This window comes from Furipterus horrens, unplaced genomic scaffold, assembly GCF_987537825.1.
Source record: "Furipterus horrens unplaced genomic scaffold, mFurHor1.1.pri manual_scaffold_13, whole genome shotgun sequence".
NCBI classification, from domain to species: Eukaryota; Metazoa; Chordata; class Mammalia; order Chiroptera; family Furipteridae; genus Furipterus; species Furipterus horrens.
The window spans coordinates 57688425-57810463 of NW_028327183.1; the positions used below are offsets into that span (position 1 = coordinate 57688425).

The following is a 122039-nucleotide window of genomic DNA, read 5'->3' on the forward strand; positions in this document are numbered from 1 at the left end:
TAGTCCAGGAAAAAAAAAACCTAATATTTAAAAATAAAGAAATAGAGAACTTGAATAATATGGCCATTTTAAAAGTTGCCAGTAATTAAGCTGTTGTGGAGTATAGAAAAAAAATATTTGAAATATTCCACTTTTGTCATGAGGCTAATTCATCTGTGGTATCAACCCCAGGTGAAAATGAAATTATAGATGAATTTACTCACAGTTATATATGGGAGGGAAATTATTACCCTCTGTTGAAGAAGAACAGAGACTTGGGATAAATGGAGATCTATACAGATTTTTAAATGAAAGTTTCCACATTGTATAGATGTCTGTACATTCACTCCATTGCAGTCACAATCCTTGTATGTTATTTTTGCATTGACTGCTTTCTGAAATTCATGTAGAATGGTAACTGGGCAAGCATCTCAAGGAAATTTTTGAAAAAGATCACATACCCATGAATTTAGTATGTTACAAAAATGGTATTTGTGATGTGTCACTGGGAGGGAGGGATTATTTAAATGTTGTTTGGCAAGTAGTTTCTCCAACTAGAAATAAAGTCAGATCTGCATTTATCCCTTACAGACAATTGCATTAACTATGGATTAAAGATGTAATAGGAAACACAATATGAAGATTCTAGAGCAGAATATAGAATATTTCTACCCTTTTGGATTGAGGAAGACTTTGGTAAACAGAACACAGAGTTTAGGAGCCGTAAAGAAAGCGACATGTAGGACCATGTAAAAGATTTAAACTTTTTCCATGATATAAGACACTGTATGCAGTGTTAACAGGTACAGGACAGGCTGTAATAGTTTAAACGTGTATTAGGAAGGATGTAGCCCTCATCAAAAGTGCTATTGGAAAGGAGTAAGATCAGATATACAGTCTGGCAAAGCATACCAAGTAGCAACTCTTCCATGAAGAACTTAAAACAAATAAAGTTCTTAATTATACCAATTACCAGATAAATGCAAAATTTAGAAGTCCTCACTACCAAGAACTAACAACCCCTGTGAATGTAAAGGGTAACTAACACATTCAAACCCCAGTTCTTGAACATCTCCCATCTTGTCCAATTTGGTTCTCCACCTGACCACCTTTTCATGCTGATACCTGTATGACTAGTCACACTTCTCTCAGGCGACAAAGAGAATGTGCGAGTATGACAATGATTTGAGTTTTCAGACAAATTGCCTCTTTAACAGCCTTCTGGAATGAATGATATTCGAGAACCAAGGTTCCACTGTATCCAGTACTGTTGCAGATAAATGATGTTTTTATACATTGGGAGGCTAAACTGATGGAAAGCCACTTTAGAGGGCAATGTGGTGTTAACTGTCAACATTGTAATTAATTAATCACTCTGCCACAATTCCATGTCTAGGCATTTATCTTCTTGGAAAGCACAAGTGCAGAAATATATACACATAAGCACATTTATTATAGAATTGTAAAACATTTGAAACAGCTACAATGTCCAGCACTAGTAAACTGTTGACTTAAATTAGGGAAAATCGGTTCAGGAGATGATTATGCAGAATGAGACAGATCTCTATACTCACAGAAAGTGTAGTTTATTAATTGAAATTTTAATTTCCATAATGTAGTAGTTTTAAATATATGAACTTTATAAAGATAAGATTATGAAAGTGCATACAAATGAGATAGTTGTACTCTACAATACAAATAGAAACCACAATCATAATTTTACACAAATTTCTTTGCTGAGTCACTTTGACCTGCTTTGATGTCATTCCATAAGGTTTTGCTTGTATTAGCGGTTGTATATGGTTCACTTTAATCCAATTACATACTCTCTCCTTGGGGACAAGGAGATGATATGAATCATCCTTTGGCCACAGTTCAAAGATGGTATATAAGTTCCTGCTTCCCTGCTTGCTAGAGGTGGCCTGATTCATATTCTTTCCAGGTTGTATACAGTCGTCGTCGTCGTCGTCGGCAGCCGTCCGTCTCGAGAGACGATGGTGTAGCTTCTTAAGAGTCTATCTGCACCGCCGAGAATGGCTGTGCAGTCCAACTCGGGAGTGACACGGTATCTGTCTCCTCCCGTGTTGAATCGACATCTTGCGATGACGCTGAAGTGTCCTCTCCAGTGAAGCTGAAGCTACAGAGCCTGGGCAGGGTGATATGGAGGGTCTGCTGTTGCCCATGCAGCAGACCCCCCCTCTCTTCGCAGCTGAAGGGTCCAAGGGAAAGACGGAGTCAATACAGCTTGGCTTCAGGTGCGCCGCAGGAGTTGCCGGTGTTGACTACAACGTCAAACCGCCTTAGGGACTCCGGCTCCGGATTTTCTGTCGGGGTTTACTCCCTTAGCCTTTCCCCTGAAGAGGTATGCCGCAAGGCAGCGGAGGTTTTTTGGAGTCAGAGTTTTCCTTCTCTGATGTGCCCTGACTGGAAGATCGAACCAGCGACACTTAGCTCGCAGGCCGACGCTCAATCCACTGAGCCAAACCAGCCAGGTATACAGTGATCCCTCACTTACTGTGGGTATTACATTCTAGACACCCCCCGTGATAGGTGAAAATCCGTGAAGTAAGAACCTTACATTTATTTTAGTATTTACAGTAACGCAAAGTCCCACGATATAGCGAAAAGTCCACAATAAATAATTAAATATATTTTTAAAAATCCTGCAGTACAGTGAGGCAGTGATAAGTGAATCGGGATATAGGGAGGGACTACTGTACCACCACTAGTTTCTTTTCCTTTAAAAATTGGATTAAGTTATTTTGCTGTCAAACCCAGCCAATACAGAAATTGGTAGTATTGAGTGTGTTTCATGCAAAAGATCCTCAGAAAATGTGGATTATTATTAAAGTTGGGTTACTGGGTGAAATGGAGCAAAGGATGTTAGGATCCCAATCTTATTTTTGTCAGGGAAGCATGCATTGATAGCAAGTCAGCTGTGGCCTAGATCGCTGTTGCCTTAAACCAACAGAAAGAGTACAAGACATGCCAGTCCAAGGAATGTTTGAGATGCCTGTCCAAATGGAATCGGGTAGCATAAAGCAAAAGAGAGAATGAATTACAGGGTTAACTTTTTGCTTTCAGGCATGAACTAGAACACAAGCCATGTTGGTAACATAGTTGCCTGGTTGACTCTCTTGCTTGTAGTACTCTATCTGTGATTGCTAAATATCACAGTGCCATTAAAATTCCATTTTGGTAGGTTTCTTAAGTAAAATGTTTGGCATTGTGGATATTGGTATGAGGATTTGTGGGAGAGCTTTGGGATTTTATAACTCTAAACCCCAAGAAACCTTGAGGAACCATGCCAGCTAAGGTTCCGTTGTCTGAGATAGCTATAGGTGAGGGAACCAATTTTCTTTTTTCTTTTTTTTTTAAAGATTTTATTTATTCTTATCAGAAAGGAAGGGGGAAAGAGAGGGAAAGAAACATTGATGTGCTAGAGAGACAGACTGGCTGTCTCTCGCATGCCTCCCAACTGGGGACCTGGCCTGCAACCTAGGCATGTGCCCTGGCAGGGAGACTAGCAACCCTTTGGTTCACAGGCTGGTAGTCAATCCACTGAGCCACACCAGCCAGGGCCCAATTTTCCGCTGAGCCTACCAATATTAATGGCTTCACTGATTTTTTTTTTAAAGAAAAAATTTTTATTTCACATTTTTTCAGTTTAAGTTGAGTAAATATTCTTTACAATAAAAGACAAAGTTTATTATACTTGTTTCCATCCGCAGAACTATCTTTGGCACTTTTTCTTTCTACCCTGAACACAAAAACATAATTTTAACCAGAGGTGAGTGAAAGTTATTTTGAGGTTTAGAACAATTTTAATTAATGTTTTACTCAGGTAAGGAAGTTAAGTATTCCTACTTTAGTAAGCATTTTTTTTCTTAAATTACAGATGAGTATTGGATTTTATCAGATGCGTTTTTCTCATGTATTGAGATGACTAAAGGATTTTTTTTCACCTTTTGTTTATTAATGGTGACTTTCGTTAGCACATTTCCCATCCTGGCACTCCTATGACTTACTCTTGTAAATGAAAAGAGCGTCAGCTAATTCCGGATAGTGCTCGTAGGGGGTTTTAAAAGGTCATGAGGGTGATACTTGTGACTGGGAGGCTGGGCAGCCTTCTCTGAGATGACTAATGAATGACACAAAGGAGCCACCCAGCCGAAAAAAAGTTTGAGGCAAATATTATTTTTTAAATTAGATAATATGCAGAGTTGCGTAGAAAGTAAAACCATCCTACCACTAGTAACATTCTCGTTAACGTACCTGTATACAGAGTTATTTTTATAAAAATGAGAGTATACTATATTACTTTATAATTTGGCTTTTTAAAAATATAACTATCGATGTAAACTTTAATGATGTAACTTTAAAGATGTCAATAATTCATTATCATTTAAAAAAAAAAAAGTTGCTCAGACCCAAGTACGTGGACAGCCGCCTTTGAAGGACAGGCGTGGCAGGGAGGGAGGCCCAAGTATCCCGGGAGAAGGGACCCACCTGGGATGAAAGCGCGCCTCGGGCACACGAAGTCACACACACTCACACGTACCGCATCGGAGTCACACTGCTCGCTGGCACTGCCGAGCTTTGCTGTCCTCTATTGGGCCGACGGTGCCACCCTCGGGACGGGATACCTGAGGACCGCCCTACCTGCCCCGCGCAGCGCGTGTCCTTCACCCTGAGGCCCCGCCCGCTCCTAGCAGCCGCGCCCGCACGCTCCAACCCGGAAGCTCCTGGTGCGCACGGCTCTCACTCCGGGTGGTCTCTTGTTCTGGTCAGGCCGGGACGTGCCGGCCCGGGGCATCGCCGACGGACGCAGTGTGATCCCGGCGTGGGCCTGCCCCCCGCAGTTGGCGCCGCGCCCGACGCCTTCGCGACCGTGGCGGGACTACATTTCCCAGAGGGCGCGGCGCGGAGGACACGCCCACTTCTTGCCGCGACGCCCTGCCGGCTCTCGCGAGCCCAGCGCGGCGGTGGTCTCGGCGGCCAGGGTCCGCCCGGGGCGGGGACGGAGCCGCAGGGGGCCGGGAGTGTCCGGGGTGGGCGGGTGTGCCCGTGGGGGGTCATGCGGGGGGCAGCGAGGGCTGCCGGGAGCGCGGGGGCGCGCAAGCTGGGGTCCCCGGCGCGGCGAGGCGCCCCCCGCACAAAGCCCGGGCCGGGCCGAGGCGCGACGACGGCGATCCCGGCCGCTCTGGTCCGCCGGGGCCGGGGGAGGCCGCGCTCCAGGAACGGCCTCACTTCCCAGGGACAGCGGCGAGCGGTGACCACGGGGCCTGAGAGCAGAGGTGAGGGTGACAGGTGGGCTGTCGGGGTGGCCGGGGTCGACCTCATTCCTTCAGGGTGCGGGGACCCCAAGTCAGAGCATCACGGCGGCGGAGCGGACTGGCTCGGGTCACCGCGCGACGCTTCCGTTTCCATGGTTCCGGAGACGCGGCGCCCCGCCCCTCGCGTGGCCGCCCCCGTGGGAGTGAGGGCCACGTCCTGGCTGCCCCTTCACGCCTGGCGGCACCCTGCCGGTGCCGGAGTGTGGGGGTCTCCACCTGCAGGAGCTCTGCTGGGGTCACGGCTGGTGGGAGACCCCGCCGGCAGGCGGGACGCGGGGCGGACAGACCTGACCGCCGCTTTCTCTCCGCCGGCCCTCAGCTCTGCCTTCCAGCGAGGCCGCCCTTCTCCAGCGCGGGAGGCACCGGCAGGGGGCAGCAGCGACCGGAAACGAGCCCCGAGCCGCGTCCCAGGTGAGTTCACGTTTCCTGTCTTCTCTCGGAAACGCAGCCTTGCTTTTCAGGGTTGCGTCATGCTTATTGTCTTTAATTGTTTTTCAGGTTACTTTTACATTTGACTTTCCGATTACAGTTGACGTACTGTATTATGTTAGTTGCAGGTGTGCAGCATAATGTTTATATAACTTATTACATGATCTCAATATTTCAAGTACCCGCCTGGCACCGTCCGTAGTTGTTACAATATTATTGACTGTATTTCCTGTATTCAACTCTGGCTGGTTTGGCTCAGTGGATTGAGCGTCGGCCTGCGAGCTAAGTGTCGCTGGTTCGATCTTCCAGTCAGGGCACATCAGAGAAGGAAAACTCTGACTCCAAAAAACCTCCGCTGCCTTGCGGCATACCTCTTCAGGGGAAAGGCTAAGGGAGTAAACCCCGACAGAAAATCCGGAGCCGGAGTCCCTAAGGCGGTTCGTCGTTGTAGTCAACACCGGCAACTCCTGCGGCGCACCTGAAGCCAAGCTGTATCGACTCCGTCTTTCCCTTGGACCCTTCAGCTGCGAAGAGAGGGGGGGTCTGCTGCATGGGCAACAGCAGACCCTCCATATCACCCTGCCCAGGCTCTGTAGCTTCAGCTCCACTGGAGAGGACACTTCAGCGTCATCGCAAGATGTGGATTCAACACGGGAGGAGACAGATACCGTGTCACTCCCGAGTCGGACTGCACAGCCATTCTCGGCGGTGCAGATAGACTCTTAAGAAGCTACACCATATTTTAATCAATAAAACACATTAAATCTGAAAAAAAAAAAAAAAAAAAAAAAAAAAAGAAGCTACACCATCGTCTCTCGAGACGGACGGCTGCCGACGACGACGATTTCCTGTATTGTCTTTTACATCTCCGTGATTACTTTGTAACTGCCAATCTAATTCTCAGTCCCTTCACCTTTTTTTTTTTTTAATCCTCACCTGAGGATATGTTTATGAACTTTTTTTTTGCTTTTGTTTTCTTTTTTAGAGAGAGAGAGAGAGTGGAAGGGAAAGAGAACAACATTGATGTGCGAGAGAAACATCGCTGGGTTGCCTCCCCTGTGCACCCCAACCCAGGATCAGACCTGAAACCTAGGCATATGCCCTGACCGGGGATCAAACGTGCAACCTCTTGGTGTACAGGACATGCTCCAACCAACTGAGCCACCCGGCCAGGGCACAGTCCCTTCATCTTTTTCACCCAGTCCCCTAAAACCCCTTCCTCTCTGGCAACCATTAGTCTGTTCTCTGTATCTGTGAGTCTGTTTCTGTTTGTCTGTTTTGTTTTTTAGATTTCACTTAGCGCAATACCCTCTAGCTCCGTTCATGTTGTCACAAATTGTAAGATTACATTTTTTATGGCCGAGTAATATTTCATCGTGTAAATAAATGTCCATAGGTTTTATTAGCCACTCGTCTGCTGATGGGCGCTTGGCTTGCTTCTATGTTTTGGCTATTTTATATAACGCTGCAGTGAACACAAGGGTGCTAAAAGTTTTCAGTGTAAGAGACGTGTTCTGGGAGCCGGTTCTCATTGCCTCCTGTTCTGGTGAGTGAGGGTCTGTGGTGGAGCCCAGGGCCACCCTCCTTGCTTCCTCTTGATCGTATTCAGTGTTCCTTCTTCACAGGCTAAGTGACTCAGCCCCTGTGTGTGCCCCTTTGCTCCGAGGGACTCTGAGGAAGCAGAAAGGTGCTCCCTGGGGGAGGCATGACTGCTCCTTGTGCCGTACCTGGTTGGTTTGGCGTCCGCTTCGTGCCAGCGCCTGAACAAACAGGTGGCTGAGCCCCAGCCCCTTCTCTCAAGTAGCCCACAGCCTTGTGGTGGGAGATGTGGAAGCAAAAGGTTCCGAACTGCCAGTGCTTGGAGCAGCCCTGGGAGATGGCTGTGCCATGGGGGTAGGTTAGGGAGTGTTTGCTCTGAGACAGTCCTGAGCCATCTTTTGTTTTGTTTTGTTTTGTTTTTTAAAGATTTTTACTTACTTTCAGAGAGAGGGGAAGGGAGGGAAAAAGGAAGAGAAACATAGATGTGTGAGAGAAGTATCCATCAGCTGCCTCTTGCAGGCCCCCAACTGGGGACCTGGCCCAAAATGCAGGCATGTGCCCAAACCAGGAATTAAACTGGCAGCCTTCTGGTTTGCAGGCTGGTACTCAATCCACCGAGCCACCTTGTGAAGGGGGAGGTGAGGTTTGGCAGGCAGAAGGGCGAAGGGCAGCATTTCCGGCACAGTTGGAGAGGGTCTTTCTCCCACTTACTTGTGCAGCTTCGTAAAACAGGTGTGTTTGTCATCTGCCCCGTATGAGCAGTTTCCAGTTCTTGCACACAAACTGCTTCTAAGGAAGGGGCCTGGGATCGCCACGTTACCAAATGCAGTCCTCGGTTTTTAGTCCTTTTTGGACTCTGGCTCTTGAAATAGTTCATGGGTGGGAAGGCTTTGACAGTATGGGGGTAGGTAGTAAGTATATTAGGCTTTGGGGGCCACTCCATTTGCCCCTGGAGCTAAAGCAGCCGCAGACAGTAGGTAAATGGATGGTGGTTGTGTTCTAATAAGACTTTATGCACAAACCCAGATGGCTGCCAGCCCTTGATGGGGCCATCCCCAGGCCTCCAGTGGGCCGCTTTTCTCCCTTGGCTCCTAGGAGGCCTTGCTCTTCTGGCTTTCCTCCACCTTCCTGACCTTCGGGTCCTGCTGCTGGTTCCTGCTCCTGTCCTTAACCGTAACTGGGCGCGCCTCAGGGCCCCTTTCTTGGCACTCACCGCTCTGAAAACAGGTCATGCGCCAGAGTCTTCTGAATGCCCCTTTCCTGCCCAGACTCTCCTCTGAGCTCCAGGCCTGTGTATCCAAGCTGACTCCTCCACTGGACACAACTAGACCCCAGTTCCTGAGGTTCTCCCCCAAATCGGCCCCTCCCACAGCTGTCTCTGTCTCCGACCGTGGCAGAGTCCTGCTCTCAGTTCCTCGGGCCAGAAACCCCGCACCCCGCTCGCCTCCTCTCTTCCGTCACCGCCCCTATTTGGTCTGATTGCAGGTCCTGTGGGCACTATCCTAAGTTGTGTCTGGAATCTGAGGGTCATCACCACACCCCCCGACTGCCCGGCCCTCAGTACCTTACTGTTGGCCCTGCTTCTGCTCCTGCTCCCGAGGTCGCTTCCCAACAGCAGGCACAGCGGTGTCACTCCCTGCTCAGTCTGCCAGTGGCTTTTCTGACCGAGGCCGGAATCTCTCCTGTGACCAGTGGCCCCTATGGCCTAGCCCTTGTAGCTCTGACACTTCTGACACTGCTTCCTCCAAAGCTGTCTTTTGCCCTGGCTGGGTTGCTCAGTTGGTAAGAGCATGGTCCCATAAACCAAAAGGTTGCAGGTTCGATCCCTGGTCAGGGTGCGTACGAGAGACAACCAGTTGATGTTTCTCTTTCTGTCTCTAAAATCAATAGACAATAAAAATTTTAAATTGCTTTCTCATTTTCCCGTCTGAAATCCCAAACCTTCCACCAGATCTTTGCATCCCTTATCCCTGCTTTCCTTTCTTAAACTTAGTGCTTTACAACGTATGTTTCACTTTATTTTTCTTGTCTGGTTCCCTACTGCAGAGGACAGTTTTGCCCCAGTGCCTGAGGCAGAAAATACTTGTTGATTAAGTATTTTAATATAGTCTTAACGTTCTCTTGTAGCCAGTGTTTTGCTAATTTAAAATAGTATTAACTATTCAATATAATCATTTTTGTACCTGAAAATGCTTTACCCCCATCATTTCCTACGAATATGTTCTCAGAAGTTTTTCTTACTTGGTAGACTAAAGTTTACCGTACTAAGATGAAATCTGAACACTTAAAATTACATTTCAATGGAACGATGATAGGGCCTCAACAGCCAGAATTCATGCTTTAAAAAAGTAAGCTTTACCAAAAAAAAATTACTACCAATTTTTGACTTGTATGCTTTCAAATGAACTAAATTGAATGGAACCAAAAAAACCTTTTATGCATTTTTTGTACTTATTTGATTCTTCTTGTAAAACATTTTTTGTAAGGATAGAGTTGCTTTTGCATTTTCCTTGTTTTTAATGCCTCTTTCTCATTTTTATTTAGATTACAAGTTAAAGCACCTAATCAAATTCTGACACCTGGAGCAGATTCTGTACATGCATGTTTTCTCTGGTGTAGTATGACGTTTATTTCTGAAATATAATGAATCATGTATACATAGTTTAATACTAAACTAATTTATGTTCTATCTATTACTAAAAATATTTAAGTTTATAATAAAATGCCCCCAATTAAGGATTATAATTAATAAAGATGGCAAATTGAGTCAACTAACTATTGAATTATAATTAGATAATCTAAATTAAGGAACATATTATGGTCAGAAAAAATCTTTATAGGCTTTCTGTAGAAATGACCTTTTAAGGGCTCTTTATTTCATGGACATTTATATATATATTTTTTTTAATTTTATTTTTTAGTTACAGTGTACATTCAATATTATTTTGCATTACTTTCAGGTGTACAGCATAGTGGTTAGAAAATCACATACTTTACAGAGTGTTCTTAGTACCCACCTGGCCCTATACATAGCTATTGAAACGGTGACTCTATTCCCTATGCTGTGCTTTAACATCCCCATGGCCATTTTGAAACTACCAATTTGTACTTCATCCCTTCACCTTTATTTATTTGTTAATTTCTTTCTTTTTTTTTTTTTTTTTTTTTTATGAGGGAGAGAAACATGGTTGCCTCTCCCATGCCCCCAACTGGGGACCTGGCCTGCAACTCAGGCATGTGCCCTGACTGGGAATTGAACCCGCAAGCTTTCTTGGTTCACAGACCAGCACTCAATCCACTGAGCCACACCAGCCAGGGCTATTTGTTAATTTTTTAAATTAATTAATTTATTTTGGGAGGGTACCCCCGCTTGTAACAATTCCCTCCTCTCAGACTTAAGACCCTTTATAATCTTATAAAGGACAATGGGCGAAAGTCTTGTGTTCCTCTAGCTGCTTCAAGCTGGACATGGTCGTCGTCCTACCTACCCTTGGGTCCAGAAATCCCTAATAAGAGTCGGGGTGTGGAGGGGAGGGTGGCCTTCCCACATGGGGAAGGATCGTGCAGACTCCAGGTCAGTTGGCTGTCCCCATACAACGGCGTGCTTGGTTTAACAGGCTGACATCCTTGTTGTGTTCTGGGGGCAACAGATTTGGCAACAGGGTTAAAAGGCATCATTAAAACCATAACCACTAGATGACAAAAGGCAGGGGTTAATTTTTCAGTGATGGACATTTATATTAATGGTGTATTTGTTAATGGTTGAATAACAGTAAAGAGATTTGTTTTTTCTATGGTTAATGCTTCAGTTGCTCTATCAAGAACAAACAAGTAAATGAGTAATTAAATGGTTTTAACATAGTTGTTATTCTCTGAAGTTATACCTCTAACAACTAGTGTTCAGGCATGTAGCTTTCTAGAGGTCTGGCCTGATAAAGCAGCAAAACCTACTCTTGATAAGTTTTTAATATGAAATTATGTTGGCTTAGTGTCAAGCTCTAGATCCAGATTGCCCAGTAGTATTTACCGGTTATGCCATTTATTAGCTATGCTGCCTTGCCTTGTGTTAGGCAGATTACTTAATCTCTCTTTGCTCCAGTTTCCTCAGCAGTACAATGGGGCTAAAAATAGAATCTATGTCATAGGATTATTGCAATAAATAAGTGGATTAATATATTTCGAAGTCCTTAGAACAAAATAAATGCTCAGTGTTAGCTATTATTTTATTATTGCTTATCATAGTATAACCATCATTATTGTTACATTACCTGACTCCTATTTTACACAAAAAATATTTTCCTGTGTGTTGGAAATAGTTGAAGCATCTGTATGTAGTACTGAGACTTTTAAAAAGTATTGTAACTTTGAATATGTTCAAGTACTCAAATTAGGTTCTTAATGAAGTACAGTATACATAAAACAAGAACACGTGACTGGCTGGAAGGGTGGCAGACAGCATTAGTGCACTTTGGCCACAGAAGAACCTCCATATGACTTTTGTGTGTCTAATTTTGAATAGAAATATATGTTAGTAAATGTAAAAACAAGGGAGTAGCAAAATATGTCCCATTTTTCTAAATGAGGAAATGAGTGGTACAGTTCAGTGTCATCAGATAGACACTAAAAATATTTGCTAGAATCAATTTTGTTTTCTGTAATAGTTAATATTGAGTTGTTCTTTCTGATTAACCATAGGCAGTAATCTCAGCATTTTGAGAATATTCTAGAAAGACATTAGACATTCCAGCTATCTAAAGATTGATGTCGATATTTTTATTTTCTATGACACACGGGAATACTAGTCTGTTTCTTTTACAAGCTTTATCCAAATACATAACCAAATTTAAAAGGAAATTGGGATTAAACAAATATTGAAGATTAATCCAATGTGTCATCTAATAGTGTCAATTCAGTAGTGTCAATTATGAAAGTTCCATGGAAGTGGGGATTTTTTGTTGTTGTTGTTTTATTACTGATTACCTGTGGCCACACCCTGGCTGGTTTGGCTCAGTGGATTGAGCGTCAGCCTGCGAGCTAAGTGTCGCTGGTTCGATCCTCCAGTCAGGGCACATCAGAGAAGGAAAACTCTGACTCCAAAAAACCTCCGCTGCCTTGCGGCATACCTCTTCAGGGGAAAGGCTAAGGGAGTAAACCCCGACAGAAAATCCGGAGCCGGAGTCCCTAAGGCAACGGTTTGACGTTGTAGTCAACACCGGCAACTCCTGCGGCGCACCTGAAGCCAAGCTGTATTGACTCCGTCTTTCCCTTGGACCCTTCAGCTGCGAAGAGAGGGGGGGTCTGCTGCATGGGCAACAGCAGACCCTCCATATCACCCTGCCCAGGCTCTGTAGCTTCAGCGTCATCGCAAGATGTCGATTCAACACGGGAGGAGACAGATACCGTGTCACTCCCGAGTCGGACTGCACAGCCATTCTCGGCGGTGCAGATAGACTCTTAAGAAGCTACACCATCGTCTCTCAAGACGGACGGCTGCCGACGACGAGTATGACGTTGTGAAACCCACTGAGAAAGCCCCACGTCTCTGTGGTAGCGACTGGAGTAAGAATTAGACCTGCGCTTTTGAGTGTTTTAAATCTCCTGAATGAGGCAGGTTGATCCATCATCAGGTAGAGAAAGTTTGTTTCATCTGAAAGCCATGTTGTCTAGCGGACCTTGTTTCTCTGTCAGGGTAAATGGGCGTCAAGCGTTACTGCTTTTGTCACTGTGGAATCTTCTAGTAGAGGCAGGGTCACATACTGGTTACAGATGTGGACCGGGGAGCCAGGCTGCCTGGGTTCAGATGCTGGCTTTAGCCTGCGGTCTCTGTATAACCGCAAAGCAACTTCAGTGGCCACGTGCCTCCTGCTTCTTGTCAGGGTTAAAGTCGCTACGCGTCAGGTGTCGGCACACGGTGAGAGCTCAGTGTCAGTGGTCAGCATGTCACACCATCGTGATTGCTTCAGAAATTGACAGGCACGCCCTTGGGTGACATACATTAACCACACACTGTATATAATGTGGGGCGGGCGGGCAGGCTGGCCTGTGGGTTGCGTCTGGTCCCCCGGTCCTTTTTGTGTACACAGTTGACAAGCTGTGAGTGGTTTTACGTTTTTCCGTGGTTGAAAACGATTGAAAAAAGAACAGTTCTTTCTGGTATGTGAAAATAAATGAACATGTTTCAGTCTTCACGAGGAGCCTCCTACTATTCATCTGACGCTGTATGCCACTTTGGTGGCAGAGTGGTGTGGTCGTCACAGGCTGTGCAGCCTCCAGCGCCCTTCACAGAGAACGTTGCTGGCTGCGATGTCGAGGCTAAGGGTGTGGAGTGTGGAACCAGACTGCCAGGCTCAGGCCCTGGCTCTGCAGGGGACTGTGGTCTTGGGCTGCTCGTAGCTCTGCTTCCTAATCGACAAAACGGAAACAGGAGTCAGACCGACGGCGGGTGTTTTTGTGGGATGAAGTAGCTTATATGTCAGTATCTGGAAGTGTGTCTGAAATACCTATCGTAAGCACCGTGAGCTGTGGTTGTTATTACTTACAGGTATTATGAAAAGCAATTAGCAAACACAAGGCATCAGTTGTGTGCATGGACGGACACAATGAGAAGGGACACACACTGTGAATGTGAATGTTGGATCCCTCGTGGGCCCTCGTGGGGTTAGAGAGCTGAGAGGGGCCCTTTTCGATTCAGGAAAAATAATCAGATCCAAAAGAATCCTGTTGAAAAGTCGAGGAAAATGTTAACCATAGGTTCTTCAGTTCAGAAGCCCACATGTTTCAGTTCTTACCCATGACAACGTGGTAACAAACGCTCGGGAAATGGGCGTCATTTTCTTTTGCATCAACAGACTCACAGAGTTACTGTAACGGTGCTGTAAACACATTGTAAAGATTTTTAAAACATAAATAGTAAAGAGTGTCTGAAGAGTAGGTTAATACTCGAAGAAAATAAATGTGAGACTGCCAGCCAAGGAGCAGTTCGAATCAGGGCGGGAGTCTGTGGCCGGCTGTGCTGTAACTGGGGCCCTGTCTTCGAACATGATTTCAGACAGTTGCATTAAAATGGCTTTTTCATTATTAAACCACTTTCCTGCGTCATGACTGACATGTAGAAAGCTGCCTGTTTTCAATGCGTGCCCCTCGATGAGTTTGAGGGTCAGTCTTCCCCCGTGAAACCATCTCCGCCATCGAGACCAGGACCCTGTCCATCACATCCCAGCGTCTCCTCCTCCCCTGTATCGTCACACTGTTTTGGGCAGTAAGAGCCTTGGACGTGCACTTGGCCCTCCTGTGTATCCCGCTGTTAGCTGTGAGCACTGTGCCGTGTAGGAAAGCTCCAGCACTCACCCCGCACAACCGGAAGTCTGTCCTCTCTGACCACCACCTCCCAGCTCCTCCTCCTCCCCTTGGCCTCTGGCAGCCACCATCGTCCTGTCCTCTGGGAGGTGGACTATTTTATCTTCCGCATTTAAGGGAGATCCTGCAGAATTTGTCTTTCTGCGTCTGGCTTATTTCTGCTGCGCATCGCGATGTTCGAGCTCCAGGATTCCTGCAGAGTTCCACCACTAAACATTGCCAAAGACACACTGGTGCGTCCAGAAGACATTTAGCAAATTGTTGATGTGACGTGTGGGTCAGCAGCAGGTGGACACAAACAGCCGCAGAGCTGCCGTGGAGTCTGTTACAAGATGCACGCTCCCGCCTGTTCCACAGCCCACAGATCCGTCCCTCTGGCCACGGGCTCCACGGGCTCCCCCCACCCCCCACCCGTGTTTGTTTCAGACCAGCTCACTCCTGCGGGCGCCTTGAGTGTATCTTTGACTCAGGGCTCAGGACGCCGTTCTTGGCTCTTGCTTGCAAATATGATTGTGTTGTTCTGTTCTGTTTTGTTTCAATGAACACTCGGCATCTAGTGAACGCAAAGTCACATGGAAAGCCTTAGAGCCCCATGTGGGATGTGGGCCTTGGTCATGTTTTCCTGAGGTTCGTGCCCAGATTTACTTCTCCCTGCGTGTGCTTATCTCCCGAGGCCCCTCGAGTGTCCTTTTGTGGGAAAGGCTCTGCCCATGTTGTGCATGGAGAGGTTTGCCTTTGTTATTCATTATTTGAATTGATGTCAGGATTTTTGTGGCGTGTACCTCCTTTGACCCCCATAGATGTGCTCGTTCCCCCGGGCAGTGGCTGTCTCCATACTTTTCTCTTTTCTCTGGAGATTATGACATTAGATTTCCAAATCACCAGATAGAATTCCCTGCATGCATATTCTCTTAACCAAAACGAAGAGAAGGCAGTCCTTAGATTCCTGAGTCAGTTTGGGAGGCTTCCGTGACAAAGCGGCACAGACTGGGGGGACCTGCACAACAGAGGCTTCGAAGTTCAAGATCACAGGGTCGGCAGGGTTGAGTCTCCTGAGGGCTCCCTGCTCAGCGTGCACACAGTCCCCTCTTGCTGCTTCTTCACATGGTCATTCCTCTGAGCCCTCATTCCTGCTGTTACTGGGGGTTAGCACTTCTACACACAAACTGGGGGACACAGTTTAGTCCATAGCAGCCCCCCGTCGTGAGGGGCGTGAGCCCTGGTTGAGCGAGAGCGTGGCTTTGTCCTTGCAGAGCTTGGTGACCTTTGGGGATGTGGCCGTAGATTTCTCTCAGGAGGAGTGGGAGCGGCTGACCTGTGCTCAGAGAGCCCTGCACAGAGACGTGATGCTGGAGAACTACAGGAACCTGCTGTCGCTGGGTAAGGGGGTCCCTTCCTCTCCCGCTCCTCCCCCTTGTCCGCCCCCATGACCCGGAAGCGGCACGCCCTTAGCACCCAGCCCTCTCCTGTCACAGACCCACAGCCCGACCACCTCCTGTTTCTTTTTGTGGATTTAGGACTCTGTTTCTCTAAGCCCGACATGATCTGCTCACTAGAACAAAGGGAAGAGCCCTGCACGGCCAAGAGGAAGTTGACCCGAGGCCGGTGCCCAGGTGAGCGTGGGGACCCAGGTCGGGAGCCACTGGGGGTCGCATCTCAGCAGCCTCAGACTTGTAGGGTCACAGCAGGCTCTCCCTGAACTCTGAGCCTGGAGGGGAAATTAAGTCCTCTTGAGAACGGACTCCCCAAGTTTTTACCTCAGCGTCGCCCCTCTTCCTCTAAATAGAACTTCAGTCCTGTGCTTTGGGTCCATTTTTCCCCAGCTCCCCCTCAGAGCCTTTGACGTTCAAACTTACCGAATCATCTCCTTTCGTTCAGAACTCTCGGGCTGACTCGAGGTCATTTTCGCTATCTTAGTTCTTTTTGATTAAATGAGTGTGTGATTTATGGACTTCCGAAAACCAATTCTTCCTGAGTGTCCGCTTTGAGCATGGCCATTGGGTGCTGGTCGGTCAGCTGGGTGTCTGCTGATGAGACCCAGCCGCCTCCCAGGGGAGACGACACACACCTGTATGGGACTTCAGGGAAGCAGGAACCGCCGTCCTGCGTCTGATAAGTGTGAGAGAGACTCGGAGGAGGGAAGAAATGCATTCTGAGTTGCGGGCCAGGGAAACAAGACAGGAGCCCTTAGCAGAAAAACATCAGGATTAGGCTGGGAGGTGAGTTTGGGCTCAGCCGTATTGCTCTGGGGCTCACTCGGACGCACCGGGCCGTGCGCGGTTGGCTGATGGCTCTCAGAAGCAGAGGACGTGATTCTGATCGATGGACTGTTCTGGCAGATAGTATGATGCTATTTGTACCACCAGGGAATGCAGAGATGTCAACCACAGTGTTATTTCTGGAATAGCAAATTGACCAAATAAGATAAGAAATCAGAATTGCAGTTCTGGTGGAAGTTACTATCAGGAAATGGCGAGGCTTCCCGAAGGCTGGAGAATTTTGTGAGACCTCTTTGTTCAAATTCTGCTTCAGAGGGATGATAGTATCAGCAGGACGGGTGCCACAGTGACAAGTGACAGTGGCTCATGCGAGTTGTCAGGTGGCACAGAACTGCAAGGGTGTTTTTGTGAAAGTTTTCTGTTTAGCTTTCTTATTTAATCACATTTTTATTAGTAATAAGAAAGCCATGTTGGGCTAAAGAAATCTTTGCTGGATAAAACGGAGCGAGCGTCACAGCGGCTTCTGCTGAGTGACCTCACATGGGGATCGTGCAGTATTTTCTTCTGTGGCCGCCCCTCCCTGTCTGTCTGTGTTTGCCACGTTGTATCTCAGCTCTAAACCTTTGTGCGCCGCCCCATCTGATCTTCAGTTTCTCTCCTGCTAACAGCATGGTGTGCCCTGCTTGGTCAGCATTTCGGGGAGAAACTCATACATCGTTTAGGGTTGCAGCTACACAAATTGGGCAATTAAGGCTGGTTAGTCAGGGAAATGCTTTCAAAATGATGTTCTCTCCTGAGGATTTTAGTTCCCCTGGTTACATTTGGGGAGTTTCCTTCATACTAATCCATAGTGAAAGCGATGCATGCTGTCTGGCTGTCTTTCAGACTGGTGGGCTGCGGGGGAGGCCACGGAGTCGCCTGCAGAGGAGGGTGTGTGCGAAGGCCGGTGGCCCGAGGCAGCGCTGACGGGGACACTCGCCGGCTGCCGTGTGCGGTGCTCCGTGTTAGGGGAACACTGGGATTATGAGGCACTGTTCAAAAGGCAGCCGGTAAGTCGGACCACGCACGGCGGGGAGAGGGCATGTTCCCGGGTAACCTGCATGAGGTGTGGTTTGCAAAATGTCCAGGAGAGTGTTAGAGAGGCAGAGGAGAGGGTTCCCAGGCGCGGAGTCCTTGTTCCCGCGGCAGAGGGGACAGGTGTCAGACCAAGAAGACAGCGTCCTGCATGGAGAAACTCTAAGGACAAAGATCATGCCCACAGTAGGTGTGGCGAAAGCTCCTGCAGACAGGCTGGCCCCAGGAGGAGCAGTGCACAGTCACGGGACACGCAGGAAAAGCAGGGGGAATTCATGCAGACGAGTCTGCCGAGATCAGAAAGGTCCAGCATGTAACAGCAAGGGGAGCCCTTGACCGGGATCGCAGCTCCTCCTTTCCGTCCGGGATTCCCTGTGGGAGGAGAAGCCTGCAGACTTGCGTGGTCACGTGTATTGAACGTGGGGAAGCCGTCAGTCAGCTCATTCTCCTCTGCTGAATTACAGCTTGTCCATGGCAGGAACAGGGTCCCCTCTTTTTCTGTCTTTCCCCCAAACATATGTGGCATGACAAGGCGCAGTCGTTCTGTGACCCGGATCCCTCGGAACCTAGAATTCTCACAGTGCGTGCACACAGCCCACCCCGCCAGAGCCATAGCAGGTTCACGAGTATGGCTTGGACAGAAAGTATTTGTGCCATTTCAGGGCGTGGTGACCATCGCGAACATGGCCACCGACATCTCTCAGCAGCTAGACCCAGCGCGGGAGAGTGTCCCTAAGAACGTGATGTGGGAGAACCGCGACCTGGAGGCAGCAGGTGAGGCTGCCCCTCTCCCAGATCTAAACCCGTCTTTCTCAGTTGTGAACTGTGCGCGCGCGCGCCCTGGGCCTCCTGAGGTGCTGGGCTGAGTTTGCCCTCGGCTTGTGGGGTGAGAGTCTGCCCCTTGTAGAGGTGAAAGTTGGGCTCTTCACTCCGTGGAAGCACTGTCCCTGCCGTCTGTCAGGCCCTCCTCGCTTTCCTTCCTGCTTCCAGTCATAACACTTCTCTCAAAGCCCAGGAACTGGTTCTCCGCAAGGCCCGGGGCATGAGCGGACTCCCTGTCTTTTCCCACAGCAGGACGCTGTGTTTCCAGGCCAGACGTGGTGTCCGTGCTGAACCACGGGACGGCGCCCTGGCTGCTGAAGAGAGAGCTGACAGGCGGCCTGCTCTCGGGTGAGTGCAGGACGCCGGGCGTGGGGTCCCACCGCGGCCGAGGCGTGGCTTTCCGGGGCCCCAGTCCTTGCTAACAGCGTACAGGGGAAGACCTTCCCATGTCCTCTGGGGCTGCAGGGAAAATGAGGTCTGCCCTTCAAAAGTGTTCTCTTTCCTCCTCTTCCTCCTCTGGGGTGGCACTCCTGCTGGGTAGTGCTCCTCCTGTTCGTGGCCACTCAGATGGGCATCGGCCACGCGGCTCCTTCAGTGACCTTTCCTGGCCCGGTGGGTGCTCGAGCTGCCGTCCGAAGGCTTACTTCTCCATGGTCAGAGGCCCGTGCGCCTCTCCATGCCTTCGTTCCTGTGAGGGCCGCAAGTCCGCCACGCTGCTCGGCGGCAGCAGGTGGTTGGAGAGGAGGAACTGACGCGTGTGTTCCTCAAACTGTCACTCTAATGGAGGGCGGGGGGGACAAGACCCATTCGCGGGTAACTGGCATGAGGTAGACTTGGCAGAGCTTCCAGTCAGGCATTGCAGGGGCAAAGGAGAGAGGATCCCGGGAGCAACCTTGTCGTCAGGCTGGGTGAGCGGAAGTTGGACGGCAAGAGAGTAGCAATGGAGGGTCTTTCTCCTTTAATGCACAAGAGCCGGGAAAGAAATTTCTTTTAAAAAAATAACGATTTGTAGGAAATGTAATCCCATTATCTGTTGTGATGGCCCATAAACACTGTATGTTGACAAGGCAACTCTGATCCCTTTCAAGTCATGATGAACATATTTTTAACATAGTAGGAATTATAGCTTATATTCACTCGGGCATACAGATGTTTTTCACATACCTTCCATGTTGTGCACATCCAATTAGGTGACTTCATGTTGATTGGTATAAAAAATGTACGTATAGTGGGTATCTCTGTGTAAGTGAAAACTACGTTTTGGAGATTGCTGTGTCCCCGGGTCTGAACAGCGACTAAGCTCGGCAAGTTTGCTTTGCACTCAGCAGCTCTGGTGATGATGAGAAGTACAGGTTTAATTGCTTTCTCAGAGCATTGGGTATTTTGATGAAAATATGCGCTTATTGCCCTGGCTGGTGTGGCTCAGTTGTTTGGAGCCTTGTTCCATCAACCAAAAGGTCCTGGGTATGATTCCCAGTTGGGGTACATACCCAGGTTTCAGGTTCAATCCCCAATTGAGGCATCAATCGATGTTTCTCCCTCTCTCCCTTCCTCTCTAAAAGCAATGAAAGAATGTCCTCGGGTGAGGATAAAAAGACAATTTAAAAACTGTTTGCATATTATTTGGAGAAAGATTATAGCCTAAAGTTATTTTTTTAAAGAATTTATTTATTTATTTTTAGAGAGAGGGGAAGGGAGAGAGAAAGAGAGAAACATCAATGGTTGCCTCTGGCACACCCCCAGCTGGGGACCTGGCCCGCAACCCAGGCAGGTGCCGACTGACACTCAGACCAGCGACCTCTCAGTTTGTAGGCTAGACAGAGCTCAATCCACTGAGCCATACCAGGCAGAGCAGTCCCAGTGATTTTTTTTAATGTAAGCATACTAATTCTTTGGTGTATTGTTTCAAACTTTTTTACATATGGTAATGAGAGTTTTTGTTTTAACTAGACCTTATAAAATGTGATATGTAAAACTTTGAAAAATTTTATATAGTCTCATTTATTCTATGATTTCTCCTATTTGTGTCCTTAGAAACTTGATACATATAGTTCCTTATATATTTTTTAATGGCTGCCTAGTATTACAACATATAGATATACCATAATTTGCTTAACTGACTTACTGTTGAGGACACTTGAACACTTAGGTGTTCTCCAGTTTTTACTTACAATAAAAGCAGGCCAGTGTGTACACATCTCTTTACATGATAAGAATATACGTATTTTTAAAGTTTCAAGGACATAGTGCTATACCGCTGGCGAACAACATATGAGAAATCCATTTCTAGGCGTCTTCAATAGTATTTGGTTGGTTGTATTTTTTGGTTTTTTAGTTTTTGCCAAGATGTTGGGTGAAAATTGAGTTTTGTTTAATATTTATTTCCCAGAAACTTGTGATGCTGAGAGTATGTACATTTAAATCCAGTTAGAATTCATATTATGTGTATTTGTACACATAACCCGTATTTCTATTGAGTTCCATTTCCTTGCCTTTATATAGTGTGAATATAAGCCCTCTTTTATGAATGTGATACCTTTTTTCTTAGTTTTGTGTGGTCTGTAAGTTCGTGTGATGTTTCTTGCTATACAGTAGTTTAAATTGGGTAGTATCTTCATTAATAGAAGCATTTACTTGGTTGACTTTTTCCCCTCATAGTTTTTCTTTTTGGTAATAGATACATTATTCCCATTGGTACCACATAGAAAATTTCTTTAGTCTTCTTTCTGTTATTTACTTAATTCATTTCTTGTTCTTTTCCTATTTCTGAACACATTAAGTTTTCCTATCAATGAACACAAGACATCCTTCCATTTATTTTGGTCTTAATTTTATTCAGCAATGTTTGATAGTTTTCAGCATCAATCTAGCACCTCCTTGGGTAAATTTACTCCTCAATAATTACTTTCTTAATGCTAGTTTTTATGGAATTATTTTCATAATTTCTTTTTTAGATTGTTCATTCTTAGTGTATACAATGCAGTGATTTTTGTGTGTCGCTCTTGTATCCTGAAGTTTTGATGAATTAACTTATTAGCTCTGATACTTAGCTTGTAAATTCTTTAGAGTTTCTATATATGAAATCATGTCATCTGCAAATGTGGATGCCTTTTATTTCTATTTTTAATTGTTCTGGGTAGAACTTCCAGACCAGTGTTGAGCAGAAGTTGTGAAAGCAGGAGTCCTTCTCTTTGAGTTAAAAAGGAAAATTTTCAGTGTTTTATTTGTCCTTAAAAAAGGCTTTCTTTTTTTCCATTTTTTACCATCATCATCTCTTCCCAGACATTTGTCTCTCTGCATCATCTCCCCAATACCAATTTCATATATGTATATTTGTTAAGCTATAACTACAAATGTATAATTTTGGTATATGCTAACTGACTTAGCAAAAGGATTTCAGATATATTCAAGCTTTCCTATAAGCTTGAAGCCTGAGATAAGATGTATACTTTTTCAGTAGTATATCAGAACATAATTAAATATAATGTTAAGAGTCACTGTTATTATAAAAAGTCTCTTCAAAATGAGAAATTGAATTGCAAGACCCTAGCCTCAATAACTGGCCAGAAAAGAAGTGAAGGTTTTGTCAGGCTTGTGGATGCAAGTAGGTAAACAAATGTAAAAATGATTTCAAGGGACTACAGACCTGTGGCCATCAATTGGCAGTGTAGCTTTTGTTGAAATAACTCAAATCAGATATGGTTTACAGAAGCACCATATTTAAAAAATACATTTTATTTATTTACTTTTAGAGAGGGGAAGAGAGGAAGAGAAACAGCAATGTGTGAGAGATGCATCGATTGATTGCCTCTCACACGCCCCCACCTGGGGACCTGGCCCACAACCTAGGCAGATGTCCTGACCAGGAATCAAACCAGCGACATTTCAGCTCCCAGACCAGCACTCAGTCCACTGAGCCACACCAGCCAGGGCAATGGAAGCACCATTTTCTGGCTGTAGGGGAATGATCTGGCTTTCAGATAGTCCTCATGAACGGAGTCGAGTGCAGTCTCTTGTTTCTTGGAACAACTTTGGTGATGTGATGGCTGCCCTGGCATCCAAAGCAGGATGGACAGAGAGCGAGAGAGAAGTTAAAACCAGTGAATGTCATAGGATATTTTTACATGGTGTGATTGCAGGATGCTTTTTCAAATCCTCACTCTTCTGATATAACCAATTCTACATATATAGTTTTTTCTACTCATGTCTTCTATGGTTCCTGTATGAATTCAGTCTGAGGTCTCTTACATACATTATACGCTGCATGTTTAAATGCAATAGCTTTTAGAAATGCATAACTTATGTGGTCTAATTCACCATTTAGTGAGTTCATTTACAATGTTCCTTTTAGTGTATTTTTTTTCTAGTATATGATAAAGGAAATATTTGTTTTCTTGATATGTTTCAGGCCACCAATCTGTACATGAGACCCAGGACTTATTTCCAAAGCAGGATTTATTTGCTGAAGTGGTAACAGACAGAACTTTAAGCACTAATGTGGAGTGTTCCACTTTCAGAGAAAATTGGGATTCTGAGGGTGTGTTTGAAAGGAAGCTAGTAGATCAGGAGACGCAATTCAGGGAAGAGACAATCACTAATAACAAAACCTTCTCTAAAGAAAGAGAGCATGCGTATACCAAATCTGGAAGATGGTTCCGAACTTTGGACTTTTCAGAAGAGGGAGTACAGAATCATGATTCAGTTAAGAAGAGTTTCCCCCTAAATACAGTCATAATAAAACATACAGGAATCTATGCAGCAAAAAAACTTTTCAGATGTAATGAATGTAAGAAAACTTTTACCCAGAGCTCATCTCTTACTGTTCATCAGAGAATTCATACTGGAGAGAAACCCTATAAATGTAACGAATGTGGAAAGGCCTTTAGTGATGGCTCCTCCTTTGCCCGACATCAGAGATGTCACACTGGCAAGAAGCCCTATGAATGTGTTGAATGTGGGAAGGCCTTCATACAAAACACATCTCTTATTCGTCACTGGAGATATTATCACACTGGGGAAAAACCCTTTGAGTGTGTCCACTGTGGGAAAGCCTTCAGTGATCACATAGGACTTAATCAACATAGGAGAATTCATACTGGAGAGAAACCCTACAAATGTGATGTGTGTGACAAATCCTTTAGGTATGGCTCATCCCTTACGGTTCATCAAAGGATTCATACTGGAGAGAAACCATATGAATGTGAAGTTTGTAGAAAAGCCTTCAGCCATCACGCATCCCTCACTCAACATCAAAGAGTGCATTCTGGAGAGAAGCCTTTTAAGTGCAAAGAATGTGGGAAAGCTTTTAGGCAAAATATACACCTTGCTAGTCATTTGAGAATTCATACCGGAGAGAAACCATTTGAATGTGGGGAATGTGGCAAATCCTTCAGCATCAGTTCCCAGCTGGCCACTCACCAGAGAATTCATACTGGAGAGAAGCCCTACGCATGCAAGGTTTGTAGTAAAGCCTTTACCCAAAAGGCTCACCTTGCTCAGCATCAGAAAACTCACACGGGAGAGAAACCATATGAGTGTAAGGAATGTGGGAAAGCCTTCAGCCAGACCACACACCTCATTCAACACCAGAGAGTTCATACTGGAGAGAAGCCCTATAAATGTATCGAGTGTGGGAAGGCCTTTGGTGATAACTCATCCTGTACTCAACATCAGAGGCTTCACACAGGCCAGCGGCCTTATGAATGTATTGAATGTGGAAAGGCATTTAAGACAAAGTCATCTCTTATTTGTCATCGCAGAAGTCACACTGGAGAGAAGCCTTATGAGTGCAGTGCATGTGGCAAAGCCTTTAGCCATCGTCAGTCCCTTAGTGTCCATCAGAGAATTCATTCTGGAAAGAAACCGTATGAATGCAAGGAATGTAGGAAAACCTTCATCCAAATTGGGCACCTTAATCAACATAAAAGAGTCCATACTGGAGAGCGGTCCTATAACCATAAAAAAGGCAGAAAAGTCTTCAGGCAGAGTACACACTTTGCTCCTCCGCGAGTTCATGCTGGAGAGTCATCAACATGTCCCTCTTTGCCTTCCACATCAAGTCCTGCGGGTCTGTTCCCCAATTATCTCTGGAACCCGTCCTCCCTCCCATCCCCATAGTCTCAGTGTTGTTATTTCAGCCAGACTGTGCCAGTCACTTAAAAACTGGTCTCTCTGCTCTTTTGTATTTGTCCTCTAGAAGTTTGTTTTCCACGTGGCTGTCAGACTGATTTAGGCATAAGTGAAATGCCTTCATTTTTCCTGTGAAAATGTCCATTGAGATCCTTAAAACTGGTTATTGCCTAAGATGTTCCTAAAGCAGTGCCTCGTCTGTTCTAAGTGTTGAGTAATTTTAGCTCTTTTAAAAACATTATTTTGGGACATTGAAGTATTACCATAGTTACCTCTGCGTAAAAATTGCCTAGAATGGGCCAGGAACAGGAGTTTCGGTCTAGTCGATGAAGCTTTGCCTATGTTGGTTTAAAACTTGATTCCATAATGCTGAGTTAGTGTTGTGGTTTTCCAGCTTATCTGCAAAATGTAAGGTGCATTTGTTGGTGAGAAAATTGAACTTTACCTGTGACAACAGTCTTAGAAAGTGTGTAGAGAATATGGATGAGTAGGCCACCTGGAACAATCAGAAAAATGCGAGTTTCATATGAATAAAGTTAAAACTACAGACATGCTACTCGAGAATTAGAAAATTTGGCAATATTTGATCTATTTAAAGTGACTGGGATTCATGAATGAATTCTGTTAATCTTTCAAGGTACCACTAACCTGAGGTACATTCATCAAGGGTAAGGGTCTGTGAACTGACACATGGCTGTTTTTGTATGGCCCATGATCTAAATTGTTTAAGAATGTTTAAATGGTTGAACAAGTGAAGAGAAGAATGTTTTATGACAATGTGAATATTATATGAAATTTAAATTTTAATGTCTGTAAATAAAGTTTTATTGGCTCACAGCCATATTTATTTTTTTACATACTGCCTCTGGCTGCTTTCAGTCTACAAGGTCAGAGTTGAGTACCTGCAGCAGAGACAATATGGCCTGCACAACCTCAAATATTACTATTATTTTACAGGGAAAGTTTGTCCTTCCTTGCTCTATCACAGAGAAATAATATACAAACGGTTCTAATTATTTCCTCAAGGAAAACACAACTGTCATGTCAACAAGAAAAACTGTCAAGTGATTTTTAAATATAGGTGAAAGGAAACTATTAAACCATATTGAACAGTAGAAAATATTTCAATAAAAAGATATTTTTCTAGGTGAAATGCTTGATACTGGTAAAAATTTTGTAAGTTGTTTTTCACAACAGAGTGCCAGTAGAATATTTTTACTTTGACAGTTTTTTTTGAAAACACATGAGAAAAGATAATTTGACGCTCATAGCCGGACATTTTAAAATGAGTTTCTTTGCATGCGAGATTTTGGTATATAAAAAGACTTTTTTTTTTTTTTAAATTTGGGGGGGTGGGATGATGTTTTGACAGTACATTATCTATTTTCTAAAAAAAGAAAAGAAAAGCACCTTACACCTTCCAGGGAAATACAATTGTATATAATACAGATAGATTCTCTAAGTAGGATGTGGAGTCATAGAAGACATAAGGAAGAAAAGAAGTTGGCCGATATAAAGATTTAAATCTTTGACATTGTAAAGACACCAAAAACATGTAAAAGTCAATTGACAGAAAATACATACAGTTTGCATTTAAAAAAACTATGTCATTTAGGAACAAAGTGCTATTACACATACGAAGCAGTGGGGCGGAAATTGACAGTGCATACCAGCAGGCCTGTCACAGAGGAAGAATTCAAACAAAAACAATTGTGAGCTTCTTAACCTCATTAACCAGAAAATTATAAATCAAAACAAGTTTTCTTGCCTCTCAGATGGATCAAAGCCTAACATCTGGATAACATCCAAGACTGGTATCAGCGTGGGGAAGCAGGCACTTGTTCATCCTTAGCGGCGTCAATTTTTCCGATATCTTTTTGGAAGGCACTATAACATGACCTATCAACGTTACAAATGTGCATTTCTCTTGAGACAGTAATTTTAGATCTGGAAATTTTATCCCATTGCAATCAATAGGTAGGTGTAAATAACGTTCATTGCAACATTGTTTTAATTATGAAAATAGAATTTCAGTGTCCTGCCAAGCAGACTAAATTGTGATGGTTCAACACTGTACTGTCCAGTCACTACAAAGGATTAAGCTCTATGTGTGCTTCTATGGAGAGTTTTCCGTCCAAGTATATTTAATGAAATATGTGTGATTTGCACAAACTGATGTGTAATATGATCTTGTAGTCATAGCGTCAAAATTAATATTGAAAAAATATATCTTTGCATGTATATACACCTGTGTGTTTGTATATATATATATTTCAGGATATATGTTGAAATCTTGTTTTTGTCTTTAAAACACTTTTATTGGTTGACACTTTCACTTTCTTCATTCTGTATTGTTCGGGTGAACTGCCAGTCTTAAGGCTTCAGTTAAGCCAGATTTTTCATTCTTTGTGTTTTGATTGGAGACCTGAGGACAGGAGCAGGGTCAATATTTGGCTTTATGTATGGCCCAAATGGATGCTTTCTTTCAGTCAGCATTCATTTTGATCGGTTGAGGCCCTTATTGTACCCACTGTTAACTACATGGGCCAGAAGTAGTAACTGACTCATCCTTGGGCAGCAGCCTAAAGATTTCTGTGTCTCTACCTATCACTCTAATCCATTAAAATGATTTCTGCTTTCTCCCATCCTAGTTTTGTTCTGTTCTTTAAATCTGCAAGGCACCTGGTATTCTTCCAGTGTTTTGACTTCTAATTCCAAGTAAGAGTCGTCATCTTTCAACCAAACAAAGCTAGCCAATATAGGAATTGGTACTAGAGAATGACTGTCAGACTGTGAGGATTGATTACTGGATGAGATAGATCAAAAGACAGCCCTGGAGTCCTGTTTTGTACTAGGAAGGCATATTCATGATACAGTAGGTCATAAGCCCATTTTGCATTAGGGGCAAGAATGCTCTTAACACAAACTACAGGTGATAAGGGATACAGTTCCTAAAGTATTGTGATGCTTCTTTATAATTAAATTAGATAATTATGAGTAGAAGGCCTCTCGAAATTCTGACCTTAAGCAAGACAGTGAAATCAGGGCCTTTTTATTAGTCCATTGAGAATCACCTTACTGCTTCTAATTGCAGCGCTGCCATTGGCAGAAGCCAGATGCAGCAGTAGATCCAGGTAGCTGCAGAGCTGTGGTGCTTGACTGGGTTCCCAACCTCGCCACTTCTCTTAAATGAAAATGAAGTCTTGGGAAAGGAGGGACTGGGGCTGTGACAAAGGATTCATGCATCTTGGAAAACTTTGGCTCCCTCGGGCCTTAAGAAACCTCCCTACCAATTCTGCTTTCCATACCTTTCTTGTGATAGAAAACTCTTCATTTTTGAATCTGCTTTTCTAGTCCCACCATTATTGCTTGGTTGATAACTAACATCTGAATTTAATATGACCCATATAATTTGAAAGAGAAAGATAGGAAAGAGATTAATCTCATCTGGAAATATTTACTATCCTTTATTATACCATAAAAAATTTAGAAAATGTATTTAGATGGTTAGGAATTAGTCTGCGTAATACATAAGGATAGGAGTTTATAATGCTGGATTGGATCATTTATGTTCATGCCCCAAATGCATCTTTTGCAAGGACCCCTGTCTGGGCCTAGTCACCTTTCCATGTTCTTTTGACATGAAAAAAACATGTTAAAACTTTTCTTATGTCTTGTCATCTAGGTACTGGGACTTCTCATGAGAGTGATTGCATTTGCAAAGGGTGTTCATCTCTGGCATGTGTAATAGCTCAATTACAGGGAAATAGTTAACCATGAGAACAGAGTGAAATGGTCCTAATAAACCTCAGAACTCCGAGAATGTTCTGGTGTCTGATATTTCCACTGCACTCAATAATTGATCCTTACGTTTGAAACTGCACTGGGGTTTTGTTTTAATTAAAAGAACTCCATGGCGTGGTATTCAAGTCCCACATCCACCTGAGTCCATAGAGAGGGACTGAGTACTCTTGAATGATTGTAACTAAAATCTGCTTGAATAGTGTTCAGCAATTCCCAAAATTTGGAAAAAGATACATATTTCCACATTCAAGAATGTCGAAAGTCCCCCAAATGGTAAATACAAAGAAAACCACCCCTGAGCACATCATTATGAACTTGCTAAAACCCAAAGAGAAAAAGGAAACCTGGAAAGTAGCCAAAGAAATTGATGCATTAAAGGCAGGAACAGTAATATGAATGATGACTGGCTTTTCATAATCAGAAACAGAGGACAATGGGATGGCATATTTTTAAGTGCTGGGAGGGAAAAAAGAACAGAAACCTTTCAACCTAGAATTCCATATCCAAGAAAATGTCCTTCAAAAATAGAGATGTAATAGACTTTTATATAAACAAAAGCCATGCATTTATTGCTAGCAAATCTATGTGACATTAAGTGCTAAAAGGAATTTCTTCAGGCTGGAGGTTTATACTTGATGATCACTTAGGTCTTCAGGAAGCAATGAAGAGCACCAGAAGTGGTCGATATGTAGGTAAATATTTTAAAACCTAGCATTTATTCTCAATTTTTACAAAATTTGTTTAAAGCATGATTGTATTTTGGAGTTTATAGTGTGTGTAAATGTAATATGCGTATATATGTCATAAGTGATAGGTACATAAGTAGATATATGTTTCAAATTCCTTACATTTAACGGAAAAGGGCAGAATATTAACTTCAAGTATATTGAAAATTAAGGAGGTAAAATTCCTTGAACAACCACTAAAATATGCTAAGGGTAATATAAATGTAAAATAAAGAAATGCAAAGAATTATAGCTAAAAATGTATTGAAATGAAGTTCTAAAAAATACTTGTTCAAAAGAAGTCAGGAAAGGAGAATAAATGCAGCTAAAACAGTAAGTTAAGAAAATAGCAAAATGATAAACCTAAGTCCAACCATATCAATAATTACATAAGTGTAAATGGACCAAATACTCCAATTAATTTAGAGATTCTTAAAATGGATTAAAACAAAGGTAATGAGAATTTTAGTGTGAAGTTTTATGTTAATCTGGATAGGAACTGGGCTGTGTTTAATGGTTGATGTAGCTTGTAGGTGCCAGAGGTTTCTTCTAGTTTGTTGGCTTTTTTCTTCCCCTATTGTGCTAACTCCTTCTTAAAGTGTGTGTGTGTGTGTGTCTTGTTGTAATCCACTGTTATTATATTGAAGCCCTGTCTGTGTGTCAGTAAAGCAGTGGGAAAGGGAAGCATTATATAATCTGATTAAATCTCTGTTGGTCAGTGGGCTTGAGTCCTTGGGCTGTGACCTTCAGAGTGCTTCTCAGCCCTGACCAAGACAGGAAGACCAGAGGGGCTGAAACTGCCCAGTTGGTCCTCACCTTGGACCAAAAAGGCTCTACTACTTAGTTTTCCTTGGGGTTCAGGGCTTTGTTATGGAGAATGCTCTGAGGTATGTCAAAATGTTTACTTTTTCCTGCCCCCTCCCCAAAACAATAAGGTTCTCCCCAATACATGTGTTCTGATTTTGAGTTTGAGAACTTGGTGGTGTTTCTCGAGGTAAAAATCCATGCATTTGTGGGGGCTCCCAGGTGTTTTTAAGTCCCAAGCTAGTCCACACTAAACCACCAAAAATTCATCAAAATGGCCCATTAAGAATTTGTACAGTTTATGGCTCCAGCAGCTTATGCTTCAGGGCAGCTGATCTTTGGTGTGATTTTTCTGTATTCCCATTAACTTCAAGTTTTCAGGTGGTGATTTCCTTTGTGTCCTCAATTCCCTGATAGATTTTTTTTTTTAAGTTTTCAATTTTCAGTTTGTTGGGTGTTTTTCTGGTTGTAAAGATGTGAGCGCAGGTCTCCAAGGTCTTTATATGTTAGTTCTAAAATGGAAAATACTGGTATTGTTTTTATCCAACTCTAATAACCAACCACAAAATGTTATAAACACTGAGGTTTCATTTTTAATTGCTTAGAGATGACATCTTCACAGCTAGATTCAACTTCATTATGGAGTCCGTGAAGTCTGAGGGAAACTGGACCCTGGAAAGCCAGAGTCAGATGTGGCTGTGCGGCCTTGAGTGATTGCTTGTGCCCGAGAGAGTACCTTAATTTTTAGGTGATGTGTAGTAGATCAGCCTCTAGCTGTGTCACGATGAAACTGCTAATGCTAAATTACGTAATTTTTTAAACCTTTAATTAAACAAAAAACGATTTTATTTACTTAATTTTAGAGAGAAGGGAAGGGAGAAAGAGGGAAAGAAACATCAATGTGAGAGATACACAGATTGGTTGCCTCTCACACGCCCCCAACCGGGGACCTGGCCCGAAACCCAGGCATGTGCCCTGACTGGGAATCGAACTGGTGACCTTTGGGTTCATAGGTTGGCACTCAGTCCACTGAGCCACACCAGCCAGGGCAAAACTTTAATTTTATTAACTGAGCATTTACTGTGTGTGCCACATGACGTTTGGTCAGCGATGGACCCCATATTCAACAGTGGTCCTATAAGGTTGTAACGAGAGTGAAAAATTTTTGTCGCCTAGTGACATTATAATGCAGTACATAGCTCACTTGTTTATAGTGATACTGGTGTAAACAAAGATACTGCTAGTCATATAAAAGTATAGCACATACAATTATACATAGTATGTGACACTTGATAATGATAAATATGCTGTGTTATGCTGGAGCAGCCTCATACATCTTATGTTTACTATAGCTTTTGATGGCATCATTTTCTCTTGTGCTTGACTTAATCTTGTGTTGTTCTGTTCATCATAGCCCCTAAGGGTATAAAATCCATTGCTTATGTTGCCCTTGAGAAGCCATGTCGAGCAATCAACCTGGAAATGAAGCTGAAAGTGATTGAAGACTACAAAGGTGGAAAATCAGTGATTGTTGTTGCTCGCCAGTCAGGCATGTCCCATTCCACCATAGCTACGATCTTGAGGAACAGGAGCAGAGCGATGGAAGCTGTTAAAGAATCTGCTTCACTGAAGAAGACAAAAGTAAAAAAACTCGAAAAGGGCCCATATCAGTCACGGAGAAACTTCTAATGACCTGGATTGAAGACCAGGCTCAGAAGTGTGTCCCTCTCAGCACCATGATGATCAAGACAAAAGCAAAATGTTTGTTTGCGATGTTGAGAGAAAAGGCTGGACCTGACTACAGTGTTGAATTCACTGCCAGCTCTGGGTGGTTTAAACAATTCAAGAATCACTGTTGCTTACATAACATGAGAGTGAGTCGTGAGTCGGCCAGTGCTGACATAAAGGCAGCTGAAGAATTTTTGGAAACTAGATAAGTTGATTGTGGAAGAAAATTACTTGCCAGAGCAAATATTCAATATGAATGAAATGTCACTATTCTGGAAATGGACACCTGAAAGGACTTTCATCTGTAAGGAGCCCAAGTCAGCACCAGGTTTCAAGGCTATTAGGGACAGGTTAACAGTCTTGCTTGGGGGCAGTGTTGTAGGCTACAAACTAAAACCCTTTATGATCTGGCACAATGAGAATCCCAGGGCTTTCAAGCATATCAATAAGCACACATTGCCAGGGATTATAGAAGCAATAAAAAATTACGGATGACCCAGCTTCTTTTCCAAGATGCTCTCCTGAATTGCTGTGCCAGCAAAATAGAGAAGCGCTATTTGGAGAATGACATAACTTTCAAAAGTTTGCTTATTCATAATGCTCCTGGACATCCTCCTTTTATTGATGATCTTCATCCCAATATCAAAGTGGTGTTTCTACCTCCAAACACTACCTCTTTGATCCAACCAATGGGTCAAGGAGTTTTAGCAGCTTTTAAGACCTCTTACCTGAGGAGGACCTTTGCCCAGGCTATCACTACAATTGAAGAAGACACTGCTGCGATTCTGAAAGGATTACAACATCTCTGACTGCATCAAGAACCTTGCTTGGGCTTGAGATGATGTCACCAAGGAGTGTATGAGTGGCATCTGAAAGAGGACACGCAAGAGGTTTGTCCTAGATTTCAAAGGATTTGCCAAGGATGAGGAGGTTGCAAAATCAGTAGAGCTGTGGTAGAGATGGCAAACAGCTTTAACCTGGGTGTGGATGAGGGCAACATTGAGGAGCTCCCAGACATGGTTCCCGAGGAACTGACTGATGAGGAGTTGTTGGAACTGGAACAGGAACACAGATGAAGAAGAGGCAAGAGAAAAGGAAACTGCAGAAGAAAAATAACTCCCAAGAAAATTCAGTGAAAGGTTTAGTAGATTTTGCAGACCTCAACAAGCTCCTTAAAAGACTTGAAAACATGGACTCCAACACTGAAAGGTTTTCATTAATGGAGAGGAATGTTCATTGTGCATTATCTGCTTAAAAACAAAGCTATGATGAAATAAAGAGATCAAACCACCATGGACATACTTCTGAAAAGAGGGACACCTCCTCAAGAAAATGCTCAGGCAGGTTCTTCAGGAAGCATTCCATAAGAAGGCATTGCTGTCATAGGAGGCGACAGCTCCATGTGTGGTATTGCCCTTGAAGACCTTTCAATGGGACAAGGTGTGGCAGTGGAAGACAAGGATATTGCTGATCCTGGTCTTGTGTAGGCCTAGGTTGATGTGTTTGTGTCTTAATTTTTAACAAAAATGTTTTTTAAATAAATGAAAAATTTTAATAGGAAAAAGCTTATAGAATAAGGATGTAAAGAAAGAAATTTTTTTGTACAGCTGTAGTGTGTGTGTTTTAAGCTAAGTGTTATTACCAAAGAGTGGGAAACTTAAAAATTAAAATTTATAAAAGTAATAAAGTTACACTAAGGGAAGATTTATTCTTAAAGATAGAAAAATATTTTTAAAAAATTTAGTGTAGTCTTAAGTGTACAGTGTGTAAAGTCTACAGTGGTGTCATGTCCCGGACCTTCACATCACTCACCACTCACTCGCCCAGGGCAGCTTCCATTCCTACAAGCTTCACTTATGGTCAGTGCCCCAAAGAGGTGTACCATTTTAAACATTTTATACAGTACTTCCACTACCTTTTCTATGTTTAGATATACAAATGCTTAGCGTGCTGTGAGGTCGCCTGCGGGATTCAGCAGGGCAGCACGCCACGGCAGGCCTGTAGCCTAGGAGCAATAGTCAGTGTACCCTGGTGTGTAACAGGCTAGACCATTTAGGTTTGTGGGTCTCCATGATGTTCACACGAAGAAGAAATCGAGGAAGGACTCATTTTTCAGAAGTCCAAACGCTTTTTCAGTTAGCGGGAACACAAGCCTAAACAAGACTTGCAGGCAGGAGGGACAAAATGGGCACAAGGAGTAGATACCTGCGAGGGAGGGCTGATTAAGACAGCTTACCCACACACCGGAAGTCACAAGTACGCAGAACAGGCAAAGTCTAAATCACTTCTATCCCGAAGGCTCCTGCCCCCGCTCCCGCTCGCCAACTTCGCCTCGGTCTAGGGCTTTTCCAAGGCGCATGCGCAATGGGAGCTTGGCCCGGCTCCCAGAAGCCCCCGCGCTCGGCTGGTACCGTAGAGGCGGCCTGAGTTTAGAGGACCCAGGGTCGGGGTTGAGGGGCCTCTAGACGGCTCTGGTCCCGACCAGAAGTGACGTGTGATGGACCTCCCGCAGTGATCACCAAACGGGAACAGTGCTCGACAGCGTCGTCGCCCGCTTTCACAGCGTTGCTGTGGCTTCGGCGGGGACTACATTTCCCAGGGGTCGTTGCGGCGCGAGGCACGCCCACTTCCGGCGAGCTCGTCCCGAGGGCGCGCGACAGCGACCCCGCCGAGTTGTGAGGAGAGCGCGGGAGGTGCGGCGGGCGTGGCTGACGGCAGGTGGGGAAGGCGGGGACGCGCGTGTGGGTCGGTGCGCGTCCCAGCAGCCGGTGAGGGGCGGGAGGAACCAGCTTGGGGCGTTGACGCGGCTGCGAGCTGGACCCTTGCAGAGGCGACCACCCTTCCCAGACCCAGCCGCGCAGAGGCCCGCCTGGGCCAAACCTTAGCGTCCGGGGCACAGCCCGGACGGGGCGGCCGTAGCGCCCAGGGGCGCCCCCGCGGCGGCGCCGGGACTGAGTGCTGAGGTAAGAGTGACAAGTGGCTGCGGGAGATGCTGTTCCTGGGGCCCAGGTGGTGGTGGTGGACGTCCGCGGAGCTGAACTCAGGCAGGGGTGTGGACTTGCCCGGCGTCCCCGACCGGGACACACCCGTCCCCGCCTTCGCGGGCCTCGCCCAGGACCGGGGGGAGAGCGCCCCTTCAGGGAGGACGTCAGTTGTGACGTGTCAGAGTCCTGTCCCGTAGGTCACTGTGGGGTAGGGACTCGGAGGAGGCGAGGTCCCCGCTTCATCCGGCAGCGCTGAGGGAGCCCAGCCTTAGGGCTCAGTCACCTTCTAGGGAGCGGACGAAAATATTCCCACTCCTCCCTCTCGGTTGCCTCTCTCTGGCCCCACCGGGCCCCAGTGAGTCCAGAGGGGGGAGAGGACGTTCTGCTCGCGCCGCCGGCTGGCTCGGCTGGTTGGACCGTCCTCCTGTCCAACAGAAGGTTGCGGGTTCCATCCCTGACCGGGGCCATATGTGAGGCAGCCCGTCCCTGATTTTCTCCGCCCTGCCCCCCCCCCCCCGGTCTTCCTCTCTAAAACCAGTAAACAAAGAAAAGCGCTGCCCACAGCCACGTTCTGTTTCTTTCACTGCGTGCGCGATGGTTGCTAGTGGTTACCGCGTGCTTGCTGTGAGTCAGACAGTTCTGAGATTTTTAGGGGTGTTGACACCAAGCCTCAGAACACTGTGACGTGGAACCGACCTCTTGTCCTCACAGAGGAGGACACTGACGCACAGAGCGTAAGTGACCGCCAGGAAGAGGCCGGATTCACATCCAGGACACGCTGGCTCCACTCCGCTCCACGGGGGCCCAGGGTAGGTTTTCTTAACCGCTTTTGACTATCGAAGAAACCAACTCTGAGAGGATTAAAGAACTTAAGAAGTTCAGATCCAGCCACTTTTGACCATGGAAGAAACTGAGAGGATTAAATAACTTCAGAAGTTCACATCTGAAAATTCAACCTCCACTGAGTGAGAAACAGTGACTTGTTGTTCCACTTTATATTTTAATCCTCACTTGAGGATATGTTTGTTAATTTCTTAGAGAGGAACATTGATGTGAGGGAAAAACATCGATCAGTTGTCTCCCATATATGCCCCAACCAGGGATTGAACCCAAAACCTAGGTTATGTGCCCTGACTGGGAATCCAACTTGCAACCTTGTGTATAGGACAACGCGCCAACCAACTGAACCACCCAACCAGGGCTTTCCACTTACACAACCCACAGCCTTTTGGTGCACAGGATGATGCCAACCAACTGAACAACCCAGCCAGGGCATTCCACTTATTTATGCACTCATTGGTTGATTCTTATATGTGTCCTGACCAGGAATTGAACCCACAACCTTGGCATATTGGGATGTCATTCTAATCGACTGAGCTACCAGGTCAGGGCCACTTTTTTTTTCCTTACATTTTCTGAACCAGTTTCTTTTATGTAAAATGGAGAGGATACTATTATATACCTCATTGGACTGTTAGGATTAAGTAAGCCCATACCTGTAAAAATGTGTAGTCCCTGCCACATAGTAACTGTTCAATAAATGTCCACTCTGATTATCAGGTTCCCCAAAAGTCCATTATCATTATTATTATTATTTGTATGATGGCTCTAATTGTGTTTAGTTATTTTTAACTTTATTTGAAACAACTTTGTTTGATTGTATTGTGACAGCTGACATAGCAGGGTGCAATAAAAAAAAGAACTTATCAAAATTAGTGAATTTTTGTGCAGCCATTTTAATATTGAAGATGGAAGAAGATACATAACATTTTTGGTATATTATACTTTATTATTTCAAGAAAGGTAAGCCCTGGCTGGTGTGGCTCAGTGGATTGAGTGCTACAAACTGAAAGGTTGCCAGTTCAATTCCCAGACAGGCAGCTGATCCATGTTTCTCTCACACATTATTGCCTCTTACTCTCTGTCTCCCTGCCTTCCCCTTGCTCTAAAAATAAATAAAATCTTAAAAAAAAAGAAAAGGAAAACAACTGAAATGCAAAAAGATTTGTGCAGTGTATGGAGAAGGTGCTGCCATTGATCAAATGTGTCAAAAGTGGTTTGTGAAGTTTCTTGGTACTGTTGATATTTTGGCCAAATAATTCTTTGCTGTGGGCTTGTCTTATGCATTGGAAGATATTTAGCAGCACCCCTGGCCTCTACCTGCTAGAAGCTAATAGCGGGAGATAGCCTGCATACTTGATATATTGAAATCAATAAAGTTATTGGTATAAATGAAAAATGTATCTTATTTTACAGAAAAAAACATAACAGTCTTTTTGGCCAATCCAATATTTTCATTATAATCATGCTTTCAGGAAGCGGTGGAATTTAGAGGAAAGAAACCACAGTTGAGTAGAACTTTTCCTGATAGAGGAAACTTGGTTTAGAGGGAACATGGGGCTTTCTTCTTTTAGAGAGGAAGGGAGACAGAGAGTAACATCAGTATGAGAGCAAAACATCAATCGGTTGCCTATGGTACACGCTCTGTTGGGGGCTCGAACCCACAAGCTAGGTATGTGCCGTAACTGGGAATTGAACCTGCAGTCTTTTGGTGTATGGGACGACCCTCCAACCAACTGAGCCACCTGACGAAGGTAGAACTTTTTAAAAGTTACTGTTTGTTACAAAGCAAAATGAGTACCTGGGTCTGCTGACAGTTTTTTGATGCAGTGATCTGCAAGCCACATAGACTCTTTCTGGGGAAGAGGGTTTTTTCTTAAGTCTCAGTTGCACAGCTGGCCTATTTTGTGTTGTATTCTTGTGTGTGCTTGAGCAAATAGCTTTGATAGTCAGGCAGACCTAGGTTGGTGACTTGGGCTCCATTATTTACAAGCTATATAACTTGTGCAGAAGACTTTACTTCCCAGAGCTTTCATATGTGAAATGGTGATAGTATTTCTTATTGTTATTGAAGACTGTGAAGGTTAAGTCAGAGAATATATGCATCCCACCTGATGCATCTCTGTTATTAACCAATGCTGGCTTCAGGAGGAGAGGTCGTGCTCAGCCTGAAAACCCAGAGCAGAGCACAGAACCCCAGCTGTAAATTACAGGTCTCCCAGCATGTGCCTGGACTGAAGGGAGGTTGGGTGTGAGTGAGAGTAGAAACTGAGGGAGCTGAAGGGAAATTTCTAGGCTGTGATTCTTAGAGCTGCTCCATCTCTCACTACTCCTTTCTCCTTCCCCAGCTCTGCCCTCTCAGGGTAAAGCCCTTCAAATGAGGAGCCAGGAAGAGGAGGGGGTGATGGGAATTGAACTACTTAAAGCCATGTCCCCGGTGAGTTAGTATACCCTCTTTCCTCCTTATAATACAGTTTTGCTTTTCAGTGTTTGGTAATGTCTCCTTCTGAATATTGTCTGCCTAATAGTTCTACCCTGGGGCCTTCCTTTCTGATGAGTTATGCGGTCACAGGGACAACTCATACAGCCCAGTGTCATCTCAGAGCTTCCTCTTCTTCCTATTTGGTGTTTATTCTGCATTCAAAAAATGACCCACCTGAGTCCTTCTCTTGCACTCATTCTTTTTGTAAGCATCTGACTACATAGAAATATAAACCTTTGAGGAAATTTGAGAGCCACGATCTGCCTAGTTCCTGGTTCTCAGAGAGCTTGCCATCTGTTGGAGAAGTGCAAAGGCAGCAGCTATTTATTTATACAGTGTGATGAGCACTGCACTGGAGAGTAGACTTCCTGTGGAGAAGTGGAGAAAGGTCATTAATAGCCCATATAAGCACCTTTGGGTGCATAAGAAAAAGGTGTTCCTCTGGACTGGTGAAGCTCTGTGGCAGGCCACAATCAGGCAAGAGGAAATCTACTTTATTTTAGCTCCATTTTGCCTCCTTGGGGAGGGGTTGGGAGGACTTGAATCACAGAGGACATGATTCCTGAGTTGCTTCTTGAAGGAAGTGGAGGAAATCAAAGATAACTTACATCCTGGCCAGTGTGGCTCAGTTGGTTGGAGCATTGTTCTGTAACCAAAAGGTTGTGGGTTCGGTCCCCAGTCTGGGCACTTAGAGGATGACATCAACCGGTGCTTCTCTCTCACATCAGTGTTTCTCTCTCTCCCTTACTCTCTCTAAAAGCAATGAAAAAAAAAGTCCTCTGTTGAGAAAAACAAAAAAAAAGATAACATATAACAGTAAAAATTGCTTTTATTTTATATCAAAGATAGAACAAGCAACTTACAGCAAAGTCAAACACCCTTCATTACCAGATATAATGCCAAACACATGTTCTACCAAGGGAACTTATTTCTTAGAGCATTTAAACATTTTAAACAAAAGCATTATTGTTGTCAGAGGAAAACATTTCAAGAGTGGCAAAGTATGGCATATTGGTTAGTAACATGAACTCTGGAACCAGACAACATGGGTGCAAATTCTGGATCCACAATATACTACATATACCACTTTAATTTCAGTTTCCTCAGTCATAAAATGGAAATAATAATAGTAGAACTAATTTATAGGGTTGTTGTGAGGATTAATGAGTTAATATATTGTAAGTGTGTAGAGAAGTGTCTGGTACATAATAAGTACTATATAAGCATTAGCTGTGTAGCTACTGTTTGCCTCTATGCCCATGATGTGTTTTTTTATACACACATATATATATACATATAAACACATATATATGAAAGCTGAAGAATTGCAATATGATGTTTGATGCACAAGAAGCACTGAACATGAGGAGGCTTTTATTTCCAATGAGATATTAATTTTAAAAATAATCATTGACACTGAATTAGGGCGAGTCCTGGTTCTAGGTAGCATGGACTGAGCACACTCCACCCTTTCTTTCCCACTGAATGCTACTGTAGAACCAGGAAAGCATGTCTGGAGCAGCAATGTGGGATCTCAAAAAAGTAAACAGCAGATTAGGAGAAAAGCAGCAAACGTGGTATGTGTACCCATTTTTCCCTCTCCCTGTGTCTCCTAGCTTGAAAGCCAGAAGTGGGTATTGGCATGGATAGAAAGAACTACAGGAGAAACCTTTAGGTTCAGGCTCAGGAAACAGAAAACGGATCTAATGCTCAGAGTGAGGAGGGGCAGAAATCTTCCTTTTAAAAAAACGTACTCTGCTTTCTTGTGCCCTGACAGTGGCAGTGGGGGTCTGTAGGAGTGTAAACCTCTGAAGGAGACGTTTTCTCTGATTGGCGAAGTTGTGTTCCCTCATTGCTTTTTTTCTGCTTCTGCCTTCTCCCTGCTTGGCCCCAAGGGGTGGGTACAGTCATGGTGATTGCACTGTAGGATGGAATATAAAAGCTCGTAACCTGGTCAGAAGACTAAAACGGGGAGCCCCTGGGAAATGGAGAATACTGGAGAGATTACAGAGAGGGAGGAGCTTTAGAAATCAACCACAAAAAGTTGTGCTTACTCTCAGCTGCTCATGTATGTATGTATCTGACCCTAAAACTAAGAGGTAGACCACTGCCCATGAGTGGTACACAAGGACAGAGGTTAATATCACTGCAACAGCTCTGAAAATGGAACTGCTGCTGAAACACAGCCTACAGAAGGCTAGTTAAAATAGGAACACAATATCAACATTCTCCATAGAATTTAAACAAGAAAGTCTCACAACGTAATATCCAAATGTGGAGGTTACAATCCAGAATTACTCAGCCATTAAAAAACTAGGAAAATTTCAATTCACAAGGGAAAAGACAATTACCAGTAACCTAACACTGATGTGATATGGATGTTGGAATTTCTTATTAAGACTTTAAAGCAGCTATTACAAAAATTCTTCAAGTAAGGGTGAAGACTCTTGAAATAAATGGTAAGATAGTCTCAGGCAGAAATAGAGAATATCAACAATAAATAAAAAATAGAATAACCAAAATAAACTCACTGGATGGGCTTAGTGGTACAGTGGTGATGAAAGATGAGTTAGTTAACTTGAAGAGAAATAAAAACTATCTAATCTGAATAACAGAAAAAAGATTGAACAGAGCCTCAGGGCTATCTATGAAAATGCCAAAATTTGTATCATTGAGTCCCCTAAAAAAAAGAGGAAAGAGTGGAGTGCAGAAAAAATATTTGAAGAAATAATGACTGAAAAATTCCCAAATTTAATGAAAGGCATAAATAGTGGATCCATGAAGCTCAGCAAACTCCAGTGGGATAAAGGAAACTAAAGACAAGGAAACTAATCTAATGCTTAATATATAGGGCATATGCTTTAAAAGTACTCCAAGAAAAGAATTGTCAACCCAGAATTCTATGTTCAGTAAAATACCCTTCAAGAATAAAGGTGAGCCCTGACTGGTGTCACTCAGTGGGTTGAGCACTGGTGTGTGAACCGAAAGGTCACTGGTTTGATTCCCAGTCAGGACACATGCCTGGGTTGTGGGCCAGGTCCCTGGTTGGGGGCGTGTAAGAAGCAACCAATCAATGTTTCTCTCAGACATCAGTTTCTCTTTCTCCCTCCCTTCCCCACTCTCCAAACATAAAATAAATAAAAAATCTTTTTAAAAAAAGGTGAAATATGTCCCTGTTTAAAGGAAAACTAAGAAAATTCATTGACAGATTTCTAAAAGAATTGCTAAATGAAGTTCTTTATATAGATATTATACCAAAAGGGAACTTGGAACATCAAGAATGAAGGAAGTGCAACAGAAATGGTAAATGCAAGGTGGGGCAAAAGTAAGTTTATAGTCATTTGTATGGAGAGTACAATAATTAATAAAACAAGACTAAACTGGGCTTTGCACACTCACAACTGTAAATCTACTTTTGCCTGTTTCTTTGAGTTACTTAAAATATATTCAGGAGTTGAAAAAAAGCTAATAGTTTAAATTTACTGAACAGAACAGGATTTGGAACATAGGTGGTCTTGCTTCAGATAGGGCCTGCAACCTGTGCATGTGCCCTGACTGGGAATCAAACCAATGACCCTTTGGTTTGCAGGTTCGTTCTCAACCCACTGAGCCACACCAGCCAGCGCTGGAGCCTGTTACTTTAATTCTCACAGTGCTGCTATGAAGTAAGTACTGAAATTATTCCCATTTTCCAAGTAGATAAACCAAGGCACGGGGAGTTAATTAACTTAGCCAAGATTACCCAGTTAGTATCAGAGTCTGAGTTTGTTAAAATAATTTGACCTTTCATTCTTATATGTTGACATAAGTGAAACAACAAAATAAGGAATGGAAAATTTGCCAGCTACCATGGAGTATGAATGGATGACTGGCATTGCTTGCTAGCTGGCTCGGAAATTCAGCCCATGTAAGAAAACACATTCCTTGACATGCTTACCTCATATGAGCTCCTGATACTTCTTGGCAGATCATCAAAAAACATCTTAGCAAATGTTCTCTTCTAATTCAGATGTAGTTATTTCAAAATAAAAAGATTGTTGCTAGGCATTTATTCATTTTAATTTTTTGTAAACCTCTTAACACCTGAAGAACACTAAGATTTCTTAGACTATGTTGTGTAGATTGAAATTATGTTCATCAGGTCAGCATCCTTTCTTCAGATGTTCCCTTGTAGTCCCAGAGCCCTTTAATTTCTCCACGTAGAAAACTGATGGAGCTGCTAACAGATAAAATAATTTAATACTTGATGATATTGTTTTGAATGCAGTCAACTTTTTAAAAAATAAATGCTCATATATTTCATAGGATTGTAAATGCTCCAAGAGCAGAGAGTGTCTCTCAAATTTTTATTTTTCTTTAGTCAGAAAAGTTGTCTAGTAACTGACTACCACACCTGGATCAGTTAGACTCCCCCAGTACAATTACACACATGGTTTTTCCACCCAAAGTGTGAACAGCATAATCCTTTACCCTAGCTGAGCAGGGACATGAACATGGACTGAGCAAGGTTATATTTGTGTCATTTCAGGATTTAGTGACTTTCACAGATGTAGCCATAGCCTTCTCCCAAGATGAGTGGGAATGGCTCAGTCTTGCTCAAAAGACCTTGTACAAGAAGGTGATGTTGGAGAACTACAAGAACCTGGTTTCAGTGGGTAAGAGTATCTGCCTCCTTCACCACCCCCATAGGAATGTTTCCACCTCAGTCATCTCGCATGCCTTTACCAGCATTTTCCTACAATGTCATCCCTCTTTTCTCAGTCCCATTTGGATTGGGTTATAGTTCTGGAACAGCCACAGCATGGCCAATTTTCTTATCTAATACGCAGGTCTTTGCCTGTCTAAACCAGCTATGATCTCCTTACTGGAACAAGGTAAAGAGCCCTGGGTGACGAATGGAGAGATGACAGGAGACCTGTGCCCAGGTAAGTATAGGGTTACTAGAGCTGGAAAACTAGTCTCAAAATGTTTTTCTCAAGTGCTGGCCTGGTAGCTCAGTCGGTTGGAGAGTCATCCTGATATGCCAAGGTTGCAGGTTTGATTTTTGGTCAAGGCACATACAGGTAACCAATGAATGCTTCAATAAGTGGAACAACAAATCAGTCTCTCTCTCTCTCTCTCTCTCTCTCTCTCTCTCTCTCTCTCTCTCTCTCTCTCTCTCAAGTCAATACAAAAATAATAATAATAAATTTAAAATGTTTCTTCTAAGACTTGTTAGAAAACACCTCTCAAAATCCCTCCCAAATCAAAACATCTTGTTCTAACTCCATCTTTCAAAATGGTTCTTCTGTTCTTCACTGGTGTGTTGTACCACCTGTACCTTTACTGATTTCCTACAAATTCCACAGTCTGTTTCTGAACTCTGTTGTGTTCCACTTATGCTGACCTGGTTTTGCTCAAGAACCATATTGTTATAGTCATTCTGACTATTAATATTTCTGAATTCTTTAGACAAATTTGTGTTTAGTTTTTTAAACTTTATTAAAACTTTTCTTCCCTGGCTGGGTGGCACAGTTGATTGGGGCGTTATCCTGTACACCAAAAAAAAAAAAAAAAAAAAAAAAAAAAATTGCAGGTTCTATCCCTGGTCAGGGCACGTACCTAGAAGTTGTGGGTTCAATCTCTGGTTGGGGCAACATCTCGCATTGATGTTTCTCTCTCTTTCTCTCCCTTTCTCTCTCTCAAATCAATAAGACGTGATCTTGGGTGAGGATTTAAAACAAAACAAAAGGAAACTTAGATTAAATGGATGATATTTTAGGAGATTATAAATTACGACAACTGATACCAGATGAGAGAGATAATTTCAACAGACCAGTTACAACTGAAGAAGTGTAGAAAGTTATCTAAGAACTGCCTCCCCAAGAAAAGCAACTACTCCAAATAGTTACACAAATAAATACTATAAAACCTTTAAGAAAAAGTATTATCAACATTGGTTAAAATGTTTTGTGACAGAGAATAAAAAGAACTTTGGAAAAAAATGTGTTTATAAAGACAGCATAACATTTGATGTCAAAACCTTACCAAAATAGCACCCAAAAAGAAAATTACAGAAAAAACTCAATTATGAATATTGGTATAAAATCTTAAGTTAAAAGTCATGTTGAAACAATATACCATCTATAAGGAGGCTTTATTCCAGAAATGTAAAATTAGATTGCATTGCCTAATTTCATCTAAGAACTGTCGAAAACATTAAACCTCTGTGAGCTTCCGTAACTGTTTGATTAACCTGTTTTCCTTTGGGAAGTTTCCATTCTTCTAGCATTAAATAAATGAAGCATTTGCTTTTTTAATTTCTTTCAGACTTGGAGTATGTGTGGATGATCAAGGAATTATCTCCAATCCAGGATATTTATGAAGAAAAATTATCCCAGGTAATGATAATGGAAAGACTTACAGGCTGTGATTACCTTGAATGTTCCACATTAGGGGAAAACAGGAAGGGTAAAGACCTGTTTGAGAGGGAGCTGGTAAGTCAGCAGCCACATTTTAGGCAAGAGACAGTCAGTAATATAGATCCCGTTATCGAGAAAAATGACCACTCTAACAAATCTGGGACAGTTTTTCATTTGAAAACATTATCTTATATAAAACACATATTCCCCACTGAAGAGGGAGTATACAATTTTGATACAGATAAGGAAAGCTTAACACATTCATTTGTCAGAAAACACAAGCAAGTCTATGGAGAAAAGAAACTTTTGAAATGTAAAGACTGTGAGAAAACTTTCAGCAAAATCTCAACCCTTACTCTTCATCAAAGAGTTCATACTGGAGAGAAACCCTATGAATGTATTGAGTGTGGAAAAGCCTTCAGCCAGGGTGCCCACCTTGCTCAGCATCAGAGAATACACACGGGAGAAAAACCCTATGAATGTAGTGAATGTGGGAAGGCCTTCAGCCAGAACGCTCATCTTATCCAACATCAGAGAGTTCACACTGGAGAGAAGCCGTATCAGTGTCAGCAGTGCACTAAAGCCTTCAGCCAGCTTGCGCACCTCGCTCAACATCAGAGGGTCCACACTGGAGAGAAACCTTATGAATGTGTTGAATGTGGGAAGGCCTTTAGTGATTGTTCGTCCCTGGCTCACCACCGAAGAATTCACACTGGAAAAAGACCCTATGAGTGTGTGGACTGTGGGAAAGCATTCCGGCAGAATGCTTCTCTCATACGTCATCGGAGATATTTTCACACTGGGGAGAAACCCTTTGACTGCATCGCTTGTGGGAAGGCCTTCACAGATCACATAGGACTTATTCAGCATAAGAGGATTCACACTGGAGAGAGACCCTATAAATGCCGTGTGTGTGGGAAGGCTTTTAGCCACGGCTCATCCCTGACCGTCCATCAGAGAATTCACACAGGGGAGAAGCCTTACGAATGTGCACTCTGTGGGAAAGCCTTCAGCCACCGTGGCTCTCTTACTCTGCATCAGAGAGTTCACACTGGAGAGAAACCCTATGAATGTAAGGACTGCGGGAAAGCCTTTCGGCAGAGCACACACCTCGCTCATCATCAGAGAGTTCACACTGGGGAGAAACCTTATGAATGTAAGGAGTGCAGCAAAACCTTCAGCCAGAATGCACACCTTGCTCAGCATCAGAAAATACACACTGGAGAGAAACCTTATGAATGTAAGGAATGCGGTAAGGCCTTCAGTCAAATCGCTCACCTTGTTCAACACCAGCGGGTTCATACTGGCGAGAAGCCTTATGAGTGTATTGAGTGTGGGAAGGCCTTTGGTGATGGCTCCTATCTTGTTCAACATCAGAGACTCCACACTGGAAAAAGACCATATGAATGCCTTGAGTGTGGGAAGGCATTCAGACAGAGGGCGTCCCTGATTTGTCACCAAAGATGTCATACAGGAGAGAAACCTTATGAATGTAATGTATGTGGGAAAGCCTTTAGCCATCGTAAATCCCTTACTCTGCATCAAAGAATTCATACAGGAGAGAAACCTTATGAGTGTCAGGAATGCAGCAAAGCCTTCAGCCAGATTGCCCATCTTACTCTGCATCGGAGAATCCACACTGGAGAAAGGCCTTATGAATGTAAAGCATGTGGAAAAGCCTTCAGGCAGAGTGTACATCTCGCTCATCATCAGCGAGTTCACACTGGAGAGTCATCCTCATCCTTGAGTCTTCCCTCCTCCTCACCCCCATACCACCAAGTCCTCTAGATTCAATCTCCCAAATACCTCTCAAATCCATCCACTTTTTCCCAATCTATGTCCATCATCCTAGTCCAAGATTTTCACAATAGCATTATTGCCATTTCCCTCTTGCTACCGTCAAGTGCTTAATTTTAACACTGTAGCCAGCTTAAAAACCTCTTTAAAACAAAAATCTGTATTCCTGTTACTTTTCCATTCAAAACACGTTTTGAAGAATATGTTAAGTAATCCATTTACTCCTTGGCCTATAATTAGTGCCATTAAGGTAAAAAGGTTGCCTGACCATCATGTTCAGCTACAAGTAAAATAAACCTGTAGTCAGGATTAAGAAACCGCATATTTTAGAGCAGACAGGACTCTTGACTCTGCCTGCAGGTGTGAAAGATTAATACATTCTGAATTGAAAGATTCTGTCATACACAGCGTACTATGGTGGCTTACCATTCCCTCTATATGAAAAACTATGAGGACACAGAGCATTATCATTGAGGAACTCTTCAAAATAGGCCAGTTGGGACAAAAGCATTGGGTAGAATGTGAGACTAGTCAGGGGACAGTATTAAAAACAAATAAGCTAGAAAACAAATAGAGTCATAGCCATGAAATAAACTGAAAAAGGTAGTTCAACACTGACCTGTAGAAATGCACCACAGATAATTTTGGGGATATTTACATTGTTCTAGAGCGTAAAATAAATATAAAGGTTCCCATCTTGTATGAAACTTAAGATGGACACCAAAACAAAAAACATATAGTGCAATTAGCTTATAAATGTATATGTTCAAATGTAGTTAAACATATTTTTAAAGCTAGACATGTCTTTGTAGAAAGGCTTAGTCTGGCAAAGATATCTCTCCCCACATTAAATATGTAAATTTATTGATGTTCCCATAAAAATGCCAATATATTTTTAAGTTGACAAGCCAATTCTGACTTTCTATAGAATTGTGATATAGCAAGGAGTGTAGTGGTACGTTGGTGATGTATTGTATTACTTATTCAGTTAATGTTAATTGAGCACTTACTAATGTGCCAGGCACTGTTTTAAGTGCTGAGGAACAGCAGGGTGGAAAATTTACTAAGAATCAAATGGGAGAAAACACAAAAAACTGTAATACACATGATGTGATATGTACCATCATGAGAAACGATCTAAAGAAGGATCTAGGAAGTTCTGGGAGGAATTCCTTACTACCTCCCAGAACATGTGGGTATTAGAGGCAGGGGAGAGGGAAGAATGAAAGGTAACTATTGGACACAAAGGGCATGATGAGAATAGTTACAATAGTACCAAGGCAGATAGACAGGACAGTTTGAGTGTAGCAGGAAGAGAAAATTAATGGTTTAACAAGGGTCATGAGAGTTCTAGTCACTCTTTAGTAATAGTGATTTAGAGGCTGGTGAAGGGTTTTGTTTTGTTGTCTTTTTATTACAGCCTCACTGAGATACATAATTCACATACTGTACATTTCACCTATTTGAAGTCTACGATTCAGACTTAAGTTCAGAGTTGTGCAACTATCACCACAGTTAATTTTCAAATATTTTCATCACCCACGAAGAAATCCCATATCCTTCAGTAGTTCCCCCCACCCCTGGAGTTTTCTCTCCTGGAGCACCAGAGCTCTTGGGTCCCACTGTGACTACTGCTTATGGCAGTGTAGCGGGCCATAGGAGGAGAGCTCTTACCTGGAAAACATGGCTGCTAAAAAGTGAAGCTTTGGGGCTCCCTCTACTTCGGCATGGAAGCTAGAAGGGAGGGCTCATCCAGAGTTGTGTGAAGGTTTTAGACTCCTTACATATGATAAAAAGAATTCTTCATTGTAGTGGGAGAACCGGAGTGATCAGATGGCAGTGGGACACTTAGCTCTCTGGAGAGACAGAGATCTCCCTGATACACTAATGAAGCTCTGGAAGGTTAAAGATGGAAATGTAAGATATTAAGGTATAGGACAAACTTAGAATATTTTTATAATCTTGGCTTGAAGCGGACCTTAAGCACTGCACATAACCCAGGAGCTGGTTTTTATGTGGAAAACATCAAAGTTAATAGACAAACGAGAGGCTGAAAGAAATTGTTTACAACAAATAAGGGCTAATCCTGATATTCAAAGCACTATTGCACATCAGTAATAGTAACATCTGCAACTCAGTAGAAAAATGGACAAAGCTAACAGCCAGTTCAAACAAGTTGAAATAAAAAAAGGTAATGAAAATTACTCAATATCCCTAGTAATAAGAAAAATACAAAATAAAAGTGATGATATATCTACTTTTTCCCAATAGATTGATTTTAAACCACAGCAAAGTGATAATACTCAGTTTTGGTGAATGTGTGAAAAGACAATGCCATTGTCAGTTATATAAGTTGCTATATATATATATATGTGTATATATATATATACACACATATATATATATATATATTCACACTATTTGAATCAATATTCCTCAGAAACCAAAGTGTACAAAGGTAGGTAAATATATAATGGCAAAAAAAAAAAAATCAAGTGGTAAACTATTAGGGTAATGGATAATTATCGTGTATTCAGTAGAATTATGCAGTTTAAAAAAGAAATTTAAATGTATATATAGGCATAGAAAGATAACTGCTGTCCTAAATGAGAAAATTTTTCAAGACTGTATCTAGTATAAATTCATAATTGTGGTGTCAAAAATAAAACATAAATTATGTACTTTCTGTTTTTCTCTCACTGGTTCTCCTTGCCTCCTTTTGACTACATCTCTTACCTTTGAGTAACTAGCCATCCCTGCCTGTGGTTCTGAGGAACCTGGCTGACCAGATTCTCTGCAGTTTGAAATGCAGGTGGATCTGTGTTGTCCAGTGACAACACCCTAACAGGGACCGTGATGCTGGTATTCTTGTGGCTGTGAGCTGTGGGGCCATCCTAGGTACGGTGCTTTCCAAGGCTATAATCTCTCACAAAATACCCATTATCCCTCCAACACTTCATTTATGGCTTATATTGCTCACTTTCCTGCCATCAAACAAACTTAACCAACACAGAATTTGGTGTGGAGATTGGGTAATAGGCAATAGGACCTTCAGAAGATTTGAGGTGATAAGGATTGGTTTGGGGTGAGACGGTGCAAGTGAGACTCCTGTTTCTCTTCTAGCCTAGGAAAGTAACAACTCATGGTGTGGGTGTGGGCACTGGGCAAACATCCATGAATTATTAGTTGCATTCACCTGACAGAACAGAGGTGTAGGGTCCTAATAACAGTTTTAAGAATGTTAGTCCAAAGAATGTATCTGATGTTGGTATCTAACTGCTTTAAGTAACTTAAAGATTATATTCATTTTTAGAGGGGAAGGGAAGGAGAAAGAGAAGGAGGGAAACATCAATGTGTGGTTGCCTCTTGCACGCCCCCAACTGGGGACCTGGCCCACAACCCAGGCATGTGCCCTGACTGGGAATTGAACCAGCGACCCTTAGTTTGCAGGCTGGCGCTCAGTCCGCTGAACCACACCAGCCAGGGCTAATATGGGTAATTAAAAACTCAGTTTATCAACTTCTCGTATCAAGGCAAAAAACTTTAAGGTTTTTGTATGTTGAAAGATGTCTTAAAATGTTTGAAGTCATCATGTTAAGATTGCTCAAGCCCTGGCTGGGTAGCTCAGTTGGTTAGTGTTGTCCTGATACACCAAGGTTGTGGGTTCGATCCCCAGTCAGGGCACATACAAGAATCAATCAATGAATGCATCAATAAGTGAAACAACAAATAGATGTGCCCCCCCCCCGCCCATTCCTCTCTGGCTCTCTCGAAACAAAATTGCTTAAAACCAAATTGAGCCTCCTCTCATGGGTTGATAAAGTGGGATGTTGTTTAAATTCCATATTTAACTGTAGAGGGGTTGCTATGGACTGAATTATGTCCCTGTCCAAAAAAATTCATGTTGAAGCCTTAAATTCCAATGTGTCACATTTGGAAATAGGTCCTTTAAGGAGGGAATTCAAGTTAAATGATGTGATAAGGGTGGGTCCCTAATCTCACAGTACTGATGTCCTTATAAAACGTGAAAGAGACTTCATAACTACTGAAAGAAGTTGTGACAACTGAGAAATGTTTCTAGCAATTTACCCCAAAGGACTGGCCTTTACAGGAAGCTGGTCTGGAGGTTGACACTGGAGCCTTGTGATGAGTTGAAGGAATCAAGATTTCTAGATCACAGCGAGAAAAACTCCCACCACCCACGCCAGACATGGCTTTCACACGAACTGTTTGTGCTCCTTGTATTGAGGGAATTTGGGACTTGTGGAATGTTCTAGAACATTCCTCATAAGTGCAATATGTGGTCATCTGTTGGCTGTTCTTCTTGCCACTGAACATTATGAAAATGGTTCCCAAAGGAGACTGTGATTTAAAAACTGGAACTGGCACCATTAAGGATGTCTTTTTACCCAGTACTCCTTAATTTTCAATATCGTCATTCACATTTTAAAATGTAGTGTTTTCAGGAGAAACAACAGATCAAATTCTGAAAAACTTAAAAAGTGATCAAAGAGAAAATGTGCCTCAGTAAGTTGAAGGGATGTAAGTGGCTTAAAAATGAGTATAAATGTTGAAAAAATAGCAAGAACACATTGTTTTGAAAACACATAAAACAAGGTTTTCTTTGGGTCCATAGAAATCAATCAATTATGTAAACATAAGTTGCAATGACTTTTTTATTTAAATAAATTATTTATGTTTATTTTATTTTTAGAGGGTAAAGGAGAGAGGGAAACATCACTGTGTGGTTGCCTCTCACTTGCGCCCCCAGCTGGGGACCTGACGTGCAACCTAGTCATGTGCCCTGACTGGGAATCGTACCAGCAACACTTGGCTTGCAGGCCGATGCTCAATCCACTGAGCCACAGCAGCCAGGGCTTGCAATGATATATTTTTTAAAATCTGAATATTTCCTTCTTTGAACAAAAATATAGATATCCTGAAAATGTCACTTGAAGAAGCAGAACAAGAACCAAGGTATTGAGAACAGACTTAGATGAAGTGACAAAGGAATCTTTTAAAAGCCATATTTTGTAAATAGCTAAGTGCACAAAAAGTTGCCAGTCATTCCAGACTTTCAGAACGTGACAAAGAAAAAAAAAAAATTACCAGAGTCTAATTTTTAGGAGGAGGGAGGGAGGGAAGAGACACAGGAAGAACTACATGTAAAAATTGGGTACCAGTGGGACTCTCGGTCTGGGCTCCTGGTCCTAAGGGTGGGAGGCGAGGCTCAGGGCCCCCTCCGCCCCGCCCCCCTACTGTTGTCTTGCTGCATCTCTGCCTCAAGATTACACAATTCTGAAATCAGAGGGGAGAGATTTCTGGAATACAGGCCTCAGCTCTGGGACTTGGAAGGTTTTGAAAAGATCCCTGAGAAGGCAAAGGGTCTACTCAGCTGGTGTGGATGATCCAGGTAGTTCCATAGGTAAAAAGAAAGCCAGCCCCCAGGGCAAGGTAAGCACCGGGGCCAGAGCAGCCCCTGTTCCTGTTCCGCAGGGACAGTGCTAGGAACTGCATGTGTCCCCCCATGCCAGCTTCATATGTTGAAACCTAACTTCCAAGGTGATGGTATTACGAGGTGGGGTCTTTGGGGGGTGATCAGGTCGTGAGGGTGGAGAGCCCTAATGAATGGGATACTGGCCCAGCTCAGAGTGGGAGTCCACACTCCAGTCCTTGCATAGTCCCCCAAACCAACTCCATACCTGGGACTTGCCCTGAGAGCCAGTCATTGGTATTGCTGACAGTAGGTTCTCTCTCTCAAATCAAACATATCCTCAAGTGAGGAGGCAGGGAGGCAGAGAAATAGAGAAATCATTAATCACCACCTGAGCCGGATGCTATTTGCATTTTTGTGTACTGCGGGGAGCAGGTAAAGGGCAAGAACAGGAGGGGCCGCCACAGGAGATTCGAACCAACTGGGCCAAGGCGAGGCAGTGGGCGGGCTGTGCTGTCAGGTAAGGACCTCCTGCCTTTTGAAAGTTACACACAATGCCAGTTATACCCCCCCCCCATAGTCCCCCCCAACCTCCCACCTAAGGTATGGAGCTTCCTGCTCTGGGTGGCAGGTGCCCCCGCCCCCAGGCAAGATGGTGGCAGGAGGAAGTATGGCACTGAGCACCTGCAAGTCTAGCAAGCACTTGGATAGGGGAAGGCAGGCAAAGGCTCCTAAAGAGCAGAATGGCGGCAGTGGGGAGGTGCTAGATGGAAGAGGCCTGTCTACTCTGGGTGTAACAGTGGGGTCCCCAAAGTCCCCATAGCCCCCGGTTTGGGGGCTGGGGGAAGGAGATAATACAGCTTTTAAGGTACTTCGCATATCTATGGCAGGCTGGTAGCCTGATAATAGCTGTACTATTGCTCAGGTAAAAGGCCAGTAAAAAGACTGATGATACTTTTCATAACAATTAGGTGTGGTGCTCCCGCGTCCACCATGGGCCTGGTGTGAAAGAAGGTGCCACACGATTTTGAATGAAGCGCTAGAGTAAGAACCCTGCCTGGAGAACACGGCGGCAAGGTGATGAAGCTGAAATTGTGGGCACCCGCCTAACCAAGCACCGATTAATGGGAGACGCCTGAAATGCTGAACTGTGACCGGGAATGCTGAGCCCTGATTTCTGCTTTTCTGAAAAGACAGTACCTGACTAGCGTATTCTGAAAGCGGCCTAAGGTTGGCAGGGCGAGGGCAGTACTGTGTGTCTGGGGGTTTTAAAAGGAGTGGGACTTAACGCCTGAAACCTGCCATTACTCTGAATCTGTGGAACTTAGAAATACGCCCCTTTTCCTTTCTCTCCCAAACTTTTGGGGAGTCATGCTTCTCCGTGGCAGGCAGTCGGACCCCACAGCTGTCCAGAGTTCACATAGGGAAAAGAAGGGATTGCTGTGCGTGGGGGTCCTTCCCGGGAGCATGTGCAAGTTTGGAAGTTACCGTATTGGGCAATTCTGACGGCCCGCACCTGAAACTAATGTCAATCCAGGAGCAGAAAGGGACGCTCTCTTGCCCACCTGGTAAGCGTACTAGTGGGTGACTTCGCGGGACCTTGTGGCCCTGGAAACGGCCTGGCTGATGGCGGCGCCGGGCGCACGCGGATTCCAGGAGGGACTGAAGCCAGACAGCGGCCTGGACCAGGCTGAGCTGCAGGGTGGCCCACCCCCTCCCTCCCTCCAGCTCCCCCTCTTCCTCCCAGGCCCCCATTCCCGCCGTCCACTACCCCGGCCCCTCTCCCGTCTTCCTCTCACGGCTCCCCTGCGCGCCCCTTCCCCGGATCCCTCGCGAACCCCGCCTTCAGGATCGCTGCGCCGCAGGGGGCCTCTGGGAGACAGGGCCTCACGACCCCTTCCGGCCTTGGGTCGGTTTGGCAGCGCTCGCTCCGCGGCGGAAGCTGAGGCGCAGCGCGGGCTTCTGGGAAGTGTAGTCCGCCGTCCGCGCACGCGCAGTGCGGCCTGGGACCCAGAGGGCGCCGGTCACTTTTCTGAGAGCGGACGGTGAGTCGGACTGCGGGCCGGGCTGCGGATGGAGGAGACGGGGTGCGGGTCTGGGTAAGGACGTGTGGGCAAGGGAGCGGATGCGGCCGGGGGGCGTAGTGCGGGTGACGGTGCTGCCTGTGGCTGTGCGTGTGCGCGCGGGGCGGAGACCCCGGGCCGTCGCTGTGAGTGTGTCTCCGTGTTTGTCCCCACGCGTGTCCCGGGGGCCTCCTGGGTCTCCCTTTGCTCGTGTGTGTGTCCGCTCCTGTCTGGTCTCCCCGGTCCCTCTGTGCCCGCGTCTGTGAGCGCGTCCGCCGTCGTGTCCGTCCGCGGGGACTGAGCCTGAGGCCCCATCCAGGCGTCCGCCGTGTCTGGTCTCCTCGGCGCCTGTCTGCGCGTCTGGGGGTGAGTGTGTCTGCGCGTGCGGGTGCGTCTGTCCTGTCCGAGGCTCCCCCCGCGTGTGCCCCTGCGCCTCTGTCTGCGGGGGTGGCTGCCGTGTGTGCGGTGCGTGTGGGGGGCCCTCCCGAGAGCGTGGGGAAGGCTGCCCTGCACAGGGGGCCTGGCGGAGCTGCCCGCCTGCCGGCCCGAGCCCATCTGCTTCCTGCCCTCAGAGCCTCACCTGGCCGTGGGGGGGCGGGGCGTGGGTGGTCGCAAGGGGCGGGGCTGAGAAAGAGGTCAGAGACCCCGCCCCTTGCTGACGGGGTGGGTTGTTCAGGGGTGTGTGGGGTGCTCAGGGTATGGCTCTGGCCATGTTATAGGCCTCCCCGTAACTGTGAGGTAGGGACCCTCACCAGCCTCAATATGCAGACGGGGAAACTGAGGAAGAGACTTAAGTGAATCCCCGAACTCCACACCCAGGCATCCAGGTTCCTGAGCCCCCACACTTAGCCACCTCTAGCAGTGCAGCCAGAGACCTGAGACCACACTGAGTTCAGAAGTCACCAGTCCCGTGCACATGCCACTTCCAGGGCCACTATGGCTTCATGGCCTCCTTTATATAAAAGTAAAAACTAGTTGTCATTGTATTGCTATAGGGACAAATATAACCCAGGTTTAATTAGATTTGCCTTTTCTCTTAGAACTTTATTGTATTTAAAATTTTTTAATTTACTTCAGAGAGGAAGAGGAGCATTGATTGGTGGCTTCACTGATTTATGCATTTATTGGTTGATTCTCACATATGCCCTGACGCGGGATCGAAACCACAACGTTGGTGTAAGGGGCAGTGCTCTAACCAGTGGAGCTACTGAGCCAGGGCTCTCTTATAATTTGAAAAGAAATGATGATACTTTCAAGGGACCCTACAGGTATCAGAGGCTCGGGGCCCACTGTACCTCCTAGGTCAGTCTGCTCTGATGGCCTCCCCTTCTGGCAAAAGGGGCCCGCGTTGTTTGGCCTCGCCGTGCAAGGATGGGAGTCAGAGACTGCAAGTCCATAAAGAATGCATTGGTGAAAATAAATTCTGCCTTAAAAATCATGAAGCCACTGCCCCCAAGGACATAACATAACTCCTGCTTCCTAGAGGCAACCTAAAATTTTAGACTGGATGCTCAGCCTTCTATCCCCTTACCATGGGTTTGCTTGTCCGTTGGTTGGTGTTTTGCTTCTAGGATCAGTGTTACAGTAAACATTGTTTGTATATTTATTGATTGGAGAGAGAGAGAGAGAGAGAAACATTGATTGGTTGCCTTCCGTATCAAACCTATAACATTTTGATACACAGGACAACCTGAGCCTCCCTGCCAGGGCAGAACTGAGTTCTTAACTGTGCCACATGGCTCCAGGCTGCCTACATGTATCTGTTGAGCCACACAGTAACGGCACAAGATCTGTAGAATTCCCAGGGGTAGGGACAATGTTTGGGTGTTCTGAGGCCTGGGGCCAGCACTCAGAACCAGGGATGGGGTAGGAGGTCCTGTTCCTCCAGGCCATGGGACTGGCTGTGTGCACGTGTGTGTGTGTGTGTGTTGGGGGATTGTCTGTGGGTGTGAGGTGTGCACCAAGCACGTGGACCTGGACGTACTCGGCCCAGCTCCATCCCCAGCTGTCATCTCAGGCAAGTGGCTTATCTCTTTGAGTCTCAGTTTGCTCATCTGTGAAATGAGGTAGGTAGAAATAACACCTGCCTTGCAGGGTGCCAGGAGGATTAAATCAGAGATGTTTGTCGAGTGCCTTGAATGCCATGGGCATGTGTTTACTTTGAACGTGTGTGTGTGTCCCTGTCTGCATGTGTCTTAGTGGATGTGTCTGTCCAGTCTGCATTGTGGCTCGGGCCTTGACCTGGCCTCTCACTGTGCCTTTCTGTCTCTACTGCTGCACACAGCCTGCCTGTCCTCTGGTCCCCACGGGCAGTGAAGAGATGGCCACACAGCCAGTGACCGACAAGACCCTGGTGAGTCATGTCACCCTGTCACCCCTCCTTCCTTAGGGTCAGGCTTCTGGAAGGGGATGACCCTCTACACCCCTGAGCCTTCCACAGGGTCCAGGTCCCAGGCCCGGTCTCCTGGGGCTCTCTACCCTAAGTTGGGAGGGTACTGTGGTGACACTGACTTTTGTCAACCACAGGGGACAGGGTAGCTCAGGAGTGACCTGTCCTATCCTGGGGGCTCTCGGCAGGTATCTGGGACGTGGTGGCTTAAACACGTTCGATTAAATGTGACAAAGGCCACTGCAGAGGCCCCAGGCAGCACGTGCTGGACAAGGGACCCTCAGAAGTGGTCAGATGGCACTAAATGTCCAGAGGGCAGGAGGGGGACACTTGTAGGGAGGAACCTGTGCAGATCTTCGCTCTCGCCATGAAGTTTTATGATGTTTTGGTGGGCGGCTATTTGTGGTATTTTTCTCTAAATTTCCTTCTATGCAAGAAATACATTACATGGCCCTGGCCAAGGAACTCAGTTGGTTAGAGGATCATCTTGATGTCCCAAGGTTGCAGGTTCAATTCCCAGTGAGGACACATACAAGAAGCAACTAATGAATACATTGGGACAAGTCTCTCTTCCTCTTTCTCTTTCTCAAATCAATAAGTTATATATGGCCCTGGCTGGTGTGGTTCAGTGCTTGAGTGCCGGCCTGCGAACCAAAGGGTCACCTGGTTCGATTCCCAGTCAGGGCACATGCCTGGGTTGCAGGCTAGGTCCCCAGTTGGGGACGCACAAGAGGCAACCACAAATGATGTTTCATATATATATATATATGGCTGGGAATAAATATTTGTATCCTCACAAGAGGATATGTTCATTGATATTTATTAATTTTATTCCTCACCTGAGAACATTTTCATTTGCCTTTTTCTATTTTAGAGAGAGGGGGAGGAACGGGGAGAGAGAGACATCAATGTAAGAGAAGCATTGATTGGTGGCCTCTGTGTGCACGCAGACCAGGGATCCAAACCAGGACCGTGATCATATGCTTACAGACAAGGGTTTGCATACTCCAAATGGGGATCATGGATGAACCCGCAATTGAGGTATGTGCCCTGACCGGGAATCAAACCTGCAGCCTTTTGATTACAAGCTAATGCTTTAACCATTGAGCCACACCGGCCGGAGCAAAATATGTTTGTTATATTTTACAGAGAGAGAGTTGGAGAGTGAGAAAGAGAAAAAAAAACATTGAAGTGAGAGAGAAACGTTGATTGGTTGCCTCCCTCACTGCGCTCCACCCTAGGATCAAACCTGTAACCTTTTGGTGTACAAGGCAACACTTTAATCAACTGTCCCACTCAGCCAGGGCTGAGCATGAGTCTTACCCCGGCACGTTGTATAATTTCTTTAGGGGAGATTCATTGCAGAGGAAGGTTGGGGTGGGTATTTTTAAGGCCTTTCAGAAGTCTTCATAGTTCTTGGCTGGAACACCGTGCAGGAGGGGCTGCCACTGTTTCACACTGACCACAGTTTGGAGTTTATCTGCTCATTGAATATAAATGGCAAGTGGTATAAACCTTGTGTGTGGTAGGTAACACCTGATGTCACATCAACTCTTTCTGAGTAGCATCATTTATGATATTAGAGAAGTTTGATTTTTTTTAAATGTTTATTGGCCATTTCTGTGGGTGGACAAATTACCTATCCTATGCTTTGCTGGTCTAGAGGAATTTTATTATTCTTGAAGATTTTAAAGAAGAGTGTCAGTATGTATGTACATATTTGTGGTAAATATTTTTCCCAGTTTACTTTTTGCTTTTCAATTACATTATTTCTTTTCTTTTTTAACAATTGTATATGTTTACTTCCTTATTTTAAAGATTTTATTCATTTATTTTTATTTTTTAAAGATTTATTTTTAAAGAGAGGGGAAGGGAGGGAGATTTATTATTTTTAGAGACGGGGGAAGGGAGGAAGGAAGAGAGGGAGAGAAACATCACTGTGTGGTTGCCTCTCACGCGCCCCCAACCGGGGACCTGGCCTGCAACCCAGGCATGTGCCCTGACCGGGAATCAAACCAGCAACCTTTCAGTTCACAGGCCAGCACTCAATCTGCAGAGCCACACCAGCCAGGTTATATATTTATTTTTTAAAAAGAGGGAGAGAAACATGAATGTGTGAGAGAAAAATCAATCAGTTGTCTCCCATATACACCCTTACCAGAAATCAATCTGGCAGTCTTTCACTTTGCAGGATGAAGCCTAAGTGAGCCATACCAGTCAGGGCATTTTCTCGTTGTGGTTTTAACTTGTAGCTCTCTAATGATTAGTGACATTGAGTATTTGTTAAATGCCTATTGGCCATCTGTATGTCCTTTTTGGAGAAGTGTCTATTTAGGCCCTTTGCCCATTGTTTAATGGGATTGTTTGTCTTCCTGGAAGACAGCCACATAATTTATTTGTCCATCCGAGGACCATCCAGTGCACTTAGGGAGCAAGGACATGGATTGGTCAGGCCATTTGGAGCTCTTCACCTTGTTGACACCATATCACGTAAATCCTGTGTGCCTTCCTGATCCTCTTGGCCCTTCTGACCGTATCTCCCAAACCCCGTGAGGAGGCCATGTGGTGAGTGGTGTGCGCTTCTTTTCACAGGGCTCGGTGGCATTCAGGGATGTGATGGTGGACTTCACCGAGGAGGAGTGGCGGCAGCTGAAGCCTGTGCAGAAGGACCTGTACAGAGACGTGATGATGGAGATCTACTGGAACCTGGTCTCGCTGGGTAAGGGGCAGCTTTGCCATATTACTCACCATCTGCCTTTAACTTAGGATGACACAGAAATTAAAAAAATAAAAAGATGGACACATGTGGCTAGGTAGGACATTCAAATTACTTGAAGCTGAAAATAAAGTTAATAGGTGATGAAGTGAAAAAGAGTATTTATCATGTATATGGCAGTCAGAGGGTTATAAATATATAAAGAGCTCCTAGAAATAAGCAAAAAGACCAAATGAATAATAGAAAGTTAGACCAAACTTATGAACGTGAAATTTGTAGGTGTAGAAATGCATGGAGTTATACTTTATAAAAGATTTCTAAATCATACTAATAGTCAAAGAAGTGCCAGTTGATTCTCATTAATACAGTTCTTTCTCATGCAGGACAGAGCTGAAAAAGAATAACAACTCTGGCCAGCTGCCTCCATTGGTTGGAGTGTCACTGCGCACACCAAAAGGTTGCAGGTTAGATCCTGGTCAGGGCACATACCTGAGCTGTGAGTTTGATCCCCAGATGAGGCACATGCAGGAGGAAACCGATTGATATTCCCACCCCCCTTCCTCTCCCTACCCCCCACCCCCTCTCTCCCTCTCCCTTCCCTGTGGCGGAGGTGCCTCTAACCCCTCGGCTTGGTTGGAAACTTCTCTGTCCAGCAGAGGTTTCACAACCACGGCAGAACAAATTTATCCAGGACACTGTATTTTGTCTGGTGGGGAAAGGAGGCGGCTGTTCCCTCTACTGGAGAAAGCACAAGACCTCCATCTCTCATGCTTTTTATTGAGAAGGGTACGCATGGGAGATAAAAGGTCAAAATTCATAAATCATTAATAGCTTTTAGGCGCCTGGATTACAGTTGACAGTTACAGATTACAAATATCAATACACAGTGACCAGTCTGTGTCAGGGTCTATTAAATATCTTGATGCCACACTGGCATTAGATGCAAGGTTCCATACATTCTTTGCTAGAGATTGTTTATAGTTAACTAAGAGATAAGAAAAGCAGAGCAAGCTCCAAAGCATAATATGCATTCTTTAAATCCAGTTCCCATGGAAACCCTCTGAGTGGCCTTTGATCCTGTCTGCCCCTCCTTCCAGTGTTCTGTTGAGACTCAGAGGCTTCCTGAGGGGGAGCTGCCTGGCTCACAGCTTGGGCTACAGTTCCTGAAACCACAAGGAGCGGTTCCCCACATTTCCCCATCCCCTTACTCCCTCTACAAGCATATACTCTGGTGAGGCTTAAAAAAATACAACAGCAACATGTATTATGGGGGTATAGAGAAAAGTTCTCTTCATTTTAGGAGTATAAAGTTGGAACTACTCTTTTGGAATACAGTTTGCTGTTACCAATGAAATTTCATATGATTCCATTTGTGGAATCTATCCTTTAAAATTTTCCCTATAAGTGTGCAGTTTTTCATAGGAAGAAAAATCAAGAGAAATGCCCTAGATGCTCACCTACAAGACTGTCCAAACATATCAGGCTGTATCAATATGATGGAAATCATGATGCCCTTCAAAGATGAGCACTCTTTGTGGTCACTGACAAAGATGTCCCTCAGTAGTACTATTCAGGAAAAATTGTAACTTTCAGAATTAGTGTATGGTCCCATTTCTTGAACAGCTTTGGTGGAGGTTTAACTGACCTGCAGTTAACTGCACATAGTTACAGCGAACCATTTGATGCATTTTGACATCTGTATAAGAGGAGGGACCCAAAAAACAAATTTACTTGTAAAAAATTGTGTTTATTCTCACATATTTAAACTTCAGTCACCTTGAAAGTACTGTCCATTTGATGCCATACACCTATCAAGACATTTTTTTCACTGCTCAAAAACAGTTTTTGAACTCGTCAATTTTGATACCTTTTAGTGCTTCTGCCATTTTTTGTGTCACCTCTTCCACATCGGCAAAACGTTTCCTTTCGGGGAAAGAAAAATCACTCAGGTTGAGATCAGGTCAACAGGGAGGGTGGGGCATGGGGGGGGTCATGCTGCTTTTGTTCTAAAACTGATGAACACTCAGTGTGGTATGGGCAGGTGCGCTCATAAATCACCCGTCAAGAAACAGAGAAATGTGTTCAAGGAGTCTTCGAAAAAAATTCACAGAAGCCAAACACAGCCTCTCACAACAATGCCAGCTGGTACACTGATAACAGTTGTGTTCCTAGAACACTCACTTGGTGGGCAAGCCTGTACTACAATGGTCCGTATTCCAGAATTCAATTCCTGTTTTTGGGGGTTCCCCCTCCATACACCAAGAAAAGTATTGCCCTGATCCAAATGCACCCCTTAACCCAAAAATTTCTTTCCTTTCCTCCACCCTCCATCCTCTGGCGAATACTGGTCTGCTGTATGTTACTGTGGTTTAATTTGCCTATTGTAGAATTTTATATATATGGAATCATATAGCATGTACTCTCCCTTTTTTTTTTTTTTTTCAAATCTGACTTCTTATACTTGGCATTATATTTTGAGGTTCACCACGTCATATGTATCAATAGTTTACTTCTTTTTTTCATTCTTTATATTTTAATCCCCACCTGAAGATATATTTATTGATTTGAGAGACACACACACACACACAGAAACTTCCTCCCATACATGCCCAGACTGTGATCAAACTCACAGCTTTTTGGTGCATGGGACGATGCTCCAGCCAAGTCAGCCACCCGGCCAGGGCCATTGCTCACTTCTTTTTGTTGCTGAGTAATATGCTACTTCATGAAGAGACCACCATGTGTTTATCCATTCACTTGATGGTGAACACATGGGTTGTGTCCAGTTCCGGATACTTTTCTGTAGACGCAAGATGTCCTTTCTGTCGAGTGTCCTTGGGTCTTACCTAGGGACTTATTTAACTTTTTCAGAAATGCCACCCTTTTTCCCAAAGCACTTGTCCCATTCTTACTTCCACCGCAGGCGCTGGGCATTGCGTTGCTCCGTGTGCTTGTCAGAACTGAGTACGCTCAGCCTTTCTCACTGCAGCCACTCTGGTTGGTGAGCGGTCTTACCACGGCCCAGCTGGCAGCTGGTGCTGAGGGCTTTCCAGGTGCTCATTTGTCAGCAGTCTGTTCTCTCTGGTGAAGTGTCTGGTTCAAGTCTTTTGCCTGTTTTTTTCGTTGTGTTTTCTTCCTTGTCATTTACTTTCGAAGGTTCATTACATTTTCTTTTGTTATTAAATTTTTATTTAAGTCCTTTATGAGAGATGTACTGTGTAACTACTTCTCCCATTCTGTGGGTCGTCTTTTCTCTTCCTCGATGGCATCATTTGGAACACACACATTTTTAACTTTGATGGGTCCAGTTTATTTTGTTGTGGCCTGTGCTTGGGATGTCATATCTGAGAGACTGTTGTCTAACGGAAGGCCACAAAGGTTTACTCCTGTTTTTTCTGAAGTTTTAGAATTTTAGCTCTTTATTTAGGTCTCTGGTTTATTTTTTTTTTTTGTTAACTGTTGTCAATGATGTAAAAGGGGCTAACGTCACTGTATTTTTATTAAATTAAATTAATTTGGGTAACAATGGTTAATAGGTACCTATGTTTCAAGTGCACATTTCTATGATAAATGATTTATATGTTACATTGTGTGCCTGCCATCTAAAGTCACATCTCCTTCGATCGCCATATATTGTCACTGTTTTGAATGTGCATATCGAGGTGTCCAGGCACAATTATTGAGGAGCAGGAGTTTGTCATTTGATGAAGTCCAGTTTCGGACCATATGCACAACCCAGACCCTTCTCTCCAATCCCTGCAGCCTGGGGCTTGTTATGTCCCCAGCGGGTCTCAGACCTATGGGCCTCAATCCAAACCCACTGTCAGCGTCCTTACCTTTTCCCACTGGAAAGTTGCCCTCAGCCTTCATGTCCCTGGCCACAATCGCCCTGACATCTGGCATCGACCCCACACCTCAAGGTCATGAAACCAGGATTCTCCTACATAATGTACTTGTCAAATCCTTTCCTCCAGGATGAATAGTGACTTAGGGATTGGACCGCATGATGCAATGTGCTGGGTGCCCTTGAGTGTGTGGCTCCATTCTCAGAGCCTTGGTTTCCTTGTCTGTAAAATGGGAGTAATCTGTCCAGCACCTGCTCACGTGCAGTGAGGGCTGCTTGGTACCATGCCAGCTCATGGCCAATGATCAGTGAAGGTTTATCAGGTGCCTTCCGTGTTCTGAACACGGTGTGGGTGCTGGGACGGGCGAGGCCCTTGCCTCCTCGGAGCTCACCTCCCGCTGCGGGAGCTGCCAGGATGCAGATCGGGGAGGACCAGTGTAACGAGCGCTCACAGTGTAGCAGGCGAGAGAATGGCAGGTGGGAGCTTCCTTTCCACCGGAGGGTGGACCGAGAAGGCCTTCCCGTGGGGGACAAAGGCTCCCTGAGGCTCAAGGATGAGCGCCCATGGGGAGGCTGTGGGAATGGCGGGTGCAGAGGCTCCGAGGCTGGGAGCACTGGGCCTGGACAAGGAAATCAAAGGGAACCGAGGATGAGCGGGGGCTGGATGGCGAAGAGGAGTCGGGGAGTGGGAGGGCGTTGCCTCTGACCCCCAGTGTGCAATTGAGAGGCATGAAGCACATTCACTTGGCCGTTCAGCCTTCACCACCATCCATCTCAAGAACTCTTAATGTACTTAGTTGACAACCTGTCCCCTCTAAACGGCAGCTCTGTATTCCCCTCCCTTTGCCCTGGCACCCAGGTCCTACTTTCTGTTTTTTACCAATTTGACAATCCTAGTTGCCCGTATCAGTGGAATCCTACAGTATCGGTCATTGTGTGTCTGACGTATTTTGATGAGCCTTTTTTTCTTTTAATCATTTGGGAGAGAAGTTTCTGAAAACACAGGTCTCACACCAAATGCGTTAGGTTTGATACCTAGGAGGGCGCCTTGGAGGCCTTGGATTGTTCCTCAGCGGTCCTCAGAGAGGTGGTCTGGGCAGGGGCATCTGTTTAGGAGGTGTCAGCATAGAAAGGAGACTGAAATCTGAGCTCTCAGGACTTGGGTGGGGTTTCAGACTCAGATGTTGTGGGGCCACTGGAGGATTAAATGCAGGATGGGGACAGCTGCTTACCACTCCCCCTTTCTTCATTGCCTCCTAGGAAGGAGGGCTCTTGTGTGCCCAAATACTTTCTTTATGAGATTTTTTTTGTTTAAGATCTGTTTTAAAATGTCAGGATGAACCCTGAGGTCAATGTACAGAGTCCGGAAGTCAGGACAGCCCCCAGGCTGGAAACAGATTGAGGAACCCACAGGACAAACAGGCAGAGACTGGAGCGGCTGTGGTCAGCGGGGAGGGACGAGTGTGCAAGACGAGGGTGAGGACCCAGCAGCCAGGGCCAGGCCACTCCTGAGCAGCGTAGGAAGGCGGGAGCTTGGCTGGGCGGTGGGGAGACAGGGGACAACCAGCACAGCCACACGTGAGTGGGCTCTACTTTATCATTTCTAACTAGAGTCAATTGTTTGAGAAGCACAGCGGGCGGGGGGCATGCACGACGAGGCCTGGAAGTGAGGAGCCGGGTGCTGTCAACACTCACTGGGTTTGCAGGAGCCTCGGGTCTACCGTCCTCTTTCTCTCCAGGGATCGTCCCCCAGCTCTGAGCTTCCCTGGCCGCCTTTGCACCCACTCCCAAGGGGCCCTTTCTCGTTCTCTGCTCACCTCCTTCTACCTCACCATCTCAGCTCACTGCTTCCCTTTTCCAGCTGTCCCCACAAAGGCTGTCCCCTGCTCTCAGGCTATGCCATGTCTCCTCGGAAGGTCCTCCCTCCCCGCATTAACTACATGTATGTCATCATCTCTTTCCCCTCCCCTCAGACTTGGAGACTAGACCTGGCCTGAAGGAATCGGACCCACAGGAGGACATTTGGGAAGACAGACCCTCTGTTGCGGTGGTGGCAGAAGGACCTCTGAAGAATGATTCTACCTGTGCAGGAGCTGGGAAACACTCAGGTACTTCAAGCCTTCATTCTCCCTCCAAACTCCACGCAGAGAAGAAGCCCTACCAGTGTGGGGACTGCGGCAAGGCTTTCAGCTATAACTTGTGCTTGATGAAGCACCAGCGCATCCACACTGGGGAGAAGCCCTTCTCATGTGCCGCGTGCGGGAAGAAGTTCACCCGGCAGTCGAGCCTCACCATCCACCAGCGTGTGCACACCGGGGAGAAGCCATACTTGTGTGGGGACTGCGGCAAGGCTTTTGACTGTAATTCATCCCTGAAGAAGCACCAACGGATCCACACGGGGGAGAAGCCCTTCTTGTGCACCACGTGCGGGAAGAAGTTCACCCAGAATTCTTCCCTCACCATCCACCAGCGTGTGCACACCGGGGAGAAGCCATATGCGTGCGGGGACTGCAGAAAGACCTTTAGCCAGAAGACGCTCCTCAACATACACCAGAGGACGCACACTGGGGAGAGGCCATACTTGTGTGGGGACTGCGGCAAGGCCTTCAGCCGGAAGAAGCACCTCATCGTGCACCAGAGGACGCACACCAGGGAGAAGCCCTACGAGTGTGCTGTCTGTGGGTGTGCCTTCAGCCAGAGCGCACACCTGATGGAGCACCAGCAGATGCACACGGGTGAGAAGCCATTCACGTGTGGAGACTGTGGCAAGTCCTTTAACAAGAGCTCCTCACTCACGCTGCACTGTGCGTTCCACACGAGTGAGGGGCCATATGTGTGTGGCCAGTGCAGCAAGGTTTTCAGTCAGAAGGCCTGCCTGATCCAGCACCAGCGCATCCACATGGGGGTGAAGCCCTTTGAGTGCAGTGTGTGTGGCAAGACTTTCAGCAAAAACTTCTTCTTCACGCAGCACCTGCGCGTGCACACCGGGGAGAAGCCGTATGAATGCTCCATCTGCCAGAAGCGCTTCGTGGCGCGCTCGTCCCTGCAGACGCACCAGACTGTCCACACCGGCGAGAAGCCCTACAGATGCGGCCAGTGTGACAAGGCCTTCAGCCACAACTCCTCCCTCAGGGAGCATCAGCGCGTGCACACCGGGGAGAAGCCCTACGAGTGCTCCTACTGCCAAATATACTTTGCAGCACGTACCTCTCTGGTAGCGCACCAGGCCAGCCATGCTAGCGAGAAGCCCTACAAGTGTGGCCAGTGTGGCAAGGCCTTCAGCAAGAACTCCTCCCTCAAGGAGCATGGGCATGTGCACACCGGGGAGAAGCCCTACAAGTGCTCCATCTGCCAGATCCCCTTCTCTGGACGCTCTTCCTTGGCGGCACACCAGGCCAGTCACACCGGAAGGAAGCCCTACAAGTGCGGCCAGTGCGGCAAGGCCTTCAGCCAGGGCGCCTACCTCATCGAGCACCAGCGCATCCACACCGGTGAGAAGCCCTTCAGGTGCGGCCAGTGTGGCAAGGCCTTCATCAGAAACTACTCGCTCACCCTCCACCAGAGGACCCACACAGGAGAGAAGCCATACGAGTGTGGAAAGTGCGGGAAGACCTTCAGCCGAAACGTGAACCTCACGCGACACCAGAGGAGGAAGCACACGTAGCGGGAAATGGGGGGTGAGATCTCAGAATCCACACTTCAAGGGTGGGTCTTGAGCCTATGCCTCCGTGCCATTGGAACCCAGCGGTAGGATTCCAGAGAAGTGCTGCCCAGTCAGATCTGAGAAATGGGGGCACTGTGGACAGGTCTCGCCGCGCACACCAGCTGCTTTCAGAGCATCTGCAGGGCCCTGTAGAAAGCAAGCCCCCCTACAGATCTGGTACCTGGGAACATGCCAGGGGCACGGTGGATGAAGACCAAGATCCAGTAAACAGTTCTATCAGCTTTGACAACACAGTTAGTGTCTCTGGGTCTCCATCTCCTGCATAGTCAAGTGGAGGCGGGGGGAGAAGGAAGAGGCGGAGGTGGGCTCCATGGGGACATTCTCCCTTTGTCACACACGCCTAAATCTAGTCAGAGGTCACGTCACCATCTCTGGGTTTCCTTGTTTTCCCCACACACAACCCCCTGTTTCTCTGCAACAGTATAAGTTGCCAAGTGGTTCATGAGGGGTAAAGTTTTTTTTTTCAGACCTAGGAAGTAGTAGTAATCTCTTCAGATGCCAGTTTCTCAAAGTGGTCTGTTAAATTTCTTTAAATGAAAGGTTTAAAGGGAACCCGATGTCATTTTAATCAGTCTTCAGGTGCAAAAGACACAGGTACCTGCTGTCCTGTCAAAGTGAGTGTCAGCGCTTCAGGGGAGGAAGGATAATTCCCCACAGGAACCCCAGGACCCAGGAATCCTGCCCCTCCCAGCCCTGGATTGCTGGCTTGGGAATGGTCAGACCACAAGGCTGGGCCCAGACCTCAGCCTCAGAGATGGGGGAAGGGCACCCCCTGCAGGAACCCTGCACAGCGGCCCCCCTTCTTTCAGGGCTATTTCGGTTACAGAGAGGACTGTCCAATACTCTCAGGTCACCGTCTGTCCCCCACCCAACCCCCTGACGGCTGGAATTCTTATGAAGATAAAAGTGCCTCAGTCTGGCAGGCACATTTTCCATTCTTTGCGTCATTATTGATGATTGTGATCTGCTGGCAATAGTATATAGCAAACTATCCTCTATAAAGCAGGGAATAATGCATAAAGTATTTATTAATAAATGGGTAATTAATTGCTATTCAGAGCCCCATTATTATCCCACGATTTCCGCTGAGGAAACCAAGGCTCAGAGTGACACCCCCCCTACCCTCTCCCGCTCGCTCTGCGCCCCGTCGCCCCGCGCCCCCCTCTCCCTCTCCCCTACCCTGGCCCACACTCCCTCCGTCCATCCCGCTCCTGTTCGCTCGGGTCCTCCCGCTCCCCTGGACGCCCTTCTCCCTGACCCCTAGCGACCCCCACCTTCTGGATCGCGGTGCCGCGGGCTCCCATGGGAGATGCGGCGGCGGGGGCGCTGCAGGAGCTCGGGTCTTGGGGCTGCGCTGGGCGCGGATTCCCTGCGGACGGCGGCGACGCGCGGGCTTCTGGGAAGTGTAGTTGCCCGGCCGCGCAGGCGCAGTGCGGCCCGGGGCCTAGTAGGCGCTGGGCCTTTTCCTGAGGGAGTCGCGCGGAACTCCGGCTGCGCACGGGGCTGGCCCGGGAGTGGTGTGCGCGGGTCTGGGTAAGGGCGTGTGGCGACAGAGGGGGTGCGGGTGACGGTGCTGCCTGTATGTGGTGCGTGTGTGTGCGTTAGCGCGGGGCGGAGACCCCGGGCCGTCGCTGTGAGTGTGTCTCCGTGTTTGTCCCCGCGCGTGTCCCGGGGCCTCCTGGGTCTCCCTTTGCTCGTGTGTGTGTCCGCTCCTGTCTGGTCTCCCCGGTCCCTCTGTGCCCGCGTCTGTGAGCGCGTCCGCCGTCGTGTCCGTCCGCGGGGACTGAGCCTGAGGCCCCATCCAGGCGTCCGCCGTGTCTGGTCTCCTCCTCGGCGCCTGTCTGCGCGTCTGGGGGTGAGTGTGTCTGCGCGTGCGGGTGCGTCTGTCCTGTCCGAGGCTCCCCCCGCGTGTGCCTCTGCGCCTCTGTCTGCGGGGGTGGCTGCCGTGTGTGCGGTGCGTGTGGGGGGCCCCCCGAGAGCGTGGGGAAGGCTGCCCTCCTGCACAGGGGGCCTGGCGGAGCTGCCCGCCTGCCGGCCCGAGCCCACCTGCTTCCTGCCCTCGGAGCCTCACCTGGCCCCGGGGGGCGGGGCGTGGGTGGCCGCAAGGGGCGGGGCTGAGAAAGAGGTCAGAGACCCCGCCCCATGCTGACGGGGTGGGTTGTTCAGGGCGTGTGTGGGGTGCTCAGGGCATGGCTCTGGGCATGTTACAGGCCTCCCAGTAACTGTGAGGTAGGGACTCTCACCAGCCTGAATATGCAGACGGGGAAACTGAGGCTCGGAGACTTTTTAAGTGAATCACCCATGTCCACACCAAGGCATCTGAGTTCCAGAGCCCCCACACCAACCACCTCACAGGTGGCAACGGAAGGAAATGTCAGAGAGCTTGGGCGGAGGAGGAGCAGGAGCACCTGCCACCCCAGGCTTTGCAGCCGCAGCTCTGAGGCCACACTGGGGTCAGAGGTCACCAGTCCTGTGAACATGTCACTTCCAGGGCCACTTTGCCTTTATGGCCCCCTTTAAGATAAAGTAAAAATTAGAGCTGTGATGGCATTGCTATAAGTACAAGTGTAGTCCAGGCTGGATTAGAATCACTTCTTCTGTTATCAATTTAAAAGAAATGATATTTTCAAGGACACCTACAGGTATTGTAGGCTCTGGGCCCACTGTTCCCTCTGGAAAAGTTGGCTAAGGTCGCTGTGTCCTGCAAAAGGACCTTGTGGTGTTGACCTTGCTGTGCAGGGATAGGAGTCAGAGACCGCAAGTCCATAAATAATAATTAATAAAAATTAAATTTTTAAAAATATCATGAAGTCACTTCACCCACGTACACAACTCCTATTTCTTGGAGGCGATCTGGGATTTCAGATGGATGCCCAGTCTTCTATCCATCTATCCAGGGTTTGTTGGTTGTTGGTTGTTTGGTTTTATGCTTCTGGAAACAGAGCTACAATAAACATTATATGTTTGTTGATTTTACACAGAGAGGAAGAGAGAGAGAAATATAGATCCCTTGCCTCCATACGCAACTGCACCAGGGATCGGGTGATCAAACCCACAGCCTGTGAGAAACGCTCACAATAAAAAGCGGGGCACAGTAAAGTGAGGCCTTTATTCAAGAGTCTGCAGAGCCGGGCGCACCCTCACAGCCAGGAGAATGTGCACGCCAAGTAGACAAAGATGGCTGGTTTTAGAGTCTTAGCTTCCCCACCCTGAAATTGCCCTGAAAGTGATTAGCTTCCTGGCTCTAAAGTGAGAGCATCAGCTCCCCCTCCCCTCTCCTCCTTCCTGGTTTCTCCATTACTGGTTACTCCGGAGTTACAATCTAACGCGTTCATCTAAATGCCCCTATTGTGATTAGTAAATATGCTAATACTGTCAACTCCCTTCTCAGAGCTCCTCTAATTACGTTTGCCCTTTGTTACTAATGACTTTCTACTGGTTTGGGAGTCCCTATTGTTACAGAACCCCTTGGCTGCTCCAATTGAAAACAAACCCACGGGCTCTTTAGTTAGGGGTCTGATTGCCCACCGCCAAAATTATAACTCTCAATACCAGAGTTTAGTGAAAAGAAAAAGAATTATTTAATAGTTATATAGATTTAGATTATCTGCGGATTTCTGCCGTTAAGTCTTATGTTCCTTAAAACACCCACAAACACATATTTCTGCCTCCCCCTACCAAACAAGGCTAGTTTTAGAAAAGTTAGAGATACCATTTCCCTCCTTCCTAGACACAGTTCAGCTTTACCGGTAGCTGCCAATCATTCGATTCTGATTGGGGAGGCCTTTCTGTGTTGTGGTGGCCACCAGCTTTTAATCCAGAACCGCGTGGATTCCCAGCCTTTCCTTTCCAAAACCACAAAGGTATTCCCCCTTCTCCAAGCCGCAAAGTGTTCTCTCCTATTCAAAGCAGGATGGTGTTCCCAAAGCCTCATGTTGTACTTTCCTTTTCCAAGCAGCATGGTGTCCCCCCCTTCTCCAAGCTGCATGGTGTGTACCTTCCTTTGTAATCCGCATAGAGATCCTAGTTAATATGTCTGCCACTTATTTTTAAATGCCTGACTTCGTCTTGTGATGCAGTGGGCGTGGTACCCAGTTCTGACCATTCACAGAACCTCACGCAGGATCTGTGTGCTCTTTCCATACCATCCCAGGTCCAAGACCCCTTCCATCTTCTTGGGCCTTGGAAGCATCAAACCATTTGCATAACAAAGACACTAGCCACTAGCTCCAGGCATGCAAAGGCATCTTAAAAGCTGCTTCCTTTTCCCCATCCCCCTGCCGCAAGCTCTGGGGATTTTTGGACACCCCCATCCTGTAACATCAGGATTGTCAGTGTGGGTGTACATATGCATGTTGGGGAGTGTCAGTGTGTGGGTGTGGATTGTGCACTTGAGACAGCTAGCATGTGGACTCAGGCTGAGTTGCCAAACACCAGTCCCAACTCTGTCACCTTAGGCATGTGGCTATCTCTTTGGTTCTCAGTTTCCTCATCTGTGAAATGGGGTGAGTGGAAATAGTACCCACCTTGTAGGGTGTCAGGAGGGTTAAATCAGGGACATTTGTTGAATGCCTTAGGCACGCCTCACCCCCCCCCCATGCATTCAGCATGAACACATGTCCGTGTCTTCCTGTCTCCTAGTGGGTGTGTCTGTCCTGTCTGCCTTGTTGGGGGACCTCGACCTGGTCTCATTGTGCCTTTCCATTTCTTCCCCTCTGCACAGCCTGCCTGTCTCCTCTTCCCCATGGGCAATGAAAGGATGGCCACCCAGCCACCAACCAAGAAGGCTCTGGTGAGTCATGTCACCCTTTCCCACCTCCTTCCTAAGGTTCAAGTATTTGGGCAGGGATGGTGCTCTGCCCCCGCCACCCACCGGTCCTCCTCAGCGCCCAGGCCTGTGGCCTGGTCTCCTGGGGTTATATCCACCCTCAGGAGTAAGATTACTGTCCTGACACTGGTTTTGGTCAACTGCAAGGGACAGGGCAGCTCAGGAGCTACCTTTCCTACAGTGGGGGCTCAGGAGACTCTGGAAGGCACCTAGAAAGGGACAGTTAAACATATTCCACAATTGTCACAGAGGCCCCTGCAGAGGCCTGGGGAAGCACATGCTGGACAAGGGAGCTTCAGAAGTGGGCAGATGGCATAACATGTCCAGGGGGATGGGAGCAGGACGCCTGTGGGGAGGAACTCATAATGTCCCTGGCTTTTGTCGTGATGTAATTTCCTTTTATGTAAGAAATATTTTACAATAAAAAACATATATGTGGCTCTGGCCAGGTAGCTCATTTGATTAGAGCATCATCTTGATATGCCAAGGTTGCGGTTTCATCCCTGGTCAGGGCACATATCAGAAGCAAACAGTGAAAACGTGGTAAGTGGAAAAACAAATCTCTCTCTCTCTCTCTTCTTTCTTTCTTTTTTGTTTTTAATACATCAGCCATTTCTTTTTTTAGGATTTTATTTATTTATTTTTAGAGAGAGGGGAAGGGGTGAGAAATAGAGGGAGAGAAGCATCAATGTGTGGTTGCCTCTTGCGTGCCCCCAACTGGGCACCTGGCCCGCCACCCAGGCATGCGCCCTGACTGGGAATCGAACCGGCAACCCTTTGTTCTCAGGCTGGAGCTGAGCTCAATCCACTGAGCCACACCAGCCAGGGCTTTCTTTCTCTTTCAATCAATAAATTAAATGTCTATCATAAGACATTAGTTTTTTTAAAAAATTCTCACTGGAGGATATGTTCATTGATTTTTAGAGAGAGAGGAAGAGTGAGTGACATCAGTTGGTTGCCCTCGCAAGCACCCCAATCTGGGATTGAACCTGCAACTTTTAGGTGTATGGGACAATCCTTCAACCAACTGACCCACCCAGACAAGGCTGGGCATCAAGCATTTCCTACATTTTGTATGATTTTTTTAGGGGCAATTCCTTGCAGAAGAAGGTGTGGGTGTGTATTTTTAAGGCCTTTCAGAAGTCTTCATAGTCCTGGGTTGGGACAGTTTATTCTCCCACCTGCATGCAGGGGGGCCTACCACTGTTTCATTTTGGCCATTGTTCAGGTATTTATTCATCTCATTGTATGTAAATGACAAGTGGTATAAACCTTCTGTGTGGTAGGGGACAATTGATGTCACCGTACTCTTTCTGCGTAGCATTGTTACTGAGGTTTGATTTTTAGAAAATGTTTATTGGCCAATTATGAGGGAGGGCAAATTATCTCTCCTATGCTTTGCTGGTTTACAGGAATCTTAGCTTTCTTGAAGGTTTTCATATTTTTATTTATTTATTTTTAGAGGGGAAGAGAGGGAGAAAGAGAGGGAGAGAAACATCAGTGTGTGAAAGATACATTGATCAGTTGCCACTCTCACGCCCCCAGCTGGGGACCTGGCCCGCAACCGAGGCATGTGTCCTGGCTGGGAATCGAACTGGCATCCTTCCAGTTTGCAGTCCAGTGCTCAATCTACTGAGCCACAACAGTCAGGGCACATTCTTGAAGATTTTACAGAAGAGTGTGTGTACATTTCTGTGCCAAATATTCTTCCTGATTTTCTCTTTGTTTTCCAACTTTTTTTTTTCACAATCTTAATTATTTTTTTTTTTAGAGAGATAAGGGGAGGGAGAAAGAGAGGGAAAGAAACAACAGTCAGTTGACTCTGGTACATGCCCCAACCGTGGACTGAACCCGCAGACTAGGCATGTTTCCTGACTTAGAATTGAACAGGCGACCTTTATTTATATATATATATATATATATATATATATATATATATATATATATATATATAAAGTACCCTGGCTGGTTTGGCTCAGTGGATTGAGCGTCGGCCTGCGAGCTAAGTGTCGCTGGTTCGATCTTCCAGTCAGGGCACATCAGAGAAGGAAAACTCTTATTCCAAAAAACCTCCGCTGCCTTGCGGCATACCTCTTCAGGGGAAAGGCTAAGGGAGTAAACCCCGACAGAAAATCCGGAGCCGGAGTCCCTAAGGCGGTTTGACGTTGTAGTCAACACCGGCAACTCCTGCGGCGCACCTGAAGCCAAGCTGTATCGACTCCGTCTTTCCCTTGGATCCTTCAGCTGCGAAGAGAGGGGGGGTCTGCTGCATGGGCAACAGCAGACCCTCCATATCACCCTGCCCAGGCTCTGTAGCTTCAGCGTCATCACAAGATGACGATTCAACACGGGAGGAGACAGATACCGTGTCACTCCCGAGTCGGACTGCACAGCCATTCTCGGCGGTGCAGATGGACTCTTAAGAAGCTACACCATCGTCTCTCGAGACGGACGGCTGCCGACGACGACGACGATATATATAAAGGTTTTATTTATTTATTTTCAGAGAGAAGGGGAGGGAGGGAGAAAGAGAGAGAGAGAGAAACAGTCGGTTGCCTCCAACTGGGACTTGGGCAGCAACCCAGGCATGTGCCCCGACTAGAAGCGAACCAGCGACCCTTGGGTTCACAGGCCGGCACCCAATCCACCAAACCACACCAGCCAAGGCACGACCTTTATATTTTTAAAGTCCAGTCTATTGGTGACTCCCCCCTACCCCCCGCCCTGGTTTCTCCCAGTGTCTTTAAGCAGAGAAAGCATTTTTCCATCCGCAGGCTGCTCGCCACCTACGTTTTCTTTTTTCCATTTATCGTTAAGATGTTAACAATGAACTTTTGAATCTTTTCTATCCACCTGGAATTTGTTCTGCTGTATAAACACGTCAGTTACCTTACCCGTGCACTCTGGTTTCTCATGTCCTCTAACACTTCAGTGAGACCCGCCCCACACACCACAGCGTGTACAATTCATTGGTTCGTGATTGTGCTTCATCCCCACAGTCAGCATGGGAATATAGGGTGTAGCAAAGTAGGTTTACAGTTGTGAGTATGCAAACCTGTTTATTCTTATGTTACTGTTTATAAGTTATTGTCCTATTTTCCATATGAACAACTGTAAACCTACTTCTGCTCCACCCTGTATTTTCATCACTCCAGAAGGAACTGTCACTCTTGTTTCTCCCCATCAACTCGCTGCCCATGGCAACCAATATTTAATCTTTGCCTCAGGATTTGCCTATTCTGGATATTCTTTCCTTTTTTTTTTTATAATCCTCATCTGAGGGTATGTTTACTGATTTTAGAGAGAGAGGAAGGGAGAGAGGGAGAAACATGGGTGTGAGAGAGAACGATTGATCGGTTGAACCTCTACACGTCCCAGCGGGTGTTCACACCCACAACCTTTGGGTGTAGAGATGACGCTCCAAACAGCTGAGCCACCTGGCAAGTGCTGGACAATTCTTATAAAGGGAAACACACAACACGTGGTTTTGGGGTGTTGCTGCCCTCACTGACCCTTATGTTTTTATGTTAATCTGTGTTGTAGCAAGTGTCTTTTTTTATGGCTGTCTAATATTTCATTGTACAAACAACACGTGTTTATCCATTTATCAGGGGCTATACATTTGTGTTGTTTCCACTTTTTGATTGTTGTTAGGAATGCTGCTGTGAAAATTCATGTACAGTTTTTTGTTTGAGCTTCTCCTTTCTCTTGAGTGTAGGAGCAGATACTGTGAGTCCTTTGATAACATTATATTGAACCATTTAAGGAAAGATCTGACTCTTTTCCAAAGCGGCTGCACCATGATGTCTCCACTGTTACCTTCTCTGATGGCTGCCTTGGTTTCCTGTTTTATCAACATTGTTTAGGATTTCCCGATGATTGTTATTTCTGTATGGTTGGGATATGGATGGTCAGTTTCTTTTTTCTTAATCACTTCTAGTGTTATTACATCTGATTTTTTTTTCTTAAATAGAGGCTACCCTAGGTGTGTAGCTCAGTGGTTGAAGTGTCGTCCTTCCTACCAAAAGCTTGCAGTTTTGATCCCTGGTCGGGGCAGGTATGGGAGGCAGCTGATCAGTTTTTCTCTCCCACATCTTTATTTCTCTCTCTCCCTCTTTCTCTCTCAAATCAATAAACGTATATTCAGAAAATGATTTAAAAAGAAAATATTAACTTGGCTTTCCCAAAGGAAGAATGGGGTAAAGGATCAAGTAATAATAATACAAAATAAGTGTTAATGATAAGAAACATAGATATATATGAATCATGAAATTAATCTAATGATAATAGCAGTAGTTGCCATTACCGAGAACTTCCAGCAGCCATACCACGGTGTGGAATCACACATATGTGAGACCTCATTTAACCTTGTAATAGCTACTGAGGGGGCGTTGTTACTATGAGGTCCATTGAACAAAGAAGCACAGAAAGGTTAATACAGTTGTCTGAGGAAACACAGTCGGGGATGTAGGGCACAGCCAGGATTTTGTCACAGGGTCCCAAGCACAACTGTAAACCACTGACTGCCTGTACTGCTCCCTTGTCACGTGTTGGGTGGCTCCAAGACAGAGGAGGCAGTGTGAGCCCAGAGTCCCTGGTGGGCACTCAGAGCAGAGAGGGATTGGGCTGCAGGTGCATCCTCCTCTCAGGGAGGGTGAGCGTGGTTTATAGTCCAGGACAGATTGGCTCCTCTGCTCAGGTCGTGGGGGTGCTGTAACAAAGCACCATGGACAGGAAGGCTTGAACAACAGGGATCATTTTCTCACAGTTCTGGAAGTGGGAGGCCAATGTGTCAGCAGGGCACTGCCTCCTCTGATGGCACCAGGGAAGGGAAGGGTCTCTTCCCATTGTCTCTCTCAGCCTCTGCTCGTCCTGTGGCTTGTGGCACCATAACTCCTGTCTTCACGTGGCGTGTCCCTGTGTCCATATTTCTCCTTTTTATAAGGACTGATGCCTTATCACCTAGGTGGCCACCCTTCTCCAGTGTGACCTCTTAACTCTGTACACCTGTAATGATCCTGTTTCCAAGTCAGGTCCCATTCTGGGGTGCTGGGAGTTAGCACCTCAGAACAGGAACTCAACACAAATCTCAACCAGCAACATGGCTTAGACTAAGACCTGGCACAGAGCAACTGCCTAGGGGGTGACAGGTGTCGTTACTGCTGTGGTGACGTCATTGTCAACATTATGTCATCTTTTTGTCATCCACTGTGCTACTGAGCCACGTTCATTTCCTTCACAGGGTCATGGAGTCTGCGTCTTCAGGGCTTCCATGAGTCCTGTTAAGCCTCAGGTCTAGGCCCACCTGTCCTGCATCACCCTACAAGAACCCAACATCAGACCACACCTTCCAGCTTCCCAGACACCCCCTTGAGCTGCCACTGCTCAGACCTGCATTGATGGTATTGACCAGATTACATTCTGTTATGGGTGTTTCCGTCTGACAGGTGTGAGGTGATATCTCATTGTGGGTTCAATTTGTAGCTCTGTGATGATGAGTGACGTTGAGTATTTTTCATAGGTACATTGCCCCCCTTTGTGTCCTCTTTGGGAAAATGCCTGTTGAGGCCCTTTGCCCATTGTTTAATGGAGTTGTCTGTCTTCCTGGTGAACAGCCCCATAGTTTATTTGTCAGTCCGAGGACCATCCAATGTACTTAGACACTGAGAACACAGGGTGGTCAGGCCCTTCAGAGCTCTGCACCCTGCAAACACCACGTCACATGCATCCTCTGTGCCTTCCTGATCCTCTCGGCCTTTCTGTCCCCATCTCCCGACCCCTGTAAGGAGGCCATATGGTGAGTGCTGTGCACTTCCTCACAGGGCTCGGTGGCATTCAAGGATGTGATGGTGGACTTCACCCAGGAGGAGTGGCAGCAGCTGAAGCCTGCGCAGAAGGACCTGTACAGAGACGTGATGATGGAGATCTACTGGAACCTGGTCTCGCTGGGTAAGTGGCAGCTTTGTCACGTTACTTACCACCTGCCTATCACTTTAGGATGACACAGAAAAAAGATGCTCATATCTACTAGGTAGAGTATTCAAGTTATTCAGAGCTAAAAATAAACTAGATAGGTGATGAAGTGGGAAATCGTACCACATGTATGGCAGTCAGAGGTTTATACATCTATAAAGAGCTCCTAGGAATAAATGAGAGAAAGACTGGTGAATGACAGAAAGATGGACCAAGGTTATGAGCATACAATTCATAAATGTAGAACTGCATGGTTACACTTTATAGAAGATGTTTAAGTCATACTAATATTCACAAGAGTACTAATTGAGTAACAGAAATACAGTTCTTGCCCATGAGGTACACAGAGATGGAAGAAAATATCAGCCCTGGCCAGGTGTATCTTATTTGGTTGGAGCATCTTCCTATACATCAAGAGGTTGCAGGTTCCATCCCAGATCAGGGCACATACCTAGATTGTGGGTTTGATTCCCAGTCAAGGCGCATATGGGAACAACCCATCAATGTTTCTCTCTCTTTCCCGCTCCCTCCTTCTCCCTCCTCTCAACACCACCTCACCTTCCTCCATCTTAAGCATATCTTGGATGAGGTTTAAAAAAGAAAAGAGTAACATTATCCTGTATTATGAGGCTTTAGGGAAAGGGACTCTTCATTTTACGAGCATAAAATTGGGGCAACTCTTTTGGAAGACAGTTTTGCGTTATCAATGAAATTTTAAACAATTCCATACCTGGAATCTCTTCTTTAAAATTTTCCTGTAAGTGTGCAGAGATTTTCATTGGAATAATAATCAAGAGAAATGACCTAGATTCCCACCTACAAGACTGAACCTATCAGGTATATCAATATGATAGAAAATCGACCCCCTTCAAAGATGATCCCTCTTTGTAGTCACTGACATAGAAAGTTGTCCCCGGACAATATATTTCAGGGAAAACACTAACTTTCAGAACTAGAGTATGATCTGATTTCTTTAACAGCTTTTGTGGAGGTTTAAGTGACCTACGGTTAACTGCACACAGTTACAGCAAACGATTTGATGCATCTTGACATCTGTACGTATAGACCCGGGAAACCATCGCCTTAATCCGACAACATCCATTAGCCCCTAAAGTTTCTCTTTCTGCTTCCACACCCTCCATCTCCCATCGAGCACTGCTCTGCCATATGTCACTGTGCTTTACGTTACTCAGGTTAGAATTTTATGTATATGGAATCATATGGCAAGAAGCCATTTTTAACATCTAACGTTTTACACTTGGCATTTTTTTGAGGTTCACTCACTTGTACATATATATCAGTAGATCAGTTTTCTTTCTTTTTTGAAATGTCTTTTTGGGTTTCTGGTTTTTTTTTTAGAAAGAAGGGAAGGGAGGGAGAAGGAGAGGGAGAGAAACATCCATTACTGGATTTTTGGGAGCCTTTAATTGGCTCCTCCAAGCCCACCTTCCTCCTCTTTCTCTTCAGGGGTCTGTCAGCTCTGAGCTCTACTGGTCTTCTCTGTGCCCACCTGAAGGGGACCTTTCTTGCTCTCTGCTCACCTCCTTCTACCTCACCATCTCAGCTCACTGATTCCCTTCTCCTTGTGTCCCCATGACACGTTGTCCCCTGCTCTCAGGCTGTGCCTTGTATCTTGGAAAGGCCCTCCCTCCCCGCGTTGTTACTTTAGGTATGTCATCTTCTCTTTTCCTCTCCTCTCAGACTTGGAGACTAGACCTGACCTGAAAGAATCGGACCCACAGGAGAATGTTTGGGAAGACAGAGCATCTGTTGCAGTGGTGACGGAAGGACCCACGAGTTATGACTGTGAAGGAGCAGGGACAAACGGTGATTGGGTGTGGTGGCAACATGGGAGCCCAGGGACTTGTCCTGGGCAGTTGGACAGGTCCAAATCGTTATCCCCGGAATGTCGTGAATTTAAGGCATTTGTCCACCAAAGCTCCATGCCAGTCCCACGGAGATCAGAAGGATGGAGAGGAGCGGGGACGCACTCGTTCACCGTGTGTGGGCAAAACTCAGGTACTTCAAGCCTCGGTCCCTCCTCCAAAGTATGCGCAGAGAAGAAGCCCTACAAATGTGGGGACTGTGGCAAGGCTTATGGCTATAACTCGTCCCTGATGAAGCACCAACGAATCCACTCTGGGAAGAAGCCCTTCTCGTGTGCCACGTGCGGGAAGCAGTTCATCCAACAGTCCTGCCTCACCATCCACCAGCGCGTGCACACCGGGGAGAAGCCCTACAAGTGTGGGGACTGCAGCAAGGTCTTCAGCCGGAAGAGGAACCTCATCCTGCACCAGAGGACACACACCGGGGAGAAGCCGTATGCATGCAGGGACTGTGGCAAGGCCTTCAGCCAGAACACGTACCTCATCTTGCACCAGAGGACACACACCGGGGAGAAGCCATACGTGTGCGGAGACTGTGGCAAGGCCTTCAGCCAGAAAATGCACCTTGTCCTGCACCAGAGGACACACACAGGGGAGAAGCCCTTCTCATGCTCCACGTGCGGGAAGCAGTTCACCTGGCAGTCGAGCCTCATCATCCATGAGCGCTTGCACATCGGGGAGAAGCCATACGCTTGTGGGGACTGCGGCAAGGCTTACGGCTGTAACTCGTCTCTGAAGAGGCACCAACAAGTCCACTCCGGGGAGAAGCCCTTCTCCTGCACCACGTGCGGGAAGCAGTTCACCCAGCAATCATGCCTCACTGTCCACCAGCGCATCCACACTGGCGAGAAGCCCTATAAGTGCGGCCAGTGCGGCAAGACCTTTATCAAGAACTCCTCGCTCACAGAGCACTGTCGTGTGCACACTGGGGAGAAGCCATATGCATGTGGGGACTGCGGCAAGGCCTTCAGCCAGAAACAGTACCTCATCGTGCACCAAAGGACGCACACTGGGGAGAGGCCGTACATGTGCAGGGAGTGCAGCACAGCCTTTAGCAAGAACTCCTCGCTCATGGAGCACATGCGCGTGCACACCGGGGAGAAGCCGTACGCTTGCACAGACTGCGGCAAGACCTTCAGTCAGAACAAGCACCTCATCCTGCACCAGAGGACGCACACCGGGGAGAAGCCCTACGAGTGCTCCATCTGCAAAATGCACTTCGCAAGGCCCTCATCCCTGGCGACTCACCAGGCCAGCCACACTGGCAAGAAACCCTACAAGTGCAGCCAGTGTGGCAAGGCCTTCAGCCAGAGCGCCTACCTCATTCTGCACCAGCGCATCCACACCGGTGAGAAGCCCTTCAGGTGCGGCCAGTGTGGCAAGGCCTTCGTCAGGAACTACTCGCTCACCCTCCACCGGAGAACGCACACGGGAGAGAAGCCATACCAGTGTGGCAGCTGCGGGATAACCTTTAGCCGGAACTTCAACCTCACGCAACACCAGAGGAGGATGCACATGTAGCTGCGGTGGGAGAGGAGGCATGATATTTTATAATCCACACCTGATGAGCAGATCATGAGCCCGTGCGCCGAGGGCAGACTTGACATTGGAGCCCTTGGGTAGGACTCAGTAGAGGTCCTGCCCAGATGGGTCTTAGCAATATGGATGCTGGTGACAGGCCGTGTCATGCACACCAGCAGCTTCCAGTGCATCTGCAGGGCTCTTTGGGAAGGAAGGCCCCCTACAGGTCTAGTATCGGGGAATGTGTCCGGGGCACTGTGGCTCGTGACTGAGCTCGAGTAAACTGTCATAAGAGCTTGGACAACGCATTTAGTGTCTCTGGCCTCCATCTCCTGGGTAGTCAAGTGGAGGAGCCGGGGGAGAAAGGAAGATAGGAGGTGGGCTCCATGGCGACATTTTCACTTTGTCACACACGCCTGGATCTAGTGCAGAGGTCAGGTTGTTGCTGTCTGTGTGGTTTCTCACTTTCCCCACACCCAGCCCCCAGTTTCCCTGCAATACTTGCTGGAAGGCCCCAAGATCACAAGCTGTAGAAGTTTCCAAAGGGTTTGTGAGGGGGAAAAAGTGTTTTTTTTCAGCATTAGGGAATAAAAGCAATCATTTCAGATGCCAAAGTTTCTCACAGTGGTCTGTTAAAAATTGTTTTAATAATAACACTTCTAATTAAGTAAGGCCCACGTCATTTTAAACAGTCATCACATGCAATAAGGTACAGGTGCTGGTTGTCCTGTCAAAATGAGTGTCAGTAGTTGGTTGCAGCGGGCAAGAATGCTCCACCTGAACCCCAGGAACCCAGCAATCCTGCCCCTCCTAGCCCTGGATTCTTGGCTTGGGAATGGTCAGACCACAAGGCTGGGCCCAGACCTCAGCCTCAGAGATGAGGGGAAGGAACTTCTGCCCTTGCAGAAATGCACCCAAGTGTCCCCGTCCCTGCAGGGCTGGGCCCCCATCCACCCTGTGTCGGCTGAAATTCTTATGAAGATAAAGAGCCTTAAGGCAGGCGGGCACATTATCCACTCTGCTTCACCTTCAGCCTTAGTTATGGTGTACTTATGATTTCTATAGAGATGATAACAGCGATCTATTATCAATAAGTAGCAAGTGACACAAGAATGGTGTTCTATTAAAAATAAAATAATATATAAAGTATTTATTAATAAAAGAGTAATTTCTACTCAGAGCGTTATTATCCCATGTGTTCTGTTGAGGAAAGCAAGGCCCAGGACACTTAATATTTTGACAAAAACCTTTGGGTCCACTGAACCCTTCAGGCAGGCGGACTCTATGGCTGCTACAGGGGGCGGGGCATTCAAGCCTCCGTGGATTCTGGGGAGAGAGTTCTTCATGTTTGTGTGGCCTGGAGGTCATGCTGACCCCCTCCTGCGTTGTGACCAGATGAAGCCTTGATAAACTTAGTAATTTATGTGCCTTTGTTTTAAAAAAACACAAGGATATGTTTACTGATTTTTTTAGAAGAAGTGAAGGCGGAGAGAGAGAGAGACATAGATTAGCTGCTTCCCATACATGCCCAAACAGGGATTAAGGTGCAATTTAGGTATGTGCCCTGACCAGGAGTCAAACAGGCAACATTTTGGTATACAGGATGGTGTTTCAATGAGGCACCCATCCAGGGCTATATGCTTTTGTTTTTAAGTATTGTAGTCCTGGCTGGTGTGCCTCAGTGGACTGAGGGCCAGCCTGTGAATCAGTGTCACTGGTTTGATGCCCAGTCAGGGCAAATGCCTGGGTTGCAGGCCAGGTCCCCAGTTGGGGGCACACGAGGCAATTACATATTGATATGTCTCTCCCTCTCTTCCCCTCTCTCTAAAAATAAATAAAATATTTAAAAATAAATCCTTGTGTTTTGAACCTGTCAAGGCTTTACAACCATATGTCTATGCATCCATGGAAAATATCTGGCATTGATTTATGTGTTGCTGGATCAGATGACATCAGTGGTTGTGCAGATTGGCTTTTTCAATGCAATTACGTGTCTTTGAGACCTTTCTATATAATTCAAGAAAGACCTATTTTGTTCTGTAAAATGAAGATAATAACATCATCCAACTGTTGTGAAGACATAACAGCCTATCAATAAATGTGCCTTAAGGTCCTGGTCATGTTACTCAATTGTTTGATCCCTGGTCAGGGCACATGAGAAGCAACCACTGAATGCATGACTGAGTGGAAAAACAAATTGACCTCTCTCCTTTTTCTCTAAAATCAATCAATATGTCAATCTTGATTTATAAAAATTCTGTGTTTAGAAAGTTCACCCCATTAGTCACATGAAAGAAAAGCCCTGTGGGATGGGATTGAGAGGAGGCATGTATTTCTCTGAATGACCTTGGCAACTCTGTCCTTTTATGATTTCAATCCACACAGCCCAAGTGACTGGAGGCTTCCAGGTTTCCGGTAACTAGGTGAGTTTTTTCATTTCAATCATTCTTTTATCCTGCTGAATAAACTGAAGAATTTTCAGCAGTAATGAAACAAGGGTTAAATCCTTAGGGTTTCATTTACAAGTTAAATTTGGGCCTGTCCCAAAGAATCTCACAATCTCAAATGGTCAATTTTTGTAAATAACCTATATGTCTGCTAGTTGGGGTGAGGGTCACAATGACTAGATGCTTCCACACAGTGGGATTAATTCTCTACAACTGTTAAAAAAAAAAGCCCTGGCTAGGTAGCTCAGTTGCTTAGAGCACCATTCTGATACACCAAATTTGTGGGTTCAATCCCCAGTCAGGGCACACACAAGAATTAGCCAATAAATAAATAAGTGGAAGGACAAATTGATGTCTCTCTCTCTCAAATAAATTTAAATGTGAAGTAGGTTCTTTTTGTCGGATGATCCTTACAGGAACCTTTACTTGGTACTACATAGCCCTGCCTTCTGGGCCACTGCTGATGGCCCAGAGGAGGGAACAACAGATCCCCTTCTAATGGAGTAGTCTCCTGGCATAGTCTTAACCAACAGGGATTCCATGGTCATGGGTGACTTAGCTGGGCAGATCTTGGGCTGCTCCCAGCCAACTGCTGGACTTGATTCAGCTCACTCACTTTTTTTTTTTTTTTTTTTAATGTAATGAGTTCTCTACATCAAGACATTGGAATGTTTTATATTTACAGGCCTCACCTTTTATTCATTTAACCCTTCAGATAAATCATAGAATATCTGGCATGTGCCAAGAATAGTCCTAAGAGCTGGATACTCAGCGAGCATTAGAAACATGGTCACCACCATCATGGAGATGAAATTACAGAAAGCAAGACAGATACCGATAAAGAAGAAAAAACAAATCAAAACAGTGTAATGAGCTCCAGTTTCATTTTGGAGGGTACATTTATTCAAACAGAAATGCTTTTGAAACTCCGTGTTAATAACTTCAGTCACGTTTCAGCAGGGCCCTGCTATGCTAAAAAACAAAGCTACCACTTAAAAATGACTGCAGTTTCTGCCCTCATCTGCTTTCATCCTCTGCTCCCCACAGCCCAGAGAGCTTTGTTTCCAGAGAACAGCGGGATTCTTTCCCAAGCGGATCTGTTCTTTGAAGAAGTAAGAGGTACATAGAGCTGTGCGTTCTGCCTAGAGATGCAATAAGGGACAGCTCGACCTAGTCTGACTCAGCACCAGGGACAGGTGTTGCGAATGACATTGAGCACGACTGGGCTGGGGGGTGGGGTTCAGCACCATGGACAGCTCAACAGGCCTCGCTCAACAGCTTGAACAGATTTATCTGAAAGGCCATGGCCCGGTGAGGATTAAAAAAGAAAAAAAAAAGTCATTAATCACCACCTAAGGCGGCTACAGTAGCATTTCTGTGGTCACTGAGACACTGAGCAAATGCTTTTGCACTGGGCTTTGTGGGTCATGGAGTAAGAGGGCCACAGCCTGAGGCCTCTTTCCCGCCGCAGCTGCCCGACTTTCCTCTCCTGTGACCGCCCTCGTCTGTATCGCTGTGCTCATCTGGAAAGTGGCTTGGTCGCCAGGACTAAACGAGTTTGTGCATCTTAATGATACCAATAGCCTGGCCAGACCACTGGGAACTGGCAGAGTAGGAACAGGAGGGGCCGCGTGAGCAGAGCTCCATCTGCCCTGGGCAACAGCGAAGATGCGGATGGGGGTACGTTGCCTTGGTAACTGAGCTTCTGCCTGGCACGTGGAGCATCCTATCCTGGAGGCAGATACCCTGCCTCGGGCAAGAGCGCAGCAGGAGGAAGTATTGCGCTGAGCCCGCACAATGCGGGCAAGATAATTCAATAGTGGGAGAAGCCCTCCTACGCCTTTCTGGTACAGGATTGGGGGTGGGCCAGGGGAAGGCAGCGCTCATACCGTAGAGGTCGGAATGGTGCCAGGGGGAGGTTCAGGACCGAAGACCAGCCTGTCAATCTAGCCCGGAGGAAAGAAGCCACTGGTCGCGGCTGGACGCCCCCCTACCGAGCACGAGGAACTTTGGCAAATTAATTGGCAAACAAGCCGTCTCACACCGGGAAGGAATATAAAAGAAGGGGAAAGAAGAGACGCTCTCCGGCCCACCTGGCGAACACACCCGCCAGCCGGGTGTCCCTGAAGGCGGCCTGGGCGACGTCGCCGTCTGTGGGTCCCGGGAGGAAGCCAGAAACCGGACAGCGGCGGGTGCGAGCTGAGCTGCCCCGGTGAGTGCTCAGCGGCACCTGCGCCTCCACATTACGGTGCTTTGAAGGGGAGCAGCAGCTCCGGAAACTGCCTCCTGCTGCGGTCCGGCTGGGTTTTTCCCTGGTTTTCCGGAGCGGGTGGGCTTTCCGACAAGAGTCTGCCGTTGTCGCGGACCCTCAGCGTCGGAATGAAAACCCTCTTTCCTTTCCCACCGGCCTCCTCCTCTAGAGCTTCCTAATGGGGGCGGCGGGCAGGGGCACCCCCACTTTGGTTCTGTAAGGATAACACGCCCAGAACAGGAGCCGGCACCTAACGGGACGGCTGACACTCCTTTTCTGGTCACGACCACCGGCTCTCTTGCGTCCCTCACGCTTCACACACGCCCTGCAAGGCTGCACGGGGACGTCTGCGGAGGGGCAGCCGCGTCTTTTCCCGCCTGCCCCGAGGCCCCGCCTCCTCTGGAATGCCCCTCCCCCTCCCTCCTCTCCCCTTCCCCTTCAAGCCTGCAGCCCTCTCTCCCTGACGCCCAATCCCTCAGCCATCATATACCTGCCTGACCCCCATCTCGGTTTCTTGCATCCTCCTTCCTCTCCCCCACCTCCTGCGCGACCCTCCTTCTGTTGCCCCTAATCCTCAACGAACCCCGCCTTCTTCGCCGCGGTGGTGCGTGGGCTTGTGGGACATGGAGGCTCCCGCGCGGGCGTCTCCGGTGCAGGTACGCGTGCAGCGCTCGCTCTGAGGGGAGCCGGAGCGTTGGCGGCGGAGCGCGGGCTTCTGGGAAGTGTAGTCGGCGCGTTAGCGCAGGCGCAGTGCAGCCCCGGACTTGGCGCCGGTTGTCTTCCTGAGGGCGCCTCACGGTGGGGCAGGAGGAGAAGGTTCGTGAGGACGCGGGAGGGGGTGCGGGTCGGAGCGGCGCGGTACGGGTGACGGTGCTGCGTGAGCGAGCGCTGAGTGAGACCCCGGCCGTCCCTGTGAGTGTGTCTCCGTGTTTGTCCCCGCGCGTGTCCCGGGGGCCTCCTGGGTCTCCCTTTGCTCGTGTGTGTGTGTCCGCTCCTGTCTGGCCTCCCCGGGTCCCTCTGTGAGCGCGTCCGCCGTCGTGTCCGTCCGCGGGGACTGAGCCTGAGGCCCCATCCAGGCATCCGCCGTGTCTGGTCTCCTCCTCGGCGCCTGTCTGCGCGTCTGGGGGTGAGTGTGTCTGCGCGTGCGGGTGCGTCTGTCCTGTTCGAGGCTTCCCGTGCGTGTGCACCTGCGCCTCTGTCTGCGGGGGTGGCTGCCGTGTGTGCGGTGCGTGTGGGGGGCCCTCCCGAGAGCGTGGGGAAGGCTGCCCTCCTGCACAGGGGGCCTGGCGGGGCTGCCCGCCTGCCGGCCCGAGCCCACCTGCTTCCTGCCCTTGGAGCCTCACCGGGCCCTGGGGGGGGGCGTGGGTGGTCGCAAGGGGCGGGGCTGAGTAAGAGGTCACAGACCCCGCCCCATGCTGACGGGGTGGGTTGTTGAGGGCGTGTATGGGGTGCTCAGGGCATGGCTCTGGGCATGTTACAGGCCTCCCGGTAACTGTGAGGTAGGGACCCTCACCAGCCTCAATATGCAGGTGGCGAAACTGAGGAAGAGACTAAGTGAATCCCCCAACTCCTCACCCAGGCATCCAGGTTATTGAGCCCCCACACGAACCACCTCATAGGTGGCAAATCCTGGTTTCTCCTTAGAAACAACGGAAGGAAGGAAATGTCAGAGAGCTTGGGCACAGGGGGAGGAGCAGGAGCAGCTGCCACCCCAGGCTCTGAAACCACGTACCTGAAACCACACTGGGTTCAGCCACTACCAGGGCTACTGTGCCTTCATAGCCTTTTTTCTATAGACTAAAAATTCAGATGTGATTATGTTATCTCTACAGGCTGGATTAGATTTGCATTTTCTCTTATAATCTTGAAAGAAATGGTATTTTCAAGGATGCCTACAGGTGTCAGGTGCCCTGGACCACTGTGCCTCCTGGGTAAGTCGGCTTTGGTGGCTCCTCATCTGGTAAAAGGAGCACATGTTGTTGACCTCGTGGTACAGAAATAGGAGTCAGATCGTGATTCCAGAATGAATACATTTTCAAAAATTAAATACTCTTTAAAAAATCATGAAGTTAGTGCACCCTGGGTCTTAACCTTGGCTTCCAGAAGACAATCTGGGATTTCAGGTTGGACTCCCGCCATCTGTCCACCTCTCCTGGTTTTGTTTGTGGGTTGATTGGGTGGTGTTTTGCATCTAGGAACAGTGCTTTCATAAACATCTTTTACATGTTTACAGATTTTAGAGAGAGAGGAAAAGAGAGAGAAACATTGATCAGTTGCCTCCCACACCTTCCCTGATAGGGATCGGTGGTGAAACCCACAACCTAAGTCTGGCCCACGTCGGGGGATTGAACCCCACCTTTTGTGTTTGGGATGATGCTCCAACCAATGGTGTCACACAGCTCCAGGCTTCCTACGTGTACCTGATCATTGAACCTCACAGTAACCCCAGCAGATCATGGGATGACCCAGAAAGTGGGGGCAGTGGTGCCGAGTCCTCTGTGGCCCACGGCCAGCAGTCAGACCCAGGGTCTGGCACAGGGTCCTGTTCTTCCGGACTGTGGACCTGGCAGTGTGCACATGTGTGTGTGTTGGGTAGTGTCAGTGTGTGGGTGTGACATGTGCACCAATGAGTTGGACCCAAATGTACTTAGCCCAACTCTAATTCCAGTTCTCTCTTCTTGGACGCATGGCTTAGGTCTTTTGGTCTCAGTTTCCACATCTGTGAAATGGGGTGAGTGGAAATAGCTCCCATCCTTGTAGGGTATCGGGGATTAAATTAGAGACTTTTGTCAGGTGCCTTAAATGCCATAGGCACCCCCAGTACGTTCACCGTGAATGTGTGTCTGTGTCCCTTTATCCCAGTGGGTGTGTCTATACTACTGTCTACATTGTGGGGTGGGTCTCCACCTGGTCTCTCACAGTGCCTTTCTCTCTCTTTCCCTGTGCCCAGCTTACCCGTCCCCCAGTCACCATGGGCACTGGAAGGATGGCCACCCAGCCACTGACCAAGAAGGCCCTGGTGAGTCATGTCACCATCTCCCATCTCCTTCCTAAAGGTCAAGCATGGGTGCAGGGATGACCCTCTGTCCCCGCTGAGCCCTCCTCAGGGACCAGGCCCCCTGCCTGGAGTTATGTCCACTGTGAGGAGGAAGAGGACTGTACTGACAATGGCTCTTGTCAGCCAGATGGGATAGGATAGCTCAGGGGTAACCTGTCCTACCCTGCAGGCTCTCAGGAGACACCCACGGGTACCTGGGAAGTGGCAACTTAAACATGTTCTGTCTAATATGACAAAGACCCCGGGCCAGATGTGCTGGACAGGGCACCTTCAGAAGTGGGCAGATGGTACTAAATGCCCAAGGTGCTATAGGAGGACACCTTTGGGGAGGAACCCCTGAACGTCCCCGGCTGTTGTCCTGATGTTTTATGATGTTTTAATGGGTGGCTATTTGTGTTATTTTTCTCTAAATTTTCTTCTGTGCAAGGAAAGCTTTGTAATAAAAATTATATACATGTGGCTCAGTTAGTTAGAGCATCATCTTGATATGCCAAGGTTGTGGGTTCGATCCCAGGACAGGGCACATACAAAAAGCAACCAATGAATTCATAGATAAGTGGAACAATATCTTTTTCTTCTCACTTTCTCTCTCTCAAATCAATAAATTACATATGTATGTCTGGGTATAAATCTTTTTTTTATCCTCAACAGAGGATATGTTCATTGAGTTTCAGACAGACAGGAGGAGAGAGAGAGAAACATCAGACACTTGCCTCCCACATGTGCCCCAATCCAGGATGGAACCCTCAACCTCTCTGTGTGTAGGACACAGCCAACTGAGCCACCCAGCCAGGGCTGGACATAAGCATTTCCCCTGCAGTTTGTATGAGTATTTTTCTTTTTCTTTCTTTTTTTTCAAGTTATGGAAGGTGGAGCAACTGCGTGAAGATTTTATTTATTTTTTAGAGAGAGGGGAAGGGAGGGAGAAATAGAAACATCAATCGTTGCCTCTTGCACACCCCCAACTGGGGACCTGGCCATCAACATAGGCATACGAGCGAGGTCTGTCCAGACAGTATCCAGCCCTGTGATATGAAAAATGGAGACATTTATTGAAGAAGATACAAGAAGCATTGTACATAGGATAACGACGGCTCAGTCCCCTTCAAAGTAGGTGCTTTGAGACCTCACACAGTTCTCCCAGTCACTATCCGCTTCTCTGTCATATTTTCCTGAATCTCAAAAATGATCTGAAATTTCCTCTCTTTCAAAGGTGATTTTAGTTTTGGGAAAAGCTAGAAGTCACAGGGCGCCAAATCTGGACTGTAGCGGGGCTGTATCACCTGTGTGATTTAATGTTTCCCAGAAAAACTCTGCACAAGACGTGATGCACAAGCGGTCACATTGTCGTGATGAAGCTGCCAATCACCAGTTGTTCATAGCTGGGACCTTCTGAATCAAGTAGTTTCCATGGAGGAATGTTTAAGCTTAATGCAAAACTTGATGCAGATTCATTGCTACTCAGTCATTTTGAATGCAATGGCCACATAGTACACGTGCTCACTCAACAGCATCTACCGCCCCCACTGACTAGTACTAGGCCTCATTGTTCATGCATGTGCATTCCAGTCTAATCTCCTTGGCTGCCAGGATACATTGGTGCCATGCAAACCATTCTCCTTATATTCACAACGGTTGGACTTTTTCAGGGCAGACTTCGTACAGCCTAAATGGGAATTAAACAGGCGACCTTCCGGTTTGCAGGCCATTCCTCAATCCAGTGAGCCACAGCAGCCAGTGATTTCTTTAGGGGCGATTGTTTGCAGAGGAATGCTGGGGGGTGTATTTTTAAGGCCTTTTGGAAATCCTCATGGTTATGGGTTGGAACAGTTTATTCTCCTGCATCAGGAGCAGGAGAATCAGGGGCTGCCACTGATTCATGTAGGCTGTATTTCAGTGCTTATTCTGCTCCTTGAATATAAATTTCAAGTGGTATAAACTGTCCTTGTGGTGGGTGACAACTGATGTCATGTAATCTCTTCCTGACTAGCATCATTTGTGATCAGTGACATTTGATTTTTTTTAAATGTTTATTCCCCTGTTATATTAGCAGGCAAATATTTATCCTATGCTTAGGTGCTATACAGGAATCTTAGTATTCTTGAAGGTTTTTTTAAAGATTTTATTTATTTTTAGAGAGAAGGGGATGGAGAGAGAAAGGAGAGAAACATTGATGTGAGAGAAACATTGATTGGTTTCCTCCCATATGGGCCCTAACCTGGGACTGCACCCTCAATCTTTGGTTGTACAGACAACTCTGCAACCAGATGAGTCACCTGGCCAGGACTGGACATTTCTTATAAATGGAATCACACAGCGTGTAGTTTTTTGTATCTGGCTGTTTCACTGAGCTTCATGATTTGATGTTCATATGTTGTAGCAGGTATGCTTTTTCATAACTGTATACTATTCCATTGTACAGGCAGACCACATGTTTTTGCATTCATCAGGTGGTGTGTATTTGTGTTGTTTCCACTTTTTGGTTGTTCTTAATAATGCTGCTGTGAATATTCATGTACAGTTTTGTGTTTGATCTTCTCATTTCTCTTCATTGTAGGAGAAGAAACTATGGGTCCTTTGATAACAGTCTATTTAACCATTTAAGAAACAATCTGACTGTTTTCCAAGGCAGCTGTACCATGATGTCTCCACTTTTACCTTCTCTGATTGTTGCCTTGGTTTCCCCTTTTTCCAACATTGTTTACAATTTCTTGATGGTTGTCATTTCCGTGCGGTTGGTATTTAGGGGTTCAATTTCTTTTTCTTAATCACTTCTAGTGTAATTACATTCTGATTTTTCTAAAAATAGAGCCTGCCCTGGCTGTGTTGCTGAGTTGGTAGTAACATCGATCCGTACACCACAAGGTTGCAGGTTCAATCCATGGTGGGGCACATGCATGAGCCAGTCGGATCGATGTCTCTCTCTCTTTCTCTCTTTCAGAACCTGGTTTTCCTCTCCCTCTAAAATCAATAAATATATCCTCAGATGAGAATTAAAATAATTTAGATCCTAATTTCACCTCATTGGAACTGGGTCAGGTTTTCTGTGTGGCAAAATGGTTTGTGCCATCAGACCAGAATCCAAAACAGGTGAAACCCTGGAGTGGGTGGCCTCAGCCACATGCCTGCACAGCACTCACAGGGCTCTGGCATGCTTGGAGGGAAGCCCCGTGTCCAAGGAAACCTCCTGAACCTTCTGAAGAGGGGCCCGCTGTCTCACCTCCGCTCCCTTGCCGTTCTCAGCCCGCCACAGCCCAGGCTCGGCGCAGCAAGCCTGCTCAGTAAAATTTCACTAAGTGAGCCCCTTCAGGTGGGGCAGATGCAGGGTGCACTTTCAGCAGGAGTTGCATTTAAAACACTAATCTGAAATCAGTGTTAAAATAAAGGGGGCAGAAGGAACCTTTAGGAGCTGATGGGTGTGCTTCTGGCCTTGATCGTGTTGATCTCAAAGGTTTGTACGTACCTTCAAATTTAATAAATTGTATACCTTAGATACGTGTAGCTTTTAGTATTCCAGTCATACTTAAATAAAGTGGTTTCTTAAGAAATTATTGCCGTGGCCGGGTGGCTCAGTTGGTTAGAGCGTCATCCTGTGCAGTGAAAGGTTGTGGGATCGATCCCCACCTCAGAGTTCATTTGGGAGACAGCTGATTGATGTTTCTCACTCTCCCTTTTTCTTTCTCTCAAACAAATAAATGTATCTTCACAGAGCTATTGAAAAAAAAAATTATTACCTGGGTTTTCCCAAAATATGAATGGGTCAAAGAACCAAATAATAATAATATAAAATATGTATTAATGAAGAGAAACATATAGAAGAAATATATGAAATGTCCAATTAGTCAAATGATAAGCGCAGCAGCCACCATTTCTGAGAGCTTCCAGCAGCCATACAACACCGTGGAATCACACATGCGTGACCTCATTTAGCCTCGTAACAGCTACAGAGGGGGCGTTGCTACTACAAGGTCCACTGAACAGACAGGCTCAGAAAGGTTAAGACAGTTGTCTGAGGAAACATGGCCAGGGATGTGGGGCAGAGCCAGGATTTCATTGCAGACTTCCATGCCCAAACTGTTAACCACAGATTGCGTGTACAGCTCCCTCATCACGTGGTGGTAACCCCAGGACAGAGGAGACAGCGTGAGCCCAGGTTCCCTGGCGGGCAGTCAGTGCACAGAAGGCTTAGCTGGCAGGTGTATCCTCCTCTTGGGAAGGGTGAACCATGTTTCAAGGTCCACGACAGATTGGTTCCTCTGCTTGGGCCATGGGACTGCTGTAACAAAGCACCACGGACAGGGAGGTTTGAACGAAATGAATCTATTTTCCCACAGTTCTGAGGTCTGGAAGTCTAAGATCAAGGTGTCAGCAGGGTGCTGTCTCCTCTGAGGCACCTGGGAAGGATCTGTTCCCATCATCTCACCCATCTTCTGCTGGTCCTGTGGGTCACGGCACCATAACTCCTGTCCTCACGTGGCGTGTTCCTACGTACCTGTCTCTGCATCCAAATTTCTCCTTGTTATAAAAACTGATATCTTATCACTTTAGGGGCCACCCTTCTCCAGTGTGACCTTATCTTAACGCAATACACCTGCAATGACCCTGTTTCCAAGTCAGGTCCCGTCCTGAGGTGCTAGGGGTTAGCACCTCAGCACAGGAACTCAGCACAAATCTCAACCAGCAACATGGCTTAGACTAAGACCTGGCACAGAGCAACTGTGTAGGGAGTGACAGTGTCATCACTGCTGTGGTGACAACATTGCGGCATCATGTCATCTTGTCCACCACTTGCTCAGCCACATTCATTTCACACACAGGGTCTTGGTGTCTGCGTCCTCAGTGCTTCGTCTGTCATTTAAGCCTCAGATCTTGACCCACCTGTCCCTACCCACAACTTACTCCCAAGGACCCCAGCACAGACCACACCTTCCAGCTTCCTGGACACCCCATAGAGCTGCTGCTGCTCAGGCACCTGTCACAATGGTATTGACCAGATTGTGGGTTCATTACAGGTGTTTCTGTCAGACAGGTGTGAGGTGATATCATTGTGGTTTAAATTTCAGCTCTCATGACTAGTGATGTACATTTTTTCATGTTGTCTGTTGGTCACCTGTATATTCTCTTTGGAGAAGTGTCTGTTCAGGCCCTTTGCCCATTGCTTAATGGGGTTGTTTGTCTTCCTGGTGAACAGCCCCATATTTTATTTGTCAGTCTGAGGACCATCCAGTGCACTTAGGCACCAAGGACACAGAGTGGTCAGGCCCTTCAGAGCTCTGCACCTTGTTGACACCACGTCACATGCATCCTGTATGCCTTTCTGATCCTCTCGTCCCTTCTGTCCGTATCTTTCAACCCCTGTAAGAAGGCCCTGTGGTGAGTGGTGTGCGCTTCCTCTCGCAGGGCTCGGTGGCGTTCAGGGACGTAATGGTGGACTTCACCCAGGAGGAGTGGCAGCAGCTGAAGCCTGTGCAGAAGGACCTGTACAGAGACGTGATGATGGAGACCTACTGGAACGTGGTCTCGCTGGGTAAGGGGCTGCTTTGCCGAGTTACTCACCACCTGCCTGTTACTCAGGATTGCAGAGCAATAGAAAAGATCTGACATGTAGGACGTTCATATTACTCCAGCCTAAACATAAAGTTGGTAGGTAATGAAGTGGGGAAGAATATTTACCACATGTATAACAGTCAGAGGATTAGAAATATATAGAGCTCCTAGAAATAAAGAAGAAGAAGACTTGAGTTAATGATAGAGATGGACCAAGCTTATCAACGTGCAACTCACAGATATAGAAATCCATGGAATTAAACTACAAAAAAATTATAAACCATACTAATAGTCAAAGAAGTACCAATTGAGTCACATAAATATAATTCTCGCCCATGAGGTCCACAGAGATGAAAAGGAATACCAGGCCTGGACAGGTGTGGCTCAGCTGGTTGGAGCATTGCCTGTACACCAAAAGGTTGTGAGTTTGATTCCCTGTCAGGGCACATATGGGAATCAATCAATGTTTTTTTCTCATCAATTTTTTCTCTTTATCTTGTCCCCTCTCCACCCCCTTCTTCCCACTCTAAGTATATCCTCTGGTGAGACATTAATTTAAAAAAAGAAATTCATCCTATATGAAGTTGTAGGGAAAGGGACTCTATTTTAGGAGCATAATATTGGGATAAGTCTTTTAGAAGACAGTTTGGTGTTATCAATCAAATTACAAACGATTCCATTTGTAGAATAAGTCCTTTAAAAATTTTCCTATAAGTGAGCAGAGATTTTCATAGGAAGAAAAATCAGGAGAAATGCCGTACACGCTCACCTACCAGACTGTCCCATCATGTCAGGGTGTATCAATATGGTAGAAGTCACAACACTTCAGAGATGAGCACTCTTTGTAGGTACCAACATAAAAAGATGTCCCTGGACAATGTTGTTCAGGAAAAACTCTTAATTCTCAGAATTAGTGAATGGTCTCATTTCATTAACAGCTTTGATGGAGGTTTAATTTACCTACAATTAACTGCACATAGTTAAAGTGAACAGTTTCATGCATTTTGACAGTTGCATTCACCTGGGAAATCATGGTCGTGATGCAGACATGTCCATTAACCCAAAATGTTTTTCTTTTACTTTCTGTGGGGATTGCACTTGAGACCATATTCACAAACCAGGCTCTTCTCTGTCCCATCTGTGTGGCTACAGGCCAGCATGTCTCACACCCATGGGCCCCAAAGACACCCACCATTACCTTTCTTCCCTCTTCCCTCTGGAAAGTTACCCTCAGCCTCCATGTCCCAGGATCCAGCTGCTCTGACATCCGGCATCACCCCCAGTCTTCAGAGTCACAAAACCAGTATCATTCTCCTATCTTACGTGTTGTCAAAATTTTTCCTCTGGGATGGGACAGTGACACAGGCCAGTTAGTGACTTATGGATTGGACCGCATGATGCAATGTGCTGGGTGCCCTTGAGTGTGTGGCTCCATTCGCAGAGCCTTTTTCCTTGTCTGTAAAATGGGAGTAATCTGTCCAGCACCTGCTCACATGCAGTGAGGGCTGCTTGGTACCATGCCAGCTCATGGCCAATGATCAGTGAAGGTTTATCAGGTGCCTTCCGTGTTCTGAACACAGTGTGGGTGCTGGGACGGGCGAGGCCCTTGCCTCCTCCGAGCTCACCTCCTGCTGCGGGAGCTGCCAGGATGCAGATCGGGGAGGAGCAGTGTAATGAGCGCTCACAATGAGGCAGGCGAGAGAATGGCAGGTGGGAGCTTCCTTTCCACCAGAGGGTGGACCGAGAAGGCCTCCCTGTGGGGGACAAAGGCTCCCTGAGGCTCAAGGATGAGTGCCCATGGGGAGGCTGTGGGAATGGCAGGTGCAGAGGCTCCGAGGCTGGGAGCACTGGGCCTGGACAAGGAAATCAAAGGGAAGCGAGGATGAGTTGTGCTGAATGGTGCGGAAGTGTCAGCAGAGTGGGAGCGTGTTGCTTGTAATCCCCAGGGCACTGGGAAGGTGCTGGAGGATATGATCTGACTCCTGACATTCTCCTCCCGCGGAGTGGATGGTGGGCGGTAGAGAGTGGGGGTGGCTGGCTGCACCAGCAGCAGCGGAGATGCGTCAGTCTGGTCCAGTTCCCCCAATTCTCAGTGCTGTGGCATTTGTTCAGTCCCTGGACGGTGGGAGGGAAGGGGTGAGTCAAGGAGGACTACTAAATCTTTTTTGTCATTGTAATTTAAAAAATTTATTTTCTTAATGGTCATAAAATATACATAACATAAAATTGACCATTGAACTATTTTTACGAGGACAGTTCCATGAAGTACATTCACATTAAGTTCAACTATCACTGCCATCCACCTCCAGAACTCATAATCCTCCCCCACTGACAACCTGTCCCCTCTAAACAGCAGCTCCCCATCCGCCTCCCAAAGCCCCAACACCCAGGTTCTACTTTCTGTCTATCGACTTGACAATTCTAGTTGCCTCAGATGAGTGGAATCATATATCAGTCATTGTGTGGCTGTGCCCTGCTCTCAGCTGTGCCGTGTGTCCTGGGAAGCTCCTCCCTCCCCGCGTTAACTACATGTGTGTCGTCATCTCTTCCCCCTCCCCTCAGACTTGGAGACCAGACCTGACCTGAAAGAATCGGACCCACGGGAGGACGTTTGGGAAGACAGACCCTCTGTTGCTGTGGTAGCAGAAGGACCCACGAAGAATAGTTCCCGGGCTTGTGCCTGTGAAAGAGCAGAAACAGAGGGTGACTGGGTGGGATGGCAACAGAGGAGCCCAGGGATGTGTCTGGAGCACTTGAATATGTCCCAAACATTAGTTCCTGAATGTCATGAATTTAAGGCTCTCGTCCAGCAAAGCCCCATGCCCGCCCCTCAGAGATCCAAAGGGCCAGGAGCAGCGGGGTCACACCCGTTCACCATGCATGAGAAGATCTCAGGTACTTCAAGCCTCGGGCCTCCTTCCAAACTCCGTGCAGAGAAGAAGCCCTACGAGTGCGGGGACTGCGGCAAGGCTTTCAGCTATAACTCCTCTCTGTGGAAACACCAACGAATCCACACCGGGCAGAAGCCCTTCTCCTGCGCCACATGTGGGAAGCAGTTTACCCTCCAGTGGTGCCTCACCACCCACCAGCGTGTGCACAGCGGGGAGAAGCCCTACACATGCAGGGACTGTGGCAAGGCCTTCAGGCAGAAGAAGCACCTCATCCTGCACCAGAGGACGCACACCGGGGAGAGGCCATACGTGTGCTGGGACTGCGGAAAGACCTTCAACGAGAATAGGAGCCTCATCCTGCACCAGAGGACGCACACTGGGGAGAAGCCATATGCCTGTGGGGACTGTGGCAAGGCCTTCACCCAGAAATGGAACCTTATTTTGCACCAGCGGACACACACCGGGGAGAAGCCGTATGTGTGCAGTGACTGTGGCAAGGCCTTCAGCCAGAATAGGAGCCTCTTAATACATCAGCGGACACACACTGGGAAGAAGCTTTACGTGTGTGGGGACTGTGGCAAGGACTTCAGCCGGAACGAGTACCTCAGCGCACACCAAAGGACACATACTGGGGAGAAGCCTTTCATTTGCAGGGATTGTGGCAAGGCCTTCAGTCAGAACAGGCACCTCACCCTGCACCAGAGGACGCACACCGGGGAGAGGCCATATGTGTGCGGTGCCTGTGGCAGGGCCTTCAGCCAGAACAGGAGCCTCACAGTGCATCAGAGGACGCACACCGGGGAGAAGCCATTCACGTGCGGGGACTGCGGCAAAGCTTTCAGCCGGAATGAGTACCTTAGCGCACACCAGAGGACGCACACTGGGGAGAAGCCATTCACGTGTAAGGACTGTGGTAAGGCCTTCAGCAAGAACTGGAACCTCATCCTGCACCAGAGGACACACACCGGGGAGAAGCCATTCATGTGCGGGGACTGTGGCAAGGCCTTCAGCCAGAAATGGACCCTCATCCTTCATCAGAGGACGCACACCGGGAAAAGCCATATGCATGTGGGGACTACAGCAGGGCCTTCAGCCAGAACAAGCACCTCATTGTGCACCAGACGACACACACCAGGGAGAAGGCCCATGATTGCTCCATGTGCCAGATGCATTTTACAAGGCGCTCATCTCTGGCAATGCACCTAGTCAGCCACACCATCGAGAAGCCAGGGTGCCCCGCTCATCAAGCACCAGCACATCCACATGGATGAGAAACCCTGCACGTGTGGCCAGTGCGGCAAAGTTTTTGTCAGGAACTTCTCGCCAGCCCTCCACCAGGGGATCCACATGGAAGAGAAGTCCTTCGAGGGTGGCAAGTGTGGGAAAACCTTCAGGCATAACATCCACCTTACATGACACTGAAGAAGGATGCACACGTAGCAAGGGGCTCCGGAGTCTCTGAATCCACTGTGACAGCCTGGTCCTGAGCTCATGGGCCAGTGCTAGAAGTGACATTGGAGCCCACAGGTAGGACTGGAGAGAAGTCCTGCCCAGATGGATCTCCAGAATGTGGGCGCTGCGGAGAGGCCATGCTGTGCACGCGAGCTGCTTCCGGGGCCTCCGCAGGGCTGTGTGGAAGCAAGCCCCACCACAGGTCTAGTATGTGGGAACGTGGCCAGGGCACCATGGCTCCAGACCGAGCTGGAGTAAATAGTCTTAAGAGCTCGGACAACACAGTGTCTCTGGGTCTCCATCTCCTGGATAGTAAAGTGGAGGAGGGGGAGGGGGGCTGTATGGGAGCATCGACACTGTCACACATGCCTGGATCTAGTCCAGAGGTCAGGTTGTCACCATCTGTAGATTTCCTTGTTTTCCCCACACCCAGCCCCTAGGTTCCCTGTAAAAGTAGAAGTTGCCAAGTGGCTCAAGAGGGGGAGAATACTTTTCACTGTCACAGAGTAGCAGTAATAACTTCAGATGCCAAAGTTTCTCATAGTTGTCTGTTACATGTTTAAATGAAATGTTTAATTAAGGGAGACCAATGTCATTTTAAACAGTTGTTAGGTGCAAAAGATACAGTTATCGGCTTTCCAGTCCATTTGTGTGCCAACGCTTGGGTGTAGGAGGTAGGAATACCCGACCTGAACCCCAGGACCCAGGAATCCTGCCCCTCCCAGCCCTGGATTCCTGGCAGGAATGGTCAGACCACAAGGCTGGGCCCAGACCTCAGCCTCAGAGATGGGGGAAGGGCACCCCCTGCAGAAACCCTGCACAGCAGACCCCCTTCTTTCAGGGCTATTTCAGTTGCAGGAGAATAATCCTCTCTCATATCACAGTGTATCCTTCACCTACCGTGTGCCTCCTGGAATTCTTGTGAAAATGAAGAGTGCCTTCAGTCTGGCAGGCGCATTATCCAATCTGCCTGGCCCTCAGCCTTAGTCATGGTGTAGTTACTATTTCATTGTTGATGATGATAGGAATCTGTTACAAATAATTATGCCTCCAAGCCCTATTATTATGCTGGGTTTTCTTCTGAAGAAACCAAGGCTTAGAGCTGTAATTCTCTGCATGTAAAAAACAGAAACAAAAAACAAAAACCTGCACAGGCCAGAGAACCCAGGGGCAGGTGGGCAGACTCAAATCAGGCTGTGCTGGGGGTGGGGCGAGGGGCTGAAGCCACCATTGGTTCGGTTCTGTCTGGGGAGGGCACTGTCTCCTTGTGTGGCCCGGAGGCCACGCCTACCTCCCCACCTCAGAGGTCAGGGACAGAACAATTGGAGGAGCAGGGGCTTGGAGAGGGGAGAGGAGGAGGGGAAGGAGGAGGAAGCTGTGGAGGTGGGGAAGAGAAGAAAGGGAAATCTCCCCAGCGACGCTGACAAGGTCAGTGAGAAGCAGGTGACGGAGCAGCAACACGGGTGCCAGGTTTGCCTGGGTTCAAACAGCAGCTCTCTGCTCTGACAAGTGAGGTCATTCTCTGAGCCTCGGTTTTCTCCTTTCCAAGGAGATTGAGTAAGGAGACCTGCCCTGTGGGGTTGAGTGCGTTTTCTGAGCTAATTCATTTAAGGTTCCTGTGATGGCTGCTGGGGCCCGCTAAGCAGTGCTACCCCCATCATTTACTGCTGGGACGGAAAGCTGTGTGTCTGGTGTCCGCGTGGGGGCCACTGGCTACATGGGAGAGTCGAACTTACCATGTGGCCAGTGTGGCCGTGGCAATGAATTTTACCTGTGTTTAATTTTTTTAAATTTATTTAGAAAGAGGGAGAAACAAGGATGTATTGTTTCACTTAAGTACGCATTCCTTGGTTGATTCTTATATGTGCCCTGACCTGTGTCTAATTTTAATTAATTTGTTTGCATAGGTATATCTGTCTAGTGGCTACTGCATTTGACCCTGCAGCTCTAAAGCCTTAGCTATTTTTGCCCTGGCCCATGTGGCTCAGTGGATTGGGTGTCTTCCCAGAAAATAAAAGGTCACCAGTTCAATTCCCATTTAGAGCTCATGCCTAGGCTGCAGATTTGGTTCCCAGTCGGGGTGTGTGTAAATAGGCAACTGATCAATGTTTTTCGTATTGATGATTCTCTCCCTTGCTTGCTCCCCTCTTTCCCCTCTCTATAAATAATAGAAGGAAAAAAATTTTTTAAATAAAGCCTTAGCTACTTTTACTATATAGCCCAAAGCTTCTGTTGTTTTGTTTTGTAAATTTGATGGGTCCTCTTAAAAGGCACAGCAACAACAATACCACTATGTACTTGGAGTGGATTAGTCCTTAGAATCCTGGCCACGTATCTGTGAACTAAGCCCTGTCACTGAACACAACAGCTCTGGCCACTGTCGTTTACTGAGCATGAACTGTGTGCCTAAACCCTGGCAGACTCTTGATTTGCATACATGCTATTTTTAACTGTAGGAGGACAGGCTTGGGTATCATAAACTGGGAAAGGGCACAGGGTCGTGAAGATGGGGATAGTCAGGTCATAGCTCCCAGGAGGCAGACCACCACGTGCATATTCTATTGTGCCCACACCCCTTAAATCTGACCATCTCCCCACCACACACACACACACTCACCCAGCAGCACCAGGAGGTTTGTTAGATTTCCCGTCTCCTTTATCATAGACATTCATTTACCCAATAAACACTCCCCGTGGCATGAAATGTCATCAGGGGAATTTTCCTTTGGTCCAAGTTTCTTAAAGAGCTGCCTAGAAGGAATGTTTCCTTACAGGTGATCACCCGCTTCCCAGAAGGGCTGAGAGGTGGTGAAAAGTGGAGAGGGAGGAGAGGCAAGTGTGAAGTTGACATTTTTTCACTGCTGAATTTGTGTGTTAGAGGGAGGTTCACGTGACAGGGGAGTGAGGCCAGGCAGGGGAGGGCATTGGGTTAAGAAGGAGCCTGAGTTGTTCTCTTTCCCGCTCAGTGGTGGGCGAGAGGCTGTTTGAAGACATGAGACAGTGGATGCCTAATCCATGGACACCTAGAATTTCTGCGTTCTCTGATAGCAGGAATCTCAAGAGACGAGAGGCTTCAGGCGAACAGTGAGTCACTTAGTGAACAAGTACCTGAGCGCCTCCTCTGTGCCAGGCCCTGATCCAGGCGCTGGGAGTCCAGCAGTGAGGGAACCACAGCCCTTTGTCTCACAAAGCCCCCACTGCTCATTTCTGAGTGAGATCACAGGTGACGGGGTAGGAAGTGAAGGGAGGGACTGTTTCAGCATTGGCAGTGAAGGAGGACCTCTCTCCAAAGGTGACATTGGAGCACAGCCCCAGTCAGCAAAGAGAAGACAGCTATATGGATATCGGGGACAGGATAGTGTCCTCTCAATCCAGGGCTCAGCGGAGACGTACGTGGAAGAGAGGAGACATTGGTAATACCCGAGGGTCCGTCCTTAGCGGGTTGGCTAAATCCATTAGGATCCGCCTGGGTAAGAAATGCTGAGAAACAGCTGCAGACAGCGGTAACAGAAGATGCTCTGAGTGACAGCATGAAATGGAAAAACAACGGACTACAGTATCTACTATGCACTCTCATTTGTATTTTTATTTTTAGGAAGAAATAAAACGTCAGAAGAATTTGTGATATGGTAGCAGACGAAAGCATAAGAGATGCAGAACACTGAAAAATAGGAAGCTTAAATTTTAAGTACTGTTTTGTCTTTAAAATGCATTTTAATTTCTTGTGGACAAAAACACAACATGAGATCTACCCCTACCCTTTTGTTTTTTATCACATCCTCACCCAGTATGTTTATTGACACCAGAGAAAGGTAGGTAGGGAGAGAGAAGATAGAATGAGAGAAATCGATGTGAGACACACTGATCGCTTGCCTGTTGCACATGCCCCGACTCAGGATCAAACCCACAGCCTAGGTATATGCCCTGACTGTGATTCCGTCCCGCAGTCCTTTGGTTTACAGGAAGCCATTCCAACCAAATGAGCCAGGCGTACAGTAAGAGAATCTAAATTAGAGGACAGTGTGGCACAGCAGAGGATCTAGGACTTGCTCACGTTGCATAATTGAGACTGAATGCCCATTTATTCGTGTGCGCGTGTGTGTTCCCTAACATGAATTGCAAATGGTCATCTGTATAGACCTTTTTTTCTTAAAGATTTTTTAAAAATTTGTTTTTAGAGAGAAGGGAGGGAGGGAGAAAGAGAGGGAGAGAAACATTCACTAGTCGCCTCTCATGCGCCCCAACCCCTCAATCCACTGAACGTACCAGCCAGGGCTATTCCCATTTATTTTTAAATTGTTAAGTCTTTTCATGTTCATTGGTTTGTTTGATCAAGCAATGAACGCGTAAATAAGCAGAACAGCAAAACTGTCAGGTAAGTGAATAAAATATGAAAAAGTGAAGCCGATTCTCCTCCTTGTGGGTGATCCTTACAGGAGTCTTTACTTGGGGCCACACAGCCCTGCATTCTGGGCCACCGCTGATGGCCTAGAGGAGGGAACAACAGATGTCTGCCCATGGTGTGGTCTCCTGACAGTCTTATCCAACAGAGACCATGATCGTTGTGACTCAGCCGGGCAGACCATGGGCTGCACCCAGCCAACTGATGGACTTGATTCAGCTAACTCACCTTATTTTCAGTTTAATGAGTTGTCCACATTAAAACATTGGAATATTTCATATGTAGCTAACATCACCTAATAGATGCAGATTCAGCGGTGTATTGGAAACATACAGTGCCCACCATCATGGAGATGAAATTACACACTAATAAAGAGTAAGCATTTTTAAAGTAATGAGTTCCAGTTCCTTTAGAGAATTGGGAATAGTAAAACCCACTGGGCCAAAACTCCATGAAATGTTAGAAAAGTAGGGGAGAGCCAGAGTTGAGTGGGTCTAGCTGGTCAAAAGCTCAAATGAGTTTGAAAGCTTCCCACTCTTTAAAAAAAGATGTGTGGAAATTATCGTCTTAGGGGAAGGGGACACACATGAGGTGTCTTGCAATATTCAGCACATAGTGGATATTTTATGAATGTCTGTCTCCTGAGTGACAGAAGCGGCTATGGCTTCCCTGGTGACCAGATCTTTGGGAAGAACAAACATATCCATCCATTCATTCATCAATTACAGAGTGGTTTTATTTTTATGCCTGGAGCTCATTCTAAAGGCCTTGCACCATTCAAAACCTGCATAATTCAAGGCTGTTCTAAGACAAGATGATTGGCATGTCTCTTCACCAAGTAATGTGGTATTAAAATAGGAAACACGGCTTACTATATACATAATTGATTATATTACAAAGTAAGGGTTTTTAGGAAATTCCAAAGACTTTAGAAAGAGGGGAAGGGTGGGAGAAAGAGAGGGAGAGAAACAGTCTGTGGTTGCCTCTTGGATGCCCCAAACTGGGGACTTGGCCTGCAACCCAGGCACATGCCCTTACTGGGAATTGAACCGGCAACCCTTTGGTTTGCAGGCTCTCAGTCCATTGAGGCACACCAGACAGCTCTAGCCATGCTGTATTATAAATACACAGTAATATCCTATGACTCCACCTTGCAATGTGAAAACTAGAACCTTGCCCATAACTCACATACAACTACATAGCACTCCCCTAATTTCTGCAAGCCAAGGTAACCAAGATCCAGAATCCTGCCACATCTGTCTATCTTGTTTTTCATTTTCTAGGGGTACTTTTTTTTTTTTTGCCATAGAAATGTCTTAGAAACTCTGCATTACTAATGTCAGTCATGTTGTAGGCAGACCATACCACTCTAAAAGCCAAAGTTTCCTCTTAAAAATGACTGTGCAGTTTTTACCCACATCTGCTTTCATCCCCCACTCCCCACAGCCCAGACAGTTGTGTTTCCAGACAACAGCAGGGTTCTTTCCCAGGCAGATCAGTTCTTTGAAGAAGTCAGAGGTGGACAGAGATGTGTGATCTGCCTACAGATTCAATCACAGACATCACCAGCTAGTCTGAATATGCAGAAAGGATTCAATACCATGGACCAGCCTGGTCAAAGCCAGGAACAGGTCTATCTGAAAGGGGCTTCAGTCCTGGCCAGGTGACTCGGTTGGAGCATCGTCTTATGCACCAAAAGATTGTGGTTTCCATTCCAGGTCCAGGCACATATCTAGGTGTCAGGTTTGATCCAAGGCAGGCTAACTATGGGAAGCCACTGATGTGTATTTCTCTCTCATGCCAATGTTCTCTCTCTCCCTCTGTCTCTAAAATCAATGAACATATCCTATGCTGAGGATTAAAAAAGAAAGAGGTGATTAATCGTCACCTAAGGTGGCTGCAGTTGGCATTCTCGTGGTCACTGAGACATTCACTAAATGCTTTTGTGCTTGGCATTGTGGTTTATGGTACAAGAAGACCCCAGCCTGGAGGCCTCTTTCCCACCCCAGCTCCCCCACCTTGCTCTCCTGTGACTTCACTCGTTTGTGTCACTGTCTGCCATCTGGGAAGTGGCTTGATTGTGAGGATCAAATGAGTTTGTACATCTTAATGATACTGATAGTGTGACCGGACCACTGAAGCTGGCAGAGTGCGGGAACCAGAGGGGCCACCAGAGGAAATCTCTTTTTGTCCTGGCTTTGATAAGGCAGAGGGTGGCACCGCGTTGCCTGGGTAACGGAGCTCTTCCGCAGGTGGAGCATCGTATCCTGGAGGCGGACTTCTCTGCTGGGAAAGGCAGTGGCAATAGGAACTATTGCCCTGAGCACGTGCTACCCTATCAAGGTGATTGGAGAGGGGGAAATCCTTCCTACCGGCTTCTGGTACCTGATGGGGGGTAGGATCAGGGAAATCAGGTACCTGCATCTCAGAGGTCAGAATGGAGGCGGGGGGATGGGGGAAGGTGCTGGTGACCAGCCTGTCAGTCTTGCCTGGGAAAGGACGCGATTGGTCGCGGTGGACCCTCCTGCAGCACCGGGAATTTTGGGAAATCAATTGGGCATTCCGCCCGCCCCACACCTGAAATTAATATAAAGCCAAGGGAAGGGAAGGAAGCTCTCTTTCCCACCTGGCGACCGCATTACCCGGTGAGTTCCGCGGACCTTGTGGGCCTGGATGCGGCCTGGCGGAGGGCGGCGCCTGTGGGTTCCGGGGCGGAGCCGAGCTGCCTGGGTGATGCTCAGCGGCCACCTGCGGCTCCCAGAGGACAGTATTTTATATGGGACACTGCTCTGGACACCGCCTTCTATCCCGGACTGGCTGAGGACGCTGGCTTTTTCTTCGGGTTTCTGTAGAGAATGGGCTTGGAGAAGAGTCTGCCATTCTCCCCGACGCAGCAGCAGTCCAGTGAAAAACCTCTAACTTTCCCACCGGCCTGTCTCTGGAGCTGCCCTGTAGGGGGCCGCGGGCAGCGGCACCCCCACTTTGGTTCTGTAAGGATAACACGCCCAGAACAGGAGCCGGCACCTAACGGGACGGCTGACACTCCTTTTCTGGTCACGACCACCGGCTCTCTTGCGTCCCTCACGCTTCACAAACGCCCTGCAAGGCTGCACGGGGACGTCTGCCGCGTCTTTCCCCGCCTCCTCGGGAGTGCCCCGCCCCCTCGCTCTGCCCCCGGCGCCTCCCCTTCAAACCTGCACCTCTTCCCCTCATTGCGCCGCACACCTGCGGCCCGCGCGCTCCCTCCTGGCCCCCACGCCACTCTTCACTCGTCCTCCCGTACCCCAATTCCCTGCGCGACCGTCCCCCGCATCCCCAGCGAGCCCCGCCCGCCTCCTTGGACGCGGGGGCTTCTGGGACAGCAGCCGCTCCCGCCCCGCTCTCTGCTTCAAGGGCCGTGGGCGGCGCGCGCGCTCTGAGGGGAGGCGGCGCACGGCATTCTGGGAAGCGTGTCTGCTCCTGCAGCCGCCAAGCGCGGCGCGCGCGCTCTGAGGGGAGGCGGCGCACGGCATTCTGGGAAGCGTGCCTGCTCCTGCAGCCGCCAAGCGCGGCGAGTGCGCTCTGAGGGAGCCGGGCGGCGGTAGTGCAGACATTGCGAGTCCGGGGAAGGGGTGTGAGGACTCGGGAGGGGGTTCCGTCCTGGGAGGGTCCTGTGGGTGAAAGTGCGGCCTGTGGCTGTGTCTCAGTGTTTGTCCCCGCGCGTGCCCCGGGGGCCTCCTGGGTCTCACTTTGCTCGTGTGTGTGTCCGCGTCTGTGTGCCTGGCAGCCACAGACCTACGACCACACTGGGGTCAGCCGTCACCAACCCCGTGCACACGCGACTTCCAGGGCCACTGTGCCTTCATGGCCTCCTTTATATAATAGAGTAAAAATTAAAGTTGTGCCTGCATTGCTGTAACGACAAACGTAGTCCAGGATGGGTTAGATTCCGTTTTTTCTCTTATAATACTTAAGAAATGCTATGTTTTTAAGGGCCCCTACAGGTGTCATGCGCCCGCGGTGCACTGTGCTTCCTGGTTATGTTTGCTCTCATGGCCCCTTGTCTGGTAAAAGGAGCGCATGTTGTTGACCTCATGGTGCAGGAATAGGAGTCAGAAACCGTGGGTCTGGAATGATCTACCTTAGTAAAAATTAAATTCTGTTTAAAAAATCATGACCTCACTGCACCCAGGGAAATTAGTCTTGTTTCCAGGAGACGACCTGCGTTTTCACATTGGACACCCAGCTCTCTATCCTGTCCAGGATTTGTGTTTTGTTGGTTGTTACCTGTTTCAGCGATACAGTGCTAAGATAAACATGGTTTATGTATTAATTGATTTTAGATAGAGAAGAAGAAAAAGAGAAACATTAATCAGTTGCTTCCTATTCGCACCCCTACCTAGGCTTGGGGTATGAATCTGGCAGCCTAGGCCCTGGTCATGAACCAGGGATTGTCCCTGACTCTTGTGTTCCAGACGACGCTCCTACCAACTGATCCACTGACCAGGGGTGGACTGAGTTCTTACTGTGTGCCTCATGGTGCCAGGCGCCCTGCTGATGATTGAGCCTCACAGTAACCCCATGAGATCTGGGGTAGACCCTCAAGGTAGAGGTGGTACTAGGGTGTCTTCTGGGGCTAGGGTCTGGCATATGGTCCTGTTCCTTCAGGTAATGGGACTGGCAGTGTGCGCATGTGTGTGTGTGTTGGGGAAGTGTCACTATGTGAGTGTGATGTGTGCACCAAGCAATGGGACACAAATGTACTCAGCCCAGCCCTAATCCCAGCTCTGTCTTGTGTGTGTGGCTTTTGTCTTTGGGCCTCAGTTTCCTTATCTGTGAAATGGGGTGAGTAGAAATAGCCCCCCATCCTGTAGGGTGTCATGAGTAGTAAATCAGAGGTGCCATAGGCCCCCTGCTACATGCGATCACTTTTTTAAAAAATAATTTATTCATTCATTTGTCTGTTTATTTTATTTTTTAGAGAGATGGGAAAGGAGAAAGAGAGCGAGCTACATCACTCTGTGGTTGCCTCTCACTCGTGCCCCCAACTGGGGACCTGATGTGCAACCTAGTTATGTGCCCTGACTGGGAATCGAACCAGCGACACTTTGCTCGCAGGCTGACGCTCAATCCACTGGGCCACAGCAACCAGGGCCATGCGATCACTATTAAAGTGTGTATGTGTCTGCCTCTCTCCTAGTGGGTGTGTCTGTCTGTATTGTGCATTGTGGAGTGGGCCTCAACCTGGTCTCTCACTGTGCCTTTCTCTTATTCACCCTGCTCAGAGCCTGCTTGTCCCCCAGTCACCATGGGCACTGGAAGGATGGCCACCGACCAGCTGACCAGGAAGGCACTGGTAAGTCATGCCACCCTCATGCACCTCCTTCCTAGGGTCAGTCTTCCAGGCAGGAATGACCCTCTGCCCACATGACCCCACTCAGGGCCCAAGCCCCCAGCCCATTCTACTGGGATTGTGTCCACCATAAGGAGAGAGAGTACTGTACTGATCATGGCTTTTGCCAACTGCATCATAAAGGATAGCTTAAGAGTGACCTGTCATACCCTGGGGGCTCTAGAGATACTGGCTGGCACCTGGAAGTGGCGTCCTTGCTTTTATTTAATTTTTAAAAAATACTGTATGTATTTATTTTAAAGAGAAAGGAATGGAGGAAAAGAAACAGATCTGTGAGAGAAATATTGGCTGTCTCCCGCAAGCCCCTAACTGGGGATCTGGCCTACAACCCAGGCATGTGCCCTGATTGGGAATCAAACCAGTGAACCTTTGGTTCACAGGCTGGCACTCAATCCACTGAACCAGACCAGCTGGGACTAAGCCTCAGGTCTTGACCCACCTACCCCCATCTGAAATCTCTCCACAAGGACTCCTCCATAGACGGCATCTTTCAGCTTCCTGTTCACCCCCTTAAGCTGCGACTTCTCAGGCACCTGTAACGATGACATTGACTAGATTTTGAGTCCATTACAGTGTTTCCATCTGACAGGCATGAGGTGATATCTCGTGATTTTAAACTGTAGCTTTCTCATGATTAGTGACATTGAGTAATTTTTAAATGTCTATTGGCCATGTGTATGTCCTCTTTGGAGAAGTATCTATTGAGGCCCTTTGCCCATTTTTAAGTGGGTTGTTTGTGTTCCTGGTGAATGGCCCCATAGTTTATTTGTCCACCCAAGGACCATCCACTGTACTTAGGCACCAAGGACACGGATTGGTCAGCTCCTTCAGAGCTCTGCACCTTGTTGACACCACATCACATGCATCCTGTGTGCCTTCCTGATTGTTTCAGGCCTGTGACCCTGTCTCCTGACCCCTGTGAGGAGGGCTCTGCAGTTAGTGGTGTGTGCTTTCTCTCTTAGGGCTCAGTGACGTTCAGGGATGTGATGGTGGACTTCACTCAGGACGAGTGGCAGCAGCTGAAGCCTGCGCAGAAGGACCTGTACAGAGATGTGATGATGGAGATCTACTGGAACCTGGTCTCACTGGGTAAGGGGCAGCTTCGCCATGTTACTCACCACCTGCCTGTCACTTTAGGATGACATGGAGAGAAAAAAGATATGCAGATTTGTTTAGGTAGAGTGTTCCAGTTAGTTGAAGCTGAAAATAAACTGGATAGGTGATGAAGTAGGTAAGAGTATTTATATTTACCACATGTATAACAGTCAGAGGGTTGTAGATATGTAAAGAGCTCCTAGGAATAAATGAGGAAAAGACCGAATGAATAATAGAAAGATGGACCAAGGTTATGAGTATGCAGTTCATAGATGAGAAATGTATGGAGTTACACTTTACAAAAGATTTTTAAACCATACTAACAATCAAAGAGGTACCAACTGAGTAACAGAAATACAGTTCTTGCCCATGAGGTACAGAGATGAAAAAGAACAACGTCCCTGGCCGTATGTGGCTCAGCTGGTTGTAGCTCCATCTTGTACACCAAGATGTTGTGGGTTAAATTCCCTTTCAGGGCACATACCTAGGTTGTGAGTTTGATCCTCATGCAGGGCACATATGGGAGGCAATCAATCAATGTTTCTCTCTGTCCCTCTCTCCCTCTCCCGCTCTCCCTCCTCATCCCTTTCCTCCATCTCTAAGCATGTTTTTGGTGAAGCATTAAAATTAAAAAAAAAAAAAAGGAACAGCCTTCTGTAGCATGATGTTGTAGGGAAAGCGAGTCTTCATTATATGAGCATGAAGTTGGGCAACTCTTTAGGAAGAGAGTTTGGTGTTATCAACCACATTTAAATGATTCCATTTCTGGAATTTGTCCATGAAAATTTTTTCTATAAGTATGCAGACTTTTTCATAGGAAGAAAAATCAAGAGATATGTCCTAAATGCTCACCTACCAGACTGACCAAACATATCAGGGTATATCAATATGGTGGAAATCACGAAGCTCTTCAAAGATGAGCACTCTTTGTGGTCACCGACACAAAACGATGTCCCTGAACAAGATTTTTCAGGAAAAACACTTAACTTTCAGAAGTAAGAGTATGGGCCCATTTCTTTGACAGTGCTTCAGGAGATTTAAATGACCTGTAGTTAACTGCACATAGTTAATTTGAACAATTTTTTTTGAAGATTTTATTTAATTTTAGAGAGGAGAAGGGAGGACAAAAGAGAGGGAGAGAACATCCATGTGCTAGACAAACATCAATCTGTTGCCTCTCCCACTCCCCCAACTGGGGATCTGGCCCACAATCCATGCATGTTCCTTAACTGGGAATTGAACCAGTGACCTTTTAGTTGGAAGGCCGGCAGTCAATCCACTGAGCCACGCCAGCCAGGGCTAGTTTGAACAGTTTGGTACATTTTGACATTTCTCTTCACCCATGAGATGCAGCAAATACATAACCCCAAAACTTTCCTTTCATCCAGCTTCATTTCCCCAACAATCAGTGGTCTGCATTATGTCACTGTTGTTTAGTTTGCCTATTCTGGATTTTATATATATGGAATAATGTAGCCTGTACTTTTTTATTATTTTTAAAATTTTTTAAATTTTACTTCTTATAGTTGGCATCCTTTTTGTGAGGTTAAACACATTGTCCATATGTAACAATAGTTTCCTTCATTTTTTTCTCTTTTTAAAAAAATTTTTAAAATCCTCACCTGAGGATATTTTTCTGATTTGAGAGAGAGCGAGAGAGATCATTGATCATTTGCCTCCCATATGAGTCCTGATTAGGGATCAAACCCACAACCTTTTGTTGCATAGGACAATGCTCCAACCAACTTAGCTACCCAGCCAGGTCAATAGTTAACTTCTTTTTATTTCTGAGTAATGATCTACTTTATGGAGAGACAACATTTGTTTATCCATTCACTTGATGTGATGATAAACATATGGGTTGTTTCCAGTTATGGACATTTTTCTGTAGACACAAGATGTCCTTTCTGTTGAGCATAGTTGGGTCATACAATGGTGCATATTTCACTTTTTCAGAGATGACAAATTTTTCCAAAGCACTTGTCTCATTTTTGCTTCCACCAGCAGGCGCTGGGCATTGCATTGCTCCGTGTGCTTGTCAGAACTGAATATGCTCAGCCTTTCTCACTGCAGCCACTCTGGTTGGCCAGCAGTCTTACCACGGCCCAGCTGGCAGCTGGTGCCGAGGACCTTCCAGGTTGTTATTTGTTGTCAGTCTGTTCTCTTCAGTGAAGTGTCTGGTTCAAGTCTTTCTCCTGTTTATTTAGTTGGTTTGTTGGCTTCCTTATTATTGAATTTGGAAAGTTTTTTATGTATTCTGTTTTCATTAATTCTTGGCACAACTTTATGAACAGATTTGTGTGTGGCAGCTATTTGCCCCATTCTGTTCGGAGACTTCCTTGAGAGCATCATTTGGCACAAAAGCGTTTTTAATTTTGATGGGGTCCAGTTTGTTTATTTTCTTTTTGCTTGTGCCTTCAGTGTCATATCTGAGGAACCATTGTCTAACCAAAAGCATGAACAGATATATTCCTGTTTTTTCTCACAGTTACAGCTTTAGTTTTTTCTTAAAATGTTATATATACTTATTTTTATAGAGAGTCGGAGAAACATGGATGTGCGAGAGATCCATCAATCAGTCCTTTATACACCACCAACTGGGGGCATGTCCTGCCATTCAGGCATGTGCCCTGACTGGGAATTGACCAGCAACCTTTTGGTTGACAGACTGGCACCTAATCCACTGAGCCACACCAGCCAGAGCCAGTTTTAGTTCTTTGTTTAGGTCTTTGGTCCATTTTGAGTTTATTGTTGGGAATGATATAAAATGGGTCTAACATAAATTTTTTTGTTTTAAAATTTTTTTAAATTTATTTTTAGAGTGGAAGAAAGGTAAAATGAGAGTGAGAGAGAGAAGCCTCGATGTGTGGTTGTCCCAACTGGGGACCCAGCCTGCACCCTAGGCATGTGCCCTGACTAGCGATCAAACCAGCAACCCTTTGGTTCTCAGGCCAGTACTCAATCCACTGAGCCACATCATCCAGGTCTGAATTTTTAAAAATGTATAATTAAATTCATTTGTGTTACATTGGTTAATAGGATCATTTACATTTCAAGTGCACATTTCTATGATAAATGATCTGTATATTACATTGTGTGCCTGCTACCCAAAGTCACATCTCCTTCAATCACCATATATTGTCACTGTTTTGAATGTGCATATCAAGGTGTCCAGGCACAATTATTGATGAGCAGAAGTTTGCAACTTGATGAAGTCCAGTTTCAGACCATATGCACAACCCAGACCCTTCTCTTCAATCCCTGCAGCCTGGGGCTTGTTATGTCCCCAGCGGGTCTCAGACCCATGGGCCTCAATCTAAACCCACTCTCACCCTCCTTACCTTTTCCTAATGGAAAGATTCCCTCAACATTCATGTTCCTGGCCACAATTGCCCTGACATCTGACATCAACTCCTCACCTCAAGGTCACAATATCAGGATTATTCTACTACGGAATGTACTTGTCAGATCCATTCTTTGGGGATGAGACATTGACACAAGCCAGATAGTGACTTCAGTAGGATCTCATGATGGAATTGCTGTGTAACTTTGAGGGTGTGGCTTCATTCTCAGAGCCTCAGTTCCTCCATCTGTAAAATGGCTGTAATCTTTCCAGCACTTACTCTGTGGTCAGTTTGTGGACAATGCTTGGTGAAGGTTTATCAAAGGTGCCTTCTGTGTGCCAGACACTGTGCGGGAGCTGGGACTAGTTAAGCCCTTGCCTTCACAGAGCTCATCTGCCACTGCCGGAGCTGGCAGTGTGCAAATTGGGAAAGAGCATTGTAATGAGCATTCACAGTGATGTACAGAGAAGGCCTCCCCATGGGGGACAAAGGCTCACTGAGGCTCTATGGTGAATGCCCATGGGGAGGCTGTGGGCAGGTGCAGAGATCCTGAGGCTAGAAGCACTGGGTCTGGACAAGGAAATGAAAGGGAATCAAGGATGAGAGGGGCTGGATGGTGCAGAGGAGTTGGGGAGTGGGAAGACGTTGCCTCTGACCCCCATGTACTGGGAAGGTGCTTGAGGGTTCGGTCTCACTCTTGAGGTCCTCTTTCCACGGAGTGGACATTGGGTTGTGCAGAGTGGAGGTGGCAGGCTGCATCAGCAACAGTGGTGATGTGTCAGTCAGGTGTGGTTCCAGCTGTTCTCATGTGCATTGGCATTTATTAACTGTCTGGATGGTGGGAGGAGAAGGGTGAGTCAAGGATGACTGCTAAATCTTCTATTTCTTCTTAATCAAAAAATTTCGACTTCTGGCCAAGATGGAGGCTTAGACTGATATGCTCGGTCTCCCTCTACAACTAGAAAGGAATACAACTACCTCAAAACAAAAGATAACTAGAAATTCCAGAAAATAAAACTACATAGAAGCCCAACGTATGAAGTTATAAACCAGCGGTGCTTGTCCGGACGGGTAGGAGGTTCGTAATTGGAACCGGAATGGTCAGGCGGTGCTGTTTGCAGTAGCAGTAGGGATAGCGGCAGGGAGAGAAATCCTGGCTGCATTCGAGCCCTGGCAGCTCACGACCCCAACGCTGGGAAAGGCAGACCCCAATTGCCTCAGACAGTGAGGCCCAGAGGGCGGGAGGATGGATCCTGGTCTCACAGCGGAGAATAACATCAGGAATCCATCTTGGATCCCCCGCCTCCACATAAAGTGCCTCAGTGTGGCGAAAAAGGTTGCTGGTGGCATCTAGTCAGTGGGTAGTGATGAGTACGTGGGGCTCCGCCCCCTACAGCATGCCCAGGAAGCAAAGCAAAACACAAATCTGTCAAAATGAAGCAGACAACGATTGAAATCCCGGTGACACCGCTCACCAGGCAGCAGATGAGAAACCTGACAGACGAACAAATAGGAAAGCTCTCAGAGGCTCAGTTCAGAGCTACTGTTATAAGGTGGCTCACAGAATTAACAAAAGATTTGGAACAAGACAGGGAAAGAAAGAAAACAACTCATACTGAAACGAACGAAAACACATACGAGACAAGTGGGGAGGAAATAAAATCCAGAGATCAAAACAACAACCCGGGGCGTAGGGAAGGAACAAACAGTCAACCAATGCAGAAAGAGGAAACAAAAAGTAAGGAAAACTAGGAGAGGCTCAGAAACCTCTGGGACAGCTATAAGAGAATGAACATTCGGATTAAAGGATTGCCAGAGGGCGAAGAAGAACTAGAAATTGAAAAATTATGTGAAAAAATATTGAAGCGGAACTTCCCGAACTTGGGGAAGGAAATACACTTACAGGTCCAGGAAGCACAGAGAGTTCCAGAAAAACTGGACCCAGGGAGAACCACTCCAACATACATTGTAATCAAATTGTCAAAAATTAAAGATAAAGAAAAAATCTTAAAAGCAGCAGGAGAGAAGAAAAGAATCATGTACAAAGGGGTCACAATTAGACTATCAGCTGATTTCTCAAAGGACACTCTGCAGGCAAGAAGGGACTGGCAAGAAATATTCAAAGTAATGAAAATCAAAAACCTACAGCCACGAATACTCTATCCAGCGAAGCTGTCACTCATAATAGAAGGGCAGAGAAAGTGCTTCCAGGACAAAATAAAACTGAAGGAGTTCATCAGATCCAAACCACTGTTATATGAGATGTTAAAGGAACTGGTTTAGAAGGAGGAGAATCAAAACTATGAACATTAAAATGAAAACTTCATCACAAGAACCAACAATGGAAGCTAGAGAATCAAAATAAAGGCAAACTAGGCAACGAGAATGGAAAAAGAACTATAGGTATGGGGAACATACTGGGGGGAAGTCAGCAGGGAGGAGGAAGGGGGAAAGGGAAGGAGATGGTACAGGAATTAAGAAGCATAGTAGGAGGGAATGGAATAGACAGGAAGAGGTTGAGAAGAACTATATGCACAACCAATGGACATGAACTAAAAGGAGGGGGGGACAACTGGAGGGAGTGGGGCCACCGGGTGGAGGGGAGCAAAGGGAAAGGAAATTGTGACAACTCTAACAGCGTAATCAATAAAACATTAAAAAAAATTTTTTTTCATTTTCTTAATGGTCACAAAATGCACATAACATAAAATTGACCATTGAACTATTTTTATGAGTACAATTCTGTGGCATGAAGTACATTCACATCACCGCCATACACCTCCAGAACTCATAATTCTCCCCCCAAGGACAAACTGTCTTTTCCCCTCTAAACAGCAGCTCCCCATCCCCCTCCCTTGAGCCCCAGGACCCAGGTCCTAGTTTCAGTCTCTTATCAGTTTGATGATTCTACTTGCCTCGTATGAATGGAATCATATGGTGTTGGTCATTGTGTGGCTGATTTACTTTTCTAAGTCTCTGATGGGCCTCTGTGTTATTTGGGAGCGAAGGTTTCAAATGCACATGTCTTGCATCCAGTGCATTAGCTTTGCGATATCCAAGACGGGAGCCTCACGGTCCTTGGATTATTCCTCAGCAAAGGACAGACAGGAGGTCCTCATGGGGAATCCATTTAGGTGGTGTCAGCATAGAGAAGAAACGAATTCCAGGCTCCCATGACTTGGGAGACAGGTCTCAAACTTGGGTGTTGTGGGGCTAGTGTGGCGTTCAAAGGGGGAAGGGCTAGAGCTGCTCCCCATTCCCGCTTTTTCGGCTGCCTCCTAGGAAGGAGGGCTCCATATGGCAGGGTCCTTAGTTTTAATGCGATTATTGTTTAAGAGTTCACAGTTTTCAAATGTTGGGTAGAACCGTGAGGTTCATGTGCAGACTTCAAAATTCTGGACGTCCCCCCAGACTGGAAACAGAGTTTGCAAAACCCACAAGACACACACAGGAGGGGACTTAGAGGCTATGGTCAGCAGGGCGGGACAAATGTGCAAAAAGAAGGGTGAGGAGTGAGCAACCCATGCTGGGCCGCTTTTGTGCTGTTTAGGTTGTGGGGATCTTGTTTGGCTGTTGGGTAGACAGAGGACAATGAACACACCCACGTGTGTCAGGAGTTATTTTAAAATTTGTAATAAAAGTCGGTGGTTTGAGAAACACACCTGGCTGAGGGAGAATAGGAAGAGGCCTCCAAGTGAGGAGCACAGTGCGGCGAACACTAACTGGGTTTGTATGAGCCATCGATCCGTTTCTCCAATCCGGCCTTCTGCCTTCTCTCCAAGGATATATCTCTCCGCCCAGCTCTGAGCTCTGCTTCCCACCTTTGCACCCACTCCCAAGGGGACCTTTCTGCTCTCTGCTCATCTCCCTCAACCTCATGTCTCAGCTCACTGCTTCCCTTCTCCCTGTGTCCCCATGACAGGCTATGCCTTGTATTTTTGGAAGATCCTCCCTCCCTGCGTTAACTACATGTGTGTCGTCCTCTCTTTCCCCCTCCCCTCAGACTTGGAGACTATACCTTATCTGAAAGAATCAGACCCACAGGAGGACGTTTGGAAAGGCAGACCATCTCTTGCGGTGGAAGCAGAAAGACCCATGAAGAACAGTGCCCGGAGTTACACCTGTGAAGGAGCAGGTACACAGAATCACTGGGTAGGGCAGCTACAAGAAAGTCCAGGGACCTGTCCGGGGAAGTGGGACAGGTTCCAAGTAATAACCCCAGAATGTCGTGAATTGAAGTCATTTGCCCACCAAAGTCCTATGCCTGTCCCACCGAGATATGAAGGGCTTAGAGGAGAAGGGTCGCACCTATTTACTATGTATGGGAAGAACTCAGGCGCTTCAAGCCTCAGTTCCTCCTGCAAATTGCACGCAGAGAAGCCCTTCATATGCAGGGACTGTGGCAAGGCTTTCAGCCGTAATTCATCCCTGAGGACCCACCAAATAACCCACAGCAGGGAGAAGCCTTTCTCATGTGCCATGTGCAGAAAGAAGTTCTCCCGTCGGCAGAGCCTTATCAGCCACCAGCGTGTGCACACAGGGGAGAAGCCTTACACATGTGAAGAATGTGGCAAGGCTTTCACTTCTAACTCATCCCTGAAGAAGCACCAAAAAATCGGCACTGGGGAGAAGCTCTTCTCCTGCACTACGTGCGGGAAGAAGTTCACCTGGCCATCGTGGCTCAGCATCCACCAACGCAAGCACACTGGCGAGAAGCCGTATGTGTGTGGGGACTGTGGAAAGGCCTTCGTCCGGAACCAATACCTCCTTGAACACCAGAGGATACACACTGGGGAGAAACCTTATGCATGTGGGGACTGTGGCAAGGCCTTCACACAGAACCAGAGTGTCATCTTACACCAGAGGACACACACCAGAGAGAAACCATACACATGTGGGGACTGTGGAAAGGCCTTCGTCCGGAACCAATACCTCCTTGAACACCAGAGGATACACACTGGGGAGAGACCTTATGCATGTGGGGACTGTGGCAAGGCCTTCAGACAGAAGAAGCACCTCACTGAGCACCAGAGAATGCACACTAGGGAGAAGCCATACACATGCAAGGACTGTGGAAAGGCCTTCAGCCAGAAGGGATCCTTAATTATTCATCAGAGGACGCACACTGGGGAGAAGCCATTCATATGTGTGGCCTGTAGCAAGGCCTTTGTCCGGAATGAGTACCTCATCGCACACCAGAGGATACACACTGGGGAGAAGCCTTATGCATGTGGGGACTGTGGCAAGGCCTTCAAACAGAAGAAGCACCTCACTGAGCACCAGAGAAGGCACACTAGTGAGAAGCCATACACATGCAAGGACTGTGGAAAGGCATTCAGCCAGAAGAGATCCTTAATTATTCATCAGAGGACGCACACTGGGGAGAAGCCATTCATATGTGTGGCCTGTAGCAAGGCCTTTGTCCGGAATGAGTACCTCATCGCACACCAGAGGATACACACTGGGGAGAAGCCTTTCTTGTGTGCCACATGCGGGAAACAATTCACCCATCAGTTGAGCCTAACCATCCACCAGCACGTGCACACAAGGGAAAAGCCTTAACATGTGAGGACTGCGGCAAGGCTTTCAGTTGTAACTATTCCCTTAAGAACCACTGACTAATTCACTCCGGGGAGAAGCCCTTCTTGTGTGACACGTGTGGGAACCAGTTTGCCCGGCCTTCGAAACTCGCTATCCACCAGCGTGTGCATACCGGGAAGAAGCCATTCAAGTGCAGAGAATGCGGCAAGGTCTTTAGCCATAACACGAACTTCATACTGCACCAGATGAAGCACAGGGGAAGAAGCTATGTGCCTACATGGAGTGCTTCAAGGCTGTAACTTGTCCTTGAAGAAGCTCTAAGGATGCACTCCAGGTAGAAGTTCATCCCACACGCTGTGTGCGGGGAGCAGTTCACCTGACCTCCCTGCCTCACCATCCATTCACGAGTGCATGCACGCCTAGGACAAGCCATATGTGTGTGGGGGCTGAGGAAAAGGACTTTAGCCAGAGAACGCACACCGGGAAGAAGTGCCTCTCGTGCACATATGTGTAAAGCAGGTCATCTGGCAGTTGACCCTCCCTATCCAGGGGCGCATGCACAACCTGGAGAAGTCTTAGGACAGCTCCATCTGCCGAATGCACTTTACAAGTCGCTCGTCCCTGAAGGTGCACCAGCATCACCACCTCAACAAGATACTGTACAAGCGTGGGCAGACCTTTGTTAGGCACTTCTTACTTACCCTCCACCACAGGATCCACACAGAAGAGAAGTCGTACGTGTTTGGCAAGTGCGGAAAACCAGCCAGCCGGAATATTAACATTACGAGCACTAGAGGAGCATGGATATGTAGCAGTGGGTGTATTGCATCTGAGAATCCATGCCCAGGGTTTGTTCCTGAGCCCATGCGCCAGTGCCAGACTGGATATTGGGGCCCAAAGGTAGGACTGTAGAGAAGTCCTACCCAGACAGGTCTCAGCAATGTGAGCGGTGCAGGGAGGCCACACCATGTGCCATGCACACAAGCTGCTTCCAGTGCATCTGCAGGGCTGCATGGAGAGCAAGGCCCCCAACATATCTAGTGTCTGGGAACACAGTCCAGGCCCTGTGGCTTTAGAATTAGATTAGTAAACTGTCCTAAGAGCTTGGACAACGCATTAGGTGTCCGTTGGCTCCCAAGTCTTGGATAGTAAAGTGGAGGTGGGGAGGAGAAAGGAAGAAGGGAAGGTGGGCTCCATGGGGACATTCTCCCTTTGTCACACAGGCGTAAATCTCTCAGAGGTCAGATTGTGGCCATCTGGGTTTCCTGGTTTTCCCCAAATCCACTCTAAGTTTCCCTGCAAAAGAAGTTGCCAAGTTGTTCATGAAGAAAACATTATTCCTTTACTATTTGAAGTAACACTGATGGCTTCAGATGCCAAAGTTTCTCACAGTGAAATATTTTGTTTAAATACATCTTTTAAAAGTAGACACCCATGTTATTCTAAACAGTTGTCAAGTGCAAAAGAGACACATAGCAGCTGTCCTGTCAAAATGACTGTCAACATTTTGGGGGGAGGGTTTCACTGCTGCAGGACCCAGGAAGGCTGCCCCAGATATGAGGCCACCTGCCCCTCCCTGCCCTGGATTCCTGGTGGGAATGGTCAGATTCAAGGCTGGGCCCAGACCTCAGTTTCAGAGATATTGAAAGGGGACCCCTGCAAAACACTGCACCGCGGCCCCCTCCCCACAGGGCTCTTTCAGTTACAGGAGAAAAACCCTCTCTCAGATCACAGTGTATCCTTCACCCATGCCACCTTCAATTGCTGTGAAAATAAAAAGTGCCTTTTGTCTAGCAGGTGCATTTTCCAATCTATGCCTGACCCTCAACCTTACTCTTGGTGTAGTTACTATTTTATTATTGATAATGAACACAATTGTTATTACTACTAAATAGCAACTAATATGAAAATGGTGATCTGTTAACAACCAAATACATTAAAGTGTTTATTAATAAGTGAGTAATTAATTACTACTCAGAGCCCTATTATTTCTGGATTTCTGCTGAGGATACAAAAGCGAAGATCCCTAATACTCTGCATAAGGAAAGACCCTGGGACAGTGAATCAGCCCAAGGGACTCACTGGAGGGTGCAGGGTGGGAGAGGCTCAACTGGCCTTCATTGGGAAAAGAGCTGTGTGTACCTGTGTGGCTTAGAGGCCACATATACCTCCCCTTGCGTGGTCCTGGTGGGCGGGGACAAATGCAGGGGACAGAGCAGGAGGGGAAGAAGCAAAGGAGGGTAGAAAAGGGTTATGAGGATGAAGGGGAGGAAGGAAACTTCCCTGATGCACTGACAAGATCAATAACAAGTGACTGATGGGAACTGGTTGGGAGCAGGAACTCTGGCATCACATCTGCCTTATTCAAACCCCTGCTATGTGCGTTGACCAGTTCGGTAATTTCCTGAGCCTTAGGGTCTTTCTCTGTAAGGAGATTGATAAAGGAAATACACACAATCGTATCTTTCTCTGTAAGGAGATTGATATATGTGGTGTGTGGATTCAGTGAGCTAACTCACATACGGTTCCTATAGCAGGGCCTGGTACCCGCTGTAACTGAGCAAACTGGGTTTCCGCTGCTTGGTGCCTTTAATGCCCATGACCCAACGGTTTGTGTTGAAGGCAACAATTATTTACAAACAGGGTTGCAGACTTCAAGGGGATGGGAGCACTCCTGGTGTGAGACTCTCTCACACGAGATTCAAACCTCTCTTGCTCTCCGCAAAGGAGTACGAGGTAAAACCATGCCCAGAAGTTTACCATTTCCTCATCTGCCCTTAAGCACGTCACGTAAATAGATCTCCATCCTGTCTGGAATGTTTATTTGTAGGTTTTGTAGTCAGCATCATCTGGCAGCAGGTCTCAGGATCTGGGGTGCGTGCTCTCAGGCTCCATATAAGAGTTCAGAAACTAAGTGCTGTGCTACATGAGATGGTGTCCCAGATGCTGGATCCCAGGGAGGCAGAGGTCCCAGCATGAAACCCTGTCTGCAGGAGTGGGCTTCCATCCATGAGGAGTCTTAAGCCCCTGATGGTCCCGGCATCTCCTGGTCCCATGAGTGCTCTGATCCATATGGGGAGCTGCGTAAGAGGCCCAGAATGTGCCAAAGCCCAGAGAGAGCTTACACCAAGATGCAAGGCAAGAGAATAACTTCTTATCAAGTTCCTACAAACATAGCTGGAGGGAGAGAGCGCGAGTGAGAGCTTGCCTTAACTTTCAGAAGCTTTCCCAAAATCCCCGGTGCTCAGGAAGCGGGTGGGAGTGTCCAGCTTTTCCCGCGGGTCCCTCAGTGTTCACCATTTATGTGAGCGCCCCAGTGTCTCTTACCACCTTTCGACTGTCATCTTTAGTCAGCGAATGTTTCCCAGTCCCGCACAGGGATGTGTGAGAGGCAACAACACAGTAATGTTACTCTCCCTTTCTTTTTCCCTTCCCTGCTGTCTGAAAATAAAATCTTTAAAAAAAAATCCAAAAAACGCTATGCCACCGTCTCCTTGGGCACCATTCACAACCCCCTGCCTTTTTGCAGTAATTCCGGGAGTGGTGGGGGTACTTCTTGTTCTGCTCCATAGAATGAACACAGTTAACATTACCCCTCCCATAATTACAATGCCGATGTGAGTCAGACATTCCTGTGATATATACAGATGGTATGATTCAGCACCAAAGCCAGGTCTATGGGGAAAGGGTTCAGTACCACGGACAGCTCAGCCGGCCCAGGTCACACCCAGGTACAGATCCATCTGAAAGGGGTTTGGCCCTGACCTGCTGGCTCAATGGTGGAGCATCGTCC

The 122039-nt window shown here is 46.8% G+C and overlaps 6 protein-coding genes across 7 annotated transcripts; all 6 read left to right on the forward strand.

The window, feature by feature from the left end:
• Positions 1-5032: 5032 nt before the first annotated feature.
• ZFP28 (ZFP28 zinc finger protein) lies at positions 5033-24932 on the forward strand. The gene is made up of 8 exons (XM_090261293.1): positions 5033-5276; positions 5635-5726; positions 15893-16019; positions 16157-16252; positions 17744-17907; positions 18595-18706; positions 19007-19102; positions 23163-24932. The coding sequence occupies exons 1-8, from the start codon at positions 5057-5059 to the stop codon at positions 24869-24871; spliced, it is 2616 nt and encodes an 871-aa protein (XP_090117419.1). The 5' UTR covers positions 5033-5056; the 3' UTR covers positions 24872-24932.
• Positions 24933-38124: 13192 nt separating this feature from the next.
• LOC149995597 (uncharacterized) lies at positions 38125-48810 on the forward strand. Its single transcript, XM_090261294.1, has 4 exons — positions 38125-38205; positions 42779-42905; positions 43080-43175; positions 44560-48810. The coding sequence occupies exons 1-4, from the start codon at positions 38146-38148 to the stop codon at positions 46437-46439; spliced, it is 2163 nt and encodes a 720-aa protein (XP_090117420.1). The 5' UTR covers positions 38125-38145; the 3' UTR covers positions 46440-48810.
• A 7424-nt stretch (positions 48811-56234) lies between these two features.
• LOC149995598 (uncharacterized) lies at positions 56235-66851 on the forward strand. 2 transcript variants are annotated; one of them, XM_090261264.1, is made up of 3 exons: positions 56235-56298; positions 58927-59053; positions 64868-66851. In XM_090261264.1, exons 1-3 carry the CDS (start codon positions 56266-56268, stop codon positions 66556-66558), a joined length of 1851 nt encoding a protein of 616 aa, XP_090117390.1. In that variant the 5' UTR covers positions 56235-56265; the 3' UTR covers positions 66559-66851. The 2 variants fall into 2 exon arrangements, with proteins under 2 accessions (XP_090117390.1, XP_090117391.1); XM_090261265.1 differs by lacking the exon at positions 56235-56298 and adding an exon at positions 57215-57375.
• Positions 66852-68057: 1206 nt separating this feature from the next.
• Positions 68058-81440, forward strand: LOC149995599 (uncharacterized). Its single transcript, XM_090261262.1, has 4 exons — positions 68058-68151; positions 71342-71410; positions 77269-77395; positions 79121-81440. The coding sequence occupies exons 2-4, from the start codon at positions 71363-71365 to the stop codon at positions 80824-80826; spliced, it is 1881 nt and encodes a 626-aa protein (XP_090117388.1). The 5' UTR covers positions 68058-68151; positions 71342-71362; the 3' UTR covers positions 80827-81440.
• A 4934-nt stretch (positions 81441-86374) lies between these two features.
• On the forward strand, positions 86375-98309 carry LOC149995600 (uncharacterized). Its single transcript, XM_090261266.1, is given in 5 exon segments — positions 86375-86436; positions 88475-88543; positions 93983-94109; positions 96692-98071; positions 98074-98309. Coding segments are annotated over 4 exon segments (1773 nt in total). The 5' UTR covers positions 86375-86436; positions 88475-88495; the 3' UTR covers positions 98292-98309.
• Positions 98310-99835: 1526 nt separating this feature from the next.
• Positions 99836-119273, forward strand: LOC149995601 (uncharacterized). Its single transcript, XM_090261267.1, has 4 exons — positions 99836-99900; positions 108139-108209; positions 109229-109355; positions 116709-119273. Exons 2-4 carry the CDS (start codon positions 108162-108164, stop codon positions 118265-118267), a joined length of 1734 nt encoding a protein of 577 aa, XP_090117393.1. The 5' UTR covers positions 99836-99900; positions 108139-108161; the 3' UTR covers positions 118268-119273.
• Positions 119274-122039: the final 2766 nt, after the last annotated feature.

What these genes read in the sequence shown, in the direction of transcription:
- ZFP28 (XM_090261293.1), top strand. Translation starts at nt 5,057, where the DNA reads ATGCGGGGGGCAGCGAGGGCTGCCGGGAGCGCGGGGGCGCGCAAGCTG. An exon ending in CACTGTTCAAAAGGCAGCCG is followed by an intron (nt 17,908 to 18,594) that starts GTAAGTCGGACC and finishes GTGCCATTTCAG; the next exon opens with GGCGTGGTGACCATCGCGAA. An exon ending in CCGCGACCTGGAGGCAGCAG is followed by an intron (nt 18,707 to 19,006) that starts GTGAGGCTGCCC and finishes TTCCCACAGCAG; the next exon opens with GACGCTGTGTTTCCAGGCCA.
- LOC149995601 (XM_090261267.1), top strand. Translation starts at nt 108,162, where the DNA reads ATGGGCACTGGAAGGATGGCCACCGACCAGCTGACCAGGAAGGCACTG. An exon ending in AGCTGACCAGGAAGGCACTG is followed by an intron (nt 108,210 to 109,228) that starts GTAAGTCATGCC and finishes TTTCTCTCTTAG; the next exon opens with GGCTCAGTGACGTTCAGGGA. An exon ending in CTGGAACCTGGTCTCACTGG is followed by an intron (nt 109,356 to 116,708) that starts GTAAGGGGCAGC and finishes CCCTCCCCTCAG; the next exon opens with ACTTGGAGACTATACCTTAT.
- LOC149995597 (XM_090261294.1), top strand. Translation starts at nt 38,146, where the DNA reads ATGAGGAGCCAGGAAGAGGAGGGGGTGATGGGAATTGAACTACTTAAA. An exon ending in TACTTAAAGCCATGTCCCCG is followed by an intron (nt 38,206 to 42,778) that starts GTGAGTTAGTAT and finishes GTGTCATTTCAG; the next exon opens with GATTTAGTGACTTTCACAGA. An exon ending in CAAGAACCTGGTTTCAGTGG is followed by an intron (nt 42,906 to 43,079) that starts GTAAGAGTATCT and finishes TCTAATACGCAG; the next exon opens with GTCTTTGCCTGTCTAAACCA.
- LOC149995598 (XM_090261264.1), top strand. Translation starts at nt 56,266, where the DNA reads ATGGCCACACAGCCAGTGACCGACAAGACCCTG. An exon ending in CAGTGACCGACAAGACCCTG is followed by an intron (nt 56,299 to 58,926) that starts GTGAGTCATGTC and finishes TTCTTTTCACAG; the next exon opens with GGCTCGGTGGCATTCAGGGA. An exon ending in CTGGAACCTGGTCTCGCTGG is followed by an intron (nt 59,054 to 64,867) that starts GTAAGGGGCAGC and finishes CCCTCCCCTCAG; the next exon opens with ACTTGGAGACTAGACCTGGC.
- LOC149995599 (XM_090261262.1), top strand. Translation starts at nt 71,363, where the DNA reads ATGGGCAATGAAAGGATGGCCACCCAGCCACCAACCAAGAAGGCTCTG. An exon ending in CACCAACCAAGAAGGCTCTG is followed by an intron (nt 71,411 to 77,268) that starts GTGAGTCATGTC and finishes ACTTCCTCACAG; the next exon opens with GGCTCGGTGGCATTCAAGGA. An exon ending in CTGGAACCTGGTCTCGCTGG is followed by an intron (nt 77,396 to 79,120) that starts GTAAGTGGCAGC and finishes CTCTCCTCTCAG; the next exon opens with ACTTGGAGACTAGACCTGAC.